The 136,129-nt window shown below is 49.5% G+C and overlaps 9 protein-coding genes and 3 non-coding genes across 19 annotated transcripts in view; 2 read left to right on the forward strand and 10 right to left on the reverse strand.

The window, feature by feature from the left end:
* Positions 1-3,752: 3,752 nt before the first annotated feature.
* Positions 3,753-24,715, forward strand: Fxr2 (FMR1 autosomal homolog 2). Its single transcript, XM_006973442.3, has 17 exons — positions 3,753-3,984; positions 12,862-12,914; positions 13,227-13,320; positions 14,237-14,308; positions 14,412-14,560; positions 15,432-15,525; positions 16,800-16,916; positions 20,714-20,884; positions 21,059-21,137; positions 21,485-21,594; positions 22,086-22,172; positions 22,422-22,647; positions 22,793-22,990; positions 23,076-23,276; positions 23,362-23,457; positions 23,605-23,705; positions 24,024-24,715. Exons 1-17 carry the CDS (start codon positions 3,904-3,906, stop codon positions 24,117-24,119), a joined length of 2,025 nt encoding a protein of 674 aa, XP_006973504.1. The 5' UTR covers positions 3,753-3,903; the 3' UTR covers positions 24,120-24,715.
* A 1,879-nt stretch (positions 24,716-26,594) lies between these two features.
* On the forward strand, positions 26,595-28,071 carry Sox15 (SRY-box transcription factor 15). The gene is made up of 2 exons (XM_006973441.4): positions 26,595-27,252; positions 27,785-28,071. Exons 1-2 carry the CDS (start codon positions 26,723-26,725, stop codon positions 27,939-27,941), a joined length of 687 nt encoding a protein of 228 aa, XP_006973503.1. The 5' UTR covers positions 26,595-26,722; the 3' UTR covers positions 27,942-28,071.
* Mpdu1 (mannose-P-dolichol utilization defect 1) lies at positions 28,057-33,079 on the reverse strand. Of its 3 annotated transcripts, none has more exons than XM_006973440.4 (7): positions 32,915-33,079; positions 29,916-29,981; positions 29,672-29,804; positions 29,211-29,296; positions 28,999-29,117; positions 28,737-28,847; positions 28,057-28,629 (listed from the first exon to the last, which is right to left on the reverse strand). In XM_006973440.4, the coding sequence occupies exons 1-7, from the start codon at positions 33,015-33,017 to the stop codon at positions 28,504-28,506; spliced, it is 744 nt and encodes a 247-aa protein (XP_006973502.1). In that variant the 5' UTR covers positions 33,018-33,079; the 3' UTR covers positions 28,057-28,503. The 3 variants fall into 3 exon arrangements, with proteins under 3 accessions (XP_006973502.1, XP_042138210.2, XP_076398816.1); XM_042282276.2 differs by having other exon boundaries at positions 29,672-29,799; positions 32,915-33,074; XM_076542701.1 differs by lacking the exons at positions 29,916-29,981; positions 32,915-33,079 and having other exon boundaries at positions 29,211-29,332; positions 29,672-29,797.
* Positions 33,080-34,633: 1,554 nt separating this feature from the next.
* Positions 34,634-36,705, reverse strand: Cd68 (CD68 molecule). Its single transcript, XM_042282277.2, has 6 exons — positions 36,554-36,705; positions 35,918-36,468; positions 35,669-35,788; positions 35,456-35,531; positions 35,179-35,349; positions 34,634-34,954 (listed from the first exon to the last, which is right to left on the reverse strand). The coding sequence occupies exons 1-6, from the start codon at positions 36,597-36,599 to the stop codon at positions 34,821-34,823; spliced, it is 1,098 nt and encodes a 365-aa protein (XP_042138211.1). The 5' UTR covers positions 36,600-36,705; the 3' UTR covers positions 34,634-34,820.
* Positions 36,706-37,326: 621 nt separating this feature from the next.
* On the reverse strand, positions 37,327-43,023 carry Eif4a1 (eukaryotic translation initiation factor 4A1). 3 transcript variants are annotated; one of them, XM_006973436.4, is made up of 11 exons: positions 42,851-43,023; positions 41,552-41,600; positions 41,197-41,329; positions 40,675-40,814; positions 39,458-39,626; positions 39,026-39,135; positions 38,785-38,928; positions 38,570-38,707; positions 38,403-38,492; positions 38,085-38,164; positions 37,327-37,994 (listed from the first exon to the last, which is right to left on the reverse strand). In XM_006973436.4, the coding sequence occupies exons 1-11, from the start codon at positions 42,871-42,873 to the stop codon at positions 37,850-37,852; spliced, it is 1,221 nt and encodes a 406-aa protein (XP_006973498.1). In that variant the 5' UTR covers positions 42,874-43,023; the 3' UTR covers positions 37,327-37,849. The 3 variants fall into 3 exon arrangements, with proteins under 3 accessions (XP_006973498.1, XP_076398814.1, XP_076398815.1); XM_076542699.1 differs by lacking the exon at positions 42,851-43,023 and adding an exon at positions 42,194-42,520; XM_076542700.1 differs by lacking the exon at positions 42,851-43,023 and adding an exon at positions 41,682-41,842.
* LOC121831902 (small nucleolar RNA SNORA67) lies at positions 38,226-38,367 on the reverse strand. Its single transcript, XR_006075497.1, has one exon. It is a non-coding gene; the product is annotated as a small nucleolar RNA SNORA67 (small nucleolar RNA).
* On the reverse strand, positions 39,232-39,376 carry LOC121831940 (small nucleolar RNA SNORD10). The gene has a single exon (XR_006075532.1). It is a non-coding gene; the product is annotated as a small nucleolar RNA SNORD10 (small nucleolar RNA).
* On the reverse strand, positions 40,313-40,456 carry LOC121831920 (small nucleolar RNA SNORA48). The gene has a single exon (XR_006075515.1). It is a non-coding gene; the product is annotated as a small nucleolar RNA SNORA48 (small nucleolar RNA).
* Positions 43,024-43,721: 698 nt separating the features above from the next.
* On the reverse strand, positions 43,722-52,826 carry Senp3 (SUMO specific peptidase 3). Of its 2 annotated transcripts, none has more exons than XM_006973437.2 (11): positions 52,566-52,826; positions 51,031-51,741; positions 49,943-50,182; positions 49,738-49,849; positions 49,246-49,393; positions 49,080-49,127; positions 48,114-48,191; positions 45,090-45,227; positions 44,817-44,900; positions 44,643-44,693; positions 43,722-44,235 (listed from the first exon to the last, which is right to left on the reverse strand). In XM_006973437.2, the coding sequence occupies exons 2-11, from the start codon at positions 51,728-51,730 to the stop codon at positions 44,125-44,127; spliced, it is 1,710 nt and encodes a 569-aa protein (XP_006973499.1). In that variant the 5' UTR covers positions 51,731-51,741; positions 52,566-52,826; the 3' UTR covers positions 43,722-44,124. The 2 variants fall into 2 exon arrangements, with proteins under 2 accessions (XP_006973499.1, XP_076398813.1); XM_076542698.1 differs by having other exon boundaries at positions 51,978-52,571.
* Positions 52,827-53,841: 1,015 nt separating this feature from the next.
* Positions 53,842-56,940, reverse strand: Tnfsf13 (TNF superfamily member 13). 2 transcript variants are annotated; one of them, XM_076542703.1, is made up of 8 exons: positions 56,807-56,940; positions 56,142-56,277; positions 55,927-56,031; positions 55,528-55,606; positions 55,344-55,391; positions 55,078-55,196; positions 54,716-54,854; positions 53,842-54,171 (listed from the first exon to the last, which is right to left on the reverse strand). In XM_076542703.1, exons 1-8 carry the CDS (start codon positions 56,923-56,925, stop codon positions 54,062-54,064), a joined length of 855 nt encoding a protein of 284 aa, XP_076398818.1. In that variant the 5' UTR covers positions 56,926-56,940; the 3' UTR covers positions 53,842-54,061. The 2 variants fall into 2 exon arrangements, with proteins under 2 accessions (XP_076398818.1, XP_006973500.1); XM_006973438.4 differs by lacking the exon at positions 56,807-56,940 and having other exon boundaries at positions 55,927-56,800.
* Positions 56,941-57,239: 299 nt separating this feature from the next.
* Positions 57,240-66,947, reverse strand: Tnfsf12 (TNF superfamily member 12). Of its 2 annotated transcripts, none has more exons than XM_076542702.1 (7): positions 66,449-66,947; positions 66,246-66,296; positions 65,544-65,619; positions 64,622-64,675; positions 64,309-64,344; positions 58,121-58,245; positions 57,240-57,942 (listed from the first exon to the last, which is right to left on the reverse strand). In XM_076542702.1, the coding sequence occupies exons 1-7, from the start codon at positions 66,605-66,607 to the stop codon at positions 57,691-57,693; spliced, it is 753 nt and encodes a 250-aa protein (XP_076398817.1). In that variant the 5' UTR covers positions 66,608-66,947; the 3' UTR covers positions 57,240-57,690. The 2 variants fall into 2 exon arrangements, with proteins under 2 accessions (XP_076398817.1, XP_006973497.1); XM_006973435.4 differs by having other exon boundaries at positions 66,246-66,293; positions 66,449-66,945.
* A 48,492-nt stretch (positions 66,948-115,439) lies between these two features.
* The window catches only part of Polr2a (RNA polymerase II subunit A), a 25,331-nt gene continuing 4,641 nt past the window's right edge, over positions 115,440-136,129 (reverse strand). The window contains exons 2-29 of the mRNA XM_006973434.4: positions 132,793-132,925; positions 132,520-132,656; positions 132,248-132,421; positions 131,869-132,150; positions 131,439-131,600; positions 131,101-131,321; positions 130,774-130,906; positions 129,891-130,015; positions 129,566-129,776; positions 128,963-129,172; positions 128,711-128,879; positions 128,284-128,378; positions 127,989-128,192; positions 127,461-127,683; positions 127,158-127,341; positions 126,575-126,746; positions 126,378-126,483; positions 126,078-126,283; positions 123,951-124,175; positions 123,586-123,832; positions 122,730-122,830; positions 118,994-119,098; positions 118,717-118,899; positions 118,315-118,518; positions 117,607-117,793; positions 117,347-117,460; positions 117,099-117,248; positions 115,440-117,013 (exon numbers count right to left, since the gene is read on the reverse strand). Coding sequence (XP_006973496.1) covers positions 115,857-117,013; positions 117,099-117,248; positions 117,347-117,460; positions 117,607-117,793; positions 118,315-118,518; positions 118,717-118,899; positions 118,994-119,098; positions 122,730-122,830; positions 123,586-123,832; positions 123,951-124,175; positions 126,078-126,283; positions 126,378-126,483; positions 126,575-126,746; positions 127,158-127,341; positions 127,461-127,683; positions 127,989-128,192; positions 128,284-128,378; positions 128,711-128,879; positions 128,963-129,172; positions 129,566-129,776; positions 129,891-130,015; positions 130,774-130,906; positions 131,101-131,321; positions 131,439-131,600; positions 131,869-132,150; positions 132,248-132,421; positions 132,520-132,656; positions 132,793-132,925 — 5,820 coding nt within the window. The 3' untranslated portion in view covers positions 115,440-115,856. The remainder of the gene's footprint in view (positions 117,014-117,098; positions 117,249-117,346; positions 117,461-117,606; positions 117,794-118,314; positions 118,519-118,716; positions 118,900-118,993; positions 119,099-122,729; positions 122,831-123,585; positions 123,833-123,950; positions 124,176-126,077; positions 126,284-126,377; positions 126,484-126,574; positions 126,747-127,157; positions 127,342-127,460; positions 127,684-127,988; positions 128,193-128,283; positions 128,379-128,710; positions 128,880-128,962; positions 129,173-129,565; positions 129,777-129,890; positions 130,016-130,773; positions 130,907-131,100; positions 131,322-131,438; positions 131,601-131,868; positions 132,151-132,247; positions 132,422-132,519; positions 132,657-132,792; positions 132,926-136,129) is intronic.

A 136,129-nucleotide genomic window follows, 5' to 3' on the forward strand; every position in this document is an offset into this window, starting at 1 on the left:
TTAATTTTTTTAAAAATTATTTATTTATTATGTGTACAGTGTTTTGCCTGCATATATGTTCTTCTGCATGCCAGAAGAGGGCACCAGATCTTATGATAGATGGTTTTGAGTCATCATGTGGTTGCTGGGAATTGAACTCAGGACCTCTGGAAGAACAGCCAGTGTTCTTAACCTCTAAGCCATCTCTCCAGCACCAGAAAAAAATTTTTTGAGCCAGTATCACTACATATGTGTGGCTGCTCTGAAACTGCATGTAGATCGGGTGATCACAAGTTCACAGAGACCCACCTGCCTCTGCCTACTGTGATTCAGCTTTTTTTTGGGGGCGGGGGTTTCGAGACCAGGGTAGACTCAAAGTCATAGAGATCTTCCTGTCTCTGCCTCTAGAGTTCTGGAATCAAGCTATGCACCACCATGCCTGGAAAATTTCAAATTAATTTAAGTCAGCATTATTTGCCAGACTGGTGGTACCTCGTTTTAATCCACTGGGGAGGCAGAGGCAGGTGGTGGATCTATTTGAGTTTGTGGCCATCCTGTTCTACGTAGTGAGTTCCAGACCAGCCAGGGAAAACAAAACACCTCCAAACACAAAACAAAACCTTAGTTCTAGGTCGTGTGTGTGTGTGTGTGTGTGTGTGTGTGTGTGTGTGTGTGTATTCCTGAGACAGATTTTTTCTGTGTAATCCTGGATGTCCTGGGACTCTGTAGACCAGGCTGGCCTCAAACACCCAGAGATACACTTGCCTCTGCCTCCAGAGGGCAGGGATTAAAGGTGTGTGACACCATGACCAGCCTCAGTTCTAGGTCTTAATAATTAATTTTTAAAAATTTATTTATTTTTAAACATTTTTTTAAAAAGATTTTATTTATTATGTATACAGAAGAGGGTGCCAGATCTCATTATAGATGGTTGTGAGCCACCATGTGGTTGCTGGGAATTGAACTCAGGACCTCTGGAAGAGCAGTCAATGCTCTTAACCTCTGAGCCATCTCTCCAGCCCTTAAAACTTATTTTTATTTTATGTGCATTTTGAAGTTTTACCATGGGTGTCAGATCCCCTGGAACTGGAGTTATAGATGGTTGTGAGCTGCCTTGTGGGTGCTGGGAATTGAACCTGGGTCCTTTGGAAGAGCAGCCAGTGCTCTTAACCACTGAGTCACCTCTCCAGCCCAGTAATTCATTTTTTATTTTTTAAAAAAATTTCTGGGGTTCCAAGACAGCCAGGACCTTGTAGAGAGACCCTGTCTCAGAAAAACAAAACAAAACAAAGTTTTTTCTTGGGCTGAGAACATGGCTTCATCTGGAGAGTGCTTGCCTACCAGGGGAAAGCCCCATATTCATTCCTAGCACCACATGAAACAGGGTGTTTGTACAAGCCTGTATCTGGAGGTGGAGTCAGAAAGTTCAGAAGTTCAAGGTCAACTACAGAGAGAGTTCAATGCCATCTCATCCTTTGATGAGAGATTCTGGCTCTCAAAAAACAAAAAAAATTTAGAGCCATTCTTGGCTACATAGCAAGCAATTTGAGGCCAGCCTGGGATATAAGAAACCCTCTCTGTATCTCTGCCTTTCTTCTTTTTCTTTTTGTTTTCAAGACAAGCTCTGTGTAGCTTTGTGCCTTTTCTGGAACTCGCTCTGTAGACCAGGCTGGCCTTGAATTCACAGAGATCTGACTGGCTCTGCCTCCTCAGTGCTGGGATTAAAAGTGCTCTCTGCCTTTCTCTCTCTCTCTTACACATTATTTGTTATATCTTTTTTTCATTTTTAAATTTTTAAAATAATTTATTTTAACTTTTATTTTGTGTGTATTGGGTGTCTGGCCTGCATGTATGTCTATGTGAGGTGTCGGATCCCCTGGAACTGGAGTTATAGTTGGTTGTGAGCTGTCATGTAGGTGCTGGGAATTGAACTCAGGACCTCTGGAAGAGCAGCCGGTGCTCTTAACCCCTGAGCCAACTCGCCATCCCTCTTTGTTATATCTTACTAATGTCTTCAAGATTCTTTTTCAGTATAACATTCCATTTTACTGCATTTATTGATTTAAATTTGGTTTATTTACTGTGCTATGGATCAAACTCAAACACGTACAAATCTATATCACAGTTCCTTTTTATTATTATTATCATTTATTTTATTTTTCGATACAGGGTTTCTCTATAAAACCTTGGCTGTCCTTGAACTCTCTGTAGACCAGACTGGCCTAGAACTCATAGAGATCCACCTGCCTCTGTCGCCTGAGTGCTGGGACTAAAGGTTTGTGCCACCCGGTTGTTCCTTTTTATTCTTTTTTTTTTTTTTTTAAGATTTATTTATTTATTGTATATATAGTGCTCTGTTTGCATGTACACCTGCAGGCCACAAGAGGGCGTCAGATCTCATTACAGATGGTGTGAGCCACCATGTGGTTGCTGGGAATTGAGCTCAGGACCTGTGGAAGAGCAGCCAGTGCTCTTAACCTCTGAGCCATCTCTCCAGCCCCCCTCCTTTTTATTCTTACTTAAAAAAAAATTTATTGTGTTACATGTGTGGGTGAACATGAGTGATATCACACGTGTGATGGTCAAAAGACAACTTTCAGGAGGTGAGCATCTCCTTCCATCTCGTGGGTCCAGGAATTGAACCCCAGTCGTTAGGCTTTATAAGTTGAACCATCTTCCAGGCCAGGCTTTTTTTTTTTTTTCTTCTCCATGACAATTTTCCTGTTTTGAATTTCCTCAGCATCAGATCATGTTGCATTTTCTTTTCAATATGGCCTTGAATTTCCTGGAATATTAGAATCAACTTAGGGCAAGCATGGCAGTGACAGGGTTGCCTGTCATTTTACTCGGGAGGTTTCAGGAATTCAAGGTCGTTCCCCATCACCTTAGTGAGTTCGTGGTCCACCTAGGACACAAGAGACCCGGTCTCACAAAACTTTAAAAACAAAAAAACTACTCAAGCCAAGAACCGTGACTCTTGAATCTCCTATAGATGCAGAGAGTCAACACATGCGCATGGACACCAACGCCCAGCGCATGCGCACTGGGCAACTTATCTTAGCCTTTCGGCTCCCCCCCCTCCTTCCCTTCCGCCCCCCCCCGCCCCCCCACTTTGGAGTGTGTGCACCAAGAAAGACAAAGGTGGTGAAAGTGACCAAGCAGTCATTCCGGCGCATGCCCATCCCTAAACTGCCCCGGCTCCGCGGGGCTCCCTCGGTGGGGGCGGAAGTCCAATCCGGTGGAGCGGGCGCGGCCCCTCCCTTCCCCGGATTGGCCGGCCGCAGTGTTGTGGGGCGGGGAAAGGAAGGGACAGGGACAGTGGAAGCTCGGGGTGGCGGGGCGGGAGCGTCCGCCCGCTTCTGCGCACGCGCAGAGCGGCGGCCGGGAGGGGGCGTGAGAGAGTGGAAGAGAATGTGGAAGCCCTGACGCGCTGGCGAGCCGGAGCTGGGTCGCCAGCCTCGACGCCTGCGCCCTGGCCCTCGGGCGCCGCGCGCGGCGGGCGGGTGCCCTGTGCGCCTGCGCAGTAGGCGGCGGCGGCGGCGGCGGCGGCGGCGGCAGGGGGAGGTGGAGGCCGTGGAGCGGCAGCGGCAGCAGCGGGTCCCGGGACTGAGGCAGCAGCGGGGGCGCCGGCGGGCGGAAGCTGAGGTGACGAAGGCGGCGGCGGCGGCGGCGGCGGCGGCCGTTCCTCTCACGGTGGCGGAGACCAAGGCAGCGGCGGCGGCGGCGGACGGGGAGCGGCCCGGCCCCGGCCCCCTGCTCGTCGGCTGTAGCAGGGCCGCCGTGGGGCCGGCCCGGCTCCCGCCCCCCGCGGCTCCCCCTCCGGCTCCTCCTCCTGGGAGACGCCGGGGGCCCGGCCCGGCCCGCACTCAGAGCTCTGCTTCAGCCGCTGCCGGGGCGGTCGGAGGTGCTGGTGGCGGCGGCGCCATGGGCGGCCTGGCCTCCGGGGGGGATGTGGAGCCGGGACTGCCCGTCGAGGTGCGGGGCTCCAACGGGGCCTTCTACAAGGTGAGGCGGCGCGTCGCCCCGGGACACCCTCCTCCCCCCCCTCCCCCCGCCGAGGCAGGGAAGAGTGCCGCGGGGATCGAGTTTCGGGAGCTCGGTCCTGACCCTTCGAACCTCCGACCCACGCTCCCACTCGCAACCCTCCCGGGGAGACCGTGGGAGTTGACCCTCGTGCTCTTATTTTGGAGCCTGCGGTGACACCTGCGTTCACCCTCAGCTGAAGCGTGACCGTCGGGTCAGGACTGCGCGTGGATGGGCACCCCTGGTCCCTCCGGAGAAACAAACCCCTGTGCCCGGCTTCTGATTGACTTGGCTTGTGTCTTAGTGGAGGAGATCCTCGAGCTCCTAATCCCAGCCTCTCCCCGGCCCAAGCACATGGGAGAGTCTTTCTTTTCCTGCATGACCCCTTGGGAAGGCCCACTGTCCCACATTAGGTCTTCGGGCTGCAGGGAGGCTCCTGCCTGCGGGCTCTAGACCATTGACTCAACTTGGATCCTGTGTTCTTGTTCCCTGCCTAGGAAGAAATGGTCAGAACCCGTTTGTAGTGTTGAGCATCTTTGGTCTCAGGTTTTATCAGCCATAAAAGTAGGTTTGCTGGACAAGTCTGTCACCCCACCACACCTTTATCCCCAAACCAGCAACCCAGGGATGGATTCGTCTTTATCTCTTGGACTCCAGATACATTTAGGTCATTCCTCTATTGCCTTCTTAAGTTTAAGCTTCATTAAAAGGGTGTCTCAACAAGATTCTTTCTGTTCTTATTCTAACAGTTTTCTACTTGTTGACAGTCTTTCTGGAGAGAGAAAAGTATCTTTCAGAATTGCTAATTTCAGCTTTTCTTTGCCCAAGATTTGTTTCGGGGGTGGGGTTTGGAACAGGATCTTGATATGTAGCTCTCAGTATTTAGCCCAGGCTAAACTTGAACTCTTCTGTACTCCTACCTCAGCCTTCTAAGTTCTGGGATTACAGCCTTGAACCACCATACTAGATCAGACCTTTTGTCTTTTCCTTCTTTCTGTCCATACATCCATGCCACATTCTGGATCTGTTCTGAGTCTTATTCTGAGTCTTATCCCCAATTTAGACTAAGTCTGACTCTCCTTGCTCCCAGGTATTTTTCATCATCTGATAGGTGGAGTTCTGAACGTCTTTTGACTTTGGTTTTCCCCGACAGGGTTTCTCTGTGTAGCCTTGGCTGTTCTGTGCTCTGTAGACCAGGCTGGCCTTGAGCTCATAGCCTCTGCCTCCAACACTGCTAGCTCTCTTCTGACTTTTATGTGTGGAATTGTCCCAGAAACTTTTGATTCCTTCCTTACTCTTTTTGCTCTGGAGAGAAAGGAATTTTCATAGCACCAGGTAAGTTAGATGAGCCACCTTTTACTTCTGATCTCCTCAGGTCCACCCCCTACCCCAGCAGACCTTTCTGCTTTCTCATGCCCTTGGAAATTACTTTCTCTGACCACTACGAAATTGTATCTTTTTGTAGCTGGAAAAGGACTTGTGCTCGCCCTTGTAGATGGTTTCTGCCCCCACTCCCACTGATAAGTTGTATTTTACTCCACTGTAAGTGCCATGCCATTTAGCCTGCCTTTTTTGATCAAGTTCTTTACCCAGTGCCTGTGGGTATACATATCTATTAGGCTTAGCGTATCCTCTCAGTTAAGTCTTGGGCTTTATCTTGATATTTCTGTATTCCTGTGTAATCCTCACTGATGTCCGCCTGTGGTTCATAGCTGAAAAGGCTCCAGGCAGATTCTGACCCCCGGCACCTGCCTCACTCTCCTAACTCTTGGTACTTTTTCTTCTGACTGGAAGAATGCCTTTGTAACATTTATGTTTTCTGTGACAAAAGTCTCTAATTCCTTTCGGGTTCTGATGGGACGCATTTATGTTTTTGTTGGGGGCGGGGCAGGATTTTTCTGTGTAGCCCTGTCTGTAACTCTGTAGACCAGGCTAGCTTTGAACTCAGAGATCCACCTGCCTCTGCCTCCTGAGTGCTGGGATTAAAGGTGTGCACCATCACTACCTGGCCATATGTTTTAATGCTCTTTTCCTCAGACTTGTATTGCACTTGTTAAAACAGTCTTCCTTAGGCTGTGTATGGTGGTCCATGCCTCTAATCCTAGTACTTGGAAGGCTGAAGTAGAAAATCCAGTCTCAAAAAAGGAAAAACAAAAAAAGAAGTACCCTTCATAAAATGTTCTTTTTTCCTTGATATATCTTAGCCTTCATCTGTATCCTTCTCACCCCCCAATTTTGAATTTCAACAAAAGTGTTTTGTTGTTGGTTTTTTTGTTTTGTTTTCTTTTGCTTGTTTTTTTGGGGGGACAGGATCTTTCTATATGTGGCCCTGGAACTCACTGTGTAGACCAAGTTGGCCTTGAACTCACTGGGATATAGATCTGTCTCTGTAGAGTATTGGGATTTAAATCATCTACAACACACCCAATTTGGAAAAAGATTGTTAAATTGAGCATGAGATCAAGATTAGATACTTGCTTTTGTTCCAGGAGGCGTGGGAGCCACGCACAGCCAGGAAAGGTCAGTGCTTAGGTCAGATTAACGTCTGAAGTGGTTGGGAAGGGGTATATTTTTTGTTACATGGATGGGTTTCCAACAGAAAGTCTCTGGACTTTTTTCCTTTTTACCTGTGGGCCATGGCAGTGATAGATTGGAGTGAAGCGGGTAGGTTTCTCTGATACAGAGTAACAGTTGAATAAAAAGGCTGGCAATGTAACTCTTGTACTCTAGCCACTTCAGCACTTTCTGCTCCATGCCTGAGGTAAAACAATCCCTACAATGGCACTAATATTTCTTAAACTCAATGTAATGTAATTGCTTATCTTCCAAACTTGCTGATTAATATTCATGACTCAGCAAACTTTGGTGTGAGTAAAGAAAGAGTGTTAACCTGTCTTTTAGATCTGTAAATCTGGGGAGATCCCCTTCTCCTCTCCCAGAAGTCTGTTTTATTTTGATTTTTCTGGGGTAGATACCAGATCTAAGATCTGAGTTATTTTATAACTATACTAGCAAACTTTCCTTTTTTGTCTTAAGGTGTAGCTCAGGCTGGCTTTTAGCTGAGGATGACCTTGAACTTCTGGTCTTACTGCCTCTACTTACTAAGTGCTAGGATTGGTACATATCACCAACCTCAACTTCATAATGTGTGGGTTGTTTTTTATTGTTGTTGCTGTTGTTTTTTTTTTTTTTTTAAAGATGGGCTTTCTCTGTGTAGCTTTAGCTGTCCTGGAACTCGATCTGTAGACTAGGCTGGCCTCCTACCTCTGCCTCTCCACTGCTGGCATTAAAGGCATGTGCCACCACTGACCAGCCAGCATTCTTTTCTTTCTCTTTCTTTTTTCCTAGACAGGGTTTCTCTGTGTAGCCTTGACTGTCCTGGAACTGTCTGTAGACCTGGCTGACCTTGAACTCACAGGGATCTTCTTGCCTCTGCCTCCCAGGTGCTGGGATTAAAGGCGTGCACCACAACCACCACCACCACCACCACCACCACCACCACCACCACCACCACCACCACCACCACCACCACCACCACCACCACCTGGCTCAGTCTTCTTTTCTTAAGGGACATCATCAGCTTCAAAACATGTTTTTTTGCATTGGCTCTTTTTCTCCTAGAATTCCTTTTCTTCTCAAGGGTGAAGATGGAGGTTAATTTCATATCTTTTTATTTAAAGAAACAGAAGTCTAGAAACTTAAGAGCTGTCTTTATTCATCTCACAGTGCTAAGCCCAGAAAGCTAAGCCAGGAAGTGCTATAGCCTTTGAATCAGATCATCTGGATAGAGAAGGTTTTCTAACAGATTTTATGCACTGGCTTATTTCCCCGGTGGCATAGACCAAACAGAACCCTGGAGTTCCTTTCCATAACTGTTGTCCTCCGGAGAAAACCTTGTATCTGAAGTGAATGGGTAGAATTCAGAGGCAGAGGTGGAACTGGAGTATGATGTTGGGAAGAGAGTTTATTCTGGAAAGTAGTTTAAGGTAAAATGGTGCTGGAGGTGTAAGGATAAGTGGCATTGGGTTATACTGCAGAAGAAGGGGGATTCTCTTCTGAGCTTAGCTACTCTGTGGGTCAATTTCAACATGGTAGAGAATTAGAGTCTTAGACACAGCCTTTGTGAAAGAGTGAGAAACTCTATTTAAGAGGCAAGCAAGTGATTATATCACTTTTCTACTTTTTTTTCTCCTTCGAATGTTTCCGATAATGTTAAGTACCTTGCTAATCTCCTAAGACTTTGGGCCTCTCCCCCTTGCATGAGTGCTTTGCCATTCATTCATTCATTTAAAGTCAGAGTTTCTTTATACAGCCCTGATTGGCCTAGAACTCACTGTATAGATCAGGCTGGCCTGGAACTCAGATCCACCTGCCTCTGCCTCCTTAGTGCTGGGATTAGAAGTGTATGCCACCATTCCTGGCCTCTCTGTCCCACTTTTCCTTAATAAATCTACATTCACCTTGGGGGACAAATTCTTGGGGATGGACATTTGGATAGAGTTTGATGAAAAGTTAGGCTTGGTGACGTATCCCTGTAATCCTAGCACTTGGGAGGTAGAGACTGGTGGGTCAGGAGTTCGTGGTCATCCTCACCTACATAGTGAATTCCACTTGAGATCCTGTCTCAAATAAGCTAAAGAACCCAAAGGGAAGCAGGACCAGGCCAATACTGACCAGTGGAAGTGCTCTGGAAGAGTTACCATGTAGAGACTCCAGGAATGGGCATTGATTCTGAATGAAGAGAAGATAGACATTGCGAGGAAATGTATTTTTAAAAGTATGCTAAGAACCAAGCCAGAATGTCTTAACTAGTCCATACTTGGGCAATAGTAAGGTTCTAAGAAAGACTGTCTCAAAAAAAAAAAAAAAAAAAAAAAAAGCAGCAGCAGTCTGGAGAGATGGCTTATGTGTTTAGAGCGCTTGTTTGTCTTTCAGAGGACTGGGGTTCAATTCCAAGCACCCATATAGTTGCTCTCAACTGTCCATAACTCTAGTTCCAAGGATCTGACACCCTCTTCTGATCTCTGATGGAACCAGGGACACAGTGGTGCACATACATGCCCGCAGGCCTAACACTGAGATTAAGTAAGCAAATCTTATTTTGTTTCATTGCTTTTTGAGACAGGGTTTCTCTGTATAACTTGTCCGGGGTGTCCTGGAACTTGCTCTGGAAATCAGCAGGCTGGAACTCAAAGATCATCCTGCCTCTGCCTCTGCCTCTGCCTCTGCCTCTGCCTCTGCATGCTGGAATTAAAGGCGTGTGCTATCACTGCCTACATGAATAAGTAAATCTTTAAGGGAAAAAAAAAGTAGTAGTAGTAGGGCTGGGGAGACAGCTCAGTTCTTGCTACACTAGCATCAGGAATTGAGTGTGAATCCCGAGAACCAGCATAAGTAGCTTGGTGTAGCAGCAAAACTCTGATCTTAGCACTGACAGGCAGACAGGAGAAACCCAGGGGTGTATTGGTCAGTCCAAGTTCAGTGAAGGATTCTATCTCAAAAATTACAATAGAGGGATTTCTGGTTTTCACATACATACACATACCACACAAACCTGGACATGTTAGCATATGCCTGCAGTCCCAGCACTTGAGAAATAGAGGCAGGTAGATCTCTGTGAGTTCAAGGCCATATAACAACTTGGTATACATAACAGGTTCCAGGTTGTCCAGGGCTGTATAGTGAGACTTTTTACACAAAACAGCCAAAATAGATTGTATCTGGTGCGAAATCCAGGTTTAGATTTTTCCCAATATAAAGGAAGAACAGTACAGGAAGTGGTGGTTGACTGGTCTGTGTGGTGGGAGCTGTGCATTCCCTAGAGACTATTGGTCTATTTTCTCCTAAACTCTGCCACTATCCCAGCTCCTATGCTCAGGGTTGGTACTTGAGCCTGTTAGCCTTTAGAAGCACCTGCCTTCTTACTGGTTTTGATGTGAAGATTGAATTCAAGGCTTTGTACATGCTAAGCACACACCACCACTAAACTATATTCGCCAGAGCCCCCTATTTATTTGTTTGTTTGATAAATACAGGGTTTCTCTGTGTAGCCCTGGCTGTTGTGGAACTCACTCTGTAGACCAGGCTGGCCTGGAACTCAGAGACCCTCCTACCTCTGCCTTCAGAGTGCTAGGATTAAAGGCATGTGCTACCACTGCCTGGCAACTAATTTTTTTTTTCTAGATAGGGTTTTTCTGTGTAGCCCTGACTGTCCTGGAACTTGCTGTGTAGACCAGGCTGGCCTCAAACTTGCAAAGGTCAACTTGCCTCTATCTCCCAAGTGCTGGGATTAAAGATGTGCACCACCAACACCCAGCAGCAACTAATTTTTTATTTTTATTTTATTTTTTTGAGACAGTGTCTTACTGTGTATGTATCTCTGGGTGGCCTGGAACTTGTTATGTAGACCAGGCTGTCCTTGAACTTACAAAGATCCACCTGCCTCTACTTCGCAAATTCTGAGACTACAGAAGCTGTGCACCACTGCATTCAGCCTGTATGTGGGTATTTTATCAGCATATATATCTGTGTACTGCTTGTATGCCTGGTGCTCACAGGTGCCTCTACCAAAGATGACCCTAAAATTTTGCTCTTTCTTTTTTTCTTTTTTATTCGAGACAGAATTTCTCTGTGTAGTTTTGGAGCCTGTTCTAGAACTCGCTCTGTAGCCCAGGCTGGCCTCGAATTCACAGAGATCCGCCTGCCTCTGCCTCCCGAGTGCTGGGATTAAAGGCATGCGCCACCACCGCCTGTCCAAATTCTGCTCTTTCTGCCTTAACTTGAGTGCTGGGTTATATGTGTACTTCACCATGCTTGGCTTATGATACATTCAATTTATTTTTTCTTTTTTAGAACTGGAGAGACAGCTCAGCAGTTAAAAACACTTGCTTTTCCTGAGGCCCGGAGTTCAATTCCAGCACCTGCATCAGGGCTTCACAACTGTATAACTTCAGCTCCAGGGGATCTAACACTTCTGGCCTCCTTGAGCACCTGCACTCAACATTCCCATACCCGCAAGCAGACCCACACACCTACACATATAATGAAAAATAATAACATAATGTTTTAAAATTATTTTTGAAAATTTCATGTATATGAATGCTTGCCTGCATGTGTACCACATGTGTACCTGCTGCCTGCACAGGCCAGAACAAGGTCAGGTCCTCTGGAATTGGAGTTAGAAGTGGTTGTGAGTCACCCATATCGGTGCGAGCCTGTGAGCCTGGGTCATTTGCAAGAGTAGCAAGTGGTCTTCACTGATGAGCCAGTTCTCCACCCCCATTTAAAATTGTTGAGGTAAATTGTGTATCTGATATGAGGTATCAAAGTTCATTTTTTTGTCTGGCTGTCCAGTTTTTCTAATACCATTTGTTGAAAAAGCACTATGCTTTCTCCAAACTTTCTTTTCACTTTTATCAAAAACCAGGAAGTACAAAGTAATGTATAATAACTGAAAGCAATTTTGGGGCTGGGAGTATTGTGCAGTTGATACTGCATGCATAAAATACTCTGAGCACCAAATAGGATATGGTGGTGCACACCTGTCACCACAGCATGTGGGAGACAGACAGGAAGATCAGAAGTTAAAGGCTTTGCTGCGTATGAGTTTGAGGCCAGCCCGGGCTACTGTAAAATCTGTTACATACCTAAATGCTAAATAAAAAACTTGGGCCAGGGAGATGGCTCAGTGGGTAAAGGTATCTGCCATCAAGCCTGTAGGCCCAAATTTGATCCCAGGACCAACATGGTAGAAGGGAACCAACTTCATAAGTTGTCCTTTGACCTCCACAAGATGTGGTGGCAGAAGCATGCATGTGTTCACATACACATGATACACATATATACAATGTGTAATTTAAAACACATACAAAATTTAGTGGATTTAGGTTCCAGAAGTTCATTAGATATGAAACAAGAAGCATAGTTCCTAAAAAATAATGAATTGAGCTGGGCAGTGGTGGCGGCTCATGCCTTTAATCCTAGCACTCAGGAGGGCAGGCAGATCTCTTGAGTTCGAGGCCAGCCTGCTCTACACAGTGAGTTTCAGGATAAGCCGTGACTGTTCACAGAGAAACCCTTTCTCAAAAAACCAATCAAACAAAAAAAGAATTGTACTTTGTCAAAACTAGAAATCTTTGTGTGAAAAATAGGGAAAGAAGACAGAAGAACTGAAGACTGTAGGTTGAATATACAGTTTTGGCTTCTTAGGAAATAAGCAACTGTTTAATGATTCCTTTTGTCATGATCTCAAGATTGGGGTCTTCTACATATTTTATTTTCAGATTCAGTAGTTATTTTTGCCATCCAGAATTATGACATCTGTTCAATTCTAGTTTTTTCTTCGGTAAACTGCTTATTATTTAGAACTCCAGTGTTCCAGTTATTCTCCAAGGACTTGGGCATCTGGGGACTAAATTTGCCAGGTCCCTGCAAGTTAAACTCTTCTCACTTCTTGCCCTGATGTCCTCTGTGTTCTAGTCCAGTCGTACACTGTCTTAGCTTGCTGGAAGTTTCTGGTATTTTAATTGAACTCCGGCAAGCTGCTTAGCACACCAGGTAGCAGATAGATGGGGAAGTAACCTGGACCCCGAGGAGACCACCAGTTTCCAGGCTGATGTGGTGCAGGTTCTGCATTGTTCTTACCCCAAGTTATTTCTATATTTTTATCAGGATGGTTTCCTTTCTCTTGTTTATATTCTTTTCCAATACATCTTCCTTGCTGTGTTTAGACTGTTCACATCCCCTGCTAAACCTCTTAATTTTAAAGGTTTCTGATTTCTCTTCCTGATGGCTGAGATGGTGGTTAAATGTATTTTCATTAATGCTTTTTACATTTTTTTTTTCTAAATTTTTTTCTAGGGCTTTGTGAAGGATGTCCATGAAGACTCTGTCACCATCTTCTTTGAAAACAAGTAAGACCTTAGGAATAGACAAGCACACTAGTCCTAAAAGGAGAGTGAGAAAGCGGGGCTGCTGAGGCCTGCGGGTGGCAGGGAGCCGGGAGTTTGGGTGAGGATTCCAGGAAAGGAAAGATAGCTTGGTGTAAGTTGTAGGCATTTGGTAGTGGGCAGCAAGGGATAAGAGACCACTGGAGCAGAGCCTGTTGTTTTGACTCTTTGAGTGCCAGGAAGGATAAACGGGGTCTTGGCAAGGGAGTAACCCCATTGTAAGAAGTGGACAATTACATCAGTCTGAATAGCTTTCATGTCACTTTTGTCTTGTAGCTGGCAAAGTGAGAGACAGATTCCTTTTGGGGACGTCCGACTACCACCTCCAGCTGACTATAATAAGGAGATCACAGAAGGAGATGAGGTCGAGGTAAAGCCTGTGAAGTCCACCTTTCCAGTGTCAATTTGCCTTTTTTCCCCTCAGGATTCTGTGTTTTGTTTTTTGTTTGTGTGTGTGTGTGTGTGTGTGTGTGTGTGTGTGTGTGTGTGTGTGTGTGTGTGTGTCATGAGTGTGCCACAGCTCACAAGTGGTGGTCAGGACATTGAACTCAAGTCATCAGACTTGGAGAGCTCTTACCCACTGTGCAAGGAAAATAAAATAAAACTCAGTGACCTCATATTTTTCAGTTAGTATTTCCTTACTCTGGTTTCTTTCTTTTTTTTTTTTTTTTGGTTTTTCGAGACAGGGTTTCTCTGTGTAGCTTTGCGCCTTTCCTGGAACTCACTTGGTAGCCCAGGCTGGCCTCGAACTCACAGAGATCCGCCTGCCTCTGCCTCCCGAGTGCTGGGATTAAAGGCGTGCGCCACCACCGCCCGGCTCTGGTTTCTTTTTTGTGGGTTTAGGAATGCTTCTCAAGTATCTGAATGCTTTCTCCAATACCCCCACCCCACCCCCCCCACCCCCGGGTTTCTTTGTGTTACAGCTCTCCTAGAACTGGCTGTCCTAGAACTCACTTTGTAGACCAGGCTGGCCTCAAACTCAGAGATCCCCCAGGTGCTGAGATTAAACCACCACTGCCCAGCTTCCAATTCTTTTTGTTTGTTTGCTTTTTGTTTTGTTTTGTTTTTGTTTTTTGAGACAGGGTTTCTCTGTGTAACAGACTTGGCTGTCCTGGAACTGACTCTTATAGACTAGGCTGGCCTCAAACTCCCAGGGATCCACCTGTCTCTACCTCCCGAGTGTTAGGGTTAAAAGTGTGCATTACCACACCCGGCTTGCTTACTCCAATTCTTGATGTTTTTGAATAGTCTTCAGTGCTATGTCTCTTTATTTCTAACTTTTCCAGGTTTATTCGAGAGCCAACGAACAGGAACCTTGTGGTTGGTGGCTGGCCCGGGTTCGGATGATGAAGGGAGATGTGAGTGACTGAGGCCCTTTGGAGAACTCCTGAAAGTGTTTTGTTCTTGGAAAGTTGGCAAATGAATGCTCAGGTCATTCACTTCCTTTTTCCTTCCTGCCAGTTCTATGTCATTGAGTATGCTGCCTGTGATGCTACCTACAATGAGATTGTCACCCTGGAACGACTTCGGCCTGTTAATCCCAATCCCCTTGCAACCAAAGGCAGCTTCTTCAAGGTTACAATGGCTGTGCCTGAAGATCTCAGAGAGGCGTGAGTGTTGGGAAGGTTGGAAATTGGGGGTTCTCTGGCAGCCTCTGTCCTTATTTCTTCCGGGTCTCCCACTCTTCAGTCTGCTGTTCATCTCTTGGCCCTGTGAGAACCTTTTTGCATGATACACCCGTACCCCTTCCATTTTTCATCTTTGTCCTTCTTTCTCTCTTTGTTTTGTTTATTTTGAGACAGGGCCTCACTACACAAGCTCTGGCTGGCATGAAACTCTATGTGTAAACCAGGCTGGCCTTGAAGTCACAGTGATCCACCTGCCTCTGCCTTCCTGAGTGCTGGGATTAAAGGTGTGTGCCACTATGCCCTGCTCTGATTATTTTTTAAAATAGTTTTCTTTTTTTTTTTTTTTTTTTTTTTTTGAAGCATAAATATTTATTTGTAACAAAGGAGTTTGTGTACATTGTTGAAAATCTACAACTTCTTGTTAAATTCACATTTGCACTTTACCTTTTTAAACAAACATTTATAATCATAAAAAATAGTTTTCTTAAATCCCTATTCTTTAGCAATGGTTCTATCCCAATCTGGTCTACAAAGTGAGTTCCAGGATAGCCAGAGCTGTTACACAGAGAAAGCCCTGTCTCAAAAAACAAAACAACAGCCGGGCATTGGTGGCGCACGCCTTGAATCCTAACACTTGGGAGGCAGAGGCAGGCGGACCTCTGTGAGTTCAAGACCGGCCTGGTCTACAGAACAAGTTCTAGGACAGGCTCCAAAGCTACGCAGAGAAACCCTGTCTTGAAAAACCAAACCAAACCAACAAAAACCAGTGGTTCTATCCTGCTTACTTTCTCCTCCCTACTTTTGCCCCTTGACCCTCGTCCTGCTCCGTCATGAATACTTTGCTCTTCTGCAGCTGCTCCAATGAAAACGTCCATAAAGAGTTCAAGAAGGCCTTGGGGGCCAATTGCATCTTTCTCAACATCACGAACAGCGAGCTCTTTATTCTGGTGAGTTTTCACGCTTGAGTCTAACATTGGCCTTTTCAACAGTTTCTCCTTTTCCCTCTGGAAACTTGCAAAAGTCTATATGCTAGACTGCTCACACCTACTGGTGACTTTGTTACTCCTGACCCTTCCTTAGTTTCCCTCATGTATATCTTAATCTCCCCCTTTGTGTTTTTCCCAATGTGAGAGATCAAACCATGTTCTTCACAGACCTGTGTGCTCTAGACAAGTACCCTAGCTTTAGATATGTTAGGATCTGTGTGTGTGTGTGTGTGTGTGTGTGTGTGTGTGTGTGTGTGTGTGTGTGTGTATTTGCATGTATATAGGTGCACACCATGGGAGGAGGGGCTGGGAAAGCCTGAAATGTTGGTATCGGGTATCTGTCTCAATCACTACACTTTACAAGGCAGAGTATTTTTTTTTTTTTGAACCCAGAGCAAGCCAATTCTGGTTAGGCTAGCTGTCCAGTTAGCCAGCCCTGGGAATTCCTGTTCTGCCTTTTCCATGTGTCTCACAACCAGCTGTAACTCCAGTTCCAAGGCATCTGACACCCTTTTCAGGTTTTTGCACCTATGTGCACATAACATTCACAGAGAGAGACACATAGAAATAATTTTTTCCCCCTAAAACTTACTATGTAAACCAGTCTGGCCTCAAACTCACAGAGATCTACCTGCTGCATCCACCACTAACCCCCCCCCCCTATAAATCTTTAAAAGGGGGGAAAAACCCCACTGAATAACTCTCCCTTGTACTTGCTCCTTATTGTCAAATGGCTTCTGTCAATATTTAGTGACTGACAGTAATTTTCCTGCAGCCTACCTCATTTCTTTTGTTCCTTTGAGACGAGGTGTGCGCCACCCCCCACCCTCACCCCCACCCCAGCTGACCTGGTATTCACTGTGTAGCTGAATCTGCACTGGAGTTTGTGATGGTTTTTCTGCTTTGCTTTCCCTAGTTTTGAGGTGATGGGCATGTGCTACCACACCTTATTTTAAACTTCATTTATTTTATTTTTTAGCTTTTTGAGACAGGGCTTCTCTTTGTGTAGCTCTGGCTGTCCTGGAACTCACTCTGTAGACCAGGCTGGCCTCAAACTCACAGAGATCCGCCTGCCTCTGCCTCTTAAGTGTTAAGGTCAAAGGCTTGAACCACCATGGCTCAGCTGAAATTCATTCTTGACACCTGCCTTCTTTCAGGGACTCTGGCATTGCGTAGTCTCTGATGCCCCCTTGGGTGTATTTTGCTTTTAAGACCTTCTATTCATTTCTTCCCAGTCAACCACAGAAGCCCCTGTGAAGAGGGCGTCTTTGCTGGGTGATATGCATTTTCGAAGCCTTCGCACCAAATTGCTGCTTATGTCCCGCAATGAAGAAGCTACCAAGCACCTAGAGGCAAGTTTTGGCTGCTCATTCTCATGCTAAATAATGTTCTTCTTTCCTTTCTTATCTTCTTGTGTTTCTGAAACATAGAGAAAGGCTACTGGGTCATTAGTCCTGAATTAGCTGTTTGATCTTACATTCTCCAGAGGACCTTGTTTTATCATGTTCTGTTTTGGGTTTTTCAAGACAGGGTTTCTGTGTACCTCTGGCTGTCCTGGAACTAACTCTGTAAACCAGGCTAGCTGTGAACTTATAGAGATCCACCTGCCTCTGCCTCTGCCTCCTGAGTACTGGGATTAAAAAGATGTGCTACCATATCTGGTCAAAAGTACATTCTATCTGTCTGTCTGTCTATTTTTTGAGTCAAGGTCTCTCTATTATATAGCTTTGGCTGTCCTAGAACTTGCTATATAAAGCAGGCTGGCCAAACTCACAGAGATCCACCCGCCTGTCTCCCAAGTGCTGAGATTAAATGCATGCACCACCACTGCCCTGCAATGTTGTCATTTTGAAACAGGGTTTCACTGGTTTCCTTGGCTTGCCTGAAACTCTGTGCAAGCCAGACTAGCCACAATCTCAAAGGGATTGCCTACCTCTGCTTCTCAAGTGCTGGAATCAAAGGTGTGTACCACCATGCCCAGCTTGTCTTTTTGTTTGTTTCTTTTCAAGACAATGTCTCTCTGAGCCCTGGCTCTCCTGGAACTCACTCTGTAGACCAGGCTGGCCTCTGAACTCATGGAGATCCTCCTGCCTCTGCCTCCTGAGTGCTAGCATCAAAGGTATGCACCACCAATGCCTGGCTGTTAAACCATTCTAAATGAGTATAAGATATGTGTGTGTGTTTTGATTGAATTGGATTTCTGATTCCATTTATCAAGTGAACTGATCCTTTGGGGAGGCTTTTCTTTGAGACAATGCAAATTGTGTATTATGGCAGTCTTCTCCAGGGCTATTGCTGAGGGAACTGGGAGATGAAAAGTTGGGCTGAAGAGGTGGCTTAGAGGTTAAGAGCACTGCTTGCTCTTCCAAAGGTCCTGAGTTAAATTCCCAGCAGCCACATGGTGGCTCACAACCATTTGTAATGAGATCTGGTGCCCTCTTCTGGCCTGCAGGGATACGTGCAGACAGAACACTGTATACATAATAAATCTTTAAAAAAAAAAGAAAAAAGAAAAGTCACCATTCCTTCCACTTGAAACATGTCTTTGCCAGTCCCAAATGAGCAGGTTTTTTTCTTTTTTAAGATTTATTTTGCCTGGGCTAGAGGGAAGAGCACTGGCTGCTCTTCCAGAGGTTCTAACTTCAAATCCCAGCAACTACATGGTAGCTCACAACAGTCTATTAACTGTAGTCCTATGGGATCAAATGCCCTCTTCTGGTGAGAAAATGTACATACAGACAAAACACTTACATACATAAAGTGCATAAATGAATAAATATTTAATGTATATATATTCATTTATTTATTTATTTTACCTGATGTGGTAGCACATGCTTTTCTGGAAGCAGTGGCAGGCAGATCTCTGTGAGTTCGAGGCCAGCCGATCTATAAAACAAGTTCCAGGACAGCCAGGGCCACAGAGAAACCCTGTTTCAAAAACAAACAAAAATGTATTTTACTTTATGTGTATTGAGTGTTTTTTCCCTGCCTTCATCCATGGTGTCTATGGAGGTCAGAAGAGAGCATTAGATCCCCTGGGGCTAAAGTTGAAAGGTGGTTATGAGCTGCCAGATAGATGCTGGGAATGAAATCTGGGTCCTCTACTAGACTTTCCCTAACCTTGGAGCCAATTCTCCAGCTCCATAAGCAGATTTTAACAAAGGGTAGAATACTCTTTTCTCCTAGAACTTGGCTTTCTCTTTCTTTGTTAACATTCTTTGTTAGCCCTGAGTAATTGAAGTTAGACATAGGTACGAAGTGCTTGCTCAGAATTGAGAGGAAGAGGTAGGTGAATCTCTACATAGAGGTCCAGAACATCCAGGGCTATCGGGGCTATGTAGAGAGACCCTGTCTTCAACAACAACAAAAAAAGAAAAGGAAAGGAAAGGAAAGCTTGCATACTTGATATTCCTTACATTCTCTTTCTCTCTCTCTCTCTCTCTTTTTTTTTTTTTTTTATTGAGACATAGTCTCACTGTGTAACCTTGGCTGGCCTGGAACTTGCTCTGTAGACCAGACTTGTCTCAAACTCAGAGATCCACCTGTCTCTGCCTTCCTAGTGCTGGAATTAAAGGTGTGTACCACTGTACCCAGCTAACACTCCTTTTCTTGTTCTCCCAACCCCTTTCTTTTTATCTCTTTGCTAGGGACTAAATCTAGAGCCTTCCGCACTTGAGGCAAGTTCTCGAACACTGACCTACAAAAGGCAGTGTTTTAAAATAACTGTTAGGACTATAGCTGAGTGGTACAACATTTGCCTAGAGTATGAGAAACTGTGCATATAACAGTTGACTCTGCCCAGATACTCAGGAGAGGCAGGAAAACTGCTTGAATGCATTAGTTCATGGCCAGCCCAGTGAGACCCCATCTGAAGAAGAACTGGACAGCTGGGCATAGTGACATGTACCTATTATTTGACTAGAAAGTTAAGAGCACCAGTTGCCCTTGCAGAGGACCTGGGTTTGATTCCCAGCACATACATGGCAGCTTATAACCATCTTTAACTTCAGTTCCAGGGGGTTTTATGCCTCTTCTGGCCTCCTGGAGCAACAAGCATGTACACGGAACACAGATAGACATGCAAGCAAAATACTCATACATAAAAATAAAAAAAAAAAAATTAAATCAAAACAATAGGAATTTGATCATGTAATGGTTAAAAAAAAATATGTGTGTGTAGCAAGCACTCATAGGCAGCTTATTTATTTTGGTGTTTGAGACAGGGTCTCTGTAGCCCTGGCTGTCCTGGAATTTTTTAATGTAGATCAGGCTGGCCTCGAACTCACAGATCTGCCTACCTCTGCCACCTGATGCCCAGCAATTTATTTATTTAATTATTTCCTACAGTGTTTTGATCATACTCCTGCCCAGTAGTTTGTTTTTGATGCCAGGGGTTGAACATAGGCCTGGAGCATGTAGGCAAACACTCATACGCAGAAGAATTTTAAGAAGCCACTTGGATGTCAGCCTTGTTTAACTCTCTTGCTAGTCTTTGTTTCTGTTTTTGTTTTTCAAGACAGGGTTTTTCCTCTGTAGCCCTGACTGTCTTTGAACGCACTCTGTAGACCAGGCTGGCCTCGAACTCAGAGATCCTGCTGCCTCTACCTCCCAAGTGCTGGGATTAAAGGTGTGCACCGCCACTGCCGGTCTGCTAGTTGGTCTGTCTGTCTGTCTGTCTCACTCTCCCTCCCTCTTTTTTTTTTTTTTTTTTTTTTTTTTAAAGCAGAATAAACACTGATTTATTAATGAAAAGTGAGAACTCCTGAGAGTGGGAAGGGTTCAAAGGAGGAGTAGTATTCTTACTAACTTCCGAGTGAGTAGGCCAGCTGTAAGGACTTGTCAGGTGATAGACCAGAGGCACAGAGGGTGTGTCTTGTTAAGGACCATTCATCCAGTTAGTGTTAGAGCCAAATCTAGAACTTTGGTGGCTTCTAGCTCAAACTGCCCTCATTAGTTAATCACTGCCCATAAGCCCTCGTATTTAAAAGTGCCTGAGATTTCTGTGCAGGGCTCAGTGGCTAGCAGACCACGGGTGGTCCTGGTTTTCTTCATACTTTTTCCCTTATTTAAACTATACAAAGGATTAGCCACCTGGGACGTGTATTCTGAGATTCCACCACCATGATCTCACAGTGCCTTTTCCTTTCAGACAAGTAAGCAGTTGGCAGCAGCGTTCCAAGAGGAGTTTACAGTCAGAGAGGACCTGATGGGTCTGGCAATTGGGACCCATGGTGCCAACATCCAGCAGGCCCGCAAAGTGCCAGGAGTGACTGCCATTGAGTTGGGTGAAGAGACTTGCACTTTCCGCATCTATGGGGAGGTCAGCCAAAGATGGGTCTTTTGGTTCCTTGGGGGGACTGAGGGGATAGAGGGTAAGATGGAAAGCAAGTCTGAGCTGTGGTGACCTCCCTGCCTGACTTTGGTAGCAGCTTATTTCTCCAACGTTAGAGAATGGCGGAGATCCAGGTTCTGTTTTAGTTTACTCTTTCTATAGACGCCAGAGGCGTGCCGACAAGCTCGCAGCTACCTGGAGTTTTCTGAGGACTCTGTACAAGTACCCAGGAACCTGGTTGGTGAGTTTGGGTGTGTGTGTGTATGAAAGGAATAGTTTGGGCCCGGGTGGCAGGGTCTTGAAAACAGTGTTAGGCATGTGACTAGGATTGATGTTACTCTGTGGACTTCTGGTTTCATAAGGGCAGAATAAATAGTCTGACCTAGGAATGAGAAAAAGGGAATGATAAATGTGTGGAGATCGTAGGTAGCATTTTATCCCATGGAGAGGTTATGAGATTCCTAGAAATAGGAGAATGAATTAAGTGCAATATATGTAGAGAAGGGGCTGTAGAAGACGTTTACTTTTATTTCCTTAACAACAATAACAACAAAAATTAAAAGCCTAATTCCTCCTTTATCCATTTAGGCAAAGTGATTGGAAAGAATGGGAAAGTGATCCAGGAGATTGTGGATAAGTCTGGTGTGGTGAGGGTTCGTGTGGAAGGTGATAATGACAAGAAGAACCCCAGGGAGGAGGTATGGGGCACAGAGGCCTAGAAATTGTTTTCTAGAAATAGGAGGCACTGGGGACTTCTAAAGGGTGGAGCACAGAACATAGCCCTAGTAGACTGTGACCCTGTTGTCCTTTTGAGGAGTGGGCTTAACTTTCCAATCTTTTTCTTTTTTCTTCTTTTTCTTTTTTGAACAGGAGCTCACTATATAGCCCTAGCTGGCCTGGACCTAACTTTGTGAACCAGGCTGGCCTTAAACTCAATTTACAGAGATACTGCCTGTCTCTGCCTCCCCAATGTTGGGACTAAAGGCGTGTGCCACCATGCCTGGCATTTGGGGGGGAATGGGTTGAGACAGAATCTCATGTAGCATAGTTATGCTTGAAATTAATTAACTTTACCGTGTAGCTGAGGATAGCTTTGAATTCCTGCTCCTCCTCTGTCTCCTGAGTGCTAAGATTATTTGTACCATCACAGCTAACTGACTTGTACTCTTTCTGTTGCTCTGTTCTCTAGGGAATGGTTCCCTTCATATTTGTTGGCACCCGAGAGAATATCAGCAATGCCCAGGCACTGCTGGAGTACCACCTCTCCTACCTGCAGGTACCCATGTCAGACAGGCTGGGGGAGCGAGGGGGGAGGGGCTGCCTGCATATCATCTTTGGGGCTGGCCTGCCTGCTGCCTTTCTGTAGAACAGGACTGTTGGTTCATCCTGTTCTTTCTAAGCCTTTGTCTTCCTTCTTGTATCCCAAAAGCTTAGCTACACAGGGACCAATGAGTAGAAAAGCATGAAGGAAGTGGACTGTCCACTCATTTTCATTCTCTGTGTTGTCTGTCTTCTTTCCAACCAGGAGGTTGAACAGCTTCGCTTGGAGAGACTGCAAATTGATGAACAGCTTCGGCAGATTGGGCTGGGCTTTCGCCCTCCTGGGAGTGGACGGGGTGGCGGTGGCGGCAGTGACAAGGCTGGCTATACTACAGATGAGAGCTCCTCCTCTTCCCTGCACACGACCCGGACATACGGGGGCAGCTATGGGGGCCGGGGCCGAGGCCGGAGGACTGGTGGTCCTGCCTATGGTGAGACAGCGGTGGGGGCGGCGGGGGCCTGGGGAGAGCAGTGACTTGGGTGCTTGTGAGTGACGGGAAGAGTCTGGTTTGGAGGAGGTGGTAGAACTCGCAGGGCAGCACCAGTGGCCCTGATTAAACCCTTCTGTGCCCTCAGGCCCCAGCTCAGACCCATCCACGGCTTCTGAGACAGAGTCAGAAAAGAGAGATGAGCCTAATCGAGCAGGACCCGGTGACCGAGATCCCCCAAGCCGTGGAGAAGAAAGCCGGAGGCGGCCGATTGGGGGCCGGGGAAGGGGACCCCCACCTGTTCCCCGGCCTACCTCAAGATACAACTCGTCATCTATTAGCTCAGGTTATCAGAGGGCTGGGGTCATGTATGTGAGCCCACAGGAGAAAATAGTTGTCACCTGACCCCAGTCCCTCCTTCCTCTCCTCAGTGCTAAAGGACCCAGACAGTAATCCTTACAGCCTATTGGACACATCTGAACCAGAGCCCCCAGTGGATTCAGAGCCTGGGGAACCCCCTCCAGCAAGTGCCCGACGTCGCCGTTCCCGCCGCCGTCGTACTGATGAAGACAGGACTGTCATGGATGGAGGCCTGGAGTCTGATGGTCCTAACATGACAGAGAATGGCCTGGGTGAGGGGCGAGCCCGGATTCTTAGGTGTCTTGAGAAAGAATGAAGAATGAGAGGATGGGTGGGTGACTTTTCTTTACTCCACAGAAGAGGAATCGAGACCCCAGCGCCGCAATCGCAGCCGCCGCCGCCGCAATCGTGGTAATCGAACTGATGGGTCCATCAGCGGAGACCGCCAACCAGGTCAGCTGACATTGCGGGATCAGAGCCTTCCCTGAGCTAAGGATGGAATGCTTGGTGCTCTAGGGAAACCAGGGTTGGGTTCAGTGGGAACCGTGGAGATGGATCCCTGTGTTCCTGAAAGTCTTGATCCCTCTCTGCCTTTCCTAGTGACTGTGGCAGACTATATCTCACGGGCAGAGTCTCAGAGCCGCCAGCGGCCACCTCTGGAATGCACGAAACCCTCAGAGGATTCTCTTTCAGGACAGAAGGTTGGCAGTCATGATACAGCTTACCCCATTCTTTTTTTTTTTTATTTTTTTATTTTTTTATTTTTGGGCAGGGACACAGAAAACTTGTGTAGGAAATACCTGAGTTGTTGAATTGCCAGGCTGTATGTGGTGGAGTTCAGGTCAAGCCAGGCTAGAGCAGAGCTGGTTGCGAATGGAAGGCAAGGCTCACAGTGCCTAGAGCACAAGGAGATGAGGGAATTAGCCCTGGTCTCCATGTGTCTGCAGTGAGAAGGAATGCCTACACTTTGTGTACTGATGGACTGCTTTCTTTTCCTTTTCCTCCTGCTTCCTCTTCAGGGTGACTCTGTCAGCAAGCTTCCCAAGGGCCCCTCGGAGAACGGGGAGCTCTCTGCCCCCTTGGAGTTGGGTAGTTTGGTGAATGGGGTTTCATAAAACCTCCAGTCCACATCCCTCCTTTCTCCATCTCGCTTGCTGCCCACCACCATGGCCCTCATGGGTCCAACTGACCTGCGCTGGAGCTGCTCTTATCTATGGGGGAGGGGGGTGGCACAGCAGCTTGGGTCCCCCCCAACCTCCAGGAGCTAGTGGAGGGGTGTGTAACAGGGTCATACCCCCTCCCTCTTGTCCACCCAACCCCCAGGGTGAGGGGAGCCTCCCCTTCCCTATCAGACTGGATGTGCCTTTATCCTCTAATGCCCCGACCTCTGAACACCCCCATTCTCCGCCTGTTGGTGGGGGTGCTCCTTGACCCACCCAGATTTGACAGTTCAGGGGGGCTCCCCTGCTATCCCTCCTCCCATCCTGTACCCCCCATTTCTGGGGCCTCATCACTGTGGAAGACGGGGATAGTGAGGGTATTTGTGGGTGGGAGGCATGGGGAAGGTTCTGGAGTAGAACCAGGGGTGTGTATGAAGGGGGTGACAAGGTCCCCCAGGGAAGTGGGGGGAATAACCTTGTCTGGTGGATGAGAAGGCGTATTTATTTTTCACTGTACAGTATTTAAAAAGAGAATAAAAAAATCCAATGGCCTTGTGGTTCCCATGCCTTATTTGTCCCCAGTCTGTGGTCTGTTTGGGTCTCTAGGACTGACCTGTACTGCTTCCTGGCTATTCTGTATTCTTAGCTTCTCATTCTGTGTCAGGAAGATGATATTCTGGAAATTGCTGCATTAATTCTCCATGCCCAGCTACTTGGTTGCTTGATAGAGTTGGGCCACTCCTAAGCCCTGAGTCACAGGAGGCTAGGCAGGGCTGCTTGAAGCTGGACCTGTTCCTGCTAGGAGCTGGAGTCTGGGCAGGCTGTTTAATCGGATTATCTGGGGCCTGGGGCACAGGCAGGGCCATCATCAGGGGAGAAAATAGGGTTCTTTCAGCATGGCCTCTAGAACCCAGGAAGGTCAGCATGCATTTCTGGCTTGGTCTTGCTCTGGCTCCAGAATCCACATCACTGACCTTAGCTTTTGGGGTCTTACGGGTGAAGAGGTAGTGACTGGGATTGAGAGACTCCAGACCCAGGTTGGACATGGGTTGAAGATGATCCTAAAGAGGGTGTCCTGAATGCCTTGTCAGAGAAAGAAGCCATGACCTTAAAGTGGAATCCTCAAGAAATAAGTATCAGTCAGGTGATGGTGTTGTACACCTTTAGTCTCAGCACTAGGAGGCAGAGGCAGGCGGATCTCTTGAGTTCCAGGACAGCCAGGATTGATACACAGAGAAACCCTGTTTTGATAAACAAACGGGATGTATCAGGTAGCTCAAGGCCAGCCTAGTCTACATTTTAAAAAAAAAAAGGATGTACCAGGGCAGTAAAGATAGCTCAGGAGGCCGGGCCGTGGTGGTGCGCACCTTTAACCCAGCACTCAGGAGGCAGAGGCAGTGAGTTTGAGGCTAGCCTGGTCTACAGAGTTCCAGGACAGCAAGGCTACAACAGAGAAACCCTGTCTCTAAAACAAAACAACAACCAAGAGTGCTCCCTGCCAAGTCAGGACCTGAGCTGGGTCCCTGAGGTAGCCACTTCCTCTTCACTTTGAGACCCCGAAGGAGAGAATAGACTTCTGGAAGTTGTCCTGTGACCTCCACACTGCACATGGTAGCACTGGTGCCCCTCCCATCAGCTTTCTGAAAATCCCAAGATTCCGTTTTTTAAAAGTGTGTACCTCTAGGTCCAGAGTCCTTTGGCTCCCTCTTCCTGGTTTAGGTTGAAAGATGAAACTTGCCATAATCGAATGGCAGTGGAAATCTCAGGGCTGGAAGTGGCTTGAGTGTTCTCACCTACCCAGGCGCCTGTTGGAATGACTCAAAACAAAAATGGCCTGTCGTCTTAGTTTCTTACCTCTGGGGCAGGTCAGGGTTTGAAGATCAGCAGACACCGGAAAAGGCGCTGAGTAGGGTGTGAGATCTCCTAAGGTCTTCCAGTTTGGTTGACCCTGAGGGCATTTGATGCCCAAGCTTGGGAAGGAATTTGCTTTAAATTGCTGGTGCTTGAGTAGACAATTGTAGCCACTGGGGCCATTAGCCTGACATCCAGACCTTGGGTGGAGAGGGGGCGTGGTGCCCCAGGGGAGGTGTCTGGGCGGCAAATAACAGGACACTTGGGTTTGCCGAGGAAGCCAGCCTCTGGGAGGGATTGGGGGAGGAGTCGGGCTTTCAAAGCCGGTTCATAGAGGCTGAGCACAGGTGGGGAACGTCTGTGGCACCTGGGTGCGCTCCTGGCAGCTGTGGCAACTTCGGAGCCCAAGAGGCTCCCGGAGCCAGAGTTGCAGCCTCCACCGAAGGAAGACTCCGGCCCGCCGCTGCCCGCCGCAGAGGGTAGGGAGAGGGACTGTCGGTATTGAGAAGAGCACCTCTCCAGGCAGGGCGCAGACAAGGAGGACTCTGCGTTCAGCTTTCCAGAGGTGGTGAGTCCATCCCCGAGAGCAAAGGTTCGATTCAAGGACTCCGGACGGAAGATTCTTCACCCAAATTCTCAGAGGCCAGTCTTCACTCTGGGAGGAGGGCATTCAAGACGCCCTCTCCAAGACGCTTTATCCTCAACCCATGGCGCTGCCCGGCTCCTCACAAGCCCAGACTTGGGGCGTGGAGCCCCCGGTTCCCACAGCCTCTCTGCCCTTGGGACCCCAGGAGCAGGAGGGTGCCGGGAGCCCCGCAGCGTCCGGAGGGCTTCCGCAGCAGGAGAAGGTGAAGCGGCCCATGAACGCCTTCATGGTGTGGAGCTCTATTCAACGCCGCCAGATGGCGCAGCAGAACCCCAAGCTGCACAACTCGGAGATCTCGAAGCGCCTGGGAGCGCAGTGGAAGCTGCTGGGCGACGAAGAGAAGCGTCCCTTCGTGGAGGAGGCCAAGCGTCTCCGAGCCCGCCACCTACGCGACTACCCCGACTACAAGTACCGGCCTCGGCGCAAGAGCAAGAACTCGGGCACCGGCTCCGTCCACTTCAGCCAGGGAGGAGGAGGCCTGGCCTGTGGTGGCCCGCACTGGGGGCCAGGGTACACAACTACCCAAGGGAGCAGAGGCTTTGGGTACCAGCCCCCCAACTATTCGACAGCCTACCTGCCCGGCAGTTACGCGTGAGTGCCCGACTGTGCCCCACCACCACCCTCTTCCTGAAGGCTGGGTAGGGATGGAGGCCGGAGGGCTAAGTTGGGAGAACCCCAAACATCTTAGCAGAAGCGCGCCAGGCTGAGGTTGGGTGGGAGGGATTAGCGGTCAGGACACAGGCCTGTCCCTCTCAGCCTAATGTCTTCCACCTTCTCAAAGTCAGTCTCCCCCTTGCTGATGGCCCTTGTGTGACCCGGCTTCCTCTCCCAGCCCCCGGGGCAAGGAGAGGCCAAGCCCATCCTGTTGCTCCCTCCTGGCCTGCCGCCCCAAGAGCGTGCAGCATGCAAGACGGCTCCGAGCGTGCCCCGACAGAACTGCCTTGCTCTTTAAGCCATCTTAGGGTCTTGTTCCGGGCCTGCTGTGCCCAGCATGGCTGGCTGAGGAGCAAATTCTAACCCTGTTGGCTGCGAACTGGTCAGACCAGTCTCCTGAGAGTTGGGGACCCTGCCCAGTCTCTTCATCCCAGAAACGTAACCTCCAAACCTCATGTTTCTCTTACAGCTCTGCCCACTGTAGACCGGAGGCCCCCTCGACGTGCTCCCTCCCTCCCAGTGATCCGAGGCTCCAGGGGGAGCTGATGCCCTCTTTTCCCACCTACCTATCCCCAGGCTCCACCACCCCATACAGTACTTCCCTTGCGGGTGCCCCCTGTCTGTAACCCACCTCTAACTGGCAGAGACATTCAGGGCCAACTCCACAGACCCACCCCTTTCCACTGCAGAGGCCTACAAGTCTCTCACAGAACCAGAATGCACAAAAGCACAATAACACAATTTTGTACAATCAAAGTGCGTCTCCGAGTCTTTATTGCCCATCTGTACCCTCACCGCTACAGCAACCCCTGCCTCTCCACACCCTTCCTCTGGACCTGCCCCAGCAGGAGCCTCCCCACCCCACCCTGAGGCCCTTATCTGAGTCATTCTCCCCTCCCCCACCTCCAGAATCGGGGTCCAGTAGATTGTCCCAGCCAGGGGGCAAAGGGAAGCAGCCACAAGCTCACAACCACATCTGTCCAGGCTCTGTCCCCCGTCCAGAAGGAAGGTAAGTGGACAAGACAAGCTTCTGCTCCGGTAAGAAAACAGCTGCTCACAGGAGGAACCTCAGCCAGTTGGTGAAATCAGTGTTTACACAAACCCTGGCTCAGGAGGTGCAGTTGAGGAATGGAGGAAGATAGTTGAGTGGATGGTGGAAATGGAATGATTCCGGATGCTGGCTCCACACTACTGCTCCTTTTTCTGTTTGTGGGGAGGCTTTGCATTCCAGTAGAAGAGGACCTGGGCAGCAATGAGACCATTGCAGAGGGAGGAGACCACAAAGATGCCAGCCATGAGGGGGTCTCCAGTTTCCTGTTAGGAAAGACAACACAGACCTAGAAAGGCTCCCGAGGGAGAGGCTTCCGACTCAGCCTCGAGTGAGGTTTGAGTGCCCTCTAGAGGGCAGAAGGTGCACTCACCTGAACCGAAGTGAAGATGCGGGCCAAGGCGCCCCCAAACAGCATGAACACGGTGATGGCCGAGAGCTGGCCCGTGTGCCTGTTGCGGTAGTTGGTCGCTGCCTGCAGCAACTGGAGGAGAAGTTCGTACTTCTGGTCTGGCATCTGAACACTCGCTGGGTTCCCACCACCAACCCCCTCCCTCCCTGCAGACTAACACTCCATACTCGAGGCTCCACCCTGCCCCTCCCACACATGCATCCGTTCCCTTCCCAGCACCCACCTTCCCCGCCACCACGGCAGGGACATTGGAGGCCTGGAGCAGGGTGACTAGAGCCAGAGGTGTGAGTGGCGAGAGCAGCGCCAGCAGGAGCATCGCGTAGCAGGCCAGGAAAGCGACTCCTGGGGGTCAGGGAGACAAGGGCCCTCTTGAGCCTCCCGAGCCCCACCAGAGTCCCAGGGTCCAATGCCTGCTCTCCAGCCAAGCCCCGGCACCTTTCACGGTCTCTCCTCTGTAGTGCATGACCAGGAAGCAGATGGTGACTGTCTGGAGGGTCAGGAACAGTGCTTCACCCCAAGAGCTGCAGAGTCAAGAGTTGGGAGGGAAAAAGGTGGGCCTGGAAAGAGGCAGGCAAGCCTCCATAGCCATCCATCAGGCCTGGCTCATTCAGAGGGTGCTCACGTCACCACCACTTGGGTGTGCGGAACTTCTGGAAGGGCTGAAGTGTTCTTCACCCTTGTTAGAGCTGTGGGCACTAGGGCTGGTCAGGTAGGTCAGCAGGTGAAGGAGCTTGCCTGACCACCTGCCTTCCAGCCCCAGGATCCACACACTGGAAGGAGAGAACCAATTCCTACAAGTTGTTCTCTGACTCCCTCCCCCCCCCCCCATAAATAAGTAACTATAATAAAAAAGAATTGTGGGCATGTGGCCTTGGGGATGAGGAGTGGGGCCTCACCTGAAGGGGAAGTTGTTGGTGATGCTGTAGACCACAGTTCCCGTCAGCGCCACTAGCTCCAGCATCACCGACTGGAGACTCAGGCCCTCCGCACTCTTGGCTCCCAGGATCTTAAGTATCTGCGGCAGCTTTACTGGGGGAGAAGGGCACGGCTGAGGAGGAGGAGCAGCCTGTCGCCAGCCCTTGGCATCCGCCTCTCAACACCTCCACCTTTACTCTGACAGAAGGAAGGAACTGTACGTACCCAGAAGTGACCCGGCCACGATGCCCAGCCCAAGGCCTTTGCTGAGGAGAATCTTGAGGCAGGGAACTGAGAGAAGAGAAGAAAGTGAGCAGAGGCCTCTGGAACCCAGGTGAGGGTCTGAAGTGCTCTGTGAGCTGCTCCCCTCCCCTCCCCCTTGGCATGGCCACCACAGCAGTAGTCTCTCTGGGGAGGGTGGAAACGAGGGGGCAGGCTCCTTCACCGACACAGCTGCCAACCGCTGCCTTCCCTCCTGCTCCACCCCCCTTCCCTATAGCACACATGGAAATCGTCTGTTTTAGGCCTGACAAGATAGCTAATGACCTGAGTTCACCCCGGGATCCACATGGCAGACGGGGGGAGAATCCATTCCAGGACTATCCTCTGACTCCGTGCATGAGCCCTCTAATAAAAATGTACTAAGAGCCGGGCGGCGGTGGTGGTGGCGCACGCCTTTAATCCAGGCACTCGGGAGGCAAAGTCAGGTGGATCTCTGAGTTCCAGGCCAGCCTGGGCTACAGAGTGAGATCCGGGAAAGGCTCCAAAGCTACACAGAGAAACCCTGTCTCGAAAAATTAAAAAAAAAAAAATGTACCAAGAAATTGTCTTTTTAGAAAGTCATTAGGGGCTGGAGAGATGGCTCAGAGGTTAAAAGCACTGACTGCTCTCCCAGAGGACCTGAGTTCAATTCCCAGCAACCACATGGTGGCTCACAGCCATATATGAGATCTGGTGCCCTCTTCTGGCCTGCAGGCAGAACACTGCACTGTATATATAATAAATATATCTTAAAAAGTCATTAGGGCTGTGTTATAGTACATGCCTTTAATCTCTTTTAATCTCTGAGTTCAAGGCCAGCCAGGATTACATAGCGAGACTCTGTCAGAAATAGTCAAAAACTATTGCCAGGTGTGGTGGCACACGCCTTTAATCCCAGACAGACAGATCTCTGTGAGTTCAAAGATAGCCAGAGCGTTGGGCATTGGTGGCGTACGCCTTTAGTCCCAGCACTCGGAGGCAGAGCCAGGCGGATCTCTGTGAGTTCAAGGCCAGCCTGGGCCACAGAATGAGTTAAGAAAGGTTCCAAAGCCGGGCGTTGGTGGCGCACGCCTTTAATCCCAGCACTCGGGAGGCAGAGGCAGGCGGATCTCTGTGAGTTCGAGGCCAGCCTGGGCTACCAAGTGAGTTCCAGGAAAGGCGCAAAGCTACACAGAGAAACCCTGTCTCGAAAAAACCAAAAAAAAAAAAAAAAAAAAAGAAAGGTTCCAAAGCTACACAGAGAAACCCTGTCTCAAAAACAAAAAACAAGACAGCCAGAGCTCTGTAGAGAGACCCTGTCTCAAAAAAATAAAAATAAGGGGCTGGAGAGCTGGCTCAGTGGTTAAAAGCATTGACTGCTCTTCCAGAGGACCCGGGTTCAATTCCCAGAACCCACATAGACTTCACTGTAACTCCAGTTCCAGGGGATCTGGCGCCGTCACATACATGCAGGAAAACACCAATGCACAGAAAACAAAAACAAATTATTGCACCAGCAATATGGCTCTGTTGCTAAGTCTGATAACCTGAGCATGCATAAGTAGAGGCACACAACAAGAAGGAACTATAAAAATACGGGGCTGGAGAAATGGCTTAGTCGTTAGGAGCACCCACTGCTCTTTCAGGAGTTCAAATTCCAGCGCTCACAACTGCCTGTAATTCCAGTTCCGAACGGTGATACCTTGTGCCCCTGGCATCTTCATGCCCCTGCCGTCACGGGCTCACATACACATACACAGTCTTTTTAAATATAAGTCATCTCTATCTACATACACTGTGTGTGAACAGATGACAGGTACAGGATGGAGGCCAAAGGACAGCTCTGTGGAGCCAGTTCCCGTTTGGCCTTTCTGTGGGTTCCGGGAATTGAACTCAGGTCACCAGCCTTGCAGCCACTGACCAGTTCCAAATAAACGGGTAGGCCCCCAGGCATGACTGCCACTGCCTTCAGTCACACAGGCATTGCTCCAGGGTTCCCTGACCCTGCTCTCTCTCCTCAGTAACCCACTGCAAATGGTCTCCTTCCTGAACCTTCTGGTTCTTCCTGGCACTTACGCAGTGGCCAGGCCTACTCTTCCAGGGCTTGCTGCTTTTATCCCTGTTCATCCAGTATCTCTATCATTTATTTATTTTGGTTTTCCGAGACAAGGTTTCTCTGTGTAGACCTGGCAGTCCTTGAACTCAGAGCTCCTTCCTGCCTCTGCCTCCCAAGTGCTGGGATTAAAGGAGTGGGCGGCCGCATATTCCTGGCAGTTCCTCTGTCACTGAATTCTTGACCTGGATGGAATTCAGCCAGCAGGGAGTCTGACGATTGATTGCAAACCGTCTAGAGCCGCGTCCTCCGAGCACATGACCTGACATGACACGGGGAGCCTTATCAAAGCCTTATCTGGGGCTGGGGTAGCCCTTGGCCGTGGACTTGCCGGGGGAAGCAAGGGAGCTTGTGGGATGAGACAGCGCACCCCAGCACTGGTGGCCCAGGCAGGCCTGCTGCCAGTTCAAGGGCAGCCTGTGCGCCACAGCGGGTTCTGGAAGTCAGCACCGGGTGGGAAAGCATCTGAAAAAAAGGCATCGCGTCTGCCTGTCAGTTCAGTGTTGGGAGGCGGAGAGCTCTGTCCACACGCCCGGCTGGGATCTGAGCTTTGCTTTATACAATGTGAGTCTTCCAGGCTGGGGACGGAGCGCGGGCGGCACAGTGGTCGCCGTACGCGCCCGAGGTCCTGGGTTCGATCCCCGGCCTAGGAAGGCGGGCGGCGAGAGCACGGACTTTCCAGGCGGCAAGGCAGACATTTAACTCTCTTTTCGGGCGACTCCCCCCTCATGCCCAAATATGGCACCGGCCCAGGACACTTCCGCCCTCTTCAGACGCGCCTTCCGCCCAGCTTCGCGTGGCACTAGGCGACCCGCGCCCGCTCACGGCCCCGGGCTGCTCGTCCAGACCCGGAGGGCTGAATGAAACTCACCGTGAAGCAGGTCCCACTGGACGAAGAGTTGGTCGTAGCACGTCTCAGGCAGAAGAATCGGCACCAGCACCCGTCGGAACAGCCCGTCCGCCTCGGCCGCCATGTTGGAACGGTGGCTTCCGCCAGGCCGGCTCGCCCCGCCATTGAGCGCCGCCGCCGCGCATGCGCGCTCCGCCCGGGGCCCCGGCAGCCCCGCCCCCTCCGCGCCGTCCCGGCCCCGCCCGCAGGCTGGGCCACGCACGCGCCCTGACGCCCGCCCTGGAGCGCGTGGCCGAGCCGGGCGCCTGCGCCGCTCGCACTTCCGCGCTTTTGTGGCCGCTGGCGTCCTGCAGGGGAGGTTCGTCCCTCCGCCTCCCGCCGTCCCCCCTGCGGATGCGCCATCTTGTCCTCGCCCGGCCAACTTTGTGTTTGAAGTTGGGGAGGGAAAGAGCCCGAGGCTTCAAAATGGCGCTAGCGGGGGCGCTGCGGCTCCCTTCTCTCCTCCTCCGGGTCTCCCCGGAGGGAATGGCACCAGGACGCGGCCGTTCTGAGCTGGGCGTCCCCGCTGGCCCCGCTTCTTCCCGTGCTTTGCCCGGGTGTTGGAAGATGCCCGTCCGGCGGAACAGGAGCGAACCGGAGAGCGGCCCCGGACGCGTCCAGGCGGGAACGCTGGCGACGGGCCGGAGGGCGCAGGCCGAGGGTCCCCAGTAGCTCTTGCTTGGGAAGGGGCCCCTGGGGTCACTCCATGCTGCACCCCAGCGCGCCCAGCGCCTGAACAGCGCTCTCGGTTCACCCTCTGCATGTGCACCCAGGCCCTCGGGCTTAGGGCACGCTAGTTTCCCTGCCCCTTGTTCTTGGAGGGGCGGTGCTGGTCGGGTGCTGCCACAGGTACCTCTCAGCTGGGTAGGACTCCAGCCCCCCAAGAACTTCTAGAACCGCATGGGGCTCTTACAACTGGAATGGCACCCATCCTTAACTCCCATTGGATGCGCTATGCCCTACTACAAATAGTAAAACTTGTCTGGCGGTGGTGGCGCACGCCTTTAATCCTAGCACTGGAGGCAGAGGCAGGCGGATCTTGGGGAGTTCAAGGCCAGCCTGGTCTACAGAGTGGGTTCCAGGACAGCCAGGGCTACACAGAGAAACCCAGTCTCAAAAAAACAAAATAATAGGGCTTAGACTTGATGTCGGTACAGTGGGTGGCCATCTGGAAGTCCCTTTTAGAATCTGGACATGGTCTGTCCTGCAAGTGGCTCCACCCCCTCGCCCTCTGGTACCCAGGCATCAAGGGTGTGTTTGCTGCACCCACTGCTTCCATGGTTGGTGCATTTCTTTGCAGTGGGCTCTTGAGTGAATCTAGCCCTGGCCACAGTGGCCAGGGACTCTTGTTAAAGCTCAGTAGCCCCTGGCATCACCCCTTGAAAATGAAATTACACAGCCACCTACTCACTTGGCCTGTGTTGCACCTCCGGCTGGACAGAGGGTCAGGCCAGGAGGCCAGGATGGGCGATGCCTTGTGTTAAGGGGATGGGTAGCCACTGGCCCCAGCACGGGGAGGGAGTTCCGGTAGCTTCCCCAGCTGCTCTGCCAGACACCGAAGGCTGAACCATGGAGGCATTCGGGCACTCTGGGACTCACATCCCTTCTTGCCAGCTGTCCCCTGGTGACTCAACCAGGAAGGCACATGACAAGAAACTCGTGGCTGTTAACTCTGGCATGGCAAGGGAACAAGGACACCGATTTCGTAAGTTTTCATGCTCCTTTTGTGAGCAGGAATGGGACACGGTTCCTGTTTATTAATCCCCCCATTACAAAATCTCTAGTTTTGTTCTTAAAGACAGGAAAGGAGAATAACTTGGTTGAGTCAGGTGCACATTGAAGAAATGAGGGTGCTCCTTGGTGGCCCGGAGTGGATTGGAGCAAATGCTCAGAGAGGCTGGTAGGCTGATTGTCGTCTCCGGGTAACGCAGAAGGCAACGAGCACCAGGGCGAGGAGGCCAAGGAGGACCAGGCCAATGATGAGAGGGAGCAAGAGGGATTGGTCGCTGGCGCAGGAGAAACCTGGTGGAAAGATGGGGTGATCAGGAGTTGCTGCAGTGGTGGGGGGGGGCTAAAGGTGGGAGGAAGGAAGAATAAAGGGGGAGGAGCTTGATGAGGAGCTCAACCCCATAATTTAGAGCGGTAAGGGAAGGGGGAATAGGTAGTCTTGGGGAGGAGACCAGGGTGTGGAAAGAGCTCTGGGGAAGAGCCTTCCCCTGCAGTGGGGAACTTCTGGGAAGTCTTACATGGCCCCAAGTGTCCTGAGTTGGGCAGCCGAGCAGCCTGTAGCCTCAGGGAGAGCAGGTCAAGGTGAACAGCTGGAGAAAGAACTATGCTTGTATTTCTGCAACAGAAGCTTTGGCCCAGAGGAGCTTGGAGCTCTCGAAGAGATGAATTCTGAGCTGAGAATGTCCACTCTGAAGAAGTTAGTAATGAAGAGTCAAATCCAGTCCACTCCCAACTCCCGAGTGTCCCCTCTTCCCCCACTAGCTAGTGTGGTAAGGAGAAGGGAAGGTTACTCACGTGCTGCCTGTGGGAAGGACACGTTGTATTCCACTGCCATGTAGTTGAGGTATATACTCTGGCTCTGCTCCAGGTCCTTGAGGTGAACAAAAGGATCAGAGAGAGCAGCAGGGACAGGGACAGTGGCTTCACGTCCACAGGGCAAGAAGGGAGGCTTACAAGGTATAGGTATGGGGCATGGGAGAGTCAAGGATGAAGACAAAAGCTGTCTACCTGTTTGAATCCCAAGGTGAGCTGCCCGTAAGGAAATGAGAGAGACAGGTGGGAATCGGCACTGTCACAGCCGCCCTGGACCTTGGTTTTGTTGGGATTCAGTGTCGAGATGCCCCAGGCCTATAGAAGTGAGAGAACAGTGAGTCTGTGCCCTGCAATGTTTTTATCCCTCCTCCGCTCTTCCTCCTCCCCCTGAACCACCACGGGACTTGCCTCTTGCCCCTCTAGGCCCCACTACCTTAGCTTTACCTTTCCTCCACCCTGGGTCGGGTACAGGATTCGAATTTGAATTTGTGCTTGAAGCCGGACACAGGGCTGGGAGCCGTTCATCCACGTGTAGTTCCCAAGAGCCCCCTCGGAGCCTGGACGAGGACTTGGAGAGGGTGGAGGTGGTCCGGGGGGAGGGCCGGTGGTGGATCCAGGAGTGGGAGCAGTGCCGTTGTCTGTGGTGGGGTAAACTGTGGCATTCCCATGACTGGTGGTCATGGCAGGGCTGTGAGTGGAGGTTGCGGGCCTGGAGCTGGTAGTGGTACTATTACTTGTTGGATGAACCGTGACATTTCCGTGGCTGGTGGTGGTGGGCCTGTGGCTGGTGGTGGTGGGCTTGTGGCTGGTGGTGGTGGGCTTGTGGCTGGTGGTGGTGGGCCTGTGGCTGGTGGTGGTGGGCTTGTGGCTGGTGGTGGTGGGCTTGTGGCTGGTCGTAGGGCTGGCTGTGCTCTGTGTGGTCGTAGGTGTCATCGTGAAGGATGGCAGGAGAGTAGCAGCTTTTCTATGAGGACAGTCTTTCCCTGTTCCTCCGGCTTTTAGGAAGAGATTGGTTGGCAACCCAGGCAAGGGTTCCTGCCCAAGGAGCTCCCCCCGCCCCCACCCCTCAATTCTCCTTACCTACAAGCAGTCCCAGCAAGACCAAGCAAGGCACTTGGAACCTCATGGTAGAGCAGCTCAGAGTCCAGCTGGGCTGTACCAGTTCCTTCCTCAACCCAATAACCTCTGCCTTCTCTTGGAAGAGGAAATGAAAGTTGCACTTCCTTTAAGATAATCCCACCCAGAGCCTGACTCAGACACCTTTGCTCCAGCCACTTTGTCACTGGTTTTCACAATTAAGCTGTGATTGGCAGTGTGGTCTTTTGAGTGGGAGGGACGTTAGTTACCACGTGCAAGAGGAAGCAGTTGACTCACAAGGATCTCCCCTAAGCAAAACTTGCTCTACTTGGGAGTTTACAAGGCAGAGAATAGGAGGCCCCTTCCTCATTGGTTAATTCAACACCATCTGTGTCTACCTTCAAGCCCAGTACTGGAGGTAGAGGCAGGTCAGTCTGGTCTGTAGTTACAGGATAGCAAGAGCTTGAGACCAGCCCTGCCTACCCCCCTCAAAGGGGATTGCCAATTAGCATTCAACCTGGGTTAGACCCCAAGCACGGATTGTTAACCAAACCAGGTTTCCCGCACTCCTTGACCCCATTCCTTGACTGGTTCAAGGCTGTCAGGAGGTGACACTTGGACTAATCAGTGAAGGGTATCTACTGGCAGTACATTTTCTGTCGACGGCGGGTCACTTAAGCACCGGTAGGGGGCAATGTAACTACTGTAGTTCTGAACTAGACCAGCCGATCCACATGAGCGGCAGGTGGGAGGGGACAAAATGAGAAGCCCAAACAGGCAGTTTCCAAGTCATTTTATTCAGAATTTTGTGTTTGTTTCCTGAATCAATAAATACTATACAAAACAATGTAAAAATGGCTACCATTTTCTCTCCCCTGCTCCCCTCACCTGGGGACAATTCCCTGGACTTCACGCAGGGACTCTCCCTGTAGACTTGGTCCAGCAAATGAGGCCAGACATGTTTTAGACCCTTGACACTTTTGGAGACTTGGCTGGGGTAGGAAAGCCTTTAGAATCAAGTGACTAAGTTAGGGAACTGGATTAGTGTTTTTTTTTTTGGGGGGGGGAGACGGCGCCTGGGGCAGAGCCTACCCCAAAGAAAAGGGTGTCTAAAATGTTCACGGTTCCTTCTTTGCCTCAAAAAGTGACATTTATTCAAAGAGAGAGAGAGAGAGAAACAAAAAAAAACCAAAAACAAAAACAAGATGTCCATCCCTTGGCTCCCTTCCCTCCCCCCTCCAGCTGTTCCTCAGCCCCCCAGGACTGAACCCTGGCTAAGCCAGGTAGCAGGACAGCCCCTCAAATGAGGTCAGCAACATTGAGGGGCATCTCTTCAATGGAGGTGTTGTAGAATGTCTCAATGTCTCGAAGAGTCCTTTTGTCTTCTTCTGTCACCATGTTAATAGCCACACCTTTACGGCCAAAGCGACCACCACGACCAATTCTAAGGGGGAAAAAGAAGAATTGATGGGAATAGATGACATGTGGGTTTCAGCCCACTGAGTATGAGTCTGGTATCTCAGACCTTCATTACCTGTGGATGTAGTTTTCCCTGTTGGTGGGAAGGTCGTAATTGATGACTAGGGAGACCTGCTGTACATCAATGCCTCTGGCCTAGGTCAAGAAAGATGACAGAGCCGTCAGAGGATACAATCTTTCTAGACTGACTAGGCATACATGTAGGCAGCCAAAGACAGGCAAAGGCAACAAGCATCCCTTGTTCCCCAGAGACCTCAGGCATGCCAAGTTTTCTTCCAAGTTGCTACGTTCCTGAAAAGGGCACTAGTCAGCCCTTTGGAGAGGGAATCACCTTGGACCCACCCTTGCTTTCCCTATACTGGCCTCTACTCACCAACAGGTCAGTGGTAATTAATACTCTGCTAGAACCAGAGCGGAACTCCCTCATGATGACATCTCGTTCCTTTTGGTCCATATCTCCATGCTAGAAAACAAGGATGTGAGTGACAGGCAGCACAGACTTCACATGCACACAGCTGTCAGCAAGATTTGAGAACTTACCATGGCAGAAACGGTGAAATCCCGGGCATGCATTTTCTCAGTGAGCCAGTCCACCTTCCTTCTGGTATTGATAAAGATTACTGCCTGGGTGATAGTCAGGGTTTCATACAAGTCACACAATGTGTCAAGCTTCCACTCCTGGAGATCCGGAAACATCAGTCAGGGGCTATACCCAACAACTTACTGCCAAGGCCCGCCTCCTGCACGGGCCCCACCTCTCGCTCCACGTTGATGTAGAACTGGCGGATACCCTCCAGGGTTAATTCTTCCTTCTTCACAAGGATCCGAATGGGGTCTCGCATGAACTTCTTGGTCACTTCAAGGACATCAGAGGGCATTGTAGCGGACAACAAAACTACCTAGTGGGGAAAAAATGGATCAGCCCCAAGGGTGGTTTGTACTCCCCACACCACAACCAAGCCGCAGCTACCCTATGAACACTGTAGCTTTTCTTACCTGTGTGTTACTGTTGAGTTTTTGGAATATATCATAGATCTGGTCCTTGAACCCACGGCTTAACATTTCGTCTGCTTCATCCAGTACAAACATCTTGATGTATTTGGGGGCTAGAAGGCAGAAAAGACACCAAAACACAATCAGAGAAATGCTTCACATTTAATTAAGTTTCTTGATAAGGGTGCAGGCAAGGAGGAAGACAGTCTGCTCTCAGAATGTAAGGACTGATCCTTTGCCCAAGGCCTCCCTGCCAGGCCAGACGACAGCCCTGGTAAGTAGAACACCACCTGGGGAAAGGCCACAGGGAAGGAAGCTGGGCTCAGATGACACGCATGGGGTTCATCACAGAGCAACTCAGTTCCAGTACCGGAAACTAAAATGCTAGGAAGTGAAGCTGGGGAAGTGACCCCGCAACTGGAAAGCAGTACTCACACAGGTATCTCCGGTTAAGCATATCAAACACCCGGCCAGGGGTGCCCACGATGATATGGGGAGCTTCCATTTGCAGCTTCTGCACCTCAGCACGAACATTGGTGCCCCCAATACAGGCATGACAAGAGGCACCCATGTAGTCTCCTAAAGCCATGACCACTTTTTGTATCTGAACACAAAATAGAGACATCTATGTCAGCTGGAGCTATACCAGGTAGTTCATGGGAATTATTCTACCCTTTACCTGCTGAAACAGCTGTTCAATAAATACCAATACCACCACCACCACCACCACCACCACCACCACCACCACCACCACCACCACCACCACCACCACCACCACCACCGGCAACTGTCTAAAAATAAAAACCAGGCAGCTCTTATGGCTTAGAATTCACAGTCCCCATCCTACCATCACATTCCAAAAGCTGGGATTATGAACACATTGACACACCCAACATGTTTATTTATTACATCCCTGCCACAGAACCCAAGACTTTGCTTATGCTGGGTAAACTGTCCACTACTGAGCTAGCTACACCCTCAGCCCATACACAAAACATAACCCCCCCTCCAAAAAACCCTGGATATACAGCTCTGTTTTTTAATTCTTTAATTTCTTACTTACATCTCCCAGATGGTTCAGAATAATCACTAGGTTTAAATACTAGTAACAGAGTAACATCAGGATTTTTTGTTTTTAAGACAGGCAGGGTTTCTCTGTGCAGCTCTGGAGCCTTTCCTGGATATCACTCTGTAGACCAGGCTGGCCTGGAACTCAAGAGATCCGCCTGCCTCTGCCTCCTGAGTGCTGAGGTTAAAGATGCGCTACCACTGCCTGGCAGCATCAGGATTTTATGTGCCCTAGGCATGAAACAGCTTTGGCCACCAAGTCAGGCATCAAGCTAGGATGAACAAAGGACTGCCATCTGCTCTGCCCCTGACTGATATAAGAGCAACACCACCAACAAGGTGTCTCTTTGCCCATTGCCAGGGGTTTCTTCAAAGAACAGCTGACCCTGCCCAGCCAGCTGGATTCTACTTCCCTTCCCACTTTGCTTGAGAATCAGGTAAAGGAGTAGTTTTGCTGGTGGAAAAACTGTTGGTAATTAGCCCAAGTCAACAGTTCTAGCTATCCATGCCAGCAAATGCACCTGACCTCTCAGCTGCCATCATTCTTACACCGGACATTCCAAGAGGGAAGAAGCCGCTCTTACCTGCTGCGCCAACTCCCGAGTGGGCGCCAGAACCAAAGCCTGAGTGGCCTTTAGATCTAACTCAATCTGCTGCAGGATAGATATGGCAAACGTAGCTGTCTTCCCAGTCCCAGACTGGGCTTGGGCGATCACATCATAACCTGTAAGCAGACAGAGAATTACATGTGCATCCATCATGGGCCCACAGACAATTGAGACCTAACCGCATAATATCAATAAGGAAACAAAGTTCTAAACAGCGTCAAGGGCCTCACACTTTTGCCACCATGATATTCTGACAACAAAGTCCAGGGTATCAGAACATTGTGAACTCACTCACTCCACGCCCACTTGAGCTAGACATAACACATTAAAAATAAAAATGCCTATGAAGTGGGAACACCAACCCCGTATCCAAGGTATGACCTAGGTACCAAGGAGCTGGGATAAACAAGCTGTTTCCCTCTGCCTGCGATGCCCACCACCAGCTCCATCCAGGTCAGGGACAGTCGACTCCAAATCTGTCCTGAGAACAACTCTTACCCTTGATACAAGGAAGAATGGCCCGCTGCTGGATGGCAGACGGCTTCTCAAAACCATAGGCATAAATACCACGGAGGAGGGATTCGGAGAGATTCATGTCATCGAAGCTGTCCACAATCTCATTCCAGTTACTCTGCAGGACGCAAAGAAACAAAAACTCACTAAGATAGCAGCGTGTGTTTACACAAAAGACACAGCCACTCCAGCCCCCCCCAAGCCTGACATTTCATTCTCAAAGACTGAGGTCACTGTCGCTATAAGGAGGCGCCACCTGTTTGCTTCAGACATGTAATGTGGGGACTGGATGGCGGAGAACACTCTTTGACAGGTTAATGGAAGAAGGTTCTAGTCTCACCTCGATGACGCCTTCAGGCTCCATCCCGTCGGGGCCATTGTCTCTGGATCTGTGGATTCAAAGCATCGGTTTTGTTTCCTGGTTGCGCACAGCACGGAAGCACCCAGCCCATTCCCGCTCCAATCCCCACCTGCTCCCAAAGGACAATCAAGGCGCAGTGCAGAGCGACCCTCCGGCCAAGCCCCGGGGGCTGGGCCTCCACACCCACGGCGCCGAGATTCGGCCCTGCCCACCAGCCCCACATGTTCCGGGCCCGGCCGATCCAAGCGCGTGCACCTCCTCCCGGGCACCAAGGCCACCGGAAGTCCCGCCCTTCACCTCGGCGTTCCGAGGGTGGGCCGTCCCCTTCCCCCCACGTCATGCCGCCCGCGCCCTCCCCCACTCCCTCCGGCCGGCCCCCCCTCCGCAGTACCCGGATGTGGGAGGCCGCGGGCGGTGGCGGCCTCGCGCACAATGAGCCCCAGCCGAGTTAGCTCAGGGGGAGATTGCACAACACAGACAGGCCAAGCAGACTGGGGGAGGGGAGCCTCTCCAGCGGCCATGTGCTCACCCGCCCCGCCACTCGGCGCCGGCGTCTCCCCCGCCATCGAACAATCCGCAGCCCGCCCGCCCCCGTCGAGCAATGGCGTCGCCCTCCCATACCTCAGGCCGCTCACCCCCGCAGCAAAGTGGACCTGCCCATCCGCAGTTTGCCAATTGCCCGGCTTGTGCGGCAAAATGGACCCGCCCGCCCGGCGCCGGGTGGGCTCCCGGTGCCTCCCGCGGCCGCTCCTCGGGGTCAGGCTCGGTCCTGGCCGTCAAGAAAACCAGCACCCTGAACGGCCCGGTTCTCCTCCCCCGACCCCCACTCCAGGAGCGGCGAAGGGACGGCGCTGGCTCCAGCCCCGGGCACCCCCGCCCGGGCAGGTGGTACCGCCGGAACCCGCCGGAACGCGCGCGCCCTGCCCGACAACCAGCCCGGCCGGCTCCGGGCCGCGCCGCCGCCGCCGCCCCACGCGAGGTCGCGACCTCGCCTCGCCTCCAGCACCCGGGCTCCGCGTACGGCAGCCCCTCGGGCGGAGGCCTCGTGACGAGCCTCGCGCCCCCCGCCCTGGCCAGGCTGTCCTTTCCCGTCTCCGCGCCGGCGGCGGCCGTGGACCTTCCCCTGCCCCCTCCGGACGGTTCCTCCCGGCTCGGCTCCCCGCAGCCGGGCGGGTTTGGGGCGATGGGCCTCTCAACCTCCGCCCCCGGCCCCCGCGGGGCCGTCGGAAGGGAGCGGCGGGGTAAGTAGCCGCAAGCTCTTGCAAATGCCTTTCTTACCGAGAATCCTGACTCGCAGACATGATCCTTAGAATCTAGGGCGGAGTGCCCGCCTATCGACAACTTATAGAGCGCCCGACCCCGCCCCAGCCATCGCATTGGCTTGGCCGCCTCTGCCCCGCCCGCCGGCGCTCTGCAACTCGACGTGACGTTAGTTTGTAGGCGCTTTAGCTCGTACGCCCTATTGGGTAATTTGAATGCCTATCAAGGTCGAGGCCCGCCCTGCAGCCTCATTGGCTGAAGGGCCCGCCTTTCTCGCTGGTACGGAAGTGACATACAGAAGTCGAGCCTCGCGGCCGGGCAGCCATCTTGGAGCCCAGCACCTTTACACGTGCGGAGGCGATCGTGCCTTGGTCATGTGGCTCAGCAGGTCCTATCATGCGACGGGGGTGAGGCCTTAGCCTCTGGGGACTTCCGGGCACTCGGGACTACCACTTCCCTTTACATCTCTGCTACAGGTTTCTACGGGACTCAAGTTTTACTCTCCCGTTCAGTACAGACTGGTGTTCACAGTGCAGCGGGAATGATAGAACCAGTGTCGATACCCCAGGGGGCAGAAAGTTTCCCTAGCTGGAGGGAAAAAGGGTGGAACCCATTTCTGGGCTAAAAGGCTAAAGGTATGCTGTCAGGGTTCTAGGCCCACTCCCCGCACTCTCAGGCTCCCTTTATTTTTGAGGCTTGATTCCTCTTCTTCTGGCCCCCTGCCAGGCTGGCTGCCCTGGAGGTTTGTTTGGATGATGAAGTATTGGCACATATAGAAAGCCGGCTTTTGAGATCTTAGACCTGAAAACGGGGCAGCTAACAGCACTAGCTGGGAGGCCTGAGATAGAGCACATCCGCTCTTTTAAGGCCCCTCAAGGAATACCACCACTTATGTATCTTCAAAGGATCCTTTATTGACCAGAGCAGGACCGTGGCATTTTTATATATATATTTATATAAAAAAAAAGTTTGAACATCCGGCAGGCAGTAATCCCTTTGCCCGCCCACCACCCCACAGTTTTCCTGCCCCCTGAACATGGAAGGAGGAATGGTGCTCCATCTAGGTCACAAGGCAACATTCCTCTAGAGAGGGAGACAAGGACTCTTATGTGGCCACTCCCTTCCCATCAGAAATCAACATTCTTGCAAAGAGAACAAAATACAGAAATCAAAACATTTAAATATGAAAATCCAAAGGGAATTGGGTGGGGAGAGGAAAGGGACTGGAGTTTCTGGGGAAGGGTCTCCCTTGTCCCCTGCCCATTAGTCGCTGGGGGTCTGGGGTCTGAGGCTCACACAGTGAGTTTGCAGTGACACAGTTCCTTGTAGATCTGGCGTCGAAGTTTGGGCATGTCCTGCTGGGTGAAGCTGAATGGCTGTGACAGGGCCAGGTGCTTGCAGTACTGGGTGTTAACAAAGCAGGCCGTGAGAACCATTGACTGAGCACACCTCCCAAGTCAGGGCCTGTGCTACACATTTCACAGAAACCCTTTTCTCATCCAGACTGGCATTAGTGTCTAGTAGCCTGGGGCTGAAACACTCTTCATATTTGGTCCAGTCTCCAGTGGGAGAAAGTACACTGAGTTGGGAGGATGTTGGGAAGCCTCTCTATCAGGACCAAAGCCAGAGAACCAGTCCCAACTCTGGATGGAGAGGGGCCTGGAGAACACCGATGAAATCAGGGTTTCTGTGCTCTGACACATAAAGGTACAACCTGCTCTACAGTCTGGCAGAACCAAGTGAGGCACGAACTACCAACAACCCCTAAGCCACTGACTCGAGCTGAGGAGGCGGCCCCATCACTGCTTACCTGTAACACAAAGGCACCACAGTCGCTGTCGTTATTCTGCCTGGCCACATTCTAGGGAAGAGAAAGCAAGAACCTGTCGTCCACTTGGAGACTCGCAGAGGTTATGAATTCACTTTCTGCCTCCTCTCCACTACCCTCCCCATTACACGAGTCCACTTCCCTCTGGAAACTCACCATTTTGAAGTAACCTTTCCAGCCCTGGTGGAAATCCAGTCGGTCTTTTTTTACAGCCTCTGCCTGCAGATACTTGGCAATATGCTATGTGGGCAGGGGAAAAGAAAGTGATACTTTCATCATTTACCAGCCGAATGCAGCGTATACTGGTGGCAAGCACCATGCCCCTGGCACTCTTCTGACTCCAAGCCCACAGTTCTTCCTGGATGCCTTGTTCCCAGATTGCCCTCCATCTTTATCTTTATTACTTGTTTTCCCACAACCTCCTCAAACCTTAGGGCAGCGGCGGTTCAGAGTGCGCTGTGAGTCAAAATAGGTGATGGTGCGCCGCCTTACATCAACTGAGATGAGGGACCAGTGTACCTCCAGATGGATGGGGATTAGCAGTAGTTCCTTATTGAAGATGTCCACCTGAAGAGAGAGTGCTGGAGGTCAGAAACAACAGAAAGAAAACTCTGCTGACTGCAATGAGGATTCTAAAGAGAGAATATGGAACAGGCAAAGGAGTCATAAAATACAGATCCTAGATTGTGAGAGAAGGCTCAGTTTCAGAAGTTAATACTTATTTTGGGGGGGGTGGGGGGTGAGGCAAGGAAGCAGTGCTTGGTATACAATGCAGGGTCTCCTACATGATAAGCGAGCACTGCACGACTGTGTTACACCTACCCTGTTGCTGAGATTCTCTGTGTGTGTTATGTGTGCCACGCATATGGAGGCCAGAGGTCTGACAGTGTCCTTCCTGAGTGTTGACCTTTGGTTTAAGACAGGGTCCCTCACTGACATAGTACCCAACGAGTAAGCTTGGCAGGCTGGACAGCAAGTCCCAGGAACCCTCTTATCTCCACTTCCACAGGATTGATATTACCGCTACAGGTGGCCTGGCTTTTTTAGGTAGGGATCAAACTCAAGTCCTCATAATCACTCTACAGGCTGAGGTATCTCTCTAGTACAGATGTTGCTTTGTGTTGTTGGTTTTTTGAGACAGGGTCTCTCTACATAGCCCTGGCTGTCCTGGAACTCACTATGTAGACCAGGCTGGACTTGAATTCAGAGATCCTCCTGCTTCTCCCTCCTTAGTACTTGGAATACAGGCATGCACCATCACACCTGGCTGATGTGGAGATATTTGATGGTGAAGAAGAAAGTTAGAAATAAGAATAGTATCAGAATATACATGTGCTTTGTAATTCCAGCAGCTGGGAAAACTAGGAGTGAATTCAGGGCCAGCCTTTGCTACACGAGATCCTGTCTGGTGCCAGGTATTCATGCATTAAAGGAAAAAGTCTAGGTAAAAACCCAGACTCTGTAGCAGGAGAGATGGTTCACAGGTTAAAAGCACTGGCTACTCTTCCTGAGGACCTGGGTTCAATTCCCAGCACCGACATGATGGCTCACAACCATCTGTAACTTAAGTTTCCTGGATTCAATGGCCCCTTCTTGCCTCTATGGCACTGCACACATGTGGTGCAGACATTCATGCAGGCAGAACACTCATACACACCTTATAATAATAATTAAAGCAAAAACAAAATAGACTCAGGATTTTGGTGCCACATTGCCAGGGTTGAAATCTAGCTTCTACACTTACTGGTCCAGGTGACCATGAGCAAGCTACTTAACCTTCTATATGTTGCCTTATCTGAGGAAGAGAGCAAAAGTACCTGTCTTTATTCATTATAGGGAGTAAACCAGTCACTATCCACATGGACACATGGTCTGAAAGAAATGCTCAGTTAATGTTTGTAGTCACCCTACCACAATTTCGTGTGTCATTCAAGACAAAACTGCCAATTGGGCAAGCAATTGCTCAAGGTCACAGAAGTAAGCAACAGTACAGGACAGACTTACATTTTTTTATGTTCATTATTGGGAGGAGGGGACACACATGCCATGGTATATGTGTGGAGGTCAGGGGACAAGTTGATTCTCTCCTTCTACCATGAGTCCCAGAGATCAAACTCAATTCATCAGGCTTGACAGCAAGTGTCTTTACCTGATGGGCCATCTCGCTGACCCACGCACAAAAATATTTAACTCAGGTATACAGAAGGATAGAGTTTTCACTACATGGTCACTCTCGCCTCTACCGAAAGAAACGAGGCTCACCAGGTCCGAGTAAAGCTGAGCACAAAAATTACAACTGGAGCTAGGGCGGCAGTCCAGTGATGAGTGCTGCACAGCTGTAGTTCTAGCTAATTTTTTTTTTTGGGGGGGGGGACAGGAGACAGAGGTAGGGAGGTAGTGTTAGGTGACAGGAGGCAGGCCGGCAAATGGGTGTTAGAACCAATGTTCCTTTGTCGCTGTAGAGATTTCCAGGCCTTTCAGATTGGGCAAATAAACCTACAGAAATTCTGGAATCCACCCCAAACCTTCTCCTGGCCCAATTTTTCCTGTTACTTAGGCCCCAAACCCAAGTATTATCCTCCACTGCTCTCCTCATCTCCCACATGCAACTGCCAGGAAAGTCTACTGGTTCTACATGTCAAATCAAACGTAGAGGAATCCCCTCCCATCTTCCCCTCTGGCACTCCAGTCCAGCGACTTCACCGGGACTCCCTTCCCCTTCCATCCCATCACGGAACAGGAGCAGCACACATGAAGCATTCTAGTCTACTAGGGCTGGTAAGACGCCTCAACAGGGCAAGGCCTCCCCAAGCATCACTACCTGAGTTTGAGCTCTGGAACCCACGTAATGGAAGGAAAGAACTGATTCTTGTAAACTGTCTTCTGACCTCCACATGCCTACCATGGCACACACATCCACACGGTAGAAATGCAATTCATTTTAAAACGGCTTCTCAATGTACCCAGAGTAAATCTATCTTTTCAGCTTACCTTACACGCCTCACAATCATTCTACCTTAGTCACCGTGTTCCAAGCATATTCTTCTTCTATCTGGGTCTCAAACACTTGCTGTTCCTTTTGCTTAGAGCACTGGTTCCCAGACTACACATGGTGACTCCTATCATTCAGATACGGAAGGCCTTACTAAGTCCAGTAAGACCTCTTCCCAACCTAAAGCACCTCTTACTCTTACGCTGTCCCATTCATTACTGTTTTAATATGTTCACAGCACTTGATGACTAGCTGAGATTTAACTTACCCTCATCCCATCAAGGCAAGATCATTTCCTTATTTAATATTGTACCCTTAGTTCCTACAATAGTGCCTGGCACACAAGGTATTTAATATTTAGCAGAATGATGACCAGGGTTGGGGAAAGGGCTCAAAGAAAGCAAATCTCTTAAAACATTAAGACAAGGTGCTGCACAAGTAGTTGTGAACTCATGACTCACATTTTTGGTCCACCTTTTCACCCCATCATAACCCTTGGTACGGAGTTTGTCATAGAAGAAACTGTTGAAGAAATGCACCTGTGCCAAGGAGACAAAAGAGCCGGGTAGAATTCAAAGACGTCAGAGCTGCCCACAAAGATCCCTGCCACGCTCCCAACCCACAGGCCAGTTGCTAACGGCCTAAGTGAATGGCTGCAACAACTACCACTCTAATTCACTTAATAGGAAAGTGGAGCTGGGGTTTTGTTTGCTTTCTTTTCTTCTGTTTGTTTTTTTGGTTGGAGACAGGGTTTCCCTCACAGCTTTGGCTGTCCTAGAACTCACTTTGTAGACCAGGCTGACCTTGAAGTCACAGAGATTCCCTGCTTCTGCCTCCTGAGTGCTGAGATTAAAGGTATGGGCCACCATTGCCCGACATGGAACTGTTTTTAACTTTCTCTTACAGATAATTCCTGTCTCAATTATTGGGGGTAACTAAAACACTAAAGATTTGCTTACGGATTTAAAATAAATCAGCCGGGCGGTGGTGACGCATGCCTTTAATCCCAGCACTCGGGAGGCAGAGCCAGGTGGATCTCTGAGTTCGAGGCCAGCCTGGGCTACAAAGTGAGTTCCAGGAAAGGAGCAAAGCTACACAGAGACTGTCTTGAAAAACAAAAAAAATAAATAAACCGATTACCACTTACTCCTCCTCCTCCCAAAACACAGACCCTAGTTATGTAAAATGGAAGAGATGAAAGGGGATGTAAAAAGTTGCTAAGAATTACAAAAGTTCTGGGAATTAAAGAATCTCTTTGGTGCCAGGTGGTGGCAAAGGCCTTTAATACTAGCACTGGGGAAGTAGAAGCACATGGATCTCTCGGTTCAAGGCCAGCTTGGTCTGCACTTCAAGTTCCAGGAAAACCAGAGCTACACAAAGAAACCCTGGATCAAAAAGAAAAGAAAAAAAAATCCGGTTGGACCTACCTTTTCAGGGACTGTGTCCATGACCAGGTCTCCATACATGTTCATCACCTGGGGAAAAAAAAGAGGAAAGCAACTTGCTCTGGAGGGTGTGGTATGGATACAGGGTCCCCCCATGCAAAGGCTCCACTCTCCAAAAGCCTCTTCAAGCCCTTCATCTTCCTCTTACCTGGTCATTGAGCCAGTTCTGTCCATATAAGGTCCCCAAGTCATCCATGGTGAGCACATGTCTTTTGTAGGACACCCGGAAGCCCCGCACCATGGCATTGCCTGGCATTCGCTGGTAGGACTGGATCAACTGCAGTACCAGACTCTTTCTGAATAGGCCAAAGGTTTGCAGCTCATACAAGAGCTAATGGGGATGGGCAGACAGAAATGCCCACAACTGTCTAAAGTAAGATTCCAAACCAACTGTTCTTTCTTGTCACAAGTCCTTTGGAGGGTCTCCCGCTCCCCAGAAAGAGGAAAGATCAGGCATAAACTTTTCAGTGTCTCACGGCTCCTCCAATTGTCTCACAGGCTCGGCACTCCGTCTGCGGCCCCTCCCTCTCTCACAGCTGTAGCTTTTCTACCCCACATACACCCTGAGGAGGAAAACCACCCTCCCTCCCTCCCTAAGGTCCCAGCCCCACCTCAAAGGGCACCCGCCTTCAAACCTCACCTGGAGGGTGTGGAAAACTCCTGTTGGAAGATGTCCTCCAACTTCTCTACAACTTCATCAGTGCTGAGGGGGATGAGGCTACCGTAGGTCTGCAGGAATTCATCTAAGATGCCTGAAGAGAGGTAGGAGAGAAGAGCAGGGTGAGGCCTTTCGACTCTGATCTAGGAGCTGGCCAAAAGGAGACTGAAGTCCTCTAAAGGCTTACTCTGCACGCAGGTCACATGTTCCTCCCGCAGGGGGCTATGCTGGCCCGCTTTCTCCTCAGGCCGCTCTGCCTCTTCCACAGGGCCCAAGTCAGAGCCCTGAAAAAGTTCCTGAGCCACATGGTCCCCAATGCTGCACACATTGCTGATGAGTATGCTGGCATCAGGGGGTGCCAGGCTGCGCTCCCCTTCAGGACCAGATAGTCCCCCAAAACCATTAGGCAGAGTACATGAGAGGAGGCCTGTAAAGCATGGAAAAAGGATAGGAATGAGAAATCAGCCCAAGGGAAAGAACTGCTACATACAAATACGAGCACAGAACAGACTTGAAGCAGGACCTAGCAATATAAACCTTATGGAACGCAAACCCCTAAAGCCTAACGTAAGGACCACCAGAGTTTCCAGAAGGAAAGAGAGTAGTCGTTCCCAGTCACAAGCAGCAGGAAAGCAGACAGCTGGGGTTCAGAGAGATTTCAAAAATACCCGCCACCAATACATGCCTAACCCCCAATGAAGTACAGTGTAAAGAAGACTCATTAATAAGGATGATAAAGTATTAGGCTAGAGTTTGCCAAAGAGGAAATATTCTAAATAAAAATATTAAAGTCTACAGATGATTTATCCTCCTTGTAGAGCTCACATTCCACAAGCTCAGTGAGTAACCTGTGGAGATGTGCATAAGCCTTAATCCAAGAGGAAGGCGGCTTTGGAATAGACAACACTGATTTTCCTAAACCATGGCTCCCTTTGTCATCTGTACTGAAGACCACAGGACAGCTACTTAAGGGTCTGTTCCCTCTCCCTGTGTTCCAGGCATCATTCCTGCTCAAAATTAGATTCCCCCACTCCCACAGAATAGGAGCTCTCTTTGCAGGCCAGGCCAGGCCTTGATCCACTGTTCCTGTCTTAGCCTCCTCCCGAGCGATAGGATAACAGGTGTGTGCCAGAACCCGGCCTTTCAAATGAAGGCTTAATGAGATCGTTTCTCCTGGACGCCTCACTCTGCTGTCCTTAGGCCCAGTTCTCACCACAGCCACCAACTCCTGGTGCTCCAGGCTCTTCACCCTTCCCACTCCATTTCCCACCTTACCAGAGTCGGGGTCCAGAGGAGATTTTGGGGTCCACCTTAGTCCATCTTCCTCCATGGGGGGCCCAGAGGGCACTGGTGAAGACCCTCTCATCCCGTCCTCAGCCATGAGAGCACCTAGCAGACCCAGCCGGGGTGGGGGTGGCCCCCGGGGAGAATCAAAACGACAGCAGGGTGATGGCACCTGTGGCGTTGCACCCCCTTCCTGGGGTGAGAGATGGTTCTTGGTGTGTGCCAGATTCCGCCGCCGGCCTCGGTGGCGCCCCCAAAGCTTCCAGTGGAATGTCAACGAGGTGCTTTTTGAGTAGAGCAGCATCTGGAAGGCTCTCATGGCTCGGCGCCGGCGCTGTGAGCAGGTTTTTCTATGAGAGGGTCGGAGAGGGCGAGGACGCTGGGAGGCCCCCAGGTGGCCCCATCTAGGGGGTAGCCTCCAAGCTGCTACTTCCTCCTCCTCATCTTCCTCCTCCTCCTCTTCCTCTTCTTCACTAGCTGAGGCATCAAAAGAGGGCCGAGGGGCAGGGAGGCGTCTAGTTGGCACTGTGGTCCCTGACCCAGGATCCGGCCCGAATCCGCCACCTGACTTGAGCCGGGGCTTAGGGGGCAGGGGCCAACGAAGACGTTCTCGTCTGGGGTTTGAGTAAGTGGTGCCGGGTCCCGGAGGCTCAGGCCCCCAAGACCCGGTCCCTTGTATAGTCTCTTTCATCTTCCAGTACTCTGTAAGAAAAAAAAAAAAAAAAGGTTTGAATGTCAGAATCAGAACATCCTACTCCTCCCTCCGAGATAACTGTTCCTCAGCATTTCCCCTCTGATTTCAGATACAAATAAAGAAAATCTAAATACTCCTAATCTCAGCTCTTCTCGGCTAACCTGGTCCACAGGGAGCCCTCCAGAGCCTGCCATTGCTTCCCTCGCCCAGGGGAGAGGCAGAGGGAAATGACGAAGTGGCAGACCTGAGAGATTTCACTTCTAAGCTCCGTAGGTGAAGCCCAGTATTTCCAGGCTCCACTTGAAGGCCACTATGGGTGTCCTTAGGGCAAGTCTTGGGTTACTTTGCTCAGGAAAGGGGCTCCACGGGAATCCTGATATGGGTATCTGGGAAGAAGACAACTTTCACCAGGAAAACTTTGTTCCCGAGTGGTAAGTTCCCTTTCACTCTGGAAGGACATGGGGGGAGGGAGGCACATACGCCTCAGGTGTGGGGAAGGGTGCTGCTAGGTTTACGGCTCAGGAAACAGAGTGATAAGAGGGGAAGATCGCGGAGAAATCTGGAAGTGAACCCAATCGCTGCTTAGCGACCGAATCAAGGCGCCGGGGCAGACCGAAAGCGGTGGGAACCAGGCAGCCCACCCCGTCTGCAGCCGCATCCCGGGGGACCCGACGGCTCCCCGGCCCCGGTACGGTTCTGGAACCGAGGGGCGGCTCGGCACACACGGGTCTCAAGTCCCTTACAGGGCCGCCTGGGCCCAGTTAGGTGCGAGCCAAGACCCGGCGTGGAGGGGACCCCCGAAGGGCGGGGGGAGGGGCAGGGGCGTCCTCACCGGGGCGGGGGAAGCCGGCCACACGGGCCCCGGGGCGGCTGTCTCCGCCTCAGGCTTTCCGGCTCATCTTTCGGACGGCGGCGGCGGCGACCCCGCCACTCCTGATGTCTTCAGGTGGAGCCGTCTCAGTGTACACGATGCCAAGGCTCCGGGCCGCGCGCCCCGCCGCCCCGCCGCGGCCGCCTCCGGTGCGGCTTTAGCCTCCTCCACCTCCGCCTCCGCCACCGCCACCGCCACCCCTCCTCCTCCTCCTCCTGCTTCCCCTCCCGCGAGCCCCAGGCCCACCGCCGCTGGCGGCGCGGAATTAGGACGTCACACCCGGCGAGCGGCGCCGGCGCGGCCCGCTCCTGCCGCCCGGCCCCGCCTACCCGCGAGCGTGCGGCCCCGCCCTCGGCCGAGCCAGCCGAGCCTGCGCACAGCTGCCCGGCTCGCCGCGCGTGGCAGCCCCGCCGCGCGCTCGTTTACGCCGGCGTGTCGCGTCCGGCCTCACGTTGTACGTCGTAGCCATACAGTCCTCCCCGGTCCCCGTCCCCCCCCCCAACCCCGCCGTGGCCTGAGCTTGGGGTGATCCAGTGGGCTTCCCAGAGCGTGGCCGGCCTGCACGTCGGGGCGCCTACGGGAACTGGCCCGAGAGGCCTGGCGCTTGGGGAAACGGAGGCAGGCCGGGGGGGGGGGGCGACACTCACTTTTTTTTTTTCACTTTCAGCAGGGCTTGATTAAGGGGTGAGACACGGCCAGCTTGCCAGGGCGTGCAGTACATACAAACTAGCCGGACACCAGTCCAGTCTTTGGTTGTTTGGTTTGTTTGAGACGGGGGGGGGGGGGGGGGGGGGTCGGTCTCAACCATGTAACCCTGGATGGCCTGGAACTTGCTTCTCAGACTACGCCGACCTCGAACTCATGCAGATCCGCCTTCCTAGCACCGGAATTAAGGACCTGAAGCACCATGCCCAGCTTGGAAGTTTACCAGGGGGATGGGCAGCATGAAAGGCAATGCAGATCGACGCACCATAAATGCGTTTTTCTAGATGGTAACAAGAACTCGGACACAATAGAAGTGAAAACGGGGTTCTTGGAAATTGAAGCGGAGGGCACTCGAAGAGGCGTGGCCAAGAGCCCCGGGCTTCCCTAGCAGAGGCTGTATTCCTTCCTCAAGCTGCCGCTAGATGGTGGTGCTGTTCTGGATGCATTCCAGTGGACTCCGTGGAGTGGACAAGGCTTGGCACAGTCCACGGAAACCCCCTTAACACACACAACAAAAGAATTTGGGGCTGGGTGGGAGATAAACGCAAAATCTTGTACCTTTTTAATATCCTTTATGTCAAAGCCCAGGGAGGGGGAGGGGGGAAGGCAGAGGGAGGGACAAGAGTCACGGATTCAAACCCAAGGAGATCCCTTCTTGACCATCTGCTTGTCCTTTGTCTGGCCAGTCCTTGCAGCCTCCAGTACGGGCCCACAGTGCTCTTCTCAGTTCAGAACCCCCTCTGACAGCACGGTCACAGTTTCACACACCCCAGGAAGGTTCCGTGCGGGGAAAGGCTAAGTTTCGCGTTTGCCCGTGGAATTTTGACCGTCAGAATATCCCCTTGATGTAAATGAAAGACGCCTGAGGGGAAAGATGAGAGAACAGATGTTCAGTGAAACACAGGCAGCACCCGAGATCTCAGATGTTTCACACTCGGCTCCTCCTCCATTTTGATTTATGTTTTCTTTGTGTGGAGGGGGGGCGGACATGGGCATGTGTGGAGATCAGAGGACAACTTGTGAGTCAGTTACTTCCTCCTGCTCTGTGGGCTGTAAGATCAGACTCAGGCAGTGAAGTGTGAGGGATGGAGCAAGCACCTTCTCACTGGCCCTTGTTTCATGTTTGAGACAGCCTCACACTGTACTGGAGGCTGGCCTTGAACTTCAGGCCAGCCTCCCACCTCAGCTTCCTAAGTGTTGTGATTATAGGGGTGAACCCTGTGGTTCATAGGCTCGTCCCTTTTCTCCCTGTAAGGACGTGGGCATCTTGCTCTTTATTCTTTGGATTTGCCTCTACACCCGGGTTCCCAGCTCTCTTCGCAGTTCCCCGGCTCGAATCAGCTCTGCTTGAGCTGATGTGACCTGCTGTGCTCACAGCAGCCCTCTACGGACCCCCGAGTTCTCACCTGCACTGTAGCAGCTATTGTACGCCCGGTCAGGATCTGAGGGCATACTTCGGACACATCGGAATAGGGTCTCCCGTCTCCCCTGGCTTTCCCGAGATACCACCTGACCCATGGTGAACGTCACATCATGAAACAGGACCTGTCGGGGGAGGGAGAAGATGCTGAAGAAAACCAGAAATGCAAAATTCAGTCCTGGGAGGCCTCGGGAGCCCTGATAAGGAGCCAGGCAGTAAGGAGGGGCTCTTCTAAGTGTGGGGTGAACAGAGGGACCAGGGGAACCCTCAGTATGAGGTCCATAAGAAAGAAGGTGACAAGCCAGCCTCCATGCCCACATGGTGGCCCCAGGGCTTGTCTGGGGTTACCTGGCTGTAGAGCAGATAAATTCCAGTGTCCCAGACTCGGACAACGTATCCTTGGGCCTCCAGGCCTCTCCCACGCCGAAGAGCTGGTTGCCATATCACCTCGGTCACGTCAGAGTCCACTGCAGGTGAGGATCGTGGCAGGTCAGCATTCTTTACACTCAGATACATGAGCTCCCCCCTTTTTCTTTCTAGAATTCTCTTGGCCCCAGCTCCACAGTTCCTGGTTGGTGCCCTCCCACAATGCCATTATTTAAAATAGTGCTCACCCTTGGAAGTAATGTTAACGGGAACAAGATGCAGGATTGAGTGCTTCTCTAAGGAGAGAAGGAGGAAACAGCGGTGTTGACCTGCCCCTGGAGTCCACCCTCTGCCCTCACCTCAGCTCTGGTCGGGCATTCCCCAGACTTCCGGATCACCTCCCGCCCCCGCTGAAGCCCAGGGCTCACTCACTCCTGTGCCTGGGGGTGAACACTGCTCTTCGCCTCCTAGACCTCGCCTCATCCTTCCAGGCCTCCAGGACACTGGGACTCTGCTCGGGAAAGAGGGTCATTTAACTAAAGACACAAGGGTCTCAGACAGCCATCATCCCCAGCTCTCCCCAACGCGAGGAATAGCTCAGATTTCTGCACCTGTCCTAGGCCCCTGCTCTGGGCACTGACTCCCTTGCAGGGTGTTCTTGCTACAAGAAGTATCAATCTGTAACAGTCTATCTTCCTGGAATGGCTGTTCCCTTGACTTCCGAATCCAGGGCTGCCTCTTGCACCTACTTGAAATGTTGCAGACTGAGAGGCCCTGAGACCCCTCTGCCATTCCTCCTTCACCCCAAGTCTCCCCTCCCCCCTTACTCACCTGTTCCCAGAGGCTCTGCCATGGACATTCTCCCCGCTTCTGGGAAGGGGCTCCACTCCGCTGCTGCAGCCGGCTCACCTCCCTCCTCAGACTTTGCAGCTCTGTCTGTTGGAGCAGTAGCGCCACAGCACAAGTCACAGCCCCCAGGACCGCCCCCCAACTCAACCAGAGAGCAACCGAGAGGGCCGGCTCTCGGACCGAGCCCCCCATGTTACCTGGAGATGAGGCTGGCATGAGCTGGGGATGCTGCCCACAGCCGTGGTCTCAGAAATGAGGTGGCCGGGAGGGTGGGAATACAGGCAGGGCACAGAAGGGAAGAGCGCAGTTACGCAAGGGAGAAATAAAAAGGAACTGGAGAATAAAAAGGAGAGAGGAAGAAAGCAGACTCGGGGTGCTGTTAGTACCCCTGGCCCACCCTGTAGAGCTGGTGTCACTCTGCCCCCCACCCCAACTCCCAGCCTCGGGAGAATTTGGTGCCAATTGTCTAGGAAGGACAGAGCGGCCTGTGACACCCAGAAGGAGCGGCCAGCATTCAGGAGCCCAGGGACGGCCCCTGAGTTGGAGGAGGGAAGGTCGGTTGGTTATGGGGCATGGTGCCAGGAGCAGGGAAGGGGTATAAACTGGGCAGCATTGAGCTTTCGAAGGTGAGTGGGGCAGAGCCTCTGACTCGGGCCTGGACGGGATCTCTCGGGAGGCTCCTTAGGGGTGACTGGAGATGAAAAAAAGGGGTTGAGGGGCCAGCAGGGAAGAGAACCCGGGACAAGAAGCTGGCAGGGAGCTGGGGTTAAGGCTGGGCCGGGCGTGCTGGAACCAGGCCTCTGCTACTCCCCGTGCTGAACTTGGCAAGCTGGACTTCCTGTTTCCCAAGAAGAGTTCTTACATAAGGCTCTCCGGACGGACGAAGAGACAAAAGAATAGAGTCCCAAGCCCCCAGCCACTGCGGCGCTCCCCAGGCCCAGGGGCCCGGCTCGTGCGCCTGGCCCCCGCAGTCCTTCCCATGGCTCTGAGCCCCTTTCCAGGCTAGCTGCCACCCCATCTCCTGGCGAGGGCCTGTGCCAGCACCTGCTGAACTGCTGAGCCTTCTAAGGCCGCCAACAGGAAGGGCTCCTGCTCCTCCCAGCCAGGGATTCCCCCTGCAGGAGGAAGTCCGCCTGTTAGGGAAATGAGACTGCTTCTGCAGTACCTTGAGCGGAGAGGACCAGGTGGTTTTGTTTTTCTGATACCTTTGTGATTTCCACTCAAAATTGTAGCTTACATGCCCAAACGTCCTTCCCATGACTTTCAGCTATTCTGGGCCCCAAAGAAGAGAGAAATCATGATTTATTCTCTTTAATATCCATTTAACATTTTGTCACAATAATAATAAAAATAGTATCTTTTCAAAATCCACAGGGATCCAGGGAGGGGCTTGTCTAAGGCTCTTAGCCCTCACATTTGGGAACTTCTGGCCCAGTCCCAGGCTCTTTGCTTCCTGCTGCCAGGTCCAGCCCATCTCAGTGCCTGATGCACAGTCAGTAAACACAGTGTCCTGGGGGGCCGGGGCCAGGGGCGATCAGGGACAAGTGGGGCTTTGGGAGCTAGGGAGGTGGACAGCTGGGGTGGGATGGGGTGTTAAGGAAGAACAGGAATGTTTCGGTGGGATGGAAAACACGTGAACAAGCCCCGGCTGCCTTTGGAGGAGAGGACAGGACTGGAGCTCAGGGTCAGGGGTCGCAGTGCTCCGGGAGCTGTGTGGGTACAGGGAGTCTTGGAGAGCAGGAGCCCTCAGTGAACTTGAAAGAGTCCAAAGTAGGTGAGGAAGGGGGCAGCCTTAAGATGAGCCCAGGGCAGAGTACGGATCCGAAGGGAAGACCCGGACTGTAGGGCCAGCAGCCCAGACACCTGGCACAGCCGAAGCTGGGGTCCCGGGGAGCTTGCTGCCGTGGCTGAGAACTCCTCCAGGCAGCGCAAGGCCAGCGCGTCATTCACCAGCAAGTCCAGCTTCAGATAGACAGCCTTCCCCTCATCGAAGTGCACCTGGACAGAAAGAGGACCAGCAAGGTCCAGGCCGCTGCCTGCCTCGTCTGAATTTCCAATCTCCTTAGAAATCCAGAGGCTCCCTCTCCCACCTATACCTTGCCCCCCTTCCTACCTCCGAGGCCCCGTCCTTCTCCCCTTCGCCACTGCTCTGCCCGTGGAGCCAGGCAGAGCTTACCTGGCAGTATAGGTAGTAGAGCCCAGCCTTGGTGACTGTAAATTCCCCGATCTGGCGGTCGTAGCGCAGAGGGCTGGAGCTGTTGATTTTGGCCTCTTCCCAGCCACTCACGGTCCCATCGACACCTGAATGTGGATGTTTAGGGATAAGTAAAAGTCCCTTTACAAGAATACAAGAATCCTCCACACTCCCCAAGAATCCATTGGGGAAAATATATATATATACATATATATTCCATAATACACATATATTCCACCTTACCCAGAAGAGGGTATCAGTGGCCCAGAGTATGGGAGGAGCCATGGCCCCTATGAAGCCCACAGTGATAATAAGGTATTGTGTGATGAGATCTAACATAGGTGACCAGAAAGTTTCAGGGCAAATTGTCACTGGTGATTGCATCTTGGGAGATTAAAGAATAGTTCTGAAGCAGGAGAGTTGGGGATTTTACATTTTACTTCATCTGTCTTTACTGCTTGTCTCTTGACTATATAGTAGAGTGTATATACACAGACATGCATTATTTGAGTCAATAAAAAGAAATGAGTGACAGGACACAGACTCATGGGCTGTGAATTTAAAATATCTTATGAAAACAAGAAAAGAATATGCCAGGCGGTGGTGGCGCACGCCTTTAATCGCAGCACTCAAGAGGCAGAGGCAGACGGATCTCTGTGAGTTCAAGGCCAGCCTGATCTACAGAGTGAGATCCAGGACAACCAGAGCTACACAGAGAAACCCTGTCTCAAAAAAACAAAAACGAACAAACAAGAAAAGAATAAAGTGACATTGACTGTCCATCTGCTGATGAACAGATGCACAAATGTGGCAGTCTTATGCACTGAGTATTACTCTGCTATCAAAGGAAATAAAGAACAGTTGCTTGCTATCACGTAGACAAACCTTGAAAACAATGTTAAGTGAAAGAAATGCATATTGTACGCTCCCGAGCAGAGGAAATGCCTGCATTTGGCAGTCTACAGAGACAGCGAGTGGGCCATTGCTTGAGGTTAGGCATGATGAGACTATAAGGTGACAGCTAAAGGATGCATTACCTTTTCTTCCTCTTTTTATCACTGCTATTATTTTTTGAGAGAGGGTCTCTGTAGGTCAGGCTGGCAGCTGAGGATGACCTTGAATTCCTGATACTCTTCCTCTTACCTTCCAAGTGCTGGGATTATGGCTATGTGCCACTTTACCAGACTTGGGCTTGTGGGGTTTTGTTATTTTTGTTTTGTGACAGGGTCTCTCTATCCTGGCTGTACAGGTTGCCCACTACATGGGCCAGACTGGCCTCAAACTCACAGAGACCAGCCTGCGCCTGCCTCTGCTTCCTAAATGCTGGGGTTAAAGGCATGAGTCAGGGCTTGTGGCGATTAGTGGTTTGCACCTTAGGCTGTACTTTAGTCTAGTCACAGGAGACTAAAGAACACTGGGTTGTACAGATGGGCAGACTGCATGGAGTGTGAAATCTATCTCAATAAAGCTGTACCAAAAACTATACCATGGAAAGGGCTGGGGATACAGCTCAGTGCTAAAGCCCTTAGCTAGCTTGCCTTACATTCTGTCACCAAAAATGAACAAAAAGAAATCCCCGCCAGGGGGTGGTGGCGGTGGCGCATGATTTTAATCCCAGCACTCAGGAGGCAGAGCCAGACGGATCTCTGGGAATTCGAGGCCAGCCTGGTCTACAGAGTGAGTGCCAGGGCAGCCAGGGCTACACAGAGAAATTCTGTCTAGGAAAACGCAAGGAAACAAATGAAAAGAAAATTGAAACAGAATTAGTAAGCATAGAGCCCAGTGTCCATGGCTTCCCAGACCCCGCCTCCAAGGCTGTCTACCTCTCCAGTCTCACTGACTCCCCACACGACACTCTCACCCACCACAACCATCCTGGCCTTCTTCCCATCTCTCGCTATTCACCAAGCTCCCCCCACCCCACCTCTGGGGCTTTATAATGTCCTTCCTTCTTCCCAGGACTTCTTCCGGACAGCCACCTTCTGGCTTCTCCTGTGGTAATGGTGGGTGTGGTGGTACAGGTCTATAATCCAAGCATTTGGGAGATTGAGAAAGTCTCTGAGTTCAAAACCAGCATGGGCTACAAACTGAGACTTTGTCTCAGACAAAACAAAGTAACACAAGACAAGCAAACAAACCCGCCTCTGTTGTCTCTCCTGCCCGTTCCCTGGCAGTCAGCAAAATAAGAAACCTTTTTTATTTATCCCCTCTAGGGTGTGACTCCCCGGCAAGGGCAAGGACAGCTGTCTTATTCACCCGGTCTGTATTCCCAGCACTTGGAACTGGGCCTAGGACTCACTGGTGGGAAGAGAGGAGTCCTTAGGTCCATAGGCTGCCTGGGTCTCAGGACCCCGAGCACTCAGTCTTCGGCGTTCCTAGTCTTCCTCCTCTGCTCTGGTCACTTGTGGGTTGTTGTGGGGTTTTTTTTTGTTTGTTTTGTTTTGTTTTTGAGACAGGATTTCTCTGTGTAGTTTTGGTGCCTGTCCTGGATTTCACTCGTAGACCAGGCTGGCCTCGAACTTCCAGAGATCCGCCTGCCTCTGCCTCCTGAGTGCTGGGATTAAAGGCGTGTGCCACCACTGCCAGGCTCACTTGTGGTTTTTAATGTTGGCTCGGGAGAGGGTCTCACCCTGTAGCCCTGGCTGCCTAGTCGTTAGAGTGCACTTGAACTTGTGATCCTCCTGCCTCATCCTTCAAGGTGCTGGGATCCCAGTAGGTACCACCCTGCCTGAATTTCTTGTCCCTTTTCAAGTAAACAGTAACTCTCTGGGTTAGGGCGCAGGCCCATGGTAGAGCGCTGGTCTAGCCTGTGTAGGGTCCTAGGCTGGCTCTCCCACCACACTGAAAAAAGTGGGGGTGCTTCTTCCTGGGCACACTCACCTGAGTTAGCACAGTCCTTTAAGTCCAGCCCTAAAGGCTCCTCAGAGCCCTCCTTCACCCAAACAACTAACCTCCTCCCCCAGAAGGGTGAAGGAGGACTCGCTCCACTATCTACATCCCACACGTGGCTCATGGTCTCACTGGTCTCTTCTATACCCGGTTTGCTGGGTGATCACAGTTTCCTACCATTCCTGCTCCTGAACGGCCCTGCCCACTCCTCCCTTTTCTCCCCAGTCTGGTCTCCTTGGGACTCCTCACTGGAACCCCGGTCTCCACCCTTGCCTCTTGAAGTTCATTTCCCAAACAAAGCCCTGAGTTACTGTTTCCAAACTGCAGACCTGGGCTTGCTTCTCCCTGCATTTCAGTGATGGGTCACTGGAGATCAAGCCCCGTTTTTCTCTTTGTGACCCGCCTGCCATCTGTCTTCCGCAATCTTATAACCCAGCCTATGTCTCTTAGAGGTATGTCCATTCTACAGCCCTCAGGGGGGTCCCATGCATCCCAGAGGAGCTACGAATGTGGTCCAGTATGTTTGTAGAGGACATCATCATGTGACAGTATCAAAACACTGGACACCCCCACGTTTCTAGAGGACTTTCTGCCTCAGCCCCGCTGAGATTCCTACAACTTTCAACCTCATCAGACTCTTGGAAAAGCCTGGCCTTGCATGGTTGCTGACTCTCTCAACACCACACAGTTAGGCTTCACAGCCTCGGAAGGCCTCCAAGCTACTGCAAGGGCGGATGAGTCCCTGACTCCACTGGAACACTGTCTTCCTGTGCAGCGCCGTGTATCTTGGGCTACCTCACTGTCGTCCTTGTCCTCCAGCCCTGTAATTACACATTTATAGACTGTCTGCTACTCCTCTGTAGGGAATCCTGAAGCAAGCACCTCGGCTCTGGTCCCTGGTCCCCGGGAAACAGCAGGCTCCGGATACATGTATGTTAAGGAACAGATGCCTGGGAAAGTGCCCAAAGAAATGAGCTCTGCTAAGGTGACGAGAGCTGGCCTGGAACAGGGAGGGGAAAGAGAAGCAGGTAAACCGGGTGCAGACCGGCTCAGGCAAGTCTGCTTGTGGCCAAAGGGCACGGTGTACCCGGGAATGTGAATGGTCCCAAGGTCACTCACGTCACCACTACAACCCTTCAAAGGGTGTCTAAGACTACCTGGCAACTCACTTGCCCCTACCAAGTGCTGGGCTTTGTAGCATCTCCTTAGACCCCTGCTCCTGTGTCCCTAACCATCCTTAGGCCGGGGCTCCTCATCTCCCCCTACAAAACCTCCAAGCACCTCTTCTCATGTGTTCCTTTGGCACCATTATGATGTGTGTCCTTGCTTCTAGAAACATCCCTTCCACCTTCTTGGGCTCTGGCCTATGGGCAGCTTCATCCACACACCAACAAGTGTGCTTCTCAAGAAGACTGTGTTCAGCACCCAAGCATGTCCTTACCGGCTTTGAATCGGGCCTTCACGGCCTCCACCACTTAGCTTTGCTGTGATCTCAGAGCATATAACTCTCATTTACTAAGTAGAGGTCATCAGAATATCTTCCTGCTAAGGTAGTTGTAGGGATTTGATAATTCCAGCTAGTCCCAGTGCCTACCCCAAAAGCACTAGGATGGATAGTCTCATTAGAAGGACAGGTTTTCCTTGGCCTTCATCCCTCTTTTTTTTTTTGTTTGTTTGTTTTGTTTTTCGAGACAGGGTTTCTCTGTGTCACTTTGGAGCCTGTCCTGGGACTCACTTTGTAGCCCAGGCTAGCCTCGAACTCACAGAGATCTGCCTGCCTCTGCCTCCTGAGTGCTGGGATTAAAGGCGTGCGCCACCGCCGCCCGGCCGTTCCCCTTTACCTACCCGCTGTCTCTCTCTCTTGTCACTGTCTCTCACCCCCTTTTCTTGTTTTCTGCCCAGTCCACACTGCTCTCCTAGTCACAACGCTGAAGTCACCCATCAGGTCATCAGTTGACGCTAGTCACCAAGCCCAGCAGTCACATCTCTGTCTTCATCTCGTGACCTCTCAGCTGCTTCTGCACAGACAGCCACATCCTCTTGCCTGTCATGGTCGTCGGAGCTCTCAGGACACCGCCCTGCCTGAGCTTCTTCCTTTCCCATCTCCTCGCTGGCTCCCCCCTCTGCCCAGCTTCATTCTGGGGTATTTCTCTCCTCTGGTGTCTCATCTCATCCTGTTGCTTTAAATAACAACCCCATGACCATTTCTCACCACCCACTGGTGAGATCTACTTTACTAACCATTTTCTCCCCGTGGTCATTGTTAGACGTACAACCTATTTCCCTGCTGGCCGATCCAGACTTAGGCACTATCATTCTCAGTGCTGTTCAAGCCAGGTGTCGAGGCACAACAAGCCCGTATAGCTCCAGCCTCTAAGGAGGCTGAGGCAAGAGGGTCACCTGAGTTTCAGAGCAGCCTGGGTGGAGTAGCAAGACCCTATCTCAAAAGAAAACAATATACATGCTACTTATTATCCCTCCATTTCTCTTGGCCGTTGTCATGGAACCCACAAGCAAACCCTGCATCTTGAAGCCACCTGTCGGACCTCCAGAGCTCTGCTCCTCTACTGCTAACACCCTGGGCTGGGCCACCTCCTGCCTTGTCTCCACGCCCACACAGTGGAAGGATGCTCCAGGCGAGGAAACAGTCTGCTCAAAGTCCAGAAGAGACACACCAGGGCCCAGGAGTGTCAGCCCCACAAGCAAGTGCCAGGAAGTGAGGCTGAGACCATAGCAGAGGGACAGGCAGCTCAGCAGAAAAGCGACAGGAGAGGATCTGTACATTCAGGAGGGCTTCGCTGGGCAGCGTAGGTGGACAAAGAGGGGAGGCAAGGAGACTGAGGATGGGGAGGGGCAGAGCTGAGTTTGGGGTTCTAAGGGAGGCAATAGAGATGGGCAGAGACTAGAAACCCTTGGAGAAACAACGGTCGCACAGCAGGAAAAACCACGGAACACGGAGAAAAAAGGAAAGGATCGTGGGGACTGCTTCGCAAAGCCTGAGGGTAGGAAGAAAAAGCTGGGGCCATTGGTTTGGGAAGGGGCTAGCCTGGGTTCTGGAAAGGGGCTAGCCTGGGTTCTGGAAGGGCGGGAGTTTTCCGCCTATTTCTCTCCTGACCCGCCATGCCAGGGTCACAAGAGAACTTGGAGGACTTTCATAAACTGGTTTCTGGGGTTCCTAGGCTGGACACAGGGAGGAAGAGGGTTGGGGAACCCTTTTCTGGGGCAGGGGATGCTGCTCTGATGGGTCAAGAGAAGCTCAGAGGTGGAGATGGGGGTCTCACCTGCCTGCGCTCCATCCTGTCCTGGCCGTGGATGAACTGTGAGACACAGGAAAGGTTGGTGAGACTTGCTCTGCCCTCTGCCACCACTTCCGCCTTCCTGAGGGGCGACCCACCTTCCTAAGGGGCGACCCACCTTCCTGAGGGGCGACCCCCCTTCCTGAGGAGCGACCCACCTTCCTGAGGGGCGACCCACCTTCCTAAGGGGCGACCCCCCTTCCTGAGGGGCGACCCACCTTCCTAAGGGGCGACCCACCTTCCTGAGGGGCGACCCCCCTTCTTAAGGGGCGACCCCCCTTCCTAAGGGGCGACCCACCTTCATAATGTGCAGCAATAGCTTTGCGAACCCGCGGTTTCCGGCCTTTAGGAGCTAAGAATAAAGAGAGGTCAGCAGAGAGACCTCTCTGAGAGCCAGGAGCCAGCCCCCCAGCCTCTCTCCCTGCTCAGGACCCTGGCAGCCTTAGTGTTCTCCAGACTCCTAGCCATCATACTTTAAACCTCATCTTCCTTCATAAACAGTGACAGCATAATTTATCATCCAAACTGGGGTACTTGTGAGAGCAAATGGTGGCTATTAATTAATAATCACACCGGGGGAGGGGTGCAGCTTGGTGGTGGGGTGCTTGCCCAGCATGTAAGAGGCTCTGGGTTCTATCTCCACCACACACACATACACACACACACACACACACACACACACACACACACATGCACACAGAGACATGGACACACACACATACACACACAGAGACATGGACACACACATACACATAGACACACACAGAGACATGCACACACACACACACACATACACACACAGAGATATCAGGTACAAAGCAGGACAATTTCATCCATCTGAACTTGGATATATAGGAATGTACCATTGATTCATAGAAGTCTTTGCTTTGGGATGCCCAGGCCTCAGACTCTTCCACCTTGTCCTTGGAGGCTCCAGGAGTCTTTCAAACTCCTGGCCATTTGTGGTAGGGTCCATAGGAAGCAAGTCCATATAGCAAAAGCAGCTTTGGAAGGCAGAGCTAAAATTCCTAGAGCCCATTCTCAGCTGTTTAGCTGTTTGACTCTGTGTCTCCTTCATGCTCCCTGCCTCAGTTTCTCTATGAAAATAATAGCTTTAGCCTGCTCATTTCATAGACGGTTGTGAAGGGCGAAGCAGTGAATGAACCAATGACTAGCCAGGTTTGTCCCTCCTGAGATGGGACACGAGGATGGATGCTCACCGCTTCTTCGATGCCGGACTAGTCGTTCCAAGAAAGGCACCACATCCTGGCTTCCCTCTGTCTGGGGATTCAGTTCCTAGGAATCAAGGGCAGGGTTCAAACAGGACCTCCTGGCCATACATAGCCATACATAGGGCCTGCCAGAAGGACCGTTAGCCAGTAACAGACACAGATCCTCAGGGTTGGCTAAACCTGGGTAGTGAGGCTGGGAACCAGATGGACTTTAATGCCTTCAGCCTCAGTCAACGGACAGCCTGCACCCTGCACACACACACACACACACACACACACACACACACACACACACACACACGGAGGGAGGTGGGGCACAGGCAGCCGGCATGTATACACAGGTGATAGCATCTTTCACAGAGCCTTGCCAGGCTCCGATTTCTCAGGCTCACCTCACTCACAGCCAATCAGCACTTCCCACTCAGGTAGCACAACTCTTCCTTTTGTGCTAAGAGTTACCTCCCTACACCCAGATCACCCTCTCACACACAGACGTACCCACGTGGGCTGGTTCACTCCGCACACTCGGTTGTAAACGAGAGCACGCGGGAGTCTTCATGCACATACAGCTGAATGCACACACCACACACACACGCACACGCACACACAGCTGTCACCGCCAGCCAAAGCCTCAACTCGGGCACATTTTTCCATGCTGGCATCCTGCGCACAGCATCCACACCTACTCACAGCGGGCTCCTGGTGGTCCTCTGCTGTCAGCTCCTCCTGAGAAGGCTCCTGCTGGGAGGGAGGCAGCGTCACCCTGTCCTCTTGACATCTTATCCTCCACCCCTTCTCCGATCCCCTGGCCCTCTGCCCTCCCGGCCCCCATCTGCTTCTCTGCACTTTCTGCTCCTAATATGCTCAGAGAAGGGTATTGCCGAGGGCCTCACCTGGGCAGACAGCGTTGCCCAGCTCCCCAGGCTGACCACGACCAGCAGGAGGCCAAGGCAGGCCAGCGCCAGGCCCAGGCTCAGCACCAGCGGGGCCAGCAGGGCGGTGCCCGGCTCCCCCCGGCGCCCCCTCCGCCTCTGGCTCCGACGGGCGGCCATGGGGGCGGGGGGCTGTGCCTGCCTCACCGCCCCCCCATCCCAGGACCCAAGGGATGGGGAGGGGGAGCTGGTGGGCGGATCGGGCCAGGGGAGAGGGAGGGGCCAGGGAAGCGGGCCGGAGGGGGGCGAACGAGGACAGGAAGCCGGACACTGTGTGATTAAACTCCAGCCTCCCCGGAGTGCAGTGCAAGAAGCCAGAGGCGTCCAGCGCCCGGTCGGTCGTGTGCAAGCAGGCGACCGCAGTGGCACCCCAGGCCTAGGCCTCTGAGAGCCAGGGAAAGCAGAAGTGGACAGGCATCCACCCAGGCCTGAGTGCCAGGGATGGGGGACCGGGCTCTGGACCCAGGAACCTAGCACCCGCCCCTCTGTTCTGGGCCCTCCCACAGCAATCATTAATCAAGAAGACGCCCCCAGTGGGATTGCCTGCAGGCCAATCTAATGGAGGCGTTTTCTCAGTTGAAATTCCCTCTTCCAGATGACTCTAGCTTGTATCGAGTTGACAAATCTAACCAGCATACCACCTCTTTCCCAGCATAGATCACTAAAAAAGAGGTTCTTCACATCGTGGTTTGAAATGAGGAACCCCCAACTCCGTCAGTGTCTACTCCAACGCCTTTTATTTCTTTCTCGGTTTTGTTTAGTTTTTAGGGAACACTTCATCGGTATTTGTGGCAGCGTTTCACAGGGGTCTTGCTTCTCTGTACCACCCCAGTTTTCCCATGTGCGCTGGGGGAGTGAGCACTTTTTCTTATAGCTGTGAGGGCTTCTGATGATATTTGTGGCCATGTGACCACTGGTTATCTCCCAAAACTACTTCACTAAAATATTATATATTTTTGTTAAAAAAAAAAAGATTTCCTGTTTTTAGGTTTTTTTTTTTTTTTTTTTGTGTGTGTGTGTGTGTGTGTGTGTGTGTGTGTGTGCGCGCGCGCGCTTGTGCAGGTAGCCTCAGCTCAGAGGCCAGAGGCACCTGAGTCCCTGGGACCTGACTTAACAGTGATTGACAGCCGCCTGATGTGGATGCCAGGAACCAAACTCTGGTCCTCTCTCTGGTCCTCTGTCTGGAAGAGCAGCAAGTGCTTTATCTTTTTTTTTTTTGGTTTTTTGAGACAGCGTTCTCTCTGTGTAGCTTTGTGTCTTTCCTGGATCTCACTCTGTAGACCAGGCTGGCCTCGAACTCACAAAGCTATCTTTTTTTTAAGACATATATTTTATTTAATGTTGCCTGCAGGTATATATGTGCCCAGTGTGTGTGCCTGGTGCCCACGGCGGTCAGAAGAGGGCATTCGATCCCCTGGAACTGGAGGTACAGGTGCTGGGGGTCAAACCTGGTTTTTTGCAGGAACAACAAGTGCTCTTAACCACTGAGCCATCATTCCAGCCCCAGAAAATGCTCTTAACTGCTGAACCATCTCTTTAGCCCCCCAGCCCTGCCTTTTATCTTTGTTCAGATAGTCTCACTGGGTAGCCCTGACTACCCTGGAACTTGATATGTGGACCTGGCCTCAAACTCACAGAGATCTGCCTGCTTGTGCCCTCCAGGTGCTGGGGTTATAGGCTCGTACCATCAACCCCAGCCTTTTTCTTTTTAAAAGATCTTTGCTGGGGTTAAACTTCGTGCATGCTAGGCAAACAAAAGTTCTGCCTCTGAACTGTTCTCCAAACCTCTAAAGGCTTTTTAACAAGAGCCATGCCCACCCAGCACCCAATAAAATCCCCAAGACTCCATATGGTGGGGCCAGGAGCAGAGTCCTAGGCTCCGAAATCTGCTCTATCAATAAAAGAGTGTTTAGGAGCCAGGGAACTGACTCATTCAGTAAAAGCACTTGCCACACAAGCCTGGTGACCTGAGTTAGGTCCCTAGAACCCTCATAAAAAGCAAAATGTGGGGAGCGGAACAGGTGGCTCAGTGGTTAAGAGCACTGGCTGCTCTTCCAGAGGACCTGGGTTCAATTCCCAGCATCCACATGACATCTCACAACTGTCTATAACTCCAGCTCCAGGGGATCTGACAATTCACTTAGACATACATACAGGCAAAACACCAATGCACATAAAATAAAAATAAATTAATTTAAAAATCACACAATGTGGTGGAGTGAATTAATCTGAACATCTCTACAGAAGAAATGGGAAACACAGAGGAAAAGAAACAGCTGGGAGAAACACAGTGGAAGGCAGGAACCAACTCCTGAAAGTTGTCCACCGACCTTCACAATGGCATGCCACGATCACACACAGTGAACAAGTGTGTGCACACGCAACAAACAAATACATAAACACCTTTAAGGCGGGGTGTCTCTTTTTTTCTTGCAAGGTGATGGAACCCAAGTATATGCAAAGCAAGTACTCTACCACCAAACTACACATCAGCCCTTAAAAGAGGTTTTCTGCATTAGTTATGCAAGAATTCCAAGTCAAGGAAAGAAGAAGAACATTGGTCCTTGAGGTTGTTTTCTGGGTTAGCAGAAGAGCTGAAGAAAACCCGAGAATAATCTCAAAGGAGGATGGGTATGCTTCATCAGACTTGGGGCTTTTTTTTTTCCAGCCATAAAAACCTCCCCAGTCATACACCCTAATGCTTTAGGTTGCTAGACAGTTCCCCAGGAAAAGCCTGCCACCAAGCAATGCTTATGCTTTCTTCAAGTAGTTTGGTCTCCTTCCTTCCTCAGTTTACCTCCCTTCTTAGCTCTCAAGCCAGGCCTTGAAGTGAACATGAAAGCCTGTGTTGGAGAGATTGTCAATACAGTCAGTAAATAGTTCTTAGAGTTCCATTGACTTCGATGCATGAGCCATTTCCACGAGCCTCTGCCAAACTGTATACTGGCTGTGTGCAAAAACCAAAAAGAGAGCTGGGCGGTGGTGGCACACGCCTTTAATCCCAGCACTCAGGAGGCAGAGCCAGGAGGATCTCTGAGTTCGAGGCCAGCCTGGGCTACAGATCAAGTTCCAAGACAGGCAGAGCTGCACAGAGAAAACCTGTCTTGAAAACAAACAAACAAACAAAAAAAGGGGGGAAAAAACAAACAAAAAGATAGTTTGGAAAATTGTGTGTATGTTTGTGTGAGTATATCACATGTGTGGGAGCATGAGTACGTGTGTACATGGAACTCTCCATCTTAGCTTTAGAGAGAGAGTCTCTCACTGACCTTAGAGGTCATCCGTTTGCTAGACTAGCTGATAATGAGCTTCAGGGATCCCTCTGTCTTCATGCCTCTCCACCCAGAGCTGGGTGTGTGGGTGTGCACTGCCCCAGATGGCCTGAATGTGAGTGCTGACCGTCAGGTCCTTCACGCTCACATGACAGTCATCACCGTTGACGTCATCTCTGAAGCCCCAGCTTGAGGAACGCTTCACATATGATGTTTTGAGTCTGTTTTCTGTGGCCATTGCACACAGTTGCAGACTTCATAACTTAAAAGGAGTTTGCCTTGACTCATGGTTCTGGTCCAAGGTCGAAGGGCCCCACTCAGTGATGGCCTTCCTCTTGCCAAAGTCCTAACAGCACAGGACATCACATGGTGAGAGATAGGGAGCCCGAGAGTGGCCAAGTTGGCTTGATAGGCAACTCACCATGAAGATAACCCACAGACGCACTCATTGCACGGATGGATTGATCAACCTACCACTGAGGGCAGAGCCCTGGGCACCTCTCAGCCGGTCCGTCCCACCTCTGATTATCTCCTAATGAGGATTAAATTCCAACATGAGTATCAGAGGCCACAGAAGATGATATAAGTCAAGAGTGTAAAACAAAAGCAAAACAGAGCTGGAGAGATGGCTCAGCAGCTGCTGAGCACTGGCTGCTCTTCCAGAGGACCCGGGTTCAATTCCCAGCACCCGCATGGCAACTTACAACTGTCTGTAATTCCAGTTCTTAGGGGGTCAGACACTCTCATGTGTACATACATGCAGGCAAAACACGAATGTACATAAAATACAAATAAATAAAGCTTTAAAAAAAAGAAAGCAAAACAGATAGAATTAAATAATAAATTCATGACTGAAGTGAAAAAATAAGCTATAATATGACAATAATATTTAATTGGTAAAGTATCCATTTACAAAACTCAAGTTTTTCCCATATTCTTCTTAGAATGGCATGTGGGGCTGAATGCATGGAGAGTTACAGTTTGGATATAAAGTATCTCCTGAAAGCCAGTACCCAGTGTGATGTACAGAGGCAGGTTTTGCAGAACTGATTGGATCTTGAGGGCTTTGCTTTCATCATTGATGGACTCAAACTTTGGTGGAGTTTTCTTTTTCTTTTTCGTTTAGCCTTTATTATTATTATTACTTTTGATTTTATGTGCATGGGTGTCTGAATGCATTTGTCTGTGCACCACACACATGCAGTGCCTACGGAGGCCAGAAGAGGGCGCTGGATATCTTGGGACTGGAGCTACAGACATTGGTGAGCTGCCCTGTAGGTGCTGGGAACCGATCCCAAGGTCCTCTGGAAAAGCAGCTGAGTTTTCTTTCCAGCCTGGAATTCAAACATGTACCACGCTATTGGATGGCGCTGGGACTATGGCAAGAGGGCCCTGTTGGAGCAAGCAGATTGCTGGGTTTGTGCCTTGCCTTCTGTTTATCCTTCCTGCTTCCTGTCCTCCTTGGCGGAAGGAACTCTGCCATAAGCTCCCACCACGATGTTCTTCCTCATCATGGGCAAAGGAACAACAGCAGCAAGTGGCCATGGCCTGAGACTTTGGGAATGGGGTTCAGACTGGTCTCCCCCCTTTAGTTTCCTAGGTGTCTGTAGCAGCAATGAAAAGTCTAGCCACACAAAGAAGAAGGTCTAGTGCTAGCCCATTGTTTGCTGGAGCTAAGCCTTCGTTGACATGGTAATGATAATGTAAGTCTGTCTGTTGGGTTTTATCTTTCATTCCGTCCAGTCCAAAGGAAACTCTGATTCCCCAAACCACAAAAGGCAGTCCAAATATCCTGGACTGTAGGAGAAATTGCAGTGGTTAGATAAAAGCCAGTGTTCCTCGGGAACTTGTGAAGCTAGTTCCCCTCTACCAAAAAGTCATTTCCTTCCATCTGGCAGAAGGGACATATGGCCACCTGGGGTGCCCATCAGCGTATCAAAGTGCATGCTGGTATCATGAGTACCTGTTACACACTTCAGAGTCCATGCTGGCTCCTAGCCCTTCTCATCTCCTCCTCTACCCCAAACTCCCTCCAGCTCATGGGCTCCCCTCCGGGGGAGCTATTCACACTCCTTATAAGCCTGCTATTTCTGCTTCTCTCTCTCTCTCTCTCTCTCTCTCTCTCTCTCTCTCTCTCTCTCTCTCTCTCTCTGTCTCTCTCTCTCTCTCTCTCTCTCTGTCTCTCTCTGTCTCTCTCTCTCTCTCTCTCTCTCTCTCTCTCTCTCTCTCTGTCTCTCTCTGTCTCTGTCTCTCTCTGTCTCTGTCTCTCTCCCTCCCTCCATTCTTTATTTTCTGTCTCCTGCTTTTCTGCCCTGTCCCACAGACAGCCCTGGCCATGTTCAGTCCCCTTAATTTCTCCCTCTCCTCTGCACTTTTTCCGATGCCTCTGGCGGTTCTCTCTCTCTCATATCTACCATCAAAACCTTCCCCTTAACCATACCATGGAGCAGTCATGTTATCGGTTTATACATAGACTCATCCTCAGCAAGATCCAGAGGCTCGGTTGTCAGCGTAGCAAACCTCGCAAATGCTTACAACCTTGAGTATTGTAAATGTGAAGCTGAGAAGGGGTTATATATGGGAGTGAGGGGGCAGGGTGTAAATAAACGAGACACTCCTCCCCGGTCACCCTGACAAGGAGACAAAACAATAGATGCTTACTTCCATAACCAAATAATTCCTCTAAGCAAGGCACGATGGTACACACCTGTGATCCCAACCAGCAGGTGGGTAATTTGAGGCCAGCTGGGCTGCATGGTGAGACCTTGTCCCAGACAAAGAGATGCAAAACACCACTGTTCCACAAGCTGGGAATCTAGCTCAGTGGTAGAGAACTTGCCTGGCACATGATAAGGCCCCGGGTTCAGTGCGTGGACCTGCTGGGGAGGATAAAAAGAAGAGAAAACATTATGAATATCACCTTTATTGGGAAGCAGAAAGGGAGAGAGTGTGGATCACACACCCGACATTTTATACTTCAGCGACCTCAACAGCAACGTTGGTTTTTTAAAAAACCCGGAAGTATGAACATTATTAAACTAGGATTTCTGGAACAATGCCTAGAAAAGGCGAAAGCAAGCTGTTCCAGGGGTTGCCTAGAGCGGCTGGGATGGGATGGGCTGGGGAGGGGAGACACTGACGTTTCCCATCATGCCGGGCTTTGCCAGGTGAACGCAGCACTGTAACTTGGGAAAAGGAAAACCTTCCAATAGCAGGAAGCCTTGCTGGAAAGTGGGGTTCGTCCCCACGGCCTGCACCAGGCCTCAGTCACACCTGCTAATGGAAAAACACGAGGACTGGACCCTCAGAGACAGCAGCTCCCATAACTTTGCCTTGAAAAATTAATTTAATACACTTAACCTTCTTGTTCTTGGTTTGCCGCCAGAGCTAAAATTGACTCGCATTCTTCTAGGACACTGATGGGAAACGACTTGGGGAAAGTGTAGGAAAAGTACTGAGGGGAATCCTGCCAGTTTCATTCCCCCGCTCCTTCCACTTTCCCGTTTTCTGAAGTTTCTACCCCGCCACTGAAGAAGGAGAGGCCTGCCTGGTTTTGTTTTTCTAGGGACTGTCACGTTGCCTCATGCATCTGACACAGTGATTTGGTGCGTCACGATGTCATCTCAATGGCGATTGTGTTCCCAGAGCCAGCTAGAGTGTGTGAAATGAACACACGCGATCTAAGCTCCCTAGAGTGGGGCCAGCTTGACTGATGAAGGTGAAACATGGCTCGCAGCCTGTGGCTGGACAGTGATCATCCCAGCCTGTGGCTGGACGGTGATCATCCCAGCCAGAAGTGAAGAAGCTGCCCAGGTTGAGAGACTATGAGAGCTGAAGCCAGGACAGTGTGGGACGAGTTAGTACAGACCCAAGGGAGGCCTACACCACCCTTCGCTTTTAGCCCAAATGTATAAGCTTCACTCATTCAGTCAATCAAATAACTCAAGGCCCCATCCTGGGTACCTTCTACTCACCTGTTTGCCTATCCATGCCTGAACGTTACCATCATCCATCAGTGGTGACTCCCTAAACCCTTTTCCCCAGAGGCCTCCCTCCTCCTGGATCCCCTCTACACCTTGGGGTATCTCATTCTCCTTTTTTTGGGTGGAAGGGGGTGGTTCAAGACAGGGTTTCTCTGTGTAGCCCTGGATGTCCTGGAACTCTGTAGACCAGGCTGGACTTGAACTCAGACATCCGCCTGCCTCCACAGTGCTGGGATTAAAGGCGTGTGCCACCACCGCCCAGCCTAAAGATTTATTTATTTATTATGTATACAGTGTTCTGCCTGCATGTATACCTGTGGGCCAGAAGAGAGCACCAGATCTTATTATAGATGGTTGTAGTTGCTGGGAATTGAACTCAGGACCTTTGGAAGAGCAGCCAGCTCTTAACTGCTGAGCTGTCTCTCCAGCCCTCATTCTCCTTTTAAAAGCCTCCTTCTCTGGCTTCTGTATCAGTCTGTTCTTCGATCGCCAATAGCACAGTGTCATGGAAGGAGGTTTATTCTGTCTCATGGTTATGGAGATGCAAGAATGAGGGGTCACATCTGGCGAGCTCTTTCTTGCTGGTCATCCCACTGCCCATGGTGTGATGCTGCAAACGTCAGGCTGTGTGGGGGGTGACAGCCAGCCCTAACCTGATGGCACTGTGTCAGCGTCTGCTCTGTCCCAGTTAATAAGTGACACTTTCCCCAGAGAGCTCAGACCTGTGTAATAATTTACACATAACCCCCCTGTGATGGCTAAAGAAACTTTTTTTTTTTTTTTGGTTTTTCGAGACAGGGTTTCTCTGTGTAGCTTTGTGCCTTTCCTGGAACTCACTTGGTAGCCCAGGCTGACCTCGAACTCACAGAGATCCACCTGCCTCTACCTCCCGAGTGCTGGGATTAAAGGCGTGCGCCACCACCGCCTGGCTTTAAAGAAACTTAATATGGTACCAGGCATTCCTTAAGGGCCATTGACCTTTGCCCTGGAATGTCTGTGAGATCCTAATGGCCTTCAGGTGAGACAAGACTAAGACAATGGTGTCTCTGCTGTGAGGGATTTAAGCACTCGCTCTTCGCTTTTTCTAAACTTGCTTATGGGTGTAGGATGTAGGCAGAGTTTCCCCACCCCAGCAGCTGCTTTCAAATGACCACACTGAGGCTTATATTACTTATAAATTCTCGGCTGATAGCTCAGGCTTATTACTAACTAGCTCTTACAACTTAAATTAATCCATGGCAGCTCACATCTGTCTATAACTCCAGTTCCAGGGAATCTGGCACCTTCACGCCAATGCACATAAAATAAAATAAAAAAAATAATCCATTTCTATTAATCTACATTTTGCCACGTGGCTCCTGGCTTTACCTGTCCTCCAGCATGCCCTGCTCCCTCTGTGGCTGGCTGGCATCTCTCTGACTCCACCCTCCTTCCCATCATTCTCAGTTTGGCGTTCCCACCTAACTTCCTGCCCAGCTACCAGCCTGCCAGCTTTTTTTAAACCAATGAGAGCAATACCTGTCCACAGTGTACAGAAGGATTATTCCACAGCAGTGGGACTGGGATGAAGTGGTGTTTTTATTACTATGTAACGGGAAAGAGCAACACCTGGGGGGACTAAAACCATGTCTCGCCCAGCAGTGGATTCCACAGGAAACTGTGGTGTGCACCTTTGATATCCACGTTATAAACCTTCCTTTAGCCCCCGTTAGCACAGCGTGCTGTTTGGCTCTAAGGCTGCTATCCTTCAGCTAGCAGTAAGAATAAATTCATTCAATCTAAGTTTGAACTGAGCATAAGTCTTTGGTCTTCCCCAGGGGATTTGAACACCACAACAACACATGTGTACATGTGTATGGCTGTCTTCTGGTCACTCTCCCTTTCATTTTTTAAAAAGCAAATATTTATTGTTATTTTTTATTTATGTGTGTGTCTGTGTGTGTGTATAAGCCATGAGTGTGTGCAGTGTCCAGTGAGGCCAAAAGAGGGCGCTGGATCCTCTAGAGCAGAGTTTCTCAACCTGTGGGTCAAAACCCCTTTGTGGATCACTCCACCCTTTCGCAGGGGTCACCTAAGACCATCTGCCTATCAGATATTTACATTATGACCCATGACAGTAACAACAAAACGTAATTTTATGGTTGGCGATCACCACAACATGTGGGACTGTATTAAGGGTCACAGTGTTAGTAAGGTTGAGAATCACTGCTCTAGAGCTAGAATTACAGGACATTGTGAGCTGCCCAACATGAGTGCTAGGAACTGAACTTAAGTCCTCTAGAAGAAGAGCAAGTGCACCCAACTACTGAACCATCTGTCCACACACCTTTCTTTCAGATTTATTTTATTATTTATGTATGTATAGGTCTGTGTACATGTATGTGCATGTGTGCCGTGTGTGGGGAGTGCCCTCAGATACCCGGAGCTGGAAATCCAGGCTGTTGTGAACTTCCTGATCCTCTACAAGAATTTTCTGCTCTTTGTTGTTTTTGGTTTTGGTTTTTGAGACAGAGTTTCTCTATGTAGCTCAGGCTGGCCTCGAACTCACAGAGATCACCCTCCTGAGTGCTGAGATTAAAGGCATGCACACCACCGCCCGGCTGAAGCAAACATTCTTAACCACTGAGCCATCTCTTCAGCTCCACTCCCTTTCCTTTTCCTTTCTTTTTTCTTGGTTTTCTGAGATAGGGTTTCTCTGTGTAGCTTTGGAGCCTGGCCTGGAACTCACTCTGTAGACCAGGCCGGCCTTGAACTCACAGAGTTCCTCCTGCCTCTGCCTCCCAAGGTCTGGGATTCAAGGCCTGCACCACCACCCAGCCTCCGCTCCCTTTTCTTATAAAGGCTCCATGTTTCAGTCACAGAGCTGAACTTTGATGAATTTATTTCATTCTAACAATCACTTTCCAAATGTCCCACTGCCCAATGCCACAGGTGGATTAATCTTGACGGTAGGAATTCAGTTTTAATTTATGAAACTTGGGGAGACATGGGGGAGATGGCTCAGTCAGCACTGCCTGCTACACAAGCTCCAGGACCTAAATTTAGACCCCTGCCGCCCATATAGAGAGAGCCGGGCTTCTGGACCCTTTAGAGGGCAGACAGAGTCATCCTTTACCTACCTGCTCCGGCACGGAGCTCCTAAGAACAAGGGCTGCCCACCCCACAGAGAGTCCCATGTGGCCCAGAAGAGCACTGAGCTCACTGCAGCCAAGGCCTTGAACTCCTGATTCTTACAGTGGGGTTAGGGGTGTGTACCACCGCTCCTAACACAGAGCTTTTCTTCATCTGCTGCGGAAGGGTCAGATGTGAGCAGTTAATCCAGACAATTCCACCGGCTACGCACGGATGGCCCTGGTTGTCCTAACACCGTCCTTTGCATCAACTGTCCTTTCCAACTCGGGATCATATGTTCCATCTTCATTGTCTCTAACTGCCTTTCCTTTACTTGCTTCTTTCTCTTTTATTTTTGGCACACAGTGAAGAGAACGCCCAGCCTGCCCGAGGCTATAAAGGAAATCAGTTTCTCGCCCTTTGTCTTTGACAACACTGATAGTTTTGAGTCCCAGCCCGATGTCCTATGGAACACTTCTCCCCGTTGGTTTGTTCGTGGTTGAGCTCAGGTGATGCTGTTTGAACAGGACCACAGTGGACCGCCGCCGCTTCCTCTGTGTGTCTGTCAGGAGGCTCGTGGCTGAGCTCAGTCCGTAAGTTAACCAGTGTCGCTCGCTCAGGTGGCCTCTGCTGGGCTTCTCCACCTAAAGCCACCTCTTCATCTTCGTAACTAACCAGTATTTCGTGGAAGGACGTCCAGAGGCTCCGTGACCGGTTTCCATCAGCTCTCGCCCAGAGGCCTCAGGGTCTAATTCTTGCCTGAGTCCTGGTTGGCTTCCTGACTAGCCTCCAGGTGCTATTGACAGACAGACTACTGCCAGACAGACTACTGCCAAACAGACTACTGCCAGACAGACTACTGCCAGACAGACTACTGCCAGACAGACTACTGCCAGACAGACTACTGCCAGACAGACTACTGCCAGCTGCAGGCTCCCGTTTGCTCCATGGATTCATTTTGAGTGTAGTCATAAACTCATTACTCATATTTTTTCTTTTTCTTTTCCTTTTTCTTTCTATCTTTTTTTGTTCTGTTTTTGTTTTTTGAGACAGGGTTTCTCTGTGTAGCATTGGCTGTCCTGGAACTCACTCTGTAGCCCAGGCTGGCCTTGAGTTCACAGAGATCCCTCGGCCTCCAGAGCGCTGGGTTTAAAGGTGTGGGTCACCATCGCCCAGCTACTCGTATGTGCTTTAAAATGTGTTATGATCTATTAAGTCAGTATCCATGTTAATACTTTAACTGTTTCAGTTGGTTCTCCGGGAAACTTGTGCTTTCAGTTCAGTTTGTTTGTTAATTGAAGTTCTGTTTCAGCCTCCCAAATGCTCGGATTGCAGGCACTCACCACAATACCCCACTACCCCACCACCACCCATCCCTCCCTCCCTCCCTCCCTCCCTCCCTCCCTCCCTCCCTCCCTCCCCCATTCAGAACCCATCTCTCTGAGCTCCCTTCCTTTTGTAGAGACCACCATGTAGAAACTAAGATCTAAACACTAGCTGAGCGTGCCTGGGTGTGTGCCTGCCTCCAGGCTCCATGTGGGCACAGACGGGATATGCAATAGTAAACAAGCAGGCGGACCTGCAGCTTAGAGTGGTCCTCTTTGCAACCGGATAAAAGCTCATGTCTTCGGTACTACCGCACCACACATTCTAGAAGTCTGAATTGGTTTCTTTCCCATGTGACATGCAGTCTATTATGATGCTGAGAGCCCTAGGTCCTCCCAGTCCTCTGCTCTCCGAGAAACGAGTGCACCCTACTACCCAGCGCTGAGTAGTCCTAAGTGTGAGGTAGGTTAAGGCGGATCCAGAATTCTCTCTGGGCTGCTGTGATTTGTTGGGACTTAAGCCCACTGAGCGTCACCATGATAAATTCATGTCACCTCTGATCTGGTCCAGTCTACCATGTGCTGCCTCCTGTGGCTCCCCAAGGGCCTCTTCCCACCAGAGGACCTGTGTTTCTGTCATTGCTCTGGCCGTGTTCACTGCCTGGGGTCTGCCTCCCGCGCCTCCTGCACCTCCCGCGCGCCCCCGCGCCTCCCGCGCCCCCCCCCGCGCCCCCCCCTCCTGTCGGCCCCCGCACCTCCCGCAGCCCATGCCTGGTAAGACTGTTTATCTTGAGGTCCTTGGCTCTCCTGGCCCAGCTCAGTACCTGGCACACAGTAAGAATTTTATCCTTTTGGCGTGTGGTGGAGGGAGGCTTCTGGAGATGGGAACCAGAACGTGGCTCATGCTAAGCAAGCGCTCTAGTGCCGATGTGCTCCCTCTGCTCTCTCTTTCCCTCTCGCTCTTTTTTTTTAATCTTTTTTTTTTTTTAAGATTTATTTATTTATTTATTATGTATACAGCATGTATTGTCTGCAGGCCAGAAGAGGGCACCAGATCTCATTACAGATGGTTGTGAGCCACTATGTGGGTGCTGGGAATTGAACTCAGGACCTCTGGAAGAGCAGTCAGTGCTCTTAACCACTGAACCACCTCTCCAGACCTATCCCTCTCACTTTATAATTCTATTACATATGTTCTTTTCTTTTCTTTTTTTTTTCCAAGACAGGGTTTCTCTGTAGCTTTGGAGCCTGTCCTGGACTAGCTTTGTAGACCAAGCTGGCCTCGAACTCACAGAGATCCACCTGCCTCTGTCTCCCGAGTGCTGGGATTAAAGGCGTGCACCACCACCGCCCGGCTTCTCTCTCTCTCTCTCTCTCTCTTTTTTTTTTTTTTGAAACAGGGTCTCTCTGTGTTCCTGTCTGTCTTGGAACTCATCATGTAGACCAAGCTGACCTTGAACTGACAGAGATCTGCCTGCCTCTGTCTCCCAAATGCTAGGGTTAAATGTGTGCGCCACCACAGACAGCTCCTGTTATATATTTCTTGAATGAAGTGGATTCTCACTGAGCTTTCCAGGTTCTCTGAGGTTTTCTCCCAATTAGGGTGTTCTGTGTCCCACACAGCCTGACTCCCCCTAACCACACCCAGTGTCTCTCAGGTTACCATCTGTTTACCTGACTCTCCTCTCCATCCTCTGCACTTCACGAGTGCAGGGACTGGACTCACTCATCATCCTGGAAGTGGAGCCTCCAGAGTGCAAACCTTCTTGTATAATATTAGAGGGACCAGCCCTTTTTTTTTTTTTTTTTTTTTTTTTTTTGGTTTCTCTGTGTAGCTTTGTGCCTTTCCTGAAACTCACTTTGGAGACCAGGCTGGCCTCAAACTCACAGAGATCCACCTGGCTCTGCCTCCTGAGTGCTGGGATTAAAGGCGTGCGCCACCACCACCCAGCAGGACCAGCCTTAATATTATGCATCCCAGGGGCTCAGGAGAGAGAACTACTAACGGCGAGGACTGTTTTTGGGAAATAGAATCTCAGCACACTGAGCTCTATAGTCCACTTGCTTTAATTCCTCTGGCATAACATACTTTATACACAGCTTCAGTTCTGTTCTCATGTCTAGCTCCTTTCTTGCCTGATTTCTCTATATATTTATCTACTGCTCCCTCTAAGTTCTATCTTAATTCTCTTGTCTTAATTCTGCCTCATCTAGGTCCTTTTCACCTTGTTCTTACCCAGCTAGTACTTCCCCATCTGGCTCTTCCTCACCTTCCATCTCGGTCCTCTAGTCCTCTCTTCTAGCCCTTCAATCTAGTTCTTCCCGTCTCAGTTTGTTCCTCTCAAGATCTCACCCGTCTAGTTTGCAACCCCAAAGGGAAATGACCTGTGGGGAAATGAATTAACTAAAGGCTAAATTCAGGTAATATCTAAGAAGAGGGATCGTATGTGCTCAACTATAATCTTAAACGTGATTGGTAGAAAGTGTTAAGAATTTATAAGTTGCTAGGTCAATGGGAGAAAATAAAACTGCCTTCTTTTTTTCCTGTGGCTCCTATCTGTCCAAGCTATCTGCCATTTTTCTGCAGGGTGGGGGAAAGTGTGCTCGGTCGCTAGGCAACCTGTGCACAGCTAGATGCCTCTGGTGATAGTTAAAGGGAGATCTGGAACTGGCGGTAAGGTTTGGGAAAGGAGGAAGTAAGGCTTAATTGGCACATCCGCCAGGCCTTCTCAAACAGGTAGTCTGGATGCTTAAGTCTGTTCTTAGAGAGTACAGAGGTGTCTCTGATAAGGTACTTTCCTCCATCTGGGGATGGACCTGGCCGGATGCTGCCAATGATGATAATTACAGGGAGGCTTGAACTGGGGTTCTGGCTGAGCATAGCTGTCAGCGCAGAAGGTTATCTAAATATTCCTAGAAGTGGTTAGGTAAGGATTTAAACATCTATGAAGTTAGTAAGGATGTAAGAAAGGAGGGTCTGAGCTAAATTGTGTAAAGCTATTACTTAACGTCCACCTGACCTAGGCGGTGTCTCCTTGTGGAATTTATCTTAAATCAGGAGACTTGCATGTGGACTGTTATTACTGCTAGTCCTTGAAAGTGGCCAAGCGAAATATCTGATTCCAGAGAAAGCCTTTCCTGAGGCTGTTCTCCAAATACCTGGAATGTGTATGTCCAGAGAGTGATCAGTCCACAATGTTAGCCCTTCTTAGGGAAAAGTCAATTGGAAAACTATGAAGGCACACATGATTTTCATAACAGAAGACAGCTGATATATAACAAGCCAAGTAACACCAAAAACTCCTTGGGATTTGGCTTCCTCTGGAGGAATTCCCTGATCCCTCCAGGTGGTGACTTGGCCATAACCAGCTGAGTTCTTATGATAGATTCCTGCGGCCCACAGCAAAACCTGGGTCTGCCAAGCAACCTCCTTTCCCAAGCATGCTCTGTCCCTGCTGGAGGAGGGACAAAGGACCCAGGCCTGAAGAGGTGAGCGGAGGGGAAGGGGACGCCTGGGCTCTGTTTGTCACCCGCTCTTTTGTAAGTTGACCTTCACAGGTTCCGGGTTTCTAATGTCATCAGTTGACCCCAAACCTGCGAGTGAGGAGGTGCTGAGTGTGAGGACCAGGAATGAGAAATAAAGAAGAAATAAAAAGACAAGGGCAGCAGCTGGGTCCGGCAGGTCTTACTGAAGCTGACTGGTGCCAAGCAAGTTAATTACGAAGTCCAGCATCGTACATTCTGTTTGCAGGGTGGGAGACAGCCAAGGTCAGCAGAGAGCTGAGTATGATAGTTTTGGCGAAGAGAAGGCAGGATCCAGCTGCCTTCGGACTGATAACTACGGCCCAGGGGAAGGAGCTGGGTCCCCAGACCCTGAAACCTCCACCCACGGGAGGCACCTGCTGCAGCCTGCGACAGGGCGCACCAAGTCCACTCCTGGACAAGGACACAGATCTAAAGTCCTTCTGTCCTTTCACGGTGGCCTCTGAGAAAGGCTTGGGTGACCCAGCTCCCCACAACCAGTCCTCCGCCTTTCTCCCTACTCTTGGTTCAGTCTGTAGCTGTCTTAAGGTTCAGTCTGAGCCAGGCTTCCTCGCCAGGCTTCAGCTTTTAGCTCACACCTGGCTGTGCTGGCACCGGCTGCCTGGCCCGGGCTCTAATCAGATCGGTCTGGCTTGGCTCCTGGCCCTTGGCACCAAGTGGCAGCTTGACTCACTTGTGCCTTAGTACTGATACATCACCCCGTGTGTCCTCCCTCCCAGCGAGAGGGGAGATGGTAAGAGCGTCCTTCCACCTTCCAGAACAGCTTCCTCTAGGGGGCGTGGCTTTAATCCCTGCCCTTGGAGGCAGAAGCAGAGAGATCTCTGTGAGTTCTAGATCCAGCCTGGTCTACAGAGCGAGTTCCAGGCCAGCCAATGTTACATGGTGAGACCTTCTCAAAGTAACGATAACAAAACTAACAGCTGCTCCGAGACCCTTTTGGGAATAAACCCTGAGTGAGCCAGCTAGCTGCTAACCCTTTAGGTATGATGGACTAAGAAATGGAAAATCGGGTGGGTTAGTCATAGCTTTCGGGTTACTGTAAGAATGTGCCTGAAGGGGTTGGGGATTTAGCTCAGTGGTAGAGCATTTGCTTAGCAAGTGCCAGGCCCTGGGTTCGGTCCTCAGCTCTGGGAAAAAAGAAGAATGTGCCTGAGATAGCTCGATTGCCTTCAGGCCAGTAAGGGGCGGAGCCTCAGTGAGGGAGGGAACTGCTTGCTTGCTGACCATGAAGCTAAGAGAAAAAGAGAAGAGGCCAGGATCCCCACAATCCCTTCAGGGACTACCCACGACCCCCCCCCATCTCCTAAAGGTCTGGCCACCTCCCAGCAGCACCACATGCTGGGACAAATGTTTGGAAGACTTGTTTTTTGTTTTTGTTTGTTTTCAAGACAGGGTTTCTCTGTGTAGTTTTGGTGCCTGTCCTGCCTGGATCTTGCTCTGTAGACCAGGCTGGCCTTGAACTCAGAGATCCACCTGACTCTGCCTCCCGAGTGCTGGGATTAAAGGCGTGTGCCACCACTGCCAGGCTGGAAGACATTTAAGATACAAACTATAGCACCTAGATTCTGTCCTCCGCAGACTAAAGGCTTTGGGAAGACTTCATTTGGGTTGTTGTGGGATATTCTCCAGAGAAGACTACTCAGACACAGGTTTAAGCCAATAGGAAGCCTTTATTAGCTGGCTGGTGCCCACACTGGATGTTCGGCACAAAGCCACATCCTGGTTTGACACACTTCAGTTAACAAGACCAGTTAGCCAGAAGCAGAACTACAGAAGCCAAAAAGGAAGGTTAGCACATTTAGAGACTTTCCCAGAACTATAGGACTTTGATGGATTAGGCCTCTGTTTTCATTTTGGCAGGTGATGCTATGGGCTGAGTTTTATGGCCTGAATGGTACCTCCATCATGGAGTTGGTTGTGCTAAGGTCTGGAGGCCGGATACACGGGTAACCAGGTAACAAACAGGAAAAGAGGCAATCAAGTGTACATCCTGACGTATTTCCTGCCCGTGGACCTCCCCTCCACACGCCCACGTGTGATCAAGGAGGTCTGGTGCAGATGGGTCAAACAAACTTGTTTGAGGGAGTGAAAAACACGTGACTTGTTATCTCCCGTAAACAACAGCCTCCAGCCTTTCAGGAACTGTCTGTCCTTGAGCAAGGGGCTTGCAGATCAGAGGCATTTTTGTTTCATGGATCTCTAAGGCATAGTAATTAAAACTTAAAGTGTAACTTTGGCTCTCAAAAGAGTTTGCTCTGAGGTACATTGATAAGTGAAAGAAGAAAAACATAGCTTACAGATCTGTCTCCCATGTATATGCACGGCCAAGTATCAGGAGGTTATAAGAACCCGGAAACCTCCGTGGAAGGAAAATTTCACCATACACTCTTACATCTGTGGGGTTATTGTAAATCTGTAAAACAGCTCTTTTGCAGTTTGAAGTGGACGGAACTAATAAAAGTCTGTCTTTTTCCTTGAAATGCTGGAAATTGAACACCAACTTTCATGCATGCTGGTCCAGCTCTCCACCACTGAACTACACATCTTGACCTCATACTCTGTAAATGTGCATCTCCAGCCTCTGCCGTGAGCCCTAAGGAACCCCACTGCGGCCTTGGTTCAGCTCCTGGCCCAGCTCTCTGTGCATCTGAGGCCAGCTGTTTCTTGCCTTGGAAGCTCTCTCACCCTTGTGGATTCTGCCTTTTTCTCTGTCCCAGGAGGCAGGAGATAAGACCTCTGACTTATTGCACTCGCTTGCTCTCCACCCTCTTGCCAGGAGCATCTGATGAGGGGTTAAGGAGTAATATTTAAAGGAAGAAGAACCAAGAGGAGACTCCTCCTATTGGTTTTATTTTATTTTTATTGTTTTATTTTTTTAATTAAGAGCTTTTCTATTTATTTTACATATCAACCACAGATTCCCCTCCCGCCCCCCAGTCTCCCCCCTTAACCCACCCTCCTCTCCTGTTGATTTTAGACTACGTACATATGCTGAAAAGCTTTGTTTGTTTAGTACAACGTGTGTTTATCTTTTCAGTTGTTTTTGAAAGTTTCACGATGTAGCCCAGGATATCCTAGGACTCACTACTGTAGCCTCAGCTGACCTTGAACCTTTTGGTGACCTCAAGCCTCAGCTTCCTAAGCACTGGAGTTACAGGCTGAGCCACCACACCTACCCTCAAGGTGACATGCTTTTTGTATTTGTGGCACTTCTCTCTAGGTTTGGATTTTCCTGAGGGGTTTTTCCTACAGGGAAACAGCATTTGCTGTTAAGATGGCTGTGAGGGCAGCACCTTCAGCTCCCTGGAAGAGTATTATTTGCCTAGGATGCCTAGTCCTGTGTTCAACCCTCAGGACTGCATTAAATAAATAGATAACAAACATGTGTCAATGAATAACATCAGTTTTCTGGGTGTGCTGATGCATGCTGTAATCCTGGCACTTGGGAAACTGAGGTAGAAGTAAGAGCCTGGGTGATATAACAAGTTTGGGGCTAGCCTGAGCTATATAGCAAGACCCACCCCCCCAACAACAACAACAAAAAGAAAGAGAAGGGAATAAATGGAGGTGATAATTTTTTTTTTATAATTTCTAACAATAAAGGGGAAAGCTAAGGTTTTATTTTTTATTTTCAAACTAATCTCAATCCAAATCTAATTCAAACCATGCAATTCTGTCTCCACATAGGTGGTTTCTAATCATGCTGCATACTTTATATAGTTTTTTAGAGTTCTACGTATGGATGTATAAAATGTGAATGCTTACTGGGGAGATGAGCATGTTACACTGTCTGATTGAGTCAAGGAGTTCAATTGGAAACAGCTTTAGGGAGCTCACAGAGTTCCTGGATCCCTGGAACCTCTGCAAAATCTCATCCAACTCTACCCACAGAACAGCCCAGGGCCTGTTCAGTGAAAAGCCCATACATGCATGTCCTGTGTTACCCAATGCTGGTGTCTAGCTTTCATGCACACACACACACACACACACACACACACACACACACAAAGCAACATGACTTTGGAAGCCAAAACACAAAGCAGGATGTGGGACGACCATGTAGGTGCTGGGAACAGAACCTGGATCCTCTGGAAGAGCAGCGCTCATCATCCCTGAACTTATCTTCTCCTTGTCAGCCCCAAATACTATCTAATGAATCTTTACGACAGACTTTGTGGTGAGATTGTGATCACCTCTTGGGGCTAGAAATCCAGACTCAGAGTAAAGCCAGTGCACAGAGTGAAGGCTTCCAAGGCCCAGAACCTGGAACTGGCCCTGCTGCCTTTCTTAAGTAGACCCTGGGAGCTGCAGAGCAAACCTGGATGTGAAACTGAATTGCCTGGAGAGAAATTACGCAGAGGGCACTGGCCCCAGCCCTGGAGTTTCACTGGTGTGTGTGACTGGAATTTGCATTCCAAGTGACAATTGTGCAGCATTCCATCAGCAGCCCCAGAACCTGATAACACCCCCAGCATTCCATCGGCAGCCCCAGAACCTGATAATGCCCCCCACCCCAACCCATCCTCCCACCTCACTTCCCATCCCACTCCCGGCTCAGTGCTCTGCTCCAGGCCTACCTGAGGGAGACCTAGGTAGAGCTGGGTCTGAGGCTGATGACTGGCCATCAGATGAGCAAGACCTGAGGCCTCCACCTCGACCCGGAGCCCTGAATGGGACGGACAAAGTGGAGTTTGTAAGTGGAAGAAACAGAAACCAAGCGGGGTGGGTTTCAGCAGGAAATGAGATGATGGATTGTTGTGCACAGCCAGCATTGATGGCAAAGCCGTAGAACCAGACTAGGAAAGCAAGCCGGGAAGAAGAAGCCTCACTGTGGAAAAGGGCCAAAGCTCCCTGCAGAGCTGGCCTGGTGAAGGCTCATCTGATGCCTTGGGAGCCCATAAGGACATCGTCTCCTGGCCGGGACCCACCAGCACGACAGGCCAGCAGACGCTGAAGGTCACTGCTGCCCTGTGATGGGTTCTCCTCTTGATTTCTTGCCTCACTAGTCTGAATTGGTAGTGGTCCTCCTGCCTCAGACAGTGCCTGTTCCCCATCCACTGCAAGGGATGCTGGGAATGTGAAGCTGGCTCTGGGGCCCCTACAGAGAGCAGAAAGCCTGCCTTCCCTCAGCTCACTTAGTACTGTGGATGCCGTCAGGTGGGAGTGCAGGAGGGGGGTCTCCCAATTCTTGTGTTCTTGAAGGAGTGAATTCAGTCAGGAGACAGTGGCTGGGCAGGTACAGGCCCTTGCTGTCAGGCCTGGGGATCTGAGTCCCAAAACCCGGACCCACGTGGTGGGGAGTGAGAACTGTTTTCACAAGTTCCTCTCAGACCTCCACCATGAGGTAGAAACTTCATGACCTTGGCTTTGGCAGCAGTTTCTTGGCTATGACACAAAGAACAGCGGCCAAACCGGAAATAAACAGCTGAGACGAGGTCCAAATGCAAAACTTCTGTGCACTAGCGGGCGGTGGTGCCGCACACGCCTTTCATCCCAGCACTCAGGAGGCAGAGGCAGGCGGATCTCTGAGTTCAAGGCCAGCCTGGTCTACAGAGTGAGCTCCAGGACAGCCAGGGCTACACAGAGAAACCCTGTCTGGAAAAACCAAAACCAAACTTCTGTGCGCTGAAGCACATATTCATTGGGTCGGCTGAAATGAAAGGCGGTCTACAGAATATTGTTAATCCCTCTGGGTGAGAACGAAACCACTACCACAAGTTTTGAGCCAACTTTGAAGCAAGCTTTAATAAATATTGGCCGGGACAACGGATATTGGCCATGTCCATACCTGGGACTCCCAGCGAACGGCAGTGAAATACATTAGTTAGAAGCTATAAAGACAGTACCCACAAGGCTAGGTACTTCCTGCCTACCTTCCACCCACCTATGTGTGATCAAGCACACCCGTGCAGCTGGGGCCCTGCTTGTTTACAGAAGCCGAAACAGTGGCTGCTTATCTTACATGAATAGCAGCCCCCAGCATCCCAGGAGCTTCCCTCTCCTTGAGCAAGTGGGGCTTATAGGTTAGAGGAACTTTTGTTTTACAGATTTCTCTTTTTTTGGGGTGGCGGGGGGGGGGGGGGCTTTCAAGACAGGGTTTCTCTGTGTAGCTTTGGAGCCTGTCCTGGAACTCACTCTGTAGACCAGACTGGCCTCAAACTTTCAGTGATTTTTTTTTACCTGCCTCTGCCTCCCAAGTGCTGGGATTAAAAGTGTTCGTCACCACACCTGGCTTGTTTTATGGATCTTTTAAACATAGTGATTAAAACTTAAAACATGAGCCAGCCTCTGCCTCCTGAGTGAGTTCCAGGACAGGCTCCAAAGCTACTCAGAGAAACCCTGTCTCAAAAATCAAAAAAACAAACAAAAACAAAACACCAAACAAACCAACAAACAAAAAACCAACCTAAAACATAACTTTAGCCCTCACAATAGGAGGAAATGTTAGCCAGTCTTTTGATAAGTCATGTCCAAAGTCAAGTTTACAATATGCTGGGCATACACCTTTATTCCCAGAATGCAGAGGCAGGCATATTTCTGTGAGTTTCAGGCCAGCCTGGTTTAAATATCAAGTTTCAGGACGGCCAGGGCTACATAGAGAGACCCTGTCTCAAAAACCGACGACTGCTCACAAAGGAAAAATTGGTTTTCTCCAATGGAGTCTCACTGGGTATACAAACCACACTATGGCAGGCCCCATGGCCGGCATAGACAGCCAGCAGGACAGGAGCTCAGTGGCAGTTTTGGGGATGTTTTGTCTCGTAGTGGTTTGTTTGGGCATTTTTTTACCTTGATGGTCTTTTACTTGTATCTTATGGTTCCCGGTTTTGTGTTTTTATGGGTTTGTGTGTGTGTGTGTGTGTGTGTGTGTGTGTGCATGTGTATGTGTTTCTCTTGCTTTTTCTGTTCTTTTTTTCCCTCTGTTTCTCTTTGCTTTGTTTTATACTACTGTTTTCTGTTTGTTTGTTTTTGTTTTTTCTTTTGTCTTTTTTTGGTTTTTCAAGACAGGGTTTCTCTGTGTAGCTTTGTGCCTTTCCTGGATCTCACTCTGTAGACCAGGCTGACCTCGAACTCACAAAGATCCACCTGCCTCTGCCTCCCAAGTGCTGGGATTAATGGCATTCGCCACCACCACCTGGCATATACTACTGTTTTCTAAAAGGAGCAAGAAAGAAGGCATGGGTGGAGAGCATCTGGGGGAGGCGAGGAAGAAGAACCATGGTCAGAATATACTGTGTGAAAATTATTTTCAATATAGTTTTTTGTTGTTGTTTTGTTTTTTCAAGACAGGGTTTCTCTGCGTCGCCCTGGATGCCCTAGAACTTGCTCTGTAGCCCAGGCTGGCCTCAAACTCACAGAATCTGCCTGCCTCTGCCTCCAGAGTGCTGGGATTAAAGGCATGCACTATCATTGCCCAGTTTATTTCAAATTAAAAAAATTAAATAAAATTCTTTTAAAGAACCAGATTTGCTAATATCTAATTACTTCAGGCTATTTTTTATTAAGGATTAAAGGATGCAAAGATACAAAATCGAAGCAGACAGGACTCCATTGTCAGGGAACTATGCCCCCTCCCCCATTCTTCAGATTGCTCTGAAAACCAGAGATCTACTCAGCATTTGGAGTCTATCGTATGGCCAGAAGAGCCCTTAAACTGAGTTCAAGCCTGGGAGGGAAGAGGCCCGTGCATTATTATTATTACTTCATATTTTCAGACACTGTGTACCCCAGGCTGACTTGATTTTGTCAGGATCCTCCTGCCTCTGCCTCTGGAGTGCTGGGATTACAGGTGTGAATCGCCATGCCTGGGGAGACCTGTGTTCTAGAAAGATCGCTTAGAAGCCAGGTGTCAGTGCTCACCTGTGTTCTCAGCACCAGGTGGTGCAGCTGGAGTATTAGGAATTCAAGGTGGTTCTCAGCTACATAGAGAATCGAAAGCCAGTCTGGGCTATGTGAGCTCTAACCTCAAAAAAGAAAAAGGAAGAGAAAAAGAAAGTTCACTCAGAACAAATTGTGAGAAGCAGACTACTTTGGAGTTCTTTGTAGAAAAAAAAAAAAGTTTTCCTCAGAAACTTCTGTGACCCAAAAAAGATCTGGGGAGGAGCTGGAGAGATGGCTCAGTGGTTAAGAAAGAGCACTGGCTGCTCTTGCAGAGGACCTGGGTTCAATTCCCAGCACCCACATGGTGGCTCATGACTGTCTGCAACTCTAGCTTAAGGGGACCCGATGACCTCATTCTGGCTTCCCTGGGCACCAGGCACACCAACAGTATGTGGACACACGTGCAGGCACAACACCCATACATAAAGGTAAAAATAAACATTTCTCGAACCGTATGCCATCCTTGTGCGTGGGTCATCGCAATCTCCCCTGTGCTCCTCAAATGTGACGTATCTGCAATCAAAGCGAGCACTCTGTTGTTTTGACACAGATTCTCACTCTGCAGCCCAGAATGTTCTAGAACTTACTATACAACCCAGGCTGGTCTTAAATTCATGGCAATCCTTGCTTCTGCCTCTCGGGTGCCAGGATTGCAGGCATGGGTCACCATGGCCTGTGACGACTTCTCATTATATCACATACTTAATGTGGGAGACGGGAAGGACCACAGACATTGGGGTGGCAGGAACTCCAGCCCCTTGCACAGTGAAAGAGGTTAAATCTGGGCAGGGTGACTGTCACACACTACTGTCCCAGCACTTGGCATTGTAGCGAGAGCGTCTTGAGAGCTAGGCCAGCCTGGGCGACACAGGGAGTCTCAGGGCAGCCGGCGCTTCATAGCGAGACCTTCTCTGACAATAAGAAAAAGCAAGCGAGCAAATAAACAATGGTCAACCATTCAGGAGGAGCGGTAACCCTGGATAGTGACCAGAGATGGATGACCCCACCTCCAGTTTCCTGAGGGAGGGAAAGGGGTGTCCATCTGGTTGATCAGTTGGTATTCCACATGGGAGCATCGGAGCAAGTCTGATGGAGAAGGTGTAGAAGCCGAGAGCGGAGAGGGCAATGGTGACTGATCCTGGACCCTTAGCTGGTGCCCACAGGAGGCACAAAGAGGCGTACGGCCACAGGGTTAGGACTTCGATGGCAGGCTGTGAGGAGAGCCGGCTGCCTGCTGATCTGAAGTCAGGAGGGAGGTCCTCACAGAGTCCAGCAGATGGGTGTGTGGACCCAGCTTTGAGGAGATGCCAAGAGAGTAGTGCGGCCTGTAGGAAGCTACGTGGGTCCCACATGTCCACCCCCTTCCGTCCTGCTTCTCCCTTGAGCTTGTTCTCAGCACAGCGAAGCAGGATGACGTCATTCCCTCGTTTCCAGTGCCTCCTGCCGAAGACATCTAGCACCCTTGTCCCTCCCAGACATGATCGTGTGTTGTGTTCTTCTGGCTTCCTCACTGCCAACCTCCGGGTGTTTGCACTGGCTGTTCTTTCTGTTAGCCAGGCATTATTTATTGATTATTTGGTGCAGGGAATCTTTCCCTTACTGCCGAGGAGGGGTATTCTGTGAATCCAAAGGATTTCAGCACTGTTCTCTCCACTTCCCGCTAGATGCCGGTAGTACATTCCCTCCTTGCCTGGTTGCCCACAACCAAAAACATCTCCAGATGTTGGAAACTGTCCCCTAGGCGGGAGCACGAAATGACCACTGCCTGAACATCACGGCCCCAAAGCGTCTCTCTGCCTCTTCTCCCTGCGTGTCCTCTGGCCTGCCAAGTCTCCAGACAGACTTCAGCCTGTCAGTGAGGGTCCCGTGACAGCTTATCAAAGCCCTGCATCTGGTCCCACTTCGGACCCCCCCCCCTCCCTTGGGCTTCTCTTCTGTAGCAACCGTTGCCATCTGAAACACCACAGGATTTGCTCATTTATTATCATGTGTCATTTCCTGCTAATTTTTAAAAATAAAGGTACTTTAAAAATTTCTTTAGATTCATTTTATGCACATACGGCTGTGCACCACGTGTGTGCCTTGTGTTTATGGGGGTCAGAAGAGGGCACTGGATCCCCTGGAACTAGCATTGTGGGTAGCTGCGAGCCAACATGTGGATGCTGGGGATTGAACCAGGGGTCCTTTGCAAGAACTACAAGTGCTGAGCCCATTTCCAGCCCTGCATTTTATTTTACATGTATGGGCCTTTTGTCTGCATCTGTGCACCATGTGCATGGAGTGTCAGCAGAGGACAGAAGGGCATCATAGTCTCTGGAACAGGAGTTACAAACAGTTCTGAGCTGCCATGTGCCACATTGATGCCGGGTCCTCTGGAAGAGCAGCCAGTGCTCTAACCACTGAGCACCTCGCCAGCCCTCATTCCCACTAAAACATAAGGCCTCCAAGATCCCAGAGTCTAGTAGCTTTACATACTGAAGTAGTCCACTGTCAAGAACTGCACCGGCAGCCGGGCGGTGGTGGCACCCGCCTTTAATCCCAGCACTCGGGAGGCAGAACCAGGCGGATCTCTGTGAGTTCGAGGCCAGCCTGGGCTACCAAGTGAGTTCCAGGTAAAGGCGCAAAGCTACACAGAGAAACCCTGTCTCGGGAAAAAAAAAAAAAAAAAAAGAACTGCACCAGCATGGTAACATAAAAGCCACTAATTCAGCTGGGCGGTGGTGGCACAGGTCTTTAATCCCAGTCCTCAGGAGGCAGAGGCAGGCAGATCTCTTAGTTCAAGGCCAGCCTGGTCTACAGAACAAGTTCCAAGACAGCCAGGGCTACACAGAGAAAACTTATCTTAAAAACAAACAAACAAACAAACAAAAACAAAAGAATACTTCAGAACAACTTATGAATTGGACTCCCTAAAGGAGAACCTGGGTGAGTTTAGCACATGTTTTCATGTTTCCTTCCTTCCTTCCTTCCTTCCTTCCTTCCTTCCTTCCTTCCTTCCTTCCTTCCTTCCTTCCTTCCTTCCTTCCTTTTGTACCAGGCTTTTGCTTTTAGATTACCACCCAGCTCCCAAATCATGACACAGAAACTCATTAGGTCTGAGTGCCCAGCCTAGCTTAGGCTCATTTCTGACTAGCTCTTTCAACTTAAATTAACCTGTTTCTCTTCATCTACCTTTAGCCTCAGAACTTATTACCTTTCTTACTTCTGTACATCTGACTTTCGCTGTGTCTCTATGTCTGGCTGGCGTCTGCCTGGCTTCTGGCCCTGGGTGTCTCTCTCGTTCTCTCCTCCTCCTCCTCTTCCTCCTCTCCTTTTTCTTTTTTCTCCAGGGTTTAGAGTTCTCCTCCTATTTATTCTCTCTGCCTGGCAGCCCTGCCTATCCTTTCTCCTGCCTAGCTATTGACCGGTCAGCTCTTTATTAGACCAATCAGGTGCCTCAAGGCAGACAAGGTGAAAAATGCAACACACCTTTACATAGTTAAACACACATCCCTACATGTTAAACAGATGCAGCATAGACAAATGTAACACACCTTTACACAGTTAAAATAGTGTTCTGCAGCGTAAACACATGTAACACATCTTTACACAGTTAAAATAATAAATACTCCACAATACTTCTTTCTGTTTTGTTTTGTTTTGTTGTTGTTTTGGTTTGGTTTGGTTTTGGTTTTATGATAGGGTCTCACTATGTAGCTCTGGTTGTCCTGAAACTAGGTCTGTACACCCTGCTGGCCTCGAACTCACAGACATCTGCCTGTCTCTGCCTCCCAAGTTCTGGGAACAGAGGTGTGCGCCACCACACACAACCAGCACATAATTTTCAGTAAGAGTCATCTTCAGAAGTCACGTACTGACTTGTATTTTGAAGTAACTTCAACACCCAGGTGTGGTGGTTCAGACTTGTAGTCCCAAGAATAGGAAAGTTGAGGCAAGAGGATTGTGAGTTTGAGTCCAGCCTAGGCTACATAATGAAAAGTAGTCTACACAAGTGGTTTTTAATATTTGTGCATTAGCAAGGCCCTTGAGGACCAGCGAAGTCTCTATGTCCCCATCAGCTGGTAAAGTGACAGACATACTACAAATAGTTTATAGGATCAGGGCTGGGATTTCACCTGCCTGTCATCTGGTTATTCTCGTTCTTCTCCATTCCAAGTCAGGATTACAGACATTTGAACGGAGGGAGGGGGGACAAAAACAGGATAATGCATTACAGTTAGGTGACAGGCAGGAAGTCAATCATAAGGATGAGAGAAATTTCTAGATGCTACAAATGCTTTTTTTTTTTTTTTTTTTGGCTATTGGGTGTCAACTCTTTTTTTTTTTTTTTTTTGAGACAGAGTCTCACTATGTAGCCCTGGCTGTCCTGGAACTCACTCTGTAGACCAGGCTGGCCTCAAACTCACAGAGAGCTCCCTGCCTCTGCCTCCCGAGTGCTGGAATTGAAGATGTGACACCATGCCTGGCCATGATGGGCTGGAGAGCTGGCTCAGCAGGTATCGGCACTGACTGCTCTTCCAGAGGACCTGGGTTTGAGTCCCAGCACCCACCGGAAGCTCACAGCTGTCTGCAACTCCAGTTTCAGGGCATCCAACTCCCTTTTTTTGCCCCCATGGGCACTGGCATACACATGGTGCACATATATATACATGCAGAGAAAACACTCATATACATGAAATAAAAAGAGAAAGAAGAAAGAAGAATGAGAGGAAGCAGTGGCTCACATCTGCAATCCCAGAGCTCTGGCTGGGGATGGCCTTAAAGGCAAAGCTGACCGGCACTCTAGTGAATTCCAGGCCAGTCTGGGCTGCAAAGTAAGGCTCCGTCTCAAAAAGCAGAGGCAGGGGGATAGCAAAGAAAGCACAATGAAAAGGCAAAGCAAAGGGAGGTCGTCACGAACCAGGAGCCTGTGATTGAGAGACTGTGATGTCATAATTGCCTCACGTGCGGGTCAGGGCTCGGCACATCTGCCTTGATCATCCCTGCCGTGAGGTAAGAAGCTTGGGTGGGTGTGTCACATGACTGCCCCGTGCCCTTGATTAATTGCAAGCCCCTGCTCAAGAACATGCCTCCTCACCTTGGTATTGGGATCACAGCAAAAGACAAGACTTCCAGTCCTCTCAAAGGGCGAGGTGAAGACACCTCCCTCCATTCCTGGGAGGTGAGTCAGGAGGCTTCTCAGAAACACCCTCTGCAGGGGTTTGCACTGCCTGGCTGTGTACTTGGGTTACAAGTACCTGAGGTTTGACCTTGGAACTGAGCCCCGGGCTCTGTCTTCAGAGACATCATCTGGGAGGTCATGCAGGAAGTCCCTCTGCCCAGTCTCTTTTTTCTGCAGATTGAAGCCTGATGGCGAGGTGGCCACAGGGCTTCCAGGAAGTCCCTGCAATTGGTCGTACACAGACTTTGCTTAAAGAAGTTGGCCTCAAAAACTCTGAAGAAAGCAGCCGGGCGGTGGTGGCGCACGCCTTTAATCCCAGCACTCGGGAGGCAGAGCCAGGCGGATCTCTGTGAGTTCAAGGCCAGCCTGGGCTACAGAGTGAGTTCCAGGAAAGGCACAAAGCTACACAGAGAAACCCTGTCTCGAAAAAACAAACAAACAAACAAAAAAAAAAAAAAAAAAAAAAAAACTCTGAAGAAAGCTAAAGATTCATGAGTATTCAAGTCTGGGCAGAAAACCTCCTGCAGCAAGCCTACCCCTACAAGGTAGAGTAACTGAGTCCCAACGGCCTGAGATTGAAGTGTTTCATAAGACATAACACTCTGGGTACTAAAGCTGTGAATGTCCCAGGACATCATACCAAGATGAGTTGCCTGATTTGTTTCAAACCGCACTGAAGAACTCACACACACTGGAGGGTTCGTGTGTGTGTGTGTGTGTGTGTGTGTGTGTGTGTGTGTGTGTGTGTGTGTGTGCGCGCGTGCGTCAGAAAGAGGTGTTCCCGATGGTCATCTTCTGTTTCTCTGATGCACGCAAGTGGTGTCCGCCTGGTTTGTAAATTCTCAAATTTTCAGAACTCCCAAGCAGCAGAGGCACGTAAGTTAGGTGCCTTGAAGAGCTGGAGCGGTGGCTTAGCAGTTAAGGGCACTGAGTTGCTGTTGCTGAGGACCAGGCTTAGATTCCAGCTCCAGCAAGGCAGTGCAGACATCAGTAACACCAATACATGGGGATACGACGCCCTCTTCTGGCCTCTACTGGCACTGCGTGTATGTGGCGCACATGTATACAAGCAGGCAAAACACCCATACACATACAACAGACTCTAAAATAGAAAGTTCCTGGGATTGCTCTCTTCTTGTGTCTGTCATGAAGTGTGATATAGCAAGCATCCGAATCAAGTTTTCCTCCTTGGACCCCAGGACTGTGAGGGATAATGGAGTTGGAGAAGGGGAATCTCCTGTCTCATTCCTCACAGCTAATGATTTATCTGTAAGGATGCTCTCTTTACTTGTTGTTGTTTGTTTTTTGTTTCTCAAGACAGGGTTTCTCTGTGTAGCTTTGCGCCTTTCCTGGAACTCACTCTGTAGCCCAGGCTGGCCTCGAACTCACAGAGATCCGCCTGGCTCTGCCTCCTGAGTGCTGGGATTAAAGACGTGTGCCACCACCGCCGCCCAGCCTCTCTTTACTTTTTGGTAATTACTGGATTTTGTAGTTTACTTCAGTACCCCAAGGCTGACATCGACTGTTTGAGCACACTGTCTTCACACAGCTGTTTCCAGCTGAGGAGAGAGGGTGCGTGTGGGATGTAGCCTGAGATGAATAAGAAGGGAAAAGAGGTCGCAGATCCATTTCCAAGATGAACGCCAGAGGCCTTGGGTCGCAGCTGAAGGACAGTATTCCAGTTACAGAGCTCTCAGCCAGTGGGCCTTTTGAGAGTCATGATCTCTCCGGAAAGGGGTTTCTTCTGTGAAAAATGAACCTTTGCCCAGTCACCCTCTTGAATTATCAGAAAAAAAATTCCAGCTCCCCTGAAGTTACAGATGGAGTTCAAGGCAGTGCCGCAGGTCCAGCGTCTTCCATTCCTTCCAAGCTCAGACCTGTCCCTGGATATGTTGAGGGTCAATGGTGAGAGCATTGGTTTTGAGGCTAGTCTTAGTGATCCGTCACGGTGAACTGATGGGCTGGGCTTTCTGTAGAGCAGGAGCCGTCCGGGAACCGCGGAAGCGCACTGTGTAGCTGCCTCCTACAGTCTGATGTACACATTAAAGTACTGACAAGATTGCTCAAAAAACAAGAAGAAGGAAAAGAGGCTGGACGTGGTAGCACACTCATTTTAATCCCAGCGCTCAGGAGGCAGAGGCAGGTGGATGTCTGTGAGTTTTGAGGACAGCTTGGTCTACATATCAAGCTCTAGGACAGTCAGAGCTACATAATAAACCCTGCCTCAAAAATAAATAAAAAAGGGCCTGGAGAGATGGCTCAGTGGTTAAGAGTGCTGACTGCTCTTCCAGAGGACTGGAGTTCAATTCCCAGCACCCACATGGCAGCTCATGATGTCTGTAACTTGAGTTCCGGGGACCTGACACCTTCACACAATGCACATGAAATAAATTTAAATATGTAATTTAAAACAAACAAACAGACCTGATCAAAATACAAAAAGCCGGGCGGTGGTGGTGCACGCCTTTAATCCCAGCACTCGGGAGGCAGAGGCAGGCGGATCTCTGTGAGTTCGAGGCCAGCCTGGGCTACCAAGTGAGTCCCAGGAAAGGCGCAAAGCTACACAGAGAAACCCTGTCTCGAAAAACCAAAAAAAAAAAAGGACGGAGATAACTCATCTCTTCGTGAGACAAAGGCATGAGTAGAAACCCTGGCAGCAACAGCTGGAGTCACCTGCCCACTCTAGCAGAAGTTTCTTTTCTTTGGACAGGGCTTCTTTGTGTAGCCTTGGCTAGCCTTGAAGTCACAGATACCCTCCTGCCTCCCAAGTGCTGGGATTAAGCTGTGCACCACCACCAGGCTGAAGCAAGCAGTTTTAGCTTAAGATAAGATAAACCCTTAGCTGGAGGGGGTCCCACACCAACAGGCAGTTTAACGGTTAGCTAGGACATCCCGACCTTTGGTTCCGATGAGCTGAGTCATTTCCCATGGGATTCTCCACCAAGGAGGTCTGGATGGCCTCAACAAGAAGACAAGATGGAGGAACCTCTGCCCTGTCTTGCCCCATCACATCTGGGGCCAGAGGAGGTCAGAATTGGGTGTTAGATCCCTTGGAGTTGCTGATGTTTGTGAGCTGCCATGTAGGTGCTGGGAAGAGCCCTCTGCAAGAGCAGCAGTGTTCTAAAATGCCAGCTGATCCATCCCTGCAGCCCAAGGGTGATGCGCTGTGGGATATCTGTGCATTGTGTGAAGATGTATTTGCTGTGATTGGTGCAATAACGAGCTGAATGGCCAACAGCTGGGAAAGAAGACAGGTGGGATTTCCGGGAAGGAAGAGGGGAAAGAACTGAGGCATGCGGAAATGCCTAGGAGATACCGAGGGAGTCAGACATGCAGAATGAAAGAGAGGTAAAAAGTCACATGGGGGCTGGAGAGATGGCTCAGAGGTTAAGAGCACTGCTTGCTCTTCCAAAGGTCCTGAGTTCAATTCCCAGCAACCACATGGTGACTCACAACCATCTGTAATGAGATCTGGCGCCCTCTTCTGGCCTGCAGGGATACATGCAAACAGAACACTGTATACATAATAAATAAATATTTTTTAAAAAGTCACATGGTAAAATGCAGATTAATAAAAGTAAGTTAATTTAAGTTATAAGAGCTAGTGGGACAAGCCTAAGCTAAGGCCGATCCTTTATAATCAATAATAAGTCTCTATGTCCTTATTTGTGAGCTGGAAGCCAAAATAAAATTCCAACTACAGTGATGTGTTGTTTTGTTTTTATTTTTGTTTTTGGAGACAGGGTTTCTCTGTGTAGCCCTGGCTGTCCCAGAACTAGCTCTATAGAGAGAGACCAGACTGGCTTCCAACTGCCTCTGTCTCCTGAGTGCTGGGGTTAAAGGTATGTGCCAACATCACAGAGCAAGGGTGATGTTTTTTTTTTTTTTGGGGGGGGGGTTGAGACAGGGTTTCTCTGTGTATCTTTGCGCCTTTCCTGGAACTCACTCTGTAGCCCAGGCTGGCCTTGAACTCACAGAGATCCGCCTGGCTATGCCTCCTGAGTGCTGAGATTAAAGGCGTGAGCCACCACCGCCAGGCGAGGGTGATGTTTTTTTTTTTTGGGGGGGGGGGTTGAGACAGGGTTTCTCTGTGTATCTTTGCGCCTTTCCTGGAACTCACTCTGTAGCCCAGGCTGGCCTTGAACTCACAGAGATCCGCCTGGCTATGCCTCCTGAGTGCTGAGATTAAAGGCGTGAGCCACCACCGCCAGGCGAGGGTGATGTTTTTTTTTTTTTGGGGGGGGGGTTGAGACAGGGTTTCTCTGTGTATCTTTGCGCCTTTCCTGGAACTCACTCTGTAGCCCAGGCTGGCCTTGAACTCACAGAGATCCGCCTGGCTATGCCTCCTGAGTGCTGAGATTAAAGGCGTGAGCCACCACCGCCAGGCGAGGGTGATGTTTTTAAGACAGCATTCTAAACTGGTTCTAATCAAGGACAAAGAAAAGTAAAATCCGGAAGTTGGGGTGGTTTGCACCCAAAGCATGCTTCTCTTTCATGGTTTCTGCAGACACAGAAACAGTTCCTTTTCCCTAAATTGTTCTCACACACTTAGGAGAGAATATAGGAAACTCAACCCAGCGTGGCGGCGCATGCCTTTAATCCCAGCACTCAGGAGACAGAGGCAGGGGGATCTCTGTGAGTTCAAGGCCAGCCTGGTCTACAGAGCGAGTTCCGGGACAGCCAGAGCTGCACAGAGAAACCCTGTCTTAAAAAGTAACCCGCTCTTGGGAAGTGGAGGCTGAAGGATCAGGTGTTCAATGCCAGCCTCAGCTACATAGCAAGCTTACTGCCTGCCTGAGCTACATGAGACCCTGTTGAGGAAAAAAAAAAACTCATGGATGAGAGACACCCTGTGTGTAGTTGGGGGCCTCCTACAATGTCAGTATAAAGGTACAAAGAAAGTAAACTCCCCAAAACTAAGACCCACTTCAGGGAGCTGGCCCATGCTTATGGTACTTAGGAGGAAGATCTAGTATTAATCCCATGGAGGGAACATAGAAAGTCCTTGTCTCAAAGCACTGGAAAATCCCAAAACAACAAGAACACGTCTCAACGAAGGAGATAGGGGAAAAAAATTCGCTTGACTCTGGAGAAACGTGAATGTTTTCTGAGGGAAGACTCGCTGCAAGCCAGCGCCCCGCAGCATGTGCTCACGCTTGACCCTGCCCATCGCCCGAGTGAACTCAACGTTCAAAGGGTTCTGGGATGTAGAGAGAGCTCACAAGCGCTCCCTGGAAGTTTGTGCTCAGGTCGAGGGATCAAAGATCCCCCACAGACAGGGTTCAGAGGGAAAGAACAGCTCACAAGCAAAAGCTTCACGCCGGCCAGGCACCGCGAAAGCGGTGGACAGGGGTGGAGAGCTGCCGAGGCCCTGCTGAACATCACCGCACAGAGGAGCCTCCAGTAAGGACGACGGTTTTCATTGAAACTGAGTGGCCGGGCTTGGTGGTGCAGGTAGGTAATCCCAGTCACTAGGGAGGTTAAGGTCAGAGGGTCATAAACTGACGGTCCAAACTAAGGATGATGGGAAGGAGAAGGGCGGAGTCTGGAGTCGCCTGCCAGAAGCAGAGGGAGCAGAAGCTGAACATGCCTTGCTAATAAAGGCTCCTGGTCCTCACCACTCACCTTCAACTTCCAACCAGCTCTGCTCTGGGCCTTGCCTAGATCTGTAGTTCCCAAAGAGCATGCCTAAGACCCCTGAGCTCACGACCTGCTTTCAAGGTGCCTGTGAGAACGACACCTCAGACCAACATTCAAAGACTCTTAACCGTCTGGCCTCAGGGCAGCAGCTCAGAGGCAACGGGCTTCTGTATCACCTCTAACACCTTCCAAAGAGAGGGACAATTCCAGAATCTGTGCTCAGAGTCAACCCTGAGACACAGAGCCCACCAGCACTGATTGGACCAAGAGCCCCGATTAGACCAAGAGTGTCAACTGGACCAAGAAAGGCCCCCTCGGACACAGACACTTGACATTCATGTTTCTCCAGAGTGGAGGAAGAGATGAGTAGACGCCAGTGCAAAAATACAGTCAGCCACATAAAGAGCAACATGGCACCATTAGAACCTAGTAGTTCTACATCAGCAAGACCTGAACATCCCAATGCAAAAGAAATAGAAGAAAGACACCTTAAAAATGACTTTAAGAAGATGCTAGAGGCCCTTGAAGAGGAAATGGAAAATTCCCCTAAAGAATTTGAAGAAAAGACAAAACAAAATATTGGAAGAATTCAATAAAGAATTTGAAGAAAAGACAAACAAAATATTGGAACAATTCAATAAAGAATTCAAGGGAACAAACAAAAAAATTGGAAGAATTCAAGAAAGAATTCGAGAAAAAGCCATACAAAGAATTGGAAGAATTCAATAAAGAATTCAAGAAACAGAGAAACAAAAAATTGGAAGAATTCAAGAAAAAGACAAACAAAAAAATGGAAGAACTCAAATCCCTTAAAGAAAGCCAAGAAAAAGCAATTAAACAGGTGAAGGAAACAGTTCAAGATTTGAGGATTGAAATAGAGACAATAAAAAAGATACAAACTGAGAAAATGCCAGAAATGGAAAATCTGAGAAAATGAACAGGAACTACAGATGCAAGCATAACCAACAGAATGCAAGAGATGGAAGAGAGACTCTCCGGTGTTGGAGACACACTAGAGGAAATAGATTTGTCAGTCAAAATCAGTGTTTCCACTTTGGCTGCTTATTACAGTCTAACTTCAGTGAGGATGATGCTCATTGGTTTTTGTCCCTCCCAAGGCTGCAGACTTTGTCTTGCTCAAATCCAGATAGTGGTGGGCTTATTACATTTAATAGAAAGTATTTCATTGAACAAATGAGTGGAGGAATGAATGAATGAATGAATCCTTGCAACAACCAGATTGTGTTCTCTGTAAGCATTTTGGGTAGGTATGGATTTGCTTATGAGATACTATGATGGATGTTTGAATCTGTTTACTCCATGAGACATATAAAGACATTATTTAGTGTCATTTCTAGGCTGGTAAAATAGTCTTGCTCATATCAGTTACTCACTTTGGTCCTCATCAGAGTAGGTAGGAAGTGGCTTTGATCTTTTTGAATCTCACATTCGCCCTCAAAGCACTAAAATCTGCCACCACTGAGATTAATAAAAGGAATATGCCCTACAAGAACAAAAAAAAAAAAAAAGAAAGAAAGAAAGAAATTGACGGTCCACTAAAAATTCTAAAAAGTAAAACTACTTTTCACCATAGGTTTTTTTGGTTTTGTTTTTTTAAATTGGGCTGAAGAGATGGGTCAGCAGTTTAGAGCACTTGTTGCTCCTGCCGAAGACACTGGTTCAATCCCCAGCACCTGCACTGTGGCTCACAACCCTCATCCACAGCTCCAGTCCTAGGACACCTGACAACCTCTCCTGGCCTCCATGAGTAAGTAGGTGGTGTACGTACCTATACACAGGCAAAATACTCACACATGAAAGAAATGAATCTGAAACCTTTGGAAAATTATTATTATTATTTTGAGGCAGGATCTCAAGTAGCCCAGGCTGGCCTTGCACTTGCTGTATATAAGAGGCTAATCTTGGGGCTGGAGAGATGGCTTAGTGGTTAAGAGTACTGTCTGCTCTTCCAGAAGACCCAAGTTCAATTCCCAGCACCCACATGGCAGCCCACAGCTGTCTGTAACTCTAGTTCTAGGGGACCCAGTGCCCTCATATGGCCATATATGCAAACAAAACACCAATGCACGTAAAAATAAAAATAAATAAATCATAAAAAAAAAAAGAGGCTAATCTTGAACTCCTGATGCTTCTGCCTCTACCTCCCAAGTGCTGGATTGCACCATGCCCGCCTTGACATTATTTAAGGTGAGTAGAATTTTTTCCATTCGCTACTATAAATCCTTGTCCTTCTAGATGGTTGTACTCTGTCACCGGTGCTTAGGCCTCAGGATGCTGAAATGTGAGTAGACGGTGTCACATTGCAGCTGGGGCTGGAGACAGCTGGATCAGCTCCATCAGCTTCCCCTCCCGGAACTGTAGATGAGGAGGTTCTGGGCAGGGCTGCCCCAGCCGAGGCTGAGAAAGTCAGATCCTAGCACACAGATCCGACTCAGATCGTCTCTTAGTATTGCCTGCCTAAACCCACAGGCCTGAAGAGCAAGCGAGAGGCAAGAAGCGTAAGCAGAGAGGTGTCTAAACCAGCCAAGCAGATGAATATGCATATATTTTAATAACAAGTTAGGACTTTGGGAAAGGTTAGAATGTGTGTGTGTATGTTTTGTTTTGTCTTTGTTGTTGTTGTTTTGTTTTGTTTGTGTGTGTGAATTGAAATTAACTCAATGGATAAACTAAACAGGTGAAGCCCCAGCTAAAGAAAATTGTGACTTAAATGCAGGGTGGTGGTCCACTCACTGGCCTTTGATCCCAGCACTCGGGAGGCAGAGGCAGGGGTGGGGATAGGGAGGTAGGAGAGTTGGGGGGTGAGGGGATGGTGAATGTATCCATTACCACATCCACAAAAGCGGGGTTGCTTGCACTCTGCCTATAATGCTAGCTAGGCCAGTTCAGGGCCAGCCTTGAGACTCTGTCTCAAACAACAAAACTATTATGCCCAGATCGCAGGGACCCCCAAAAGACCACCACATAGAGTGAATCCCACAAGTAAAAGCAAAAAGCCTTTATTTCAAGCTCGGATCTTTGTCCCTCTGTCTGTCTGACAGAGCGGTGAGAGCAGAGAGCCCTGAGCTCAGTGGGTCAGAGTTTTTTTTTTATCATAGCAGAGGGTGGGGTGAGGGGATTTCTAGGCTCCAGGACCCTGATTGGTTGACAGTTGTCTAGGGGTATCTGTAAAACAAAAACAGGTATGTGCTAGGCTCAAGGACATCTGGTCACCTTATCTAATGGTTGGAATGTTTGGGATGTCAGGTACTTGCTCACCCCTGGGTGGATCCCTGGGTGGTATCAGCTTAAGGCTTTTCCTGGATCTGGGTGTTGCCTGCCAGTAAGCCTGTCACAGAAGCTGTGTCTAGGCCCCTAAGCCTGTCATGGCTGCTGTGTGGTCAAGCTATTTTGGGGCCCCTTCACAAAAACAAGAGTAAGGAGAAAGGAAGGTAAAGAGAGCCGACTTTCTAAAATGTATCTGTAAATCTAAAATCAGTATTTGAGGGTCTGGAGAGGCGGCTGTGGTAAAAGAACCCAGATTTGACGCCCAGCACCCCATAGCAGTTCACAACCATCTGTAGCTCCAGTTCCAGGGGACCTAGGCAACAACCTCTTCTGTCCTCTTCAGGGACCAGGGTCGCAAGTGGTGCACATACATACATGAAGACATGTATGTATTGGGGAGGGGGGGGGTTGTTTGTTGGTTGGTTTTTTGAGACAGGGTTTCTCTATGTAGCTCTGGCTGTCCTGAAACTCACTCTGTAGACCAGGCTCCCTTCGAACTCCGATCTGCCTGCCTCTGCCTCCTGAGTGCTGGGATTGGGGCCTGGGCCACCACTGCCTGGCTCTAAGTAAGTATCTTTCATTTGGTGATATTGAGGGGCTAAGAGTTAGACAGAGTCCCAGATAGGCAGACAGATAAGGTGAGGGGCCGTAACTAGGGGGTAAAGGTGGCTGGACTCTTCCCCACCCTCCTGGCTTAGACAAAAGCCTGCTAACTTCAAAGGCCTGTGGGCTTTTCCTCCTGCCAGTGCTGGCCCTGTGGACTGACTGGCTTAACTAGTTCAGGCCAGATCAGATCATGTTTACACAACAGTTGTGGGCCAATCAGCCATCACCCTGTCTTCCTTCAAACTGACCAACCGTAAATTAGGGGAGGAGTGTGGGATTCTACACATTAGTCATCAACTCTGAGTCACCAATCATGCCTCCGTGTCCACTCAAAGAAACACTGCTCCGCGGAGTCCAGATTTGAATTCTCTATTTCGTGCTCCTTGAGTCTTGGGTCCTCTGTCTGTCTGTCTGTCTGTCGGTGCCTGCCTGAGGTTGTCTCGTGAATCCGTCTGTCCCTGTGTGTGACTGTGTTTGTGACCACGTGTCTGTCACTCTGTCTTTATTGCAGAGGACAGAAAGCATCACACCAGGAAAAAATGGGACACTTGACAGAAATATGTTTTTTTTTTCTTTTTTCTTTTTTTCCCCCAGAGCTGAGGACTGAACCCAGGGCCTTGTGCTTGCTAGGAAAGCGCTCTACCACTGAGCTAAATCCCCAACCCCTTGACAGAAATCTTTAACAGAGTTTTACAAGAGATTCACTCAGTGACCCAATCACATCATTACTTATTGACCAATATCCATAAATGGTTGTTCTCAGCTCCTGTACTTACCTCATTCACAAAATAATGCATTTGTGCTCCTGGTTCAGGGGCACGGAGGGACAGATAGCTTAAAATTACAGCTAGCATTAGCTTAGGTTGTAAATGTGGGGGCACACAAGGTTGATTGTTACATTGTTCCTTGAAAGAAAGGCAGGTTAAATAAACAGGTTAAACACAGTATATCCGGGTAGCCATCTTTAGTGAATTCAAGGTGTGTCATTAACTCTGGCTGGGAGATCCAGCAAAAGTTCTTAAGATGGAAGAGGTATTTTCAAGTTTGCATCTCAACAGAGGAAACCCCTTCAGAGACTTTACTGCTTTGGTTTTCTCTGCTTTTTTTTTTTTTTTTTTTTTTTGGTTTTTTCAAGACAGGTTTCTCTGTGTAGCTTTGTGCCTTTCCTGGAACTCACTTGGTAGCCCAGGCTGGCCTCGAACTCACAGAGATCCGCCTGGCTCTGCCTCCCGAGTGCTGGGATTAAAGGCGTGCGCCACCACCGCCCGGCTGGTTTTCTCTGCTTTATAGAGGGTCTTTCTGTGTGTTTGCACTTTTGTGCTGTGCCTGTCTCCTCGACCCTAATAAAAGCATTTCCTCAACTGTTGATTCTGTCTGCTCCCGTCTGTTTGAGATTTCTCCCGTTAGTGAGTGAAAATGAACCAGAATCAAGACTCCAAAACAGAGAAGGAAAAAAAAAACTTTACATGGCCGGGCGTTGGTGGCGCATGCCTTTAATCCCAGCACTCGGGAGGCAGAGCCAGGCGGATCTCTGTGAGTTCGAGGCCAGCCTGGGCTACCAAGTGAGCTCCAGGAAAAAAAACTTTACATATAATTTATTCATATTATATATGCTATATGATCTAATTTTATATATTCTATGATATATAATTTATATAATGTATATAAATATTTATGAATATATATTTGAATATTTTTGTGCTATGTGCATCTGTGGTGTTAGGGTTTGATCCTAGGGTCTTGCATATACCAGACAAACACTCTACCACTCAGCTACAAACCTAGATCTTTCTAAAAATCTTTTTGGTTTTGCTTTTGGTTTTTTGAGACAGGGTTTTACTTTGTAGCCCTGGCTGTTCTAGAACTCACTCTATTGACCATGCTGGCCTTGAACTCACAGAGATCCGCCTGACTCTGCCTCCCCAGTGCTGGGATTAAAGGCATGCACTACCACCGCCCGGCTCTAAAATTTTTCTATTTTAAAAACTATTTTGTAATTATTTGAGGACATCATGCAATGTTATTTTGATCCTATTGACCCTCCATCTCCTCCCTTATCATCCTCTTCATCTTTACCTACCTACTATACAACTTCGGGTTTTCTCTCCTGCTCCCCCACAGTCCAGTTTGTGGTACTCACCTGTTCTTGGGAGCAGAGCCTTGCCTGGAGTGGTCCACCATTGCATGGACCGTGAGTCCACCACTACAGAAAATTGACCGTCTCTCCCAGCAGCTAGCAAATGCCCTGCTATCTCTGAGTTCTAACCTTTCCTGTTCCATTGGTCCCCTTTACCTCCGAGTTCTGCCTCCTCTCCCTTAGAAGTCCCCTCCATCCCCTGCTGCATTGGGTATTTCACGTGAAACACACAGCTGAAGAGTCAGAGCTGCATCCCCAAAGGAGAGAAAATATGTGACGTTTGTCTTTCTGTGACTGGGTTACCTCACTCAAAATAACTGTTTCTAGCTCCGTCCGAACTGGCGATTTTATGTCAACTTGACACAGGAGCCATAGGAGAGGGAAGACACTCAGACTCAACTGAGAAAACGCCTCCATACGATCATAAAGCAGGCAAGCCTGTGGGGCATTTTCTTAATTAGTGATTGACAGGGAGGGCCCAGCCCGTTATGTGTGGGGCCATCCCTGGGCTGGTGGCCCTGGGTTCTATAAGAAAGCAGGCTGGGCAAGCCAGTAAGCAGCACCCCTCCATGGCCTCTGGCCTCCAGGTTCCTGCCCTGTGTGAGTTCCTGCCCTCTCTGCTTTGAGGATGAACTGTTACACGGAGCTGAGTGAAATAAACCCTCCCCCCCCCCAAGTTGTTTTAGGTCATGTTATTTTATAACAGCCATAGTAACCTTAACTAAGACACTCTCCATCTGAGACAGGGTCTCTCTGAGTTGCCCAGGCTAGTGGTGAACTCACTCTGTAGCTGAGGCAGGCCGGCCTTGAACTTACAGGCTTGTGACTTTAAATACCCCCCACCCCCACCTCCCCACACCCCTACCCCCCCCCCACCCCCCCCACCCCCCACCCCCTGCTTCTAACACAGTGCTAATGTGTCGTCCGCTGTTGTAAGTGCTAGCGGGCTGTTATGAACACGTGTTAACTACGCTTCATACCGACATGAGTTAATGCTGCTGGCCCTGACTTCAGGGCTAATGTCTTAACAACACATATTAAACAAAGTAAAACAAGGTCATCTACTGCTCAGCTGATGAAAAGTTTGAAACCACAGGATGACAAGAACTTGTGGGTTTTTTTTAAGAGCTGGGAAAAAGTACTTGCTACCAGAGAGTTTATGGCAATTGTACCAAACCGGACTATTGGAAAACCAAAAAGGCCAACTATGTGTACCAACGAAAAATTCTAGAACTGAAAAAAATAATGTCTTCCATGGAAAGTTCATTGGATAGGTTTAAATAGTACAGATGACAGAGGAAAGTCAGGGGAAAACAGGGATTATGTACAGAGGTGAGAAGGGGTTTCTTTTTTTTTTTTTTTTTTTTTTTTTTTTCTTTTTTTTTTGGTTTTTCGAGACAGGGTTTCTCTGTGTAGCTTTGCGCCTTTCCTGGAGCTCACTTGGTAGACCAGGCTGGCCTCGAACTCACAGAGATCCGCCTGGCTCTGCCTCCCGAGTGCTGGGATTAAAGGCGTGCGCCACCACCGCCCGGCGAGAAGGGGTTTCTTAAGACGGCCTCTCTCTCATCATACAGACCTGGCTCACTCCAGTTTGCTATGTAGTCAAGACTAGCTTTGAACGCCTCATCTTCTAGCCTCACTTCTTCCCAGTGTTGGGATTACAGACATACACTGCCATGCCAGATATGAGAAGCTGGACATGGTGCACATGACTGTAATTATTGGTCTTGGAAGGCTGAAGTAAGACCATGAGTTCGAGGCCAGCCTAGGTTACACAGCAGGACCCTGTTAACTGCTTCCCAGGACCAAATAAACAAGCAAACCACACTCCACGCCCCCTAACACAAACAAACAAACAAACAAACAACAGAAAGAAAAAGAAAAATACCTCTAGAAAGTCATGTTATAGTTAGTGCGCTCTCAGAAGAGCAAGGTGGAAGTCACATGTGGTAATGTACACCTGTAATCCCAGGACTTTGGAGGCAGAGGCAGGAGGATCAAAGCAATTTTCAGGCCAGCCAGGGCTGCCTAGTGAGATCCCATCTCAAAAAATCAAAACAAACCCTAAAACATTTAAATACTTTGTTTTATCAAATAAGTTAAAAGATATATGTTTACAAAACAAAACAAAAAATACCCGTAGAGAGCCCCATACTGATAGACCCCAGACCCAGGGTACTACCTTCTTGAGGGGGCACCCCAAGAACCCAGACTCCAGTCCAGTTGATGCAACAGCACAACGTTTTTATTGAAGCGACTGTACAGACGGGCTACTCTTGTCCTGAGAGCAAGAGTCGCATCTTACTGCAGCCACACGGGGGCTTTTAAAGGAAAAACCCACAAAAGCCATAAGATTACAATTCCCATACAATTTCATTTCACAAGATCATGGTCTGATCACAGAGTGGGTACAGTCACATCCGCATGTACATTTTCCCCAAAACCTCAAGGGGGGGTGGGTATCAGGGCGGGAGTTGAGCACATCTTTTTTTTCCCCCCCCTTTGGTTTTTCGAGACAGGGTTTCTTTTTTTTTTTTTCTTTGTTTCTTGTTTCTTTCTTTCTTTCTTTTTTTTTTTTGGTTTTTCGAGACAGGGTTTCTCTGTGTAGCTTTGCGCCTTTTCCTGGAACTCACTCTGTAGCCCAGGCTGGCCTCGAACTCACAGAGATCCGCCTGGCTCTGCCTCCCGAGTGCTGGGATTAAAGGCATGCGCCACCACCGCCCAGCCTTAGTGTGTCTTTGAGGGCATTGGTGGAAGAGACCAGCATTGGGCTCAGTAGAGGAGCGTCCTGGGCCGACACAGGGCATCACCTGGTCAGTGGAGAGCAGGGAGGAGCCCATTCCCTCTTTGTGAGCTTGGCCATCTGCTCCCGACTTTAACTCCTGCATCTCGGATACTCAGATTCTGGGGCTGATGCTGGTTTCATGATCAGCGTCGTGTTCAGCTTCTCACTCAGGCTGAGTGATGCCGCCAGCTGCCTGGATTTCTGAGTTACACTTCGAAGTATCGTGAAATCCTTGGTCTGCATGACCCTGTGTGCTCCGTGTGTGTGCGTTGCCTCTGACTGCTTCCGCTTCTCCGGAGGACCCCGAGTAATCCATCAAACCGTTGAAAACCAAAGATAAAAAAGCATCTTGAAGGCACCAGAGCGGAGCACTGTGAAGAAGCAGTGAATCCGCCGGGAGGTGGTGGCACACGCCTTTAATCCCAGAACTGGAGAGGCAGAGGCGGGTCGGAGCTCTGTGAGTTCCAGGCCAGCCTGGGCTACAGAGTGAGTTCCAGGAAAGGCGCAAAGCTACACAGAGAAACCCTGTCTCGAAAAACAAAACAAAACAAAACAAAACAAAAAGTAGTGAATCCAAAGGCCAAGAACAGCGCGTCAGAAGTGATAAAGGCCAAAATTTAGTAGGAAATGTTTGAGAATGCTACAAGAAAGATAAACCCGTTGCAGCAGAAGCTGCGATCCGAGGAAGACATACCTTTGAAGGCAGAATAGAAAACTGGAAAAGAAAAGCACCGCCAGCAGCTCTGGTGGGCGGGACTGTGGAAAATGGAGTTGCTGAGGTATGAAGAGAATGCTTAGGCCCTCAGGAAGGAACGAACGCAGCAAGGCTACATATTTAGGGAAACACAAAACACTACTGTTTTCCTCTTTCAATTTTTTTTTTTTTTTTTTTTTTTTTTTTGGTTTTTCGAGACAGGGTTTCTCTTGTGTAGCTTTGCGCCTTTCCTGGCACTCACTTGGTAGCCCAGGCTGGCCTCGAACTCACAGAGATCCGCCTGGCTCTGCCTCCCGAGTGCTGGGATTAAAGGCGTGCGCCACCACCGCCCGGCTCCTCTTTCAATTTTTATTGCATTTTAAAGTTGGGTTTTTTTTTTTTTTTTTTTTTTTTTTTTTTTTTTTTTTTTTTTTTTTTTGGTTTTTTTGAGACAGGGTTTCTCCGTGTAGCTTTGCGCCTTTCCTGGAACTCACTTGGTAGCCCAGGCTGGCCTCGAACTCACAGAGATCCGCCTGGCTCTGCCTCCCGAGTGCTGGGATTAAAGGCGTGCGCCACCAACGCCCGGCTAAAGTTGGGTTTTTTGTTGTTGTTGTTTTTGTTTTGTTTTGTTTGAGATGGGGTTTCTCTGTGTGGCCCTAGCTGTCCTGGAACTCGCTCTGTAGACCAGGCTGGCCTGGAACTCACAGAGATCCCTTTGCCTCTGGCTCCTGAGGGCTGGGATTAAAGGCGTGCATCACCATGCTTAGTTTGGCACTGCTTTTCTTATTTGAGGTTTTGTTCAGATTCTGAGTTTCTTCTAAAATTGCAGTGACTCAAGCACACAACTGAGAACATTGCTTCTGAGGCCCATTCTTCGATGAGAAAGTTCAGTTCCAACTGGGCAAAGTTACCTGAGCCCTAGAATTTTAGCCCTAGTACATTACATTACCTAGAAAAATAAATGCCCAAGTCTTTTGGTTTTTTTGTTTGCTTGTGTGTTTGTTTTTCCAACAGGGTATCTCTGTGTGTAGCCCTGACTGTCCAGGAACTCGCTTTTTCTTTTCTCCACTGGCATCACGGCACACACACACACACACACACGCACGCACGCACGCACGCACGCACGCACGTGCGCGCATACAGACACACGTAAAATAAATAAAATGTAATACTAATACTAACACTAGGGCTGGAGATGACTCACAATCAGTAATAATAATAAAAGCTGGGCATGTTGACACACTTATAATTCTGACACTTGAGGGCCTGAAGCAAGATTTCAAGTATGAGGCCAATGTAGGCAACATTGTTTACCTCAAAGTTTCATAACATTACTCATCTGTTTATATTTATAGAGTCTCACTGTAGCCCGATTTGGTCAACGTCACTATGTAATCGTAGCTAGGCTCAAACTAGTAGCAATCTTACTGCCTGGCCTCCAACGTGCTGGAATTACATAGGTAAGCCACCATGGCCAGCTTTATAAAGTAAATGTTCCTGTATAATAAGATCTCTTATCAAATTAGATAAACTTATTAACTTGATGAAAGTTCTATTTAAAAAAATTTTTTTTAATGTAATTTAATTTTTATTTTATGTGTATGGGTGTTTTGCTTGCATGTATATCTGTGTACTGCATGTATATCTATGTACCACACGCATGTCTGGTGCCCTTTGAGGTCTGAGGAGGGGGTTGGAGCCCCTGGAACTGGAGTTAACAGATGGTTGTGAGCCACCATGAGGAGACTGAAAATTGAATCCAGGTGCTTGGCAAGAACAAGCGCTCTTAACCACTGAGCCAATTCTCTAGCCTGAACTTTTTTTTTTTTTTTTTTTTTTTAAAGATTTATTTATTTATTTACTCATTTATTCATTTATTTAGTATACAGTGTTCTGCCTGCACACATGCCTGCACTGCAGGCCAGAAGAGGGCACCAGATCTCATTACAGATGGTTGTGAGCCACCATGTGGTTGCCGGGAATTGAACTCAGGACCTCTGGAAGAGCAGCCAGTGCTCTTAACCTCTGAGCCATCTCTCCAGCCCCATAGCCTGAACTTTTTATTTATTTTTTAGAATGTATTTATTCTTACTTTATGTGCATTGGTGTTTTGCCTGCATGTCCGTCTGTATAAGGGAGTCAGAGCACCTGGAACTGGAGTTACAGACAGTTGTGAGCTGCCAGGTGGGTGCTGGGAATCAACCCTGGCCCTCTGGAGAGCAGCCAGGGCTCTTAATTGCTGAGCCATCTCTTCAGCCTGGAAGTTTTATTTTAAAACAAACATTATAAGGCTGGAGAGATGGCCGCTCAGCGCTCTTCTAGAGAACTTGTTTCCTAGCACATGGTGGCTCATAACCATTCATAATTCCAGTTCCAGGGGACGCAACGCCCTCTTCTGACCTCTGCAGACACCACACATGCATACACACACACATATGGAGGCAAAACATTCATACACCACACATGCATACACATACACATATGGAGGCAAAACATTCATACACATGAACAATCTGAAAAAAAAAATAGGAAAAATATTTTTAAAAGACCAAAGACAAAGATGAGTTCTAGTCAGTTTACTTACATTCCTCATCCTGAAGTAACACAGGGAATCAAAGCTGTAACTGGAGAGTTGGCGAGATGGCTCAGCTGGTAGTGTCTACCCCTCAAACATGAGGACTTGAGTTCCATGGGCAGCCTTCACGTAAAAGCCAGGCAACACAAGCACACTGAGACATGTGTACACACGGAAAAGAAAAACAAGCAACCCCTTTCATAGATTTACTTCAGTGTCTCAGCTTCATGTACATATGTGTACCAAGTGTGTGCCTGGTACCTGCGGAGATCGGAAGAGGGCATTAAATTCATAAGAGCTATCAATCACCATGTGGGTGCTTGGTAACTGAACCCAGGTCCCCTGTAAGAGTAGCCACAGTTCTTACCCCAAACTCTCTCTCCAGCCCAGCAACTCCTGTTTTGTTTTGTTTTGATGTTGTTTGTTTGGTAGCCCTGTCCTGGAACTCACTCTGTAGACCAGGCTGGCCTCGAATTCAGAAATCCCTTTAGTGCTAGGACTAAAGGCATTCACCACCACTGCCCGGCTGTTTTTTAAAGACCTTTAAATTTGTGTGTGTGTGTGTGTGTGTGTGTGTGTGTGTGTGTGTCTATGTACTAATGAGTGCGGGAGTCTTTGGAGGCCAGGTGGAGTTGGATTCCCTGGAGCTAGAGTTATGGGTAGCTGTGAGTCACTGCCCGATGTGGGCTGAAAATTGAACTTGGGTCTTCTGCAAATGCAGTGAGCACTTTTAAAAGGATTCACGTCTCTAGATCTTACTACACAGCCCTGGCTGCCCTGTAACTCACTATTGTAGACCACGCTGTCTTCAACTCTGCTTCCGAGTGCTGGGATTAATTCATGTGCTACCCTACTTGGCAGAAATCTTTTTTCTAAAAACCTAAGTTATAAGGTTAGGTGTGGTGGCACATGTCTATAATCCCAGCACTCCAGAGTAAAGGCAGGCAGATCTCTGTGTGTAAAATATATATATATATATATATATATATATATATATATATATATATATATATATATAATCAAAATGGGAGGAGGGAGAGCTGGAGGGCTGGCTCAATGGTTAAGAACACTTGTTCTGCCGGGCGTGGTGGCGCACCCCTGTAATCCCAGCACTCGTGAGGCAGAGGCAGGCGGATCTCTGTGAGTTCGAGGCCAGCCTGGGATACAGAGTGAGTTCTAGAACAGGCTCCAAAGCTACACAGAGAAACCCTGTCTCAAAAAACAAACAAACAAACAAAAACACTTGTTCTTTCAGAGGACCTGGGTTTGGTTCCCAACACCCACATGGTGGCTCATAACCATCTTTAACTACAGTCCAGAGGATCCAACAGCCTCTTCTGATCCTTGGGCACCAGGTACACACTTGGTGCACACACACATATGTAAAAACACTCACACACATAAAAAACAAACCTTAACCAAAAAAAAATTTTAAGGGTATGTGTTATGGCACATGCCTTTCATCCCAGCACTCCTGAGGCAGAGGCAGGAGAATCTCTGTGAGTTGGAGCCTCGTCTGCAGAGACACAATAGCCAGTCAGGATTACACAGACACTGTCTCAAAACAAAGTAACTATTATTATTATTATTTTGTTGTTGTTGTTGAGATAGGGTTTCTCTGTAGTTTTGGCTCCTGTCCTGGAACTCTATAGACCAGGCTGGCCTCGAACTCACCGAGATCCGCCTGCCTCTGCCTCCCAAGTGCTGGGACTAAAGGCCTGTGCCACCACAGCCTGGCTAAAACAAAATAATTTTTTAAACAAATCTAAACAATGGGGCTGGAGAGATGGCTGGGGCTGACAGCACTGGTTGCTCTTCTGAGGACCTCAGTTAAGTTGCCAGCACCCACATGGCAGCTACAGTAGTCTGGAACTAGTTCCAGAGGATCCAACACACTCTCTGGCTTCAAAAGGCAATGGAGATGTGGCACACAGGCAAAATATGCAGGCAAAACATACACATCTTTCTTCTTGTTTTAGAGACAGGGTTTTGTTGTTTTTAAAAAGTTCTATTCACCAATAAAGACTTGGGAGTCAGATGTTGGGGTGAAAACCTGCTAGATCAGAGAAGCCAAGAAGCAACCAGCTGACCTTGCATTTTGGCCAGAGACCTAGCAAGGGAGCGTCTCTCCATCAGTCCCAACCCCCCAAAAACAAACCACTCCAAGTCCCTCCTACTTCTGTGCATCTATCTATCTGCATTCTGGCTCCTCCATCCTCTCCTTGGCTAGGTCCTGTCAACTAGTCACTGGCTCCACCCCCAACTCAAGGTTAATTTTATTAACAGTCTCACAGTGCAACAGAGTCTCACAGTGCAACTGGGTTTCTCTGTATAGCCTTGGCTGTCCTGGTACTCTCTGTAAACCAGGCTGACCTCAAACTTACAGAAATCCACCTGCCTCTGCCTCCTGGAGTGCTATAATTAAAGGTGTTCGCCACAGCCACTATCACCACCAGGACATTAAAAAACAAAACAAAACAAAACAAAAACCAGGCAGGGTGGTGGTGGCGCACGCCTTTAATCCCAGCACTCTGGAGGCAGAGCCAGGCAGATTTCTGTGAGTTCGAGGCCAGCCTGGGCTACAGAGCGAGATCCAGGACAGGCACCAAAACTACATAGAGAAACCCTGTCTTAAAAAACAAACAAACCAAAAACCAAACCAAACCCTCACAATTTATCAGGAAGTGGTGGTGCACACCTTCTATTCCAGCACTCGGGAGGAACCCTGAGTTGGAGGCCAGCCTGGTCTACAGATCAAGTTCCCAGACTGCCAGGGCTACAAGAGACCCTGTCTTGAAAGAGAACAAACAAAGCATGCCTCCTCATGGTGGGATTTAGGAGAGTACTTCCATCCCTTCTGCATCAGCCTTTCCTGTGCTTTTCCAAGCGGGCCAAAGGGCCTTGGAAATTCTCCTCTTCCCGAGCCCCAAATAAGCAGCACACATATTGACTTTTGGTCAAAATTAGTAAACTTTATTTAAATTTCAAAAAAATAACAGACAAAAGGCAGCTTAAGCTTTGTTCTTCCAGATCATTTGTATGACCCAAAGCAGGAACTAGCCTTCGGAAGTTAAAATGCCTTTAATCCCACCCAATCAAATCCCAGGCAAGCAAGACCTTCACTGTGGAGTCAGGCATGGACTAGTGGGGTGACAAAACCCTGCAGCTGTCAGTGAGTCCCAAGACAGCGCGAGTAGAGGACAAGACGAAAAGCGCCATCAAAGGAGGGATCCAGAACTTCCAGAGGGTTCTGTCACAAGGAGTTATGTACAAGGGACCCAGGCTAGGGTCTCAGCCTGGGGGAAGAGACTGCACAGGCCCCCGAGGCTGTCTGACCCTAACCTGCCGCTGCTGTGCCCCGCTCACCCTCAATTTTCCTCATCGCTGTCGTCCGGGCTGATGGCTGGGCTGGTGAGGCTGTAGGTGGGGCTAGTGGGCGAGTAGCCAGGGGAAGTGGGAGAGTAAGTGGAACCCTTGGGAGAGGTGGGGGAGTAGGTGGGGCTGGTGGGGGAGTACTTGGGGGAAGTGGGGGAGTAGGTGGGGCTGGTAGGCGAGTACTTGGGGGAGGTCGGGGTGTAGACTGGAGAGGTCGGTGAGTACGTAGGAGAGGTCGGGGAGTATTTTGGGGTGGTAGGGGAGTAAGTGGGACTGGTAGGAGAGTACTTGGGAGAAGTGGGTGAATATTTGGGGCTTGTAGGTGAGTACTTGGGAGAGGTAGGGGTGTACTCTGGTGAGCTGGGGCTGTAGGAAGGACTGGTTGGGGTATACTTGGGTGAAGTGGGGCTGTAACTTGGTGAGCTGGGGCTGTAGCTCGGAGAGCTTGGTGTGTAGGTTGGAGACTGTGGCGTGTACCGCGGGCTGGAGGGGGAGTAGCTTGGCGAGGTGGGGGAGTAGCTGGGTGAAGTTGGGGAATAGCTTGGAGAGGTCGGGCTGTAGTTAGGGCTGGTCGGTGTGTAGTTCGGACTAGTAGGTGAGTAGCTAGGTGATGTTGGGCTGTAGCTGGGTGATGTTGGGGTATAATTGGGACTAGTTGGAGAATAGTTAGGGCTGGTGGGTGAGTAACTTGGAGAAGTTGGTGAGTAGCTTGGAGATGTTGGAGAATAGCTTGGAGACGTCGGGGAGTAACTGGGGGAGGTGGGAGAGTAGCTGGGAGACGTCGGGGAGTAGCTGGGAGACGTCGGGGAGTAGCTGGGAGATGTTGGGGAATAGCTGGGAGAAGTCGGGGAGTAGCTGGGAGATGTTGGGGAGTAGCTTGGCGATGTTGGGGAGTAGCTGGGAGAAGTCGGGGAGTAGGATGGAGATGTAGGGGAGTAGCTGGGCGAGGTGGGTGAGTAGGATGGGGAGGTGGGCGAGTAGCTGGGCGAGGTGGGGCTGTAGTTGGGGCTGGTCGGCGAGTAGGATGGGGAGGTGGGTGAGTAGGAGGGCGAGGTGGGGGAGTAGGAGGGACTCTGGGGTGTGTAGCCCCCAGGGGAGCGCGGCTCATAGGCAGGCGATGTTGGCGAGTAGCTGGGAGACATAGCACCACCTGTAGGGAAAAGACGAAAGGAGATGAGTGATGGAGAGCCTGGCCCAGAGGGAGGAGTGAGGAGGAGATGAGCAGAGCAACTCACCTGGTGAGGGGATGTACGGGCTTGAGGGTCCAGGGGAGCCTGGAGAGCCTGGGGTGGGAGACCAGGCCGGAGAGTAACCCGGGCTGAAGCCACTGGCGTCGGATGCAGCACTGGGAGAGAAGCCAGCTGCTCCCGGGGTCATCCCACTCCCTGGAAGGAGAACAGGAGGAATCAGTTGTAGCTCAGTACTGTTCCCAGCCCCAGAGCCGCTGAAGTCCCATGGTCCTCTTCTGGACGAGGCTACTCACCAACACTTGGGGACCAGGCACCGTAGGCTGGGGTTGCACCCTGGTTCCAGGGTGTCATTGCAGGAGATATTCCTCCCATTGGACTGGGTGCAGAGCCAAAGAACATGCCAGTAGCTGCAAAGAAGCCCAGAGCAATCATGAGGAGCAGCACTCAGGGACTGACAGCACCCTCCCTCCCTCCCTCCCCCACCTGTCCTCACCCACCCACCCTCCAGAGACCCGGCCCGTTCTACACAGCTGAAGCCAGCCCTCAGACTCACGTCCAGCAGCCCCCAGGCCAGGAATATTGGTGGGGATCTCCATGCCATATTTGCACTTTTCAGCATCAAGCAGGAGGTCAAAACAGCCAGTGCCAGCTGGAGCAAGCTGGCCCAGCATGATGTTCTCAGAGACTCCCTTCATGGGGTCACTCTCCCCGTGGGCAGCTGCTTCCATAAGCACGTCCACCTGCACAACAGAAGGACACACCAGCCCTTCACACAGTGCAGGGCAGTGCCAGCCCACTGCACCACCCCTCCACTCCGGGTCCCTCCTCTCAAGCTCCTTGGAGATCATCACCTTTACTAAGCTGGGCATGGTGGCCCAAGGATTTAGTCCTAGCACTTGGGAAGCAGAGGCAGAAGGATCTTTCTGAGTTCAAAGCCAGCCTGGACTCCACAGTGAGTTCCGGTCAGGGTTACATAGTGAGACCCTGCCTCACACACAAATGATGGTGACAACGATGATAAAACTGTCATTAGCAGCTGGGCCTGACTCATGCTTGCCTTGTCACCAAGCCCTCAGAAGGCTGAGGGAGGAGGGTCCCTGAGTCTAAGGCTAGGCAGGGTTACATAGTGAAGTGCGCGCGCGCACACAGACACACACACACACAGACACACAGACACACAGACACACAGACACACAGACACACACACACACACACACACACACACACACACACACGCACGCCCTTAGTGGGTTGCCATTACCGTTTCCTCGAAGGAGCATTTCATGAGTGGTCCAGTGTCCTGGCGGTTGACTCCATGACGAGTGATGGCCATCAAGTGGCCGCGACAGGTCATGGTGTCACACAAGAGAGCCAAATGCCGGTAATTGACATAGGAACCATCAAAGGAGATGACATGGTACAGTTCCCGCTCCAGGGCCTTCCGCACAGCCTCAATGCCCAGCACCTGCCAGAGGTGAAGGAAAGAGTCAAGACCAAGTCGGCTCTGTTCATCTCCCTGATCCCGTCACTACCCAGACTGTCAGGAGGATAACAAGGGCCAGCCCACACTAAATTAAAAAAATGGACTCAGAAAGCCATAGCATGGAAATCAGGAGTGGGGAGCCCTAGAGAGACTTCCAGGCTTCCTGCTCTGTGGGCTCACCGTAAAGATCTCCACGATGTCATTGGAAGTGGTGCGCACAGGGTCCACATCCTTCTCACTCAGCACCCGCATCAGGCTCACACCATCAGTCTCCAAGATCCACTCTTGCAGGGCCTTGAACTCTCCGTCTTCTGTGATGATGATCTTCTTCTTGTTGTCAGTCTGAGGTAAGTGCATGTACACCTGGAGAGACACCGTGAACTCCAGTCAGGTGAGGTGGGGCGCAGTGGGGGCAGCTGGCCATGGGGTGGGGTAGGGGAGAAGGTTGAATGCTGACCTTGCTAATCTGCTCGATACCCTGCAGGGTCATATCTGTCAGCATGTTGGACTCAATACACCGCAGGAAGACATCATCGTCCATCTTATCCACCACCTCTTCCTCCTGCAACAAGAATGAGGTCAGGAACCCTATCTAGACCTTTGGTCTCAACCCTGGTCCCTCCCCAAACTACAACCTTCCCAGAAAAAAAATTGCTTCCTTGGCTCCACTGAGACGCTTAGCTTTTTAAAATAACTTTCAAGAAAATTTATTTATTTACTTTATGGTTGAGTGGTTTGTTGCCTGTATGTCTATGTACAATATACTTGCATGGTGCCCTTGGAGCTCAGAAGGCACCAGATACTCTGGAACTCAAATTACTGATGATTGTGAACCACCATGGGGGTTCTGGGAATGGACACTGGGTCCTCTTTAAGAGTAACAGTATTGCCGGGCGTTGGTGGCGCACGCCTTTAATCCCAGCACTCGGGAGGCAGAGCCAGGCGGATCTCTGTGAGTTCGAGGCCAGCCTGGGCTACCAAGTGAGTTCCAGGAAAGGCGCAAAGCTACACAGAGAAACCCTGTCTCGAAAAACCAAAAGAGTAACAGTATTCCCCCACCCCACCCCACCCCTCACCACAGGGTTTCTCTGTATAGTCCCAGCTGTCCTGGCACTTGCTCTGTAGACCAGGCTGGCCTTGAACTCTGTAGATTCACCTGCCTCTGCCTCCTAAGTGCTGGGATTAAAGGTGTGTACCACCACTGCCCAGCTTGACAATTTTATTTTCATGTGTATGGGTATTTTGCCTGTATGTATGTCTACGTACTATATGCATTCAGTGCCCCTAGAGGCCAGAAGAGGGCATCAGATCCCTTGGAACTGGAGTTACACATGGTTATGACCCAACATATAGGTATTGGGAACTGAACCCAGGTCCTCTGGAAGAGCAGCCAGTGCTCTTAACCACTGAGCCATCTCTCCAGCCCCCAAATGACTTCATTAAATGGATATATTGTATAATCTATCAAGATATGCTATTACTTTGATAATTCCTCAGAGTCAGTAGCTGTCAAGTTCTTCATGCCATGCAGCCAGGCATGGTAAAGCACTCCTACAATCCCAGTAATGGGCAGACGATGGCAGAAGATCAACAGTTTAAGACAGAGATATGACTTAACATTAAGGAACCCTGGAGTGGCTGGAGAGATGGCTCAGTGTTTTAAGAGCATTTGTTGCCCTTTCAGAGGATTGGGGTTTGGTTCCCAGCACCTGCATGGTGGCTCACAATCACCTACAATTCTAGTGCTAGGTGATCCAACAGCTTCTTCAGACCTCCAAGGACACAAGGCACACTTGTGGTGCATATACACATGGAAACATCCCCACACACCTACAATTAAAAAAAAAAACAAAACTTGCTGAGTGTGGTGACGACACCTTTAAAATCAGCACCCAGGAGGCAGATGGCTCTCTATGTATTTGAGGCTAACCTGGTCTACATAATGAACTCTAGGACAGCTGGGGTACAATGTAGAGACCTTGTCTCAAAAAACCAAAAATACATAAATAAATTTAAAGAACAAAAAATGGAGTACTAGGTCCAGGTGTGGTGGTGAACACCTTTAATCTCAGCACTTGGGAAACAGAGGCAGGTGAAATCTACAAGGTTCAAGACCAGCCTGGTCTACACAGTGAGTCCAGGACAGCCAGTGCTACAGTAAGATCTTACCTCAAAAACAAATAAATGAAAGTCCTAGGAAAAGCAATTTCTTTACAGGGTTTTTAACCTTAGAGCTAGTAAAGAATACCATTTTCTTTTTTACTTTTTGAGATAGAGTCTCACTATGTATCCTTGGCTCTCCTAGACCGCACTCTATGGACTAGGCTGACCTTAAACTCACGCATTTGCTTGCCTCTGTCTCCCAAATGCTGAGATTAGTCTGTGTAGCTCTGGCTGTCTTAGAACTCATTTTGTTGATCTGGCTGGCCTCAAATTCAGAGTCGTACGCCACCACACACAACTATTTATTTATTTATTATGTACAGTGTTCTGTCTGCATGCACACCTGCAGGCCAGAAGAGGGCACCAGATCTCATTATAGATGGTTGTGAGCCACCATATGGTTGCTGGAAATTGAACTCAGGACCTCTGGAAGAGCAGCCAGTGCTCTTTTAACCTCTGAGCCATCTCTCCAGCCCACGCCCAGATATTTTTGAGCCAGGGTCTTGCTATGCAGTCCAGGTAGGGCTCAAACTTGTTATTCCTGTCTCAACATCCTGATCTGGAATTACAGGTATGTTTCACTACATGTGGCAAGACTGCCTCTTTCTGAACTCTTCATTACACTGTAGGTCTGGGTGTTACGCTTGCATGTGTCTGTGTACTGCATGCATGCAGGGAGCTCAGAGGCCAGAAGAGGGCGTCAGACCCCCTAGGACAGGAGTTGGAAGTCACCATGTGGGTGCTGAGGACTGAATCTGGGTCCTCTTGAAGAGCAGTCAGTGCTCTTCAATTTTGAGTTATAGCTCCAGCTCTGCCCCATTTCTGTGACATGGGGTCTCACTCTCTAATCCTGGTTGGACTGGAACTTAAGAGATCCAACGTCTCTATCTCCTGAGTATTGCCAAACAAAACAAATGCTAAAAATCTTGCTATACTCATATAAATGATCAGTCCAATACTAAAACTTGACTGTTCTAATTAAGTGGACTTATTGTAACTGTTTGATCTTGCCAAATGTGGAGATACAGGCTTTTCACTGTTTCAAAGATTTTTTTTACTTACAATTTGGACTTTCCCTCCTTTATCTACCCAGATGCAACTCTCCAAAGTAATGCTCTCAGTTTTCTCCCACTTTCTTGACTTGAAATAGCTAAAAATCAGAACTACCCAAATTATAGATGGCACACACTTGTAATCACAACACTCCCTCAGGACCTTAAGGAGGGAGGGCCGTGATTTACCTAGGCTAATGGGCTACACAGTCAGAACCTGACTCAAAACTACAAAAAACAACAACAACAAAAAAAAAACAAACAAACAAAAAAAACAAACAAACAAACAAAAAAAAAAAACAAAAAAAACCACATCGCTACCACCAAAGTAAGGTTCAAGGGAATCTGGAATATATGAGCCATGTAGCTAATTCCAGACCAGCACAACCTCTCAGGAGCCATGCCCAGGCCCAAGTCACTAGTCAAACATGGATCCTTACGTCTACTGTATCCCATTTCCCAAGAACACAATAATTCCTACTATCCAATCTGCCCCCAAGGCTGAAGTCTCTACTGCTTCAGGCAAGCAAGCTGTAGGAGGAGCTCGGGAGGAGAGCCAGGTGGCAGAGTTATAAGCACCCCTTTTCCACTGCATTCTGTTGTCGCTCTGGATGCTATTGTGACTTTAAAGATTTTGTTGTTGTTGAATGTTTTGAAAATCATTATTAACCAACTGTTTCCTATTAGGTGGGTGTGATTGGACCTTCAATGCTACTCACATCTTTTTTTTTTTTTTTTGGTTTTTCAAGAGACAGGGTTTCTCTGTGTAGCTTTGGTGCCTTTCCTGGAACTCACTCTGTAGTCCAGGCTGGCCTCGAACTCACAGAGATCCGCCTGCCTCTGCCTCCCGAGTGCTGGGATTAAAGGCATGCACCACCACCGCCTGGCGCTACTCACATCTTACTGTTAGAGGTTACTAAGTACAATTTAATGATTTTCAGGATACATCACTTTCCTCCCCGTGTTCCGTCCCTTTACCTCCTGCATCTTGTTTTCATCACTGTTCATAATGCGGATACGAAGGACCAACTTCTCTGCGTTATCATCATTGAAGATGCAATTCAAATCATCGCCAAAACCTGGCAGAACAGTAAAACACCATGAGAAAAACCATATTTCACCATTCCCCAGTTTCATTTCATTAGCAGTTTTTCTCTCAGAGGGAACTCTTTTGGCTAATTCTTCCTCACGGATACCTTTCTCATAAACACTTCTGTAGAAAGAGGAAAAGGGGGTTGGGGAGATGCCTTGGGGGTAAGAGCACTTGCTCAGTAAGCATTAGGACCTGAGTTTGGAGCCCCAGTACCATATAAAGTCAAGTAAAATGTGGGGGAGGGGAGGTGGGGAGGGGGAGTGGATGTATCCTAGAGACTCATTGGTTATACAGCCCCAGACAAATCAGTGGGTTCCAGGTTCAGCCAGAGCTTATCTCAATAACAAACAGATCAACACTTATACATATATATGTATAAGTAAACAGATATACATTTATATATATGTATATGGATGTATGTATGTATGTACACATGGTGGAGAGTGATAAAGAAGACACAGCCAATGTCAACCTTTGCCCTCCAGATATGCAAGTGTGCTTGCCCCTCACAAATGGATGTACACTGCACACACATGCATATGCACACACCCAGACCAAACCCAAACCACATTAGAAAGAGAAAGAAGTACAGAGAGGACCTGTAGGATTTAAGAATCCTGGAAAAGCCCTGTTGGAAAGCAGGTGTTTACAGGTGGTAGGTGACTCTCAGGACGCAAGTGAAGTAACCATGAAGTAGAAACCTAGGTGGGACATCCCTGGCAGCTGCCTGCCCAGCCTTACCTGCGTTGATTTTTTCAGCAATCTGCTCCATGGTGAGCTTCCGATCAGTCATGTGCTTGCGGTCCAGCTCCACACGCAGGAGCCAGGGGGATATTCGGGCCACATCAAAGTCAGGCATCTCATAGTACACGTTCACCCACTCCTGGTCCTCTGCCACCACTGTGCTCTGGGGGTTGGGGTCATAATAGATGGCTGTGTTGGCTGTCACCTTTCTCAATGTTGTATGTTCCAAGCGGCACAGAATGTCCTAGGAAAAGACAGTGACCCATGACATGACACCGGGGTAGCTCAAAGGCCTCGGGAAATCCTCAAACGGAAACATTTTTGATTCAACCTCTTCTTGCCAGGCAGTCTATTATTCCTACCTTGGCCCGCTCCGCATCTCGAGCAGACTGGCCTAATAGGAAGACGGTGAGCGAAGGGGTCTTTGGCTTCTTGGAAATATTGATGAGCTCCTTAAGTCGAGGTACACCCAGCGTCACGTTCTTGGCAGACACACCAGCATAGTGGAAAGTGTTCAGAGTCATCTGAGTGGCAGGCTCTCCAAGAGACTGTGCAGCCAGAGCGCCCACCATTTCTCCAGGATGGGCCTATGGAAAAGGTGGCATCAGACAAAGCCTGTCTTGCAAGTAGTGGGACGCAGTCAGAGTGAGCCTATTTGTTAATTATTAGGAAACCCGGGGAAGATGAGTGTAGCAAGGAACGGATACTTAAAACTTAAGTCTTACTTGATTATTTCCTTTAAAAATCTTCAGTTTATAACCTATCACTTCCCCTCACTTTGGGATATGTTGCATACCCAAAAAAGATACTATTAACATGCCAAATGCATTTTTTTCCTCTAAAGAAAATTTTATGTGTATGGGTGTCTTGCCTGCGTGCATGCCTGTGCAGCATGAATATGCTGATGTACATACACAGAGGCCAGAAGAGGGTGTTAGATCACTGACTGGAGTTACGATTATGAACCATCTTGTCGGTACTTCGGATTGAACTCAGGTCCTTTGGAAAAGTGGCCAGTGCACTAAACCCCTGAATCATCTCTCTAGCCCACATCTACAGTCTCCATGAGGCCTATAGTGTGAATGTGTGAGTTCATGCATGCCATGGCACATGTGGAGGTCAGAGGACAACTTAGAAAAGTCAATGCTCTCCTTCCATCATGAGGGCTCATGGAGGTTCTGGAGACAGAACACAGTTTCTCAGGCTTGGTGGCAAGCACCTTTACATATTGAGCTTTTTTTTCTCTGTGTAGTTTTGGTGCCTATCCTGGATCTCACTCTGTAGACCAGACTGGTCTCAAACTCAGAGATTCACCTGGCTCTGCATAGACTGAGCTATTATATCAGCTCTGTTTGATCTTTCAAAGATTATTTTGTTTATTCTGAGTCATTTGTATTTTCATATAGTGATTTCATTAGGATCAACTTGTAAATTTTTGCCTTAAAAGCCCATTGGAATTTTGGTAAGGACTATGCTAAGTTGGGGATTAGTGACATTTAACAACATCTGAATTTTCCAATCCAAACATCGGGGCTGTCTTTAAGTGATTCTTTCAATGGTGTTGTATTTTCTATTATTATTCAAACTCAAGAGATCTGTCTCTGCCTCCAAAGTGCTGGGGCTAAAGGCAAATGCCACCACGTCCATCTAGTTTTTTAAATGTGTGTAGGTATTTTACTTACATGTATGTCTGTGTACCACTTATTTGCCTTAGGTGCCTATGGAGGTCAGAATAGGGTATTGGCTCTCCTAGAACCAGAGTTACAGACAGTTGTGAACCATCATCCTACATGTTGGGAATTGAACCTGGGTCCCCTCCAGAGCAACCAATGCTCTTAATTACTAAGCCATCCATCTCTCTCCAGTTCCATTATAATGTCTTTCTATCCTCCCATTATTCTGTAAAATCCTCAAAGACAGTGAAAACCTGTTCTAGTATCTGCAATCTCTTTCTTACTAACTTCTTTTATTTCCTATATTTGCCTGAATTAGAGTTCTCATACAGTAGATATTCTAGGAAAATAAAAGACTGTTCCAATTTCATATCCTAGTCATGACACTTATTTCTGGAATAAATACTGCTTGATGGTCACTTTATATGAACCTCAGTTTCTTTCACATGGGACTGGCAATTCCTCAATTTTTTTATTTTATTTTATTTTATTTTTTTGTTTTTCGAGACAGGGTTTCTCTGTGTAGCTTTGGCACCTGTCCTGGAACTCACTCTGTAGCCCAGGCTGGCCTCGAACTCACAGAGATCCACCTGCCTCTGCCTCCTTTGTGCTGGGATTAAAGGCGTGGGCCACCACCGCCCGGCTCAATCCCTCATTTTTAATGTTGCTGTGATATAATGATATAGCTGTTCATAGCAGCCTTGCAAAGATATCAAGCAACGTAGAGAAATGGGCCATTGCTAGGAACCAGAACAGCCAATAAGCAAAAGGAAAAAAAAAAATCAAGGCCAACATTGAAGAAGCATGAACACTCACAATGGCTTGGTTGAACTTGGACTCTATCTCCCCGAGCAGCCAGTCAAAGGCCTCTCCACTTAGCCGAAACTCCTCGGCCATGCGTCTCGAGCAGAGCGTGGACCTCAGGTGGATGTTGAAGAGCAGTGTGGCATTCTCCTGTGCCTGCCGACTCAGTGGGTCATCCCCGTTCACAATCACCAACTTCTTGCTCAGTTCCTTGACTCCTGGGGCCCAATGAGGTAAGGAGATTGTCAGACCAGGCCATAGCAGCTCCAATCCCCAGTCTAGCCCGGAGACATCAGAGCAGGCACTACTTACCCTCTACCACTTTGATGGGGTGCAGATCAGAGGGAAGGCGAGGGTTGATGTGGAAGATTTTCTGAGCATTCCAGATCATACGCAGAAGGTTACAGGGGAGGACCACCTGAGGGAGGAGGGATTGAAGGGAGGACTGTTAACAGGACAGCTGTGCACAGTAGGACCTCTCTAGTCTAGCACATCCCATTTATATGTACCTTGCTGTCACCAGTTGGGAAGATGACCCTGAGCACTTCCCGATCCTCACGCATCCGTTCAAATTCCCGCTCCAGCTCATTCTGTATGTGTGCATTGCTCAGCACATCCTTCACCAGATCCTCCTGGAGAGTGCGCCGCAGGGCCCTCTCATTGGTATAATCAAAACGGAACCTGGAGGTGGTAAGGGGTGAGTGAATGAGAGGACACACTGGCTCTGGGTTCTCACCCCCATACGGTATGGCGTGAGGTTTTCAGATGTGCGCAGACAACTGGGAACAGGGCTTTGGAGGCAAAGGATCTTGTACAAGGCCATGGGGGTCAGCTAGTGGGACCTAAGTTTGTACCATCCCTTTATGTGCTGCTCTGTACTACCTACCACTAGGGACAAAACAGGGTCAGATCTCAAATCTGCCTCTACAGCCACTCTCTTCCCACATAACAACTATTTCAAAGGGACGGAGAAATGTTGGTGCTAAAAGTAAAGCCCGCTGAAAGATGCATTAGGTCACTTCTCCAAGGGGAATAATTTAACTCAAGCACTAGGGCCCAGGGTGGGGATCATCTGCTTGCCCGCCTCCTTACTTCTTCTCAAAAGCTTTGTTAGAAGGTTTGAGTGTAGCCAGATTCTGGAACTCAACGCTCTCGCCTGCTAGGCCATCCTCTCCATAGCGCAGCTGTACCACCTGGTTGATGGAGTTCCGCACAGTTGCATCATATTTCACCATCACGGACTCCATGGATTTTATCAGCCTTCGCTGAATATACCCTGGGAAAGGGAGTCAAGAGGAAGACCTGAGGCAAGAGGGCTACACAGCTTAAAGATACAGAAACAGGAACCTGTAGCCCGAGAACTGCACCCCCACGTGCACTCCAAACAGGCCTCACCAGTCTCGGCAGTCTTAACGGCTGTGTCGATGAGACCTTCTCGTCCTCCCATGGCGTGGAAGAAGAACTCAGTGGGTGTAAGACCTGCTAAGTATGAGTTCTCTACAAAGCCTCGACTCTCAGGACCATAATCATCCTTGATAAAGTGAGGCAGAGTCCGATGTTTAAATCCAAATGGGATCCGTTTGCCCTCCACGTTCTGCTGCCCAACAACAGCAATGACCTAGGAAGTAGAAACCACAGGCTGCATAAAACTTCCCCTGCCTTAAGCTTAAGAATTTATGCCAGGAATGGAGGTGCATGCCTGCAATCCCAGCACTTGGGAAGAGGAGACAGAAAGTTACTAAGTTCAAACTCAACAGAGGCTACACAGCAAGAACATGTACTTAAAGAAAAAAGGCCTTTCCCATGGGAGTGGCCCTTGTTTCAAGGCCCACACTGCAGCGGTGGTAGGGGGAATTCCACTTTCCCACACCAAAGCACACACAAGGCCCCTGTCTCCGTGCAGACTGGAAAGACAGTCCTTACCTGAGAGATGTTGATCTTGGAGCCCTTCGCCCCAGACACCACCATGGACTTGAAGTTGTTGTACTCAGACAGGGATTTTTGGGCAGAGGAGCCGGTTTTGTCCCGAGCATCATTGAGGATGCGATTCACCTGATTCTCAAATGTCTGACGTAACGTGTTCCCTGGGGTGGGCTCCAGCTCATTGTTATGAGCCTTCTCAATGACCTAGAGACAGAGTTTTCATTGACCCATGCTCTTGTGGGTGTTAAGTTCAAAGTTCCTAAGAAGCTCTTCTCTGCCCGGCCTTCCTTCTCACCTCTATTACATCTTGTTTAGCCTTCTTAATGGTGTTCTGGATGTCTTGGTAAGTCTTGGAATCAGCAATGGAATCCCCAATGCCAATGGTATGACCTAGGAAGAAAGAAAAGCATTAGCAACAATCAATCATTTTTGGACTCTTAGGCAACCTGGGAGGAGTGTAAACAAACAAACAAACAAATAAAAAGGGTAAACAAGCCAGGTGGTGGCGGCGGCGGCGCACGCCTTTAATCCCAGCACTAGGGAGGCTGAGGCAGGTGGATCTCTGTGAGTTCAAAGCCAGCCTAGTCTACAGAGGGAGATCCAGGACAGGCACCAAAGCTGCACAGAGAAACCCTGACTTGAAAAACAAACAAAAAGAAAAAGGTAAAGAACAAATGAGGAAAAAGTCTCATATATGATTCGGAAGAACGTGCTATACTTGCCCTCAATGAGGAGCCAGTTGTTAATGACAGTCTGAATGTTGGAGTAGAAGAGGCGAGTGATGTCATGACCCATCTCTAGGTAGGAGATGTGGACCAGAGAGCCTGCTGAGGTGCCCAGGGACTTCTTACAAAGGATGCCCATGATAAGCTCCCCATTCTCCACCACCACCTGTGGACAAGCACGCACTCAAAATGTTGTTCTCATTCCCAAGTCCAAATTCTTTATCTAGATACCCAGAAGCCAGGCCTTACTTTGGTGTCTCCAGGAGAGATGTGCTTGTAAGGGCCACTGTCTTCATCATCAGGATGGGTGCTGTGGGTACGGATGCAATTGATGTGACCAGGTATGATGAGGGAGAAGATCTGCTTGCCTGTCCACAGCGGCCGGGGCTTGAGGATAGCTGGCTGTGGGACTTTCCCATCCCACGTGGAGAGGAACATTAAAAGGTTCATCACTTCACCCTGTGAGGTCAACAGCAGGAAAAGAAAGAACAGGGGAGGACAAAGTCAGACTGGAAGGTTCAGTATCTCAGGAATATTTGGGAGGCTGCCATGCCCAGCAAGAAAAACCACATTTTGGAAGCACAATGATGCCAGAAGTGTCTTGCAAATTTTAGTTTAAAAGAAAAAAAATTATAGTAAGATCTTATTTTTCTTTTAATTAGGAAAGAAGTAAAGGCAAAAATAAAGAAGTGATAAAATAAAAATTTAACAAGGACATACTTTCCCCTCATTTTTACTTTATAGACAATACATAAAATTAAAGAAAAAACACTGTAGCTCTCCTTCCCTGGTTCTTACATACTCTAAGACCCTTTTGCCCATCAAAGACTAGTTTTCATTTGGATCACATACCCGCTCCAAGAAGACATCTCTCTTCGTGAATTTGCGTACTGCCGTGAGCGTGTCTTGCACAATACCCATGACAGGTCGATTGCTCTGAGGGGTGACAATCATTCGAGGCACCATGGCCAACTCCTGGATCTCTGCCCGAGTCTCCAGAGACTGTGGCAGGTGCAAATTCATCTCATCCCCATCAAAGTCTGCATTGTATGGAGTTGTCACGCTGTAGCCAAACAGAGAAAGAATGCAGAGTTGGAACTATGTCATCAGTGACATTTAACAGAATTGCCTGGCCTGTCCCCATCTCAGCTTGATTTCCCTCAGGTGCAGAACTGACCTAAGATTCAAGCGAAAAGTAGACCAGGGGAGGATGCGGACCCGATGTCCCATCATGGACATTTTGTGCAAAGTTGGCTGACGATTGAAGATAACAATGTCCCCATCACACATGTGCCGTTCCACCTGGTGAGGTACAGAAAAGGCTCACTGAAGGAGGCACACTAGATGGAAATGACAATGGACCTAGTCTCTTGTACTGGTGACAGTGTGGTGTTATTTCACTGAAAAATACATCAAACACACTCCTTTTACGCGGCCCTAGTCCAACCAACATCAGGTTACTAGGGACAATAAAAAGTAGCAACCACCAATCCCATGGAGCTCTCTCCCCTGCCATATACAATCTGACATGGGCTGATAGAACCCCATTCCGTTATCAGTGGCTGGCAGGACGACTGTGTCAGCAGAACCCTTGTTTTATAAAACAAGAGGCACCCAGTATCAAGTGCCACACACCAACACTAAGGAGCCTGGGGCAGGAGGAACATGAATTTGAAGTCCAAGAGCTACTGGGCGGTGGTGGTGCATGCCTTTAATCCCACACTTGGGAGGCATAGGCAGGCGGATCCAAGGCCAGCCTGATCTACAGAGAGAATTCCAGACAGACAGGGCTACACAGAGAAATCTTGTCTTGAGAAAACCAAACCAAACCAAAAAAAGAAAAACTACCCCAAACAAACAAACACTAAAATTGAAGTCTGAGAGTTCCAGCTTAGCCTAGGGTATATGGTGAAAACCTGTCTCAAAAACAACAAAAACCCACACCACTCCCCCTACCCTAAAACAACCAACCACTCAACAAGCTTAAATCTAGGCCAGACCCCATTCTAAGGGGACTTCCTGCTCCGGTAGCAAATGAAGGGTCACACCCTATTACATGCCTTATAGCCAGTCTGCAGGTGTAAGTCACTGGGTTTAGGATGGAAACGCAAGTCAATTCGATCACCGTTGTCTCGAATGATGTACTTGGCTCCTGGATACTGGCTGTTTCCCCTGCGTACTAATTCCTGAAGCCTAAGAAGGAAAGAAGTATGAAATGAACAAAACACTTTCCAAAAAGCTTCCATTCCCACCTTCATCCCCAAACCTCAAGGAGATGCCAAACATAGCCCTCAGTATCTCCTGGCCTCACTCCAAGCTGTCTCTTGCAGACGAGGAAGGCACACTTCTGCCATGTGCCCCACCCCCTGCCTTGGCACTATGCACACCTGTCGATGTTGAAAGGGGTGACAATCTCCGCGAAGGTCATGTTGGCAGCGATGGAGCGGGGCACGCCGACTTGGTCGATGGACAGGTTGGGGTCAGGGGTGATGACCGTGCGGGCTGAGAAGTCCACGCGTTTGCCCATCAGGTTCCCTCGAACCCGCCCCTCCTTGCCCTTCAACCGCTGCTTCAGGGACTTGAGGGGGCGGCCGGACTTCTGCATGGCCTGTGAGAAAACACGGCAAGGGGCACCCAGGTAGTCAGCACTGGGTTCTCCTCAGTTCTGCCCCTTACTGGCCCCACCCTGGCTCCAGTCCGTAAGGGCAGGGCTACGCAGACGCACACGGGGCAGGCCGGGCAGTTCATTGTCCACCATGGTGGCCACATGGAACTGGAGGAGTTTCACATCCTCTGCGATGACATGGGCAGCTGCGCCATTCTGCTCATTTCTCCGCAGCTGGTTGTTGATCTTCACGATGTCAGCCAGTTTGTGAGTCAGATCGTCCTGAGCAAGAAATCAGCACCATAGTCAGGCCACCACTGACTGGGTGCTCAGCACACAGGAACCAGGCACACAGTGTGATCCCTCACTCGACCCTGGGAGACCACGTAAGGGCATCTTTAAAGGGTACACTGCTATCAAGTGGAGAAGCATTTTCAAACTTAGATTAGTCCACCTGGCCACCACAGGTGTATCTGACCCACCCTCTAGTCACCGTCCTTTCCCAGATACCTAGCTGTCCACCCACAATGCAGTCCTGAGAGCAGCTGACCTGGTTGCGGGCAGACCCCTGCATCACCACAGCTGGTCGCACAGAGAGAGGCGGCACAGGCAACACTGTGACAATCATCCACTCAGGCCGGGCATAGCGAGGCTCCATGCCCAGAACAAAACACTCCTCATCTGAGATGCGTTTGAAGATTTCATGGACTCGTTCTGGACTCAGCAAGATCTTCTTCTCCTGAGAGTCTTCATTAACATGCTTCCATTCAGCATACAGCTCCAGGCCAGAGCGCCGGATCCGGGGCTGGTACCGTCCACAGCCACCATGGCCCTTCCAAAGAGAAGAACCATCAGAACCTAGCCCGGGTCATTCCAACCAGGCCAGTACATCCCACAGGTCTGTGTCCTTTCACTCCGGTCCCTGTCACCTTTTCTTTGGTCAGATCCTCATCCCCCTCGGGCTGCTCCACACCAAACTTGTTATCCATCTCCTCTCCACCTTCGCAGATGTTTTTGCCCTTGCAAAGGTCATAGACATGTGTAAGACGTTTCTTGGGCTGCCCCTTAGATTTGGCCAGGATGTCCTTAATCTTCGGGTTGTTCTGAGGGAAGAATAGAGGAGGGTCAATCGAAGCTGCCCCCATGGCCACCCCCCAGCTAGCAACTGCCCTCCCAGACTTGGGACCAGTGCCCTACTCACGGAATCCACGAGCAGTTTGGAGCAGAAGAAGCAGACGCAGCGCAAAACCTTCATTGTCTTCACCAGGAAACCCACATGGAACACAGGCTTGGCCAGTTCGATGTGGCCAAAGTGGCCGGGACACTCAGTCATGTTACCTGTGGAAACACATACTGACACTCTCTTCAAAGTTCCCACCGACCTCAAGAGACTAGGTTTTTAGGTAGTCATCCACTCCTGGCTTTAAGGACCTAAAACTGTTCCATCAGGGATTCCTCTGACCCCAGCACTTACCTGCACATGTCTGGCAGCGGCCAGTCCGCTCAATAACCCCCTGCCTTGGATCCATTAGTCCCCCAAGCTTGGGGCGACCTCCCTCGGTTGTCTCTGGGTATTTGATGCCACCCTCTGTCACAGACATCCGCTTCTGCAGAAGAGAAAAGCCAGCACCAACTAAGTAGGATCCTCGCTTGCAGAGCTCGAGTCCTGCACTAAAGCCCGAGAAAAACCCCACACTGCTTCCTCACCCAGTATGAAAGGGGAGTGTCAGCACAGCTGAACTCGGGAATACTAAACTCCAGTACTACAGCTCAGAAGTATGTCCCAGCCACTGTGTGTGTGTGTGTGTGTGTGAGAGTTGGCATGTGTTCCTAACAGAGTGCGAGCCTCTAGTGTTTCCTATGGGACAGTCTTGCTGTGTAGCTCATGGTGGCCTCAAACTCCAGATCCTCCTGCCTTTCTCCCAAAAGCTAAGATTACACGTGCATCACCATGCCCAATTCCCCTGCCTCTAGCTAGCACCGGAAGCTCAGATATCTCTCTGTGTTAAATTCTGTACTATGCCATCCACAGGCGTTAACATAAAAAGGGATGTAAGTTGCTTCAAGAGTGGGGTGTCAAAACCAAAAATATTGTCTTTTTCTTCTCCAAAGCTGAAATCACGCCAACAACTTTCTGACACCCTGGCAAAACTCTCTGCACCTGCAATGTGCCTGAGAGCACAGGCCTGCTGTCAAGACATATCTGCCAACCCTTAACATCAGTTCCCGAGGAGGAACAGGGCACCTCATCTCTTCTTTAACCCTATGTCTGCCACTGACTCCTAAATTGCCAACACTTCCATGTCCAGGTGGAAACTGATTGTAAGCAAGGACAACCAGGCACTGTATAGTTGGCAGAGTAGAAATGAATGGCTGAAGTCTCAAGAAAGGTGGAGCCAGGACTCAATGGGGTCAGTTCAGTGAAGAGAACTAGGGGAGCTCAGGAGATACGGTCTTTTTATGTCCGTGTGTATGTATGGGGAAGAGGATGTAGTCTTGGGGTCAAACCCAGGGCCTCAAGCATGCTAGGCAAGCACTCTGGCACAAAGCCATATTCTTGGTTTGGAAGTAGCTATAGTGATCAAGGCAATCTTGAGTATCCTCTCACACAATGAAAACCAGACTTTTAAATCAGGCAAGCTCTGGTCCACCAGCTTCTAGAGGTATATAGGTCAACTAATTTAATAAAAGCTTCATTGAGTGTTAACTCTGAGATACAGACAAAACTTGTCTTGATGACTTCTTCTTTCTTAGATACTAGAAACTCCATATTGTATGAAGTTATTATTTACTCAAGCCTTCAGTTTCAAGTAGTCAGCAGAAGTGAAACCCAGCATTCTCTAGTCCTAAACATAGGCTCATCCCACTCTCCCTTACTATAGCAGAAACAATGATATTCACTCTTTTTTTATTTTATTTTTTTGAAACAGGACCTCACTAAATAAGTAGGCCCTGGCTCCCCTTGAACTTAGAGATCTGCCTGCCTCTGCCTCCAAAGCACTGGGATTGGTTAAAGGCACGCACCACCATGCCCAGATCATTCATTCATTTTAAAGACAGAACTAGTATAACATAGACTGGCCTTGGACTCTCTATGTACTCTATGATCTCAAACAAGCTGAGCCCCCTGGATCCCATTCATGAGCTTGCCAGCTAAATGGCAAGCTCCTAACACCTGTTTGTTAATACTAAACTACACTGTTTAGAACTATTTGCTTACATAACAGTTATGCTCACTTGACTATAATCCTTGAGGGTACAGATCATGCTCTACACACACACACACACACACACACACACACACACACACACACACACACACACACACATGCGCGCGCGCGCATGCGCGCGTGCCTCACTGTGAAGCAAGCCCTAAATGGCTGGGAACTAACAGTATGGACTAGGACAGCCTTGAATTTATAAACACTGCCACTATGTCTGGCAGACTTTTTTTAAAAGATGTATTTTTATGTGTTTGAGTGTTCTACTTGCATGTATGCATACATACTGCATGTGTACTTGGTGCCAGACAGGCCAGAAGAGGGCACTGAACTACCTGGAACTGGAATGAAGGTGTTACAAGCTGTCATGTGGGTGCTGGGAATTAAACCTAGGTCCAGTAGCCAGTGCTCTTAACCACTGAGCTCTCTTTAGCCCCATGGTAGCATACATTCTTTTTAATTTTATGAGTATGTATGTCGTCTGTGCATGGGTATGTGCTCATGAGTGCAGGTGTCCTCAGAGGTTAGATCCCCTTGGGGCTAGAGTTATAGGCAGTTTGAGTCACTTGTATGGGTAACTCAGGCCCTCTCCAAGAACAGCGTATGCTCTTAACCACCAAGCCATCTCTCTAGTCCTGACAACAGACATCTGCCAATTCAAAGAGCCCTCTGTAACTCAATTTCTACCCCAAAACTGAGGAACACTACACAGGGAGCCCCTTATTTACCCATCTTCCTTCCCAAAATAAAGCCATGTAATTCCCTCAAAAGCAGGTTCTCTCACTGAACCTGCAGCACACCAATGTGGCTAGACTGACTAGCTAGCAAGCCCCAGAGACCCTCCTGTCTATTTCCTCACCACTGGGATGCCAGGAGCACACCCCTACACGTGGTTTTTACATGGTTATTAGGGACTGAAACTCAAGTTCTTTATCATATGAGCTATCTCCCCAGCCCCAAATGCGGTATCATTTGTAAAAGGCCAGGCATAGTGGCTCATGCCCTGTTATGCTAGCATTCAGGAGAACAAAAGAGCCCAAGTTTAAGGAAAGCCTGGCTTATGTAATGAGTTCTAGATCAACTAGGACTACATATGAGACCAAGTCTCAAAAAACAAACAAACAAAAAGCCTCACCTGCATACCATTAGGTAATTTTTTTCACTGTATCTGCTCACAACACCTCCAAAAAAGATCCATCATTAAGCAAGGAAACCCAAACTTGAGGCCAGCCTGGTCTACAGACTGAGATCCAGGAAAGGTTCCAAAACTACACAGAGAAACCTTGTCTCGAAAAAACCAAACAACAACAACAACAAACAAACAAACAATCCTTGGGATCAGATAAGCTAACACCATCCTTATTTCTTGCTCCAAATCTGCTAGGCCTTAGCAACTGCTAAAACTGCAACTCTGTGGTGGGGTGCAGTGGCATGGGCCTGTAATCCCAGCAATGAGATACAAAGTCTCAAAAACAAACAAACAAACAAAAAACTGGAGCTAGAGAGGACTCAGTGTTTAAGAACACATAGTAGAGAGCCAGGTGTGGTGCACACACCTTTAATCCCAGCACTCATGAGGCAAAGGCAGGC

This window comes from Peromyscus maniculatus, chromosome 8 (genome assembly GCF_049852395.1).
Source record: "Peromyscus maniculatus bairdii isolate BWxNUB_F1_BW_parent chromosome 8, HU_Pman_BW_mat_3.1, whole genome shotgun sequence".
In the NCBI taxonomy this organism is placed as follows: Eukaryota; Metazoa; Chordata; class Mammalia; order Rodentia; family Cricetidae; genus Peromyscus; species Peromyscus maniculatus.

What these genes read in the sequence shown, in the direction of transcription:
- Fxr2 (XM_006973442.3), top strand. Translation starts at nt 3,904, where the DNA reads ATGGGCGGCCTGGCCTCCGGGGGGGATGTGGAGCCGGGACTGCCCGTC. An exon ending in AGTACCCAGGAACCTGGTTG is followed by an intron (nt 21,138 to 21,484) that starts GTGAGTTTGGGT and finishes TTATCCATTTAG; the next exon opens with GCAAAGTGATTGGAAAGAAT. An exon ending in CAGCGGAGACCGCCAACCAG is followed by an intron (nt 23,458 to 23,604) that starts GTCAGCTGACAT and finishes TGCCTTTCCTAG; the next exon opens with TGACTGTGGCAGACTATATC.
- Sox15 (XM_006973441.4), top strand. Translation starts at nt 26,723, where the DNA reads ATGGCGCTGCCCGGCTCCTCACAAGCCCAGACTTGGGGCGTGGAGCCC. An exon ending in TACCTGCCCGGCAGTTACGC is followed by an intron (nt 27,253 to 27,784) that starts GTGAGTGCCCGA and finishes TTTCTCTTACAG; the next exon opens with CTCTGCCCACTGTAGACCGG.
- Mpdu1 (XM_042282276.2), bottom strand. Translation starts at nt 33,058, where the DNA reads ATGGCGGGGCGAGCCGGCCTGGCGGAAGCCACCGTTCCAACATGGCGG. An exon ending in CAGAGGAGAGACCGTGAAAG is followed by an intron (nt 29,118 to 29,210) that starts GTGCCGGGGCTT and finishes CCTGACCCCCAG; the next exon opens with GAGTCGCTTTCCTGGCCTGC. An exon ending in GCATCTTCACTTCGGTTCAG is followed by an intron (nt 28,630 to 28,736) that starts GTGAGTGCACCT and finishes CTTTCCTAACAG; the next exon opens with GAAACTGGAGACCCCCTCAT.
- Cd68 (XM_042282277.2), bottom strand. Translation starts at nt 36,599, where the DNA reads ATGAGGTTCCAAGTGCCTTGCTTGGTCTTGCTGGGACTGCTTGTAG. An exon ending in CGACCCAGGGTGGAGGAAAG is followed by an intron (nt 35,789 to 35,917) that starts GTAAAGCTAAGG and finishes TCACTTCTATAG; the next exon opens with GCCTGGGGCATCTCGACACT. An exon ending in TCACCTTGGGATTCAAACAG is followed by an intron (nt 35,532 to 35,668) that starts GTAGACAGCTTT and finishes GTTCACCTCAAG; the next exon opens with GACCTGGAGCAGAGCCAGAG.
- Eif4a1 (XM_006973436.4), bottom strand. Translation starts at nt 42,873, where the DNA reads ATGTCTGCGAGTCAGGATTCTCG. An exon ending in TCTGCGAGTCAGGATTCTCG is followed by an intron (nt 41,601 to 42,850) that starts GTAAGAAAGGCA and finishes TTGAATCCACAG; the next exon opens with ATCCAGAGACAATGGCCCCG. An exon ending in AACTCAACAGTAACACACAG is followed by an intron (nt 38,929 to 39,025) that starts GTAAGAAAAGCT and finishes TTTCCCCACTAG; the next exon opens with GTAGTTTTGTTGTCCGCTAC.
- Senp3 (XM_006973437.2), bottom strand. Translation starts at nt 51,730, where the DNA reads ATGAAAGAGACTATACAAGGGACCGGGTCTTGGGGGCCTGAGCCTCCG. An exon ending in ACATGTGACCTGCGTGCAGA is followed by an intron (nt 49,850 to 49,942) that starts GTAAGCCTTTAG and finishes ACCTCTCTTCAG; the next exon opens with GCATCTTAGATGAATTCCTG. An exon ending in AGAACTGGCTCAATGACCAG is followed by an intron (nt 49,128 to 49,245) that starts GTAAGAGGAAGA and finishes TTTTTTCCCCAG; the next exon opens with GTGATGAACATGTATGGAGA.
- Tnfsf13 (XM_076542703.1), bottom strand. Translation starts at nt 56,925, where the DNA reads ATGGGAAGGACTGCGGGGGCCAGGCGCACGAGCCGGGCCCCTGGGCCT. An exon ending in CATGCCAGCCTCATCTCCAG is followed by an intron (nt 56,032 to 56,141) that starts GTAACATGGGGG and finishes CTGCTCCAACAG; the next exon opens with ACAGAGCTGCAAAGTCTGAG. An exon ending in CAATAGCTGCTACAGTGCAG is followed by an intron (nt 54,172 to 54,715) that starts GTGAGAACTCGG and finishes CTTTCCCCTCAG; the next exon opens with GCGTCTTTCATTTACATCAA.
- Tnfsf12 (XM_076542702.1), bottom strand. Translation starts at nt 66,607, where the DNA reads ATGGCCGCCCGTCGGAGCCAGAGGCGGAGGGGGCGCCGGGGGGAGCCG. An exon ending in AGTCCGGCATCGAAGAAGCG is followed by an intron (nt 64,676 to 65,543) that starts GTGAGCATCCAT and finishes CTTTATTCTTAG; the next exon opens with CTCCTAAAGGCCGGAAACCG. An exon ending in TATTGCTGCACATTATGAAG is followed by an intron (nt 64,345 to 64,621) that starts GTGGGTCGCCCC and finishes TGTGTCTCACAG; the next exon opens with TTCATCCACGGCCAGGACAG.